Source organism: Hydractinia symbiolongicarpus, chromosome 6 (assembly GCF_029227915.1).
Source record: "Hydractinia symbiolongicarpus strain clone_291-10 chromosome 6, HSymV2.1, whole genome shotgun sequence".
NCBI lineage: Eukaryota > Metazoa > Cnidaria > Hydrozoa > Anthoathecata > Hydractiniidae > Hydractinia > Hydractinia symbiolongicarpus.
The window spans coordinates 24,911,984-25,028,575 of NC_079880.1; the positions used below are offsets into that span (position 1 = coordinate 24,911,984).

The window sequence follows — 116,592 nt, forward strand, 5'->3', positions numbered from 1 at the left end:
TGGAGCGTCTCGGGAAATTTTTAAAGTACCTTGCTGGCAAAGCGGGAGCTGCTTTGCCGGGAATTATTGGTACGATCGTATCATTCTTCTTCCGGGTAGCAGCCAAGGTTGTGGAGTTCGCGGCAAAGCACTTGTATATGGCCATAGCAGGTGCTGTAGGTATCATCGTTGCCTATGTAGGTAACAGAAGGAGTGGGAAGAGATCGTAGATTATCCTGGTAACTTACCAGATGACAATCTTAATGTTTCATCCATATATAGGTGATAATTAGCAATATCCCCACAGTGATAATTGTAGCCTTAGTTTCTTCATGAGCTATTGCTGACGATGGAGCTGGTGGGGTATGCATCCTTGGTACCTTGGAGGGTTGACGTTGATGATGCTTCCTTGGTATGGGCTTGGCAACAGCATGTGGAGCATTAATATTGGGATTGATACCAATCTTGAAATGGTCCTGAGTGATCAGGATCTTGTTGTTAAATCCAGCCACATTTCCGATCCTCAGGTTCATATCGCTTGGGATCATATATGCACCATGAGCTACCGAGAAGTCGACTTTGCTTCGGGCATACCTTAGAACGTTCTGAAACTCCGCAATCTCTCGACCTGTATTTGTAGGCCTAATCACCAGCTGTTCAAAGGTTGTGAGGTATAGCCGTTGTGCATCAATAAAACTACCTTGATTCCCAATGATCGAGGACCTTGCATTTGCTTGACTTTCGAGTATGAGATAAGCATAATATCTAACGCTTTGTGACAACTTTTCTATGCCGATACGTGTAATACCCTGACTTTTCTCTATTATCCACCTCGACCATGAATTTTAATCGAAGTAACTAGGTCCTGCACCGGGGAAGTCTTTGCGAGTAGCTTGCCAGAAGCTAAAATATTGAACGGATTGTTCGTGGAATTAAATCGGGAGGAGCCAGGCAACGGTACCTCCAGCTCCTCGAGTATGTTCCGGATTTGAAAATACACATGGAATCGATACACGGCACGCACAAGGGGTAATGGAGACCTTAGGTGTTGCATTGATATCCCACAACCTGATGTTGCACAAAATACAGCGAAATTTAGCTGCGTTGACCAAAGGTTGAAGGGGTGATGTTTCCATTCATCAACCGGAGGGTTAGCATGGAAAACATAGTCCAGAAACATATCAGGAAATTGTACTTTAAATGACGAGCCCTTTGCGTCTATTACTATATCCTGCACAATGAGATCAGTGCTTTTAAGTTGTTCCAAATACCTGTTATGGTTTGCGGTTTACTTTGCCTGTGGGTTATACGAGTAAATATTCATTGTTTCTTTTAAAAGAAACATGCAACAGTTATATATAACCGATATATCTAAGCCGATAATCTTTGACGAATACCTGAGCGAGGATACCAGGATCGCTCTTAAATCGCCAACATGGCTAAATATCTATAGCAACAACGACTTTACCATTCGAAAAGTAGGGTCAGTACAGGATGAGCTAAGGATTGAAATCATGAACGGTTTGTATAAAATTGAAGACATAGCAGCCATCGTCAATACCCAAGCGCAGGGCAAAGTACAGCTTTTTGTATTGAAAAATATCATATGTAGGATCCGTGTTCATGATGGATATACATTAGTTTTTGGTGAAACGCTCCACAAACTCTTGTGTTTCACATTTGACCCACGCAAGAAGTACTACCAAAAGGGTGACTATGATGCACCGTATAAAACAGACGTGTATCAAAGATTAAGGCTAACATGTCACCAATTAGATGAAGACCCTGCCCTGCTCGATGGGAAAAAATCAAAAACTCTAGCGGTACTACCAACGAAGGAAAACACCTGGGGAAATATGCTTACTTGGAGTTTTGATAACGTCGTATATATACCCTTGAAAGGATCCACTGATCGTCTCGAGTTCATGTTGACGGATGAATACCACTCGCATAAAAACGTTTCATTCGTAGGCCTAACGATGGTTATACTCATAAAATAAATGAATGATGATGTTATGAAATTATACCCAAGCCTACCGCCGAGTGCGCCTGATCAGGAGCCTGATGAAAGTCAGGTCTATCGGTTGAAGAAAATCGAAGAGATCGAAATATACCTACGAAATGAAGTCAAACAACGTGAAAAGCTATCGAAAAAAATTGGAATGCATGGTACCTGGATCCATTATATGGACCACAGATTACTCGCCATAAGCGTGATCACGAGCGGTATTGGTGTTGGAAGCCTGTTGAGTGGTATTGGAGTTCCTCTGGCAGTGGCAATGGGTGGGATCAGCATTGCCGTTGGATTGGGACAGACTGCCTTAAAACAAGGTGGGAAGAAGCTGAATTATAAACGCAAAAAGCATGATAATATAAGATTATTAGCGGAAACGAAGCTGAATAGTATTGTCGATTGGATTTCGAAGGCCGTCGAGAATGGAGTGATAAGTGACTACGAATTTACCCTTGTTATGCAAGAGAAGCAAAAATATATGCTGCTAAAGGAGCATATCCGTCAGCGTACTAAAAAGATTGTGGAAACGATCAATGAACAAGAAAGGCAGCAATTAGTAGCAAAAGGTAGAGAAGAGGGTAAACAGGAGTTGTTGAAAAAACTACAGTCTGTGCAATATGTAAGCGCTACCTAGATGAACCGCCTAATTCATAAACTAAGTTGTTCGTTAACAAATTAGACGATACCCACAACCTCACCGGTAATTGCATCAATCATTAGGTCACCTTCGTAGATTATATTTCGTTTTTGTTTTGTTTCCAAGCCTCTGATGTACTCCTCCAATATTTTCATAGTTGTTATTTCTAGGCATGATTTACAACAAGGCCCAAGGGTTTGTGTCGAAGCGTGCGTAGATTTTATCTTATTAATCGTAGCGATAAGATCAGATTTTTTAACGGTTGAATACCCACAGATCCCTAATTCTCTCGCTTCTCTTTTCAATTGTTCATTGTTTATTTTGTATGCAATGTTGTATACAAAAAATCTATCGAGTTTTTACTATACAACGACGAATATTTCCTCGTCATCTGAGTTAATAAGATGTCGTGTCCTTAAGGGTTGTTGAACAGGCTTATATTTACACTCCTCCAAAAGGACCTGCAGATAATTTTTAGATCCCTGTCGATAAATGCTGGATAGCTTGATGATAGCCGTACATTCACACGGCTGCTTTTCAGGTACTGGTTTGTTATAAAAATCAGTGGTTATTTTGCTATCCCATTCCTTGACCTTGGTACTAATATATCTACCATTCTTAACCGATGAGGTCGTGAACTCACTACCATACAATTTCTCGATCCTGGCTAAGATGATCTGATATTTCTCCAGCCATTCATGATGATAATGCATATCAAATGACATGGTAAGCGAAGATTCATCATCGTATCTGGATGCACCATTGCTATATAGGCCTCTCGGTGTTATGATCAATAGTGATGATATCTTGTTGTTATGTTTATAACCAATGACAAATCGCTCATCCTTGCCTTTGTTGGCTTTAATTGGATCGTTAAGTACGATATTCTCAATTTTAACATCATCTTAGTACTGTTGGTTCGCTGTAGAAATGCTTGGTTTCAATATTATTTCCATAAAATTTGAACATTTATTTATGGAACTTGGACTCCATCTACGGATTGTTACAAGCACAGTAACCTCCGTTATACGTTTTATACATCATATAGTGCTGCCAGCACAGCATTTTTCCACATATAATTAGCCTCCGTCCACATTTGCATCTATCGTATTTATCGAGATAATTCCACATTCATCACAATATTCAATCATCATGCTTTATTTCTTGTAACCATGGCTCTGAAACGATCCGGAATATATTCGATGATCTTAGGATATTCGCGAACTGCTCGGTCACACATTTCCTGCGTCTTGAAATGATCGGGTACCAACATTAATGTCCAGGGATATTCACGAACTACGGCAGTACACATTTCCTGTGTCTTTAAATGATCGGGTACGAACATTAGTGTCCATGAATTAGCACGAACTATTCGATCAGGCATTATGAGATGATCATTAATGGACATCTTATTATTATACACTAAGATCCATCAGCAAAGTTTTTGGTGTGGTCATAGTTTGAGTATGAGAATTCCCCCTATTCAATTCTAATTTTGTTGATGTCAGCATATATACTAAATATGCTATTGCGCATGATGTTATGATTTTGTGTTGGTGACTTGCATTTATATATCATATTATTTTGTGTTGGTGACTGGCAGATGACTTAGGGAATTTCCCTTTGGTCGACGTCGTCTGCACCAGAACGAACATTTCTCTATCTCTGCTTCTGATGACGTCACAAAAAATGTGCTGACACAAGCAAAAATTTAATGCTGCCATTTTGTTTCTTTTATGACGTACTATAAGTGTGCCAAGTTTGATTCAATTTGTACAACCCTATGAAAAGTTATTGAGGGGGAGGGGGCGGATATAGTATATCATAGTATGTTCGAAAAACGCCGGACCGAATAGGGTTAAAATCTCGTGTTTATATCAACGAGCTCTGGGGTCGAGAGTGGATCTTGACAATTAAAACAAATAAAAAACTAACTTTCAATGTGACTGAAAGAATGTGATGTCGATAAACTGACTTAGTAGCACCCCGTCCATAAATTTCTTTAAAACTGTTTCATTTAAATTTAATTTTTCTCAGCTTAAACCAACTAAATTTTTAAACCAACCGAATTTTTACATTCTGTTTAAAGTATGTGACAGCCAAACAAAAGTTATTCAACATATCTTCCGGATTATACATAGCTCGTTTGAATGAAGGCCCAAAATTGCCCGAAAATCCGTTTTTTCTCGATTTTCGAGTAAAATCCGAAAAAATCAGGTAATCAGATTAATTATGTGACAAAAATTTTCAGAAATCCGTCCTCCCCACTAGACCGTTACCTTGCACAGATGTACGTCTTGTTTTTTCTTTAACTATAAAGAAATGCCTATCAAAAACCTTGACGCGCGAGTGCCAAATTCTGCAACCTATTTTCCCCTAGGCTTACGTCTTTTTAGTTAATCTAAGAAAGAGACCCTCAGAACAGGTATGATTTTCTGCGTATTTTAACTAAACGAGAATTTTCCGAAGATGTTATTGGTAACTTCATTTTGATTTTTAAATTTAAACATGTTAATATTAGAACATTTTCATGGCGGCTTAAAAGTTCACACTTTTTCAGAAACAATAGAAGTGCAAATATCTTTTACAGTTTCCGCGGGAAAAATGATAACAAATTCTAAAACTTCGAGTATAAATTTAACAGTCACGATGACAACTAACAAGGGTTTATGGCCCAAGAGACTAAAAAATTAGGAAACAGCAACGCAAAAACATTGAAGAATCGAAATGAAATTGAACGGGCAAATCTTTTGCGAGTTGAGATATTTCTGCCCGCTAAGGGGTAACCATGACAACAAACAAAACAAATCTTTAACTCGATTTTGCAGTACCGTCGTACGTTGTGGTTTAAAGGCTTACTTCCACCTGACTGCATTTTCCGCTATAGCGTAAAACTCAAGAGCTTTCTTTGATAACACGGGCGGACTCGGGCGAATTAATAAGATGTCGTGTCCTTAAGGGTTGTTGAACAGGCTTATATTTACACTCCTCCAAAAGGACCTGCAGATAATTTTTAGATCCCTGTCGATAAATGCTGGATAGCTTGATGATAGCCGTACATTCACACGGCTGCTTTTCAGGTACTGGTTTGTTATAAAAATCAGTGGTTATTTTGCTATCCCATTCCTTGACCTTGGTACTAATATATCTACCATTCTTAACCGATGAGGTCGTGAACTCACTACCATACAATTTCTCGATCCTGGCTAAGATGATCTGATATTTCTCCAGCCATTCATGATGATAATGCATATCAAATGACATGGTAAGCGAAGATTCATCATCGTATCTGGATGCACCATTGCTATATAGGCCTCTCGGTGTTATGATCAATAGTGATGATATCTTGTTGTTATGTTTATAACCAATGACAAATCGCTCATCCTTGCCTTTGTTGGCTTTAATTGGATCGTTAAGTACGATATTCTCAATTTTAACATCATCTTAGTACTGTTGGTTCGCTGTAGAAATGCTTGGTTTCAATATTATTTCCATAAAATTTGAACATTTATTTATGGAACTTGGACTCCATCTACGGATTGTTACAAGCACAGTAACCTCCGTTATACGTTTTATACATCATATAGTGCTGCCAGCACAGCATTTTTCCACATATAATTAGCCTCCGTCCACATTTGCATCTATCGTATTTATCGAGATAATTCCACATTCATCACAATATTCAATCATCATGCTTTATTTCTTGTAACCATGGCTCTGAAACGATCCGGAATATATTCGATGATCTTAGGATATTCGCGAACTGCTCGGTCACACATTTCCTGCGTCTTGAAATGATCGGGTACCAACATTAATGTCCAGGGATATTCACGAACTACGGCAGTACACATTTCCTGTGTCTTTAAATGATCGGGTACGAACATTAGTGTCCATGAATTAGCACGAACTATTCGATCAGGCATTATGAGATGATCATTAATGGACATCTTATTATTATACACTAAGATCCATCAGCAAAGTTTTTGGTGTGGTCATAGTTTGAGTATGAGAATTCCCCCTATTCAATTCTAATTTTGTTGATGTCAGCATATATACTAAATATGCTATTGCGCATGATGTTATGATTTTGTGTTGGTGACTTGCATTTATATATCATATTATTTTGTGTTGGTGACTGGCAGATGACTTAGGGAATTTCCCTTTGGTCGACGTCGTCTGCACCAGAACGAACATTTCTCTATCTCTGCTTCTGATGACGTCACAAAAAATGTGCTGACACAAGCAAAAATTTAATGCTGCCATTTTGTTTCTTTTATGACGTACTATAAGTGTGCCAAGTTTGATTCAATTTGTACAACCCTATGAAAAGTTATTGAGGGGGAGGGGGCGGATATAGTATATCATAGTATGTTCGAAAAACGCCGGACCGAATAGGGTTAAAATCTCGTATTTATATCAACGAGCTCTGGAGTAAAATCCGAAAAAATCAGGTAATCAGATTAATTATGTGACAAAAATTTTCAGAAATCCGTCCTCCCCACTAGACCGTTACCTTGCACAGATGTACGTCTTGTTTTTTCTTTAACTATAAAGAAATGCCTATCAAAAACCTTGACGCGCGAGTGCCAAATTCTGCAACCTATTTTCCCCTAGGCTTACGTCTTTTTAGTTAATCTAAGAAAGAGACCCTCAGAACAGGTATGATTTTCTGCGTATTTTAACTAAACGAGAATTTTCCGAAGATGTTATTGGTAACTTCATTTTGATTTTTAAATTTAAACATGTTAATATTAGAACATTTTCATGGCGGCTTAAAAGTTCACACTTTTTCAGAAACAATAGAAGTGCAAATATCTTTTACAGTTTCCGCGGGAAAAATGATAACAAATTCTAAAACTTCGAGTATAAATTTAACAGTCACGATGACAACTAACAAGGGTTTATGGCCCAAGAGACTAAAAAATTAGGAAACAGCAACGCAAAAACATTGAAGAATCGAAATGAAATTGAACGGGCAAATCTTTTGCGAGTTGAGATATTTCTGCCCGCTAAGGGGTAACCATGACAACAAACAAAACAAATCTTTAACTCGATTTTGCAGTACCGTCGTACGTTGTGGTTTAAAGGCTTACTTCCACCTGACTGCATTTTCCGCTATAGCGTAAAACTCACGAGCTTTCTTTGATAACACGGGCGGACTCATACAAATAGTATAAATTATTAAAGTCTGCATGCGCTAACAAAGAAACTCGTGAGCTTTTTCCACAACAGCGGGAAATGCAGTGGAATGGAAAGCAGCCCTGAAGATAAATATTGTTAAGAAAAACAGTCGTTCTTAAAACAAAGGTTTAATTCGGTGAAAGTTTCTATAACCCAAATTCATAAATACCTTAAACACAAGAGTAGCTATCGCTAGAAAGAATTTTGACGAATACACAGTTTTCCGTGAGGCTTTTACACCGTAAACACTTTATTTAGATTTGAAGAAATTAATTATTTTGAAAACGAGGCTATTCTTGGAAAGCTCGTCTATATAAAGGGTTTTACCGTAACTTTCAGCTCGGAATTGAGACACTTAACGAATAGAAATATTTACGAAATTACGTGATTTGTTCTACCTTTTGCTAAGAAACTTAAGGCTGAAATACACTATCATTTTTCAATGATCATTTTTTAATGATCCATTCCAATGACGTTAAAAATGACAAATTTTGGCGCAAATACACTATCATTAAAAACATGAAACTTGAGCATGTTTCCTTTGCAACATGGACTCTGAAGAAGAAATAGCAGCTGCCGTTGTTGTATGTTATCAAAAAATATAGTCAAACGTAGAAAAAGAAAGTACAGAAGTGTATGGGTGAAGCCGTGGTTAAATAGGCGAACTGAACTTGACATCTACAATACTACAATACCAAGAGTATACGCGATTTTTAAGAAGCCGCGGAATATTTTTGATGAGCTCCTTAATCTCATAGAAGTTGACATTGAGAAAAAAACAACGCATTAACGAGACCCAATCCGTGTTAAAGTCAAACTAGCCGCAACTTTGAAGTTTTTATCATGTGGGATATCCCACAAACTGGGCTGGCTTCTCCAAATCTCAATAAAATTTTCAGTCGCTTCTTGCGTCTTCATCCTCGGGTGAATTATCTTGTTTAAATCTTTGTTTTTTACTATGTTTACGCCCAAACCTATATCGCGTGCAACAAACACGTGTGCGAAAACAATCGTTTCGATTTAAAACAATAGAAAAAAAATGTCGTTGAAAAATTAAAAGTTGAACATGTTCAACTTTTAATTTTTAAGGATCATCGGAAATGAGAGTGTAAAAAATGACATTTTTTTCTGTATACACTGTCATTTTTCAATGATAATTGGAAAATGATCATTGAAAAATGATAGTGTATTTCAGCCTTTAGGGATGAGAATCATTTTTAGTATCGACCTCTTTAATTAAGTTTGGCATAATTAGGAAATTCGGGAAAGGTCTATTGTTAGCCATTATGGATAAATTAGGGGTTGACTAAATTACATCCAGTGAAGAGACCAGAAATGAAACAAAGGGTACTTATTACTACACTAAATAAATATATACACGTCAAATTATATTACAATATATATGCCGAGCAATAAATATCTTTTACACATCAACTGGTGTCCCATATTGAAATTCTCTTCACTAGAAAATAAGTGAAGATAAAAACGCATATAACATTTAAAAAAGGTTTATTTACAATGTTTATTTCTTCCTTTTAACCAAAAGTTGTATACAATGCCATTTTCGACCCCAGAGCTCTTTGAGATAAACTCAGGTTTTAATTTCAAAGAGCTCTGGGGACGAGAATGATACAATGCTTTTCCATGCGTATTAAAGAGCTTTGTTGCTTATGCTACGTTCATTCTTGTTGTTAAACAAAGCCTGTAATTACGAAGCTTAAAACAGAAATTTTTTTATTTTGTTTTGTTGGTTTCATAAACGACATGACTTCTTATCGTTATGCGGAATACTTCCAGTATAACGATTTCAGCATTTTGATTGGCTACCAAAGTTTTTGGGCAATCGAATGTTAAAATGATATCCATTTTCAGAGTAGGTCAGATCACTATGCAGTTAGAAATTTGATTTATCCGCCCTCCTCCCGGGATGACCCGTGCAGGAAAATGTCAGCTCTCCACCGGGGTTACTACAACGCAGACATGTGTGACACATGGGTGGGAAAACACAAGCGTATTACAATAAACACAAGGTTGAAGAACAAACTCTACGCAAGGAAGTCTAGGTCACCTGTAAGGTCCTCTAATACGTTCAACTAATCTGTTATCAAAACCTTTACAGTAGGAGAGCTGGAATGATCATTACTTTTAATCCGTGTTTTTATTTATCTATTTATAAAATATGTTCTAAAATAAAATAAAGCAAGCTTTGCAACACAAAACAAGTTAAAAACATTTGCCTCGATGTTTGAATCTTCAAAAACAACTAACGTGATAAACAAGCAGGTAAAACTCAAACTTCGGTAGAACCACCCGGAATAATAGCGTAACCATCCAGGGTGTCGTTAGAAGAGGAATTTTTCTTCGTTTCCGACTCCTTTCCATTTTGACTTAAACTCAATTTTTCTAACTCAGCCGCTACAGCGTAAGCCTCAGTTGAAATCTCATCTAAAGTACTTTCGCGAATACTGTCTTCTGTTGCTTGCACGTATTGATCAGTGGTGCATTTCGGCTCGTGTTGTGAATCCATAATGCTTTGTAATTTGCTCTGAAAGTTTGTCGTGGCACGCATTAGCGGTATTACTAAGGCAGGAATATTTGGCGAGTTTGCTGTTTTGTATTCTAACTCGTTTACTCGACGCCTTAAATCCGATATGGTTCTTGTAACTAACTGATTGCGATCTTCATAAGCTGTTTGCATTTCCACTAAGGTCTCAAGTATTTGAAAATCATGCGGATGCTGAGTTGTAATCAGTTGACAAACTTCGTTTAGTTTTGCGCTGAATTTATCAGAGTTTTGTAGAATTGGTGAGCTGGACAAGGACGGTCTAGCGGAAGGCGTTGATGGGGTGCTTAATTGCAGAGCAGAATCAAACTCTTCTATCGAACTTGTCTCCGATAATGTATTATTGCTATCTCGTCTCTCTCTTTCAGACGCATGACGTGCTGAGTGTCTACTACGTGGATTATTGCGTGGATTATAAGCATTTATTTCGCTATATATGGCACTACTATCGGACTCGCTCCGGTCTTCTAAAGATCCCTTTGCTGTTTTTTTCTTTAAACCGCTATCCGTTCGGCCCTGCTTTGATGTGGGTGTCGTACCATTTTGATGAATTTTAGCACGCAGCTGTGAGCTTCGTGTAGTGGCTACACGAAGTTTTGTTGCATTGTCTTTAGGTTGAATTTGTTTATCGTTAGATTTGTTTATTAAAGTTTTTTTAGATCTTTCACGTAAGCTTTGAGAGCGCCTCAAAGACGACCCTCCTTCTGGTGTATTATTTTGTACAATTTTATTCTGTAAATAATTAGTGACATCGGATCGATACCCGTTAACTCTGTTTACACTTGGCTCATAGGACGCTCCATTCGAGACCTTCCTGGGCGAGGATTTACTTCGTATTCTAGCTGGGGTGGATATCCTTACTGCAGATCCACGCTGAAAGTTCGATCCGTTAAAACCATCTGAGGAGGAGTACGAACGACTGATAAAACCATTCCCATTGCTTTTACCGGAAACCGAAGATCTCGGACTCGGTTTAGTTCGGTAAGAATCGAAACTTGAATTTAATCGAACGTCCCCATTCACACCGTGACTTTTACCATTTTCGTCTATATCGTATAATTCCATTTCTTGAAAGGACGATAAGGAAGAGGCTGGGGACAAACTTATATCGTCAAAACTATTTTCGGACCCAGTTCTTTCTCTGATAGCTTTCGCGATTGTTTTTTTTACAACAGGTTGTATTTCACCATCCAGAGGACTCATATGACCTTGCTGATATGACATTGGGTTCATCATACGCAACGCGAATGCACGATTGCATGGTGGGTAATTTCCTTTTAAATCCTTTCCCGGCATGCTATAACAGTAAGTGAAAAAATTACTATTTATGTGTATGAAATAATTTTGACAAAAACAGACGTTCTTAGAAATAGGGGAAATAGTTTGCGCCTGGTATACCTCTTATAAAAAAAACAGAATGTGCACAACCTAAAAACATTTGGAAACATTAAGCTTCACATGTTTAGAAACAAACTATACTTTAGGCTCTATATTTAGAAATATATAAAAAAGATTAAAACTTAAAAGCCTTCGCTTCAAATTAAACACCGCGATCATGCCATTTTATTAGCTAAGCAAATTAGGCAAAACAACCGTTAAGCTCAATTACGCAACAAAAATTTCAAAGATTGCAAATGAAAATTTGACAAACAGTATAACCAAGCGTATAAAAAATGTACAAAAAGAATACCGGTTTTGTAGACAGAACGCGTTACTTAATTTCCGGTCTAATTCAGTTTGGATGAAAAAAACAAACTATGTACCGCAACTCGGTTTATTCCATCTAGTTGGCGTCATAATCAAGTTACGATCACCCTTTTAAAAGTTTCACCCTTTAAATATTTGGTGACAGTCCCACTCGAAATACTAACGAAAAACACAGCCAATGCTTACAACTTTGAAGTTCATTACATATATGGTAAAGCTGTGGGGACGTTTTAAAGGAAAGATAATCAGAAAACAAAATTTAAATTAAAATTTAAACAAGAATACATCTTTAGCACAACGAAAGAATACAAATTAAACAATAAAACAGCAGTGACGCCATCTTTCTATCTGTTGTATATTTTTGTTTTCTTTTGTTTAAAATTGAAATAAGCCAAAAAGACAACTTTTATTGAACGTATCTTTCTTACCGACCGTACGTTTTGTTTACACATTTACGAACGTAATCGTAATATCGTTCTTCAGTCGTTTGTTTGTCGGTACCCCATCGTTTTTCGTTTTCCCTTCGCTGGTTGCGAGTAGCAAAACGAACTTTTCTTTCCGCCATAAATATATTTCAGAGAACAAAGACATTTAATTTTTTGTGAAGAAAAAAAACATCAACGCATTATTCGTCTGTCGAAATTGCCACATCAAACTTTGAAATATATTCAGTCCGTGTTTGCGTGAAAGAAACTCGATGAAAATATATATGCAGCTTAAATTGTTCATTCACTGAATGAAATATCTTCATAAAACAATCATTTTACATTTCAGCGCACAAATAACATTCAAATTACATGAAAATGAATGCTAATATATGAGAATAAAAATTACGAATATAGAATAAAAATAACAAATAAGGTGCCAACATCTACCTGATGTGTATTAAATGTCAAATTGTGCAGTTATTCTCAACTTGAGATATGTTTACGAAGTTTTTTGAGCAAGTAATTCAAAAGAAAGAATATAAATCTTCAGTCGCATTCACTTTTGTAACTAGCGCTTCATGCGCTTCAATGTCAAATGAGCGGTTTCTACATGCAGAGATTTCTTTTTACTAAACATTTCCAGAAGCTTACAAAATATTGTATCGAAAATAAAATTTTAGTTCAGCGTAGAAATATTCTATTTATGAAATAGTCAATTTCATCGACGTTTGGACAAATCAGTCTATTTCTACTGTGAAGCTTTTGCGTCATCACCTTATATAGAAACAAGGCGTTCTCTCTTATTCTGTTCAACCTAAATAAACCATTGAGAACCAAAGTGGATGTTATTGAGGTAGCTAAATGGACAGAAAACAAAATCTGCGTTCAATTTAACCATGAATGTAGTTTGCTAAATAATTGACACTTGGTTAACCATAAACAACCAATAGAAACGGATTTTAGAAGCACGTGATTAGAAAATTTAGATTTTAACAACATGCATAATTTAACACATAGTAAACATTTCTATTTAAAAAGAATTGATAAATTTAATACTACGAAGTTTAGGTATATTTGCAGGTTGACATTCTAACCGCCCACTGCTCGGGCGTAGAAAACATTTCTGGTCCTTTTTACGCACGATTTTTATAAGCAATATCTTAAAAGCAACTCGAGCTCAAATTTGTAAATGCAAAAAAAGAGGAACAGCAATATTTCTCTTGTACTAAAAGTCATATTTCAAGGCGTGCTTGAATTTGTCCTTCCTAAGTAAATGGTCACGAAACTACAACAACATTATGCTTCTATGTGATTTGTAGTGTATCACTTTGTAATCCTATCACAATTTGTAATCCTATTGCACCCTGTAATCTTATCGTAGTTTGACATTCGATTTTGTAGCAGTTTTTAAAACCAATCTAGCGCAATTTTTAATCCCACCTTGTCACACTTAGTAATCCCTTTAGGTCAAACTTTTTCAGGTTTGTTGCTATGTGAAATATACATGACTTTTTTTAGAACAAGGAACGTCCTAAAAACTATTGATGTTCTTATAATTCTTATGCTTCTCATTTTTATTTTTCGTTTTTATTTTGCTTTTTTTGAAAATTCGTATACCTTTGGCTAATATTTATTTCTATGCAAGAAAGTATTACGAGAATCTAAGTCAATATAAAATCATTTAGAATTTGGAACTCTCATTTAGATACACATACATAAATTTGGCTAAATTAACAATAAATATTTCGTAATACCAAAATTAACACTCAAGCCAGGCTCAAATATCTGACATTATAAAAACATGATGCTGAAAGCAAAAATTTATAACTGTTATAAAGAAAACAAACACACGGTGCTTCACAACACGTGTTAATGTCACATCATCATGCTGAAGTTTAAATGTCAGAAGCCGGCGTTGAACTTTCGCAAATCACTCGTAAGTTAAATATATGAGAATGAGGAAATACGCGAGCAGTATCTTTGAAGTAATACTAGTGGTGGCCTGTAGATAAATCCACGGGTTCGTCCGTCTTTTATTCACCGTACTTCGTGAGTCTCGCTACTGCGGTTACCATTTTGTGTAACAGACATACAGACGTAGACGGGTATTATAATATAGATCTTAAAAAAAATAAAAAACAAGAAAGGTAAACAATAGTTCCTGAGACTTTTCTCGTTTGAAAACTCAAAGTAACTGAGCCTCAACTAAAACTTTGTTTTATTTATAACAAAACGTGTAGCTATATCTACGAAATATATTCCACCACAAATTTAACTTTTAAACCTCAATGGAAAAGTACGGGGCATTATTAATTTTTAAAACTTTGATTTTCTTCAAACTAAAGGAAGATTAATGTCACTTTACTGTCTTGTGTCATGCGTCCTCCACAAGTCATTAGTGTCAAGAAGACGGGTCACTGTGATGCCGGAACTATTGACAAGTTCCGATAACGTCATAATAATCCCGGTCAACATATCGCCGCTAATTATACAGCCTAACGTAATTACTGCAACAGAAGCTTACCCTCGTTGAATAGCCTATGCTGGCCCTTAGAAGCCTTCGCTTTTTGTCAAACATCTATTAAAAAAACGCATTCTTCCTTAGAATGAAGAATGAGAAAGAAATATAGTGGTATTTTTCAAAAAAATTAATAACATTTCCTTTATACAAAAACCGTATGAAAGATAAAGTTATAGTATAATGGGAATTTAATGGCGTTAATACCTAACGTCAACCACAGGGCTTTTTTGCAACAAGACTCGCCGTCCCTGTATACAAAGAGACAGAGCCATGGAGTCAAGGTTAATTAAGAGCGTTAGAAACATAAACCTAGCTTACTGAAAGAATTAGGAGGAAGAGAAGGAAACACACAAAACATTGATTCTTTCATAGGGCACATCGAAAGATGAAGCATAGAAGAAACTATGTAAGAATATATATGACTTCGGAGATTCCAAACTTTACAACATGTTAAGCATTTTCGTTCCCAGAGCTCTTTGAGATATTAAAACCTGAAAGTAGAACTATTTTCGAGGTTTGTCTCAAAGAGCTCTGGGGACGAGAATGCATGTTAAAAACATTAACGGCTTTGTCAATACTAAAAATTAAGTAACGAGAAGTCTAATTTTGAGTTAAATACTTGCAAATCCACTTATCTAATACAACAACCATTAGACGATGATATTGAGTCATAAAAAATCTGATGACACCGACAAATTGTGGTAACTTTATAACCGTCATTGCCAGCATAAAAATGGCGGAAGTACAACTTAACGAAAGTTGTAGCCAGCAAGTTTTGTGAAGCTTCCTTTAATGTGTCAAAGAGCTTCTATTTTTACTTACATAATATTCTTCCTCTCTTTTTCTTCTTTAACAACTTCATTTTTAACGAAATGATCCCTCATTTAGAATTTTAATACGAGAAAAGTTATATTCTTTTAGTAACTGCCATTTCGAATTTGGTCTAAAATTATCAAGTAATGTTTTGATAATAGTGTTCTCGCTACAATATTTTTGTTTAAACCTCGCTTTAACAAAACATTTCGTAACACATCATAAAGACACACATTTTCAATCCTAAACATAACAAAATTTTCTTCATACATAAATTTTTTTAATTAAATAACGTCGCATTATACTTACTGAATTCGATCAAAGAACTTCACCATATTTTAAATCTGTTCAAAACAAAACCCTTTTATGATCCATTTACTATATGAACTTAACGAAGTATAATAAAGCTGATCTAAAGAACAGAAGTTGTAAACTCCACAGAAACATACAATTTTAATTTATATCTAAACGGGTTAATTGTCTTTTAGTAATAGACCATTAACAGCGAGTGTTACGTCATGAAAACAAAGCAAGAAAATTAATTGTAATATCGCATAATTAAGACACGTTAATGAGTATTTTATTATCCTTTTTGTTCAATTTAAATTCCGCACATGGGTTCAAATGAGACGTATAAAGCCCACATGTTAGATTTTTATGGTGGTGCGATTACAATTTTGATTATTTCACGTATTACACGTGTTTTGATTATTTCGTTTTTTTTTATTAATGTTGCGTACTTGAACACGTACCCTTAATGTTTGGACGAGAGCTCTTCATAATATAATTTTGTAGAAACTCACTGAACCAAGTTTTCAAGGTTAAACAACAACAACAACAGTAACAAAAACAAGATAACAACAACAAAAAACACGTCTGAAAGTTTTTAAAATCAGAACAGCAAAAAAATTTTTTTAAACAGAGATTTCTTCAAAAACCGAGTGATTTTGTGTATTCTGATATTTACGCAGTTAGAAGTTTTAAAACAAAGACTTGATTACCCAATTTATTGGTGATCATGATTAGAAGTTGACGAGACATACACACTAATTAAAATTGATGTCTGTTTGTAATAAATGATTGACATTGTCAACTGCCGAGGATTTCAAAGCAGCAAGTTTTTTATGATGATGGTTACATCCTGAACATCTTTAGAGCAAACTAAAGGCCGATTTCCTTTAAAAGCAATCCCCACTGTAATTCTCATAATTTAGACGTCGACGCTAGCTGCATCTCCATGGCACTAAAACACAGTAGCGTTTTTGCGATTTGATTGGTTGTTGATGAATGACCGCTGGAACGTTGGAAATCAACTTAATTGACTCTTTTCAACTTCTTCTAGCTGGAAAAATACAAGTTTCGAAGTTATAAAAAATTAACGCGCACACCCAGATAAAAATTTGAAGACGGGGACTAAAAGGTTAAGAATAAATTTACCCGTAGATAGCTACTTTAAAGGTGAAAAATTCCGTGATTTTTGAGGAAAATAGTTTAGTCCCGCGAAAAATTTGATTTCGCGAACGTTATGCTTGCTTTACTTGCATTTGTACATTTATTCATTATACTCATGAATTGGCAAAGTTAATTCTCGCAAAAAATCCAAAGTCGGCTAATTCGCTAAATTCGCGAAATTTCTATATCATCGATTTTATTTCTACTTTAGGTTATTAAAGTCAGTTGCTTAGATAATTGCGTTAGTTAGAATAATTAATGTATGAATGGGATCCTACCATGAAGTATGTAGATATCACACACATAAACTTGAACCAAAAACAACCTTCCACGTTTTACCATCGCTTTCTACGTTTAATAACTTCAAATATTATTTACATTAACGCTTTTTAATATTTGTTAAATGTCTTTATTTATTCCTAAGAAACTGTTAAGATGGCGTCATATAAATATGTTTACTTTTTTGTTTATTTTAGAAGAAAAGATTTCCAATGCTTCTTTACATTTGCGAATAATATAAGTGATATAAAACAGAGCTGTCGAAAGGGAAATTGAGATACCCAGCTGGCTCAGTGGATTTTAACCGGATTTTAACTTTTTTAAAATTTCATTCAAATTAGAAGGCTAGATTCAAATTAACGATTATCTTATTGGCTGCCAATTCGCATGCAATTATGAAAAACACATGGTCTTGCATTTTTACGGAGAATTTATTCAGCTGAAAATTTGAGTTTCTTTCTCAAAAATATGAGAATTGACGAATCAGAATGAAATTTTGTTTTATCTTTGCAACTTAACATAGGACTTACTTAGTGTTTTATGACAAATTTCACTGGACGTTTAGAAAATTTGTGATTCTGGCTTATAAAGTTCTTTTTAGGTTTTTCGCGAAAAGATTTAAAATGTGCTGGTGAAAAAAGAAGAACAGGCATGTAAAAAAGCTTCCAAAGTATCAGAAACTTTTACAGATTGACAAAAATAAGATCCAGAGAGGATGGAAAACGTAAAAAAAGAAGAATCATATCACACCGCTGATCAAACGCCGTCTTCTTTATTATCGTTTAGATACTTTAGCTACATCGTCAAACATATAAAGCGCATTTAGCTAGTTAAAGACAATCTCACAGCAGTATTTCCGAACCAAAAAAATACCTGCCAAATGTCCGAGCAAATAGACGGAAGTTAAAGGCAATCTAGCAAAAAAATATAACCTCAGAACTTAAATCACGGAAAGAAAGTGCAAACCAAAAGAGCTATATATCAAAAAAAATGTTAAAAAAGAAATCTTATTTCTTACCATCATAAACTATGAGATATTCTTCTTCTTTCAACTAAATTTTTTTTTATATGATTCATTCATCTTTAACTAGTGAGCATTTATTTTTCAAATAAATAAAAGCATAATTCATATATAACACTTATATTGAAATATAAATAAATAATTGATTAATTTATAGCTATGAACCAAAATAATAGAACTGTTTAAAAGCGCGAACACAGTAAAATATAAAACCAATTGAATGAAAGCGATGTGTAGGTATGTTTCAGCATAAACAAAGTTTTGTGCGTATGCTGTCTATCGACATGCCGTCAAAATATTAAGTGTTAAAGCTTTTGAACTTGTCAGTATTCACTGAAGTCTCCGTAGGATCCTAAGTTATTGATTCACAGATAAAAAAATGTTATTTTTTTCCCAAATCCTTAGGACTTCACAAGCTGTGACGTTGGCTGTAAGAACACGTAAATAATGTGTTTTACGCACCGGTAACGTACCGGTAACGTTGAATTTACTTTTATACGGCTGCATTTTCGGAACTAATATTGTTTTTCGCCCGTCTTCACGTCGTAACAGGTCTGCCTTTAGGATATTATTGTTTCTACTAATATTCCCAGCATTGGGCTTCCCGGGATATCCAGTTTTGTTTCCGAGTCACAAATATAATGACTTGTTTCAAATTGAAATTTACGACAAACCAACCTACATCAATCGAAGTGTCACTTCAATTGTGTATTTTAATGAGCAGTGTGAAATTTACCGTTTTCGTGTCTGCGTGAAACTTAAAGTTTGCGTGAATGCAGTATTAATTTCCGATGGGTGTGCGAACATTTGAGGCCCAAACTATGGGCGCAAAATATTGGGGCAAATCTCTCGCGAGTGAGAGTCTATATAATCTTGAACAAATATGTTTGTGCAATCAAACAAAATTTAGTCTTGATAACATGGTAGACCGCGATAATCATGACCATTACATCTTGTAATAACAGTACCATTGGTTCAACCTTTTGTTGAAGATGATCAATACTTGTGAAACTGTCTTATAAATGCACTATACAGGCTATTTTAGGAGGATTTTGGCATGTGCACAGCAAAAAACCTTACGCCAAGTGTTTACCTATGTTAAGTGTGCTAACAATGTTTAATGTCTTATGCAATTTGGCTTTTTTGGCGTGGGTATGGAGGTGAGGCTTGCATGTCTGTCTTAAAAAATGCTTGTAGTAACACCAGGTACGTATCGTCTAATTATGCGCCAAATTATTTCGCGGCCAGTATTATTGTTACACTACACAGAGCTGGCGCAAATTCCAATCAAAAATAATTTGGTTTCACTCACACCACAAAGAGTGGTAATTGTCAACTGATGATGTTGTAGAAGTCACAATGAATACTTCCCTGCGGCGACTGCATGCCTGAGTTAATATTTACGTAGCTATCACTTGAGATATACAGGTGTAAGTATTTGATGGTCATAGTTTAATAAAGGAAATTTGTATAGGAGCGGGATCAGTCTTTTTGTCCACCTCACTCTCACAAGCTTAAGCTATTTGCCTAGGAAACTTCCACGGGAAGAAAATTTCAATGTAGTTTAACCTCATTTTCCGCGAAAGTTTATTCCAACAAAAACTCGGACTTAGACTTTTGTCTAAGTCCCGAGTTTTTGTTGGAATAAACTTTCGCAAAAAATGTAGTTTCGGGAGGTATGCGAAAGTCTCGAATCTGCAAAAGTTAATTGCCGAAATTTTAACGGTAAATTGATAACACGAAAGTTTCTTCACCGCAAGCAAGAAAGAGACTTTACCTATTACCTATAATTTCTCTCTACTAACGCGTTCACGGACATAGCTAAACAACGTTTGGACGTTGCGCTAAATATACTTAAGCCAAAAGTCTACTTCAATCTTTTACAACGACGATCATAGCGCACAGCTAACAGCGCTTGATATTGCCCAATAATTCCAAAGACGCTATCGACCGTGTTGAAATTCATTTTGAAATTTTAGACTGTAAACGTTTTTTTTATGTATGAATAAAATATGCTTTATGAGAATCTGACTGAGAATTGATCCAGATTTATTCATCAGACTGACTTTCCATGGAAAGAAAAATAAAATGACATATTATCGTCAAGCTCTTTTTTGTTTTTTCAACTGCATATCTAACCTGATAAAACGTCTACATCAAACGTGTAGACTTTTACCAAGTTTCCAGCCACTTCATACACATACAACTACAATACCTATACAGACGTCTACTCATATATCAGAATGGGCTAAGAACAGTTTCAGCCTGCGTTGATTTTTATCATTCTATAGACGACTTTCATCGTGACGCATGTTGTTTATAATCTTCAGACCTCGTACGCAAATCGACAGACAAAATAATGCAGGCTGTAAGTCGTGGACCAATCCAGTCCATTCCAAACTTTAATTTCAGTTAGAGGCATCTTTTGATCTTAAAGTTAGAATATAGCTTGCATGTAGTTTAGATCATACATCAGTGAAAAGATGCTAGTGGCACAGTAAAAAAGTTTTTAACCATAATTTGACTTTCTTTACCTAAGGTTTACATTTTTTGCCCGTCGATTTTTCTGATTTTTTCCGCGCATGCTCAAGAATCCCGTAAAAATACGTAAACATTGAAACTCATCTATAAAAAAAGCTTTCAAATGCTGGGAACTTGTTCCTTTCATATCAGTGTGTAACCTAGTTAACTAAGGTTTCTTGGAGAATATGGACATTCACTGGTGGTGGGAAAATAATGCTGAGTCTCCTGGCTAATAAGTGGGTCAATATCAAAAGAAACCTCACTTCATGCAAATATGGTAGCGGCGAACACGTGCTTTTTTGTTTAACGATAAAGCTGAATTCGCGTCTACACTGTATACACTGTAACAATAGAATAACCGGAATATTAAGGGGACAATCGAGCCCAACAAAAACAGGAAGAAAATTCTCTCTACAAACGTCTCGCTGGCCTGTACGATCAGAAGATTTCGTCTTGTACGATAAAATACATAGAGCAATAAATTTAACACTAGCTACCTTTCAAACTTGTGTTTGGTTCCAGCTGTTAAACAAACTGTTCTCTTTACCGGCTACAATAAAAACAACGCAGCTTTATAATGTTTTTAAACTTTCGAGATGTAAAATTAAAAATAACCGCGAAAAATCACAAATATTATTATTCCGGTACTGTGTTCGTCTTCAATGCAGCTATGAGTTTGTGGCACATGTGAGAGTTATGAATTATTGATAAATCATACTGCAAATTCACAGAAGTGATTTAGGGGGTATTGGTATAGTTCTTTCATTCATTTTTCTTCTTCTTTGTTTCAAAATAATGTAACTTTAGTTCTTATTTTTCATAAATATGTTTTCGTAATTATAACTGCACTTACGAGTTACTTAGAAGAAAAAATATGGAACGTTTACAGGATAAACGCAAACCAGTTATAAAACAGATCAACCCCCTGCAACCTATGAATTTTTATACAGATCATCCAAATATTGTTGGGAAGATTTTAACTGGTATTTTATAGCGAGGTTTGCTGTGTATCGAGTTTACTCTAATTACCGCCCACTTTTAACGCCCTACAATTACCGCCCACTGAATTCTTGAAAACAAAACAAACAAAAAAAACTCCACGATATAGTTAGACACGACATAGTTCACTAAATATGCTTCCGCAGTTAAAACTAATTAACGCCCACTTTAAAGAAAGGTTGGTCGAACTCAAAAGTTATCGTTCTGTGAACATTTAATCTGTGTTTGACATTAAAGAATTTTTTGACATAGAATCAACGTTTTCGAAACAAATGGCTTGTCGATGCAATAAAAATGATGCTAAAAATGGTATGTCCTAAGATAAAAGATCGAACCGAGATATGTTTTAGTTCGAACTTTTATTTGTTTTGTGGATTTGTTTGATGTAAATGTGTCAACCTCGATCCAAGGACCTGTTGTTTTTATTTTGCATATGGGACGGCGAGACGAATATCAATAAGCGCAGCGCTGATGAGAGACAAAAAAACCTGAGGATGAGGTTGGTAAATGTACATGAAACATGTACACTTACACATTGAAATCATCTAATGTCAAAACACAGCATAGCTAGTCCTGTGACTATATGAACACAGGTAGTGCTGTTGACTGCAATTTTTAAAAATATTTAATAATATTATTTAATAATGAAAAATTCGTCTTGGTCCACACCAAGACAAAATTTTCATCATCTTTAGATCAGTCCAATACGACAGTACCATTTTCACCTGCACTTCAGAGAGTAGTTAGGTGCATCGACAAGTGTGGTTTCTAACTGCTTGTGGAGCTCCTTATTTAATATTTGCAACTGTAATATACTGTCCTGGGACTACCGAAAGTGGCATCATAGTTATTTTTATTTAACTTTAGTGTCATATTACGATCACAAGACATTACACACGGACTGAATGTGCTAAACAGTTGCTAATGGGCGTTGTTGTGCAGTTATTTTCGAGTTTGGTCGAGACTATATTGAATTGTGATTTTATCACAAACACTACTGAATTGCTAAAAATTAGATGAATTTAGCGCCCGATAATAGATAGAAATTTATTTCTGCTATGTTGGGTTAACAGACGCCCAGTCTTCTCTCATATCAAAAACACAAAAAACTCTGGGGACGAGGGTGGCTAAATTTGCTAATTTTTTTCCACTTTTTCAGACATAAATGCTCTTGAGGTTGCGCAAAGTCAAAATTTATACGTGCTTTCATCTAATTTCTCGCTTCCACAAATTATTTAAGCCAGCTAAACAAAAATTGTAACCAAACACTGCGGAGCAGTAAATCTTACCTGAAAGAAGTACAGTCAAAAACGGTAGTTTTCAGTTCAAAAACCTGTGGTACTGGTAGTCAATTGTTCTATTATTGCAGGAAACCTTGAATATTTTTAAGAACATGTGCAGTGTTTATTTGGTCAGACTGATCAGACCAACCCTGTTTGTCCCTTTTATTAGGACGGGGACCTACAGGTTTAGAAAGAGAAAAAGGGCGGTTGCAACTTCTTGATTTAAAAACGCCTTTGAAAAACTTCACTGCACTTATGAAGGTGTTCTTTACTTTTTAGTCTTAAGAATATATACCAAACCAATCAGTTTATTACTCAACTTCATTCCGGAAGTAAAGATCAGTCGCACGGTTAAAAAAGAGGAAAAGAGGACTCATTTCAACCTCGTCCCCAAGCCATCTTGTATCTTTTCTAACTCCGGACGGCGATCGTCTCGCCGTCTGGTGTTATAATAGAAAAGAGACAACAGGCGCTGGGAACGAGGTTGGATGCACTTTGAACAAGACAAGATTTGCAAACGTAAACTTTCTTTTACTGTGACATTTTATCATTTCTTAAACATGATAGTTTAGTAGGCGACGTTTCGGAAGATTCTTCATCGGGCTAAGTTGAGGATCTTCCGAAACGTCGCCTATTAAATTATGATTTTCAAGAAATGATAAACTTTCCACATTAACATGAATACTGAACAGACAAACTGAAATAATATCTTCAATAATGCAACTTTACTTGCTTTCTTTTTCTTAGATTAGAATTTCCTTGGGACGAGGACGGATAGTTGGGAACAGATGACGTCAATGCGACTAAAGTTGATCTAATATTCCCCAAATGTGGTTCAACCTTTATTATTTGTGAAAAGTACTAACCTCGACCCCAAGGCAATCTGCCAAGTTTTTTTTTAAAAGAGGACGCCGTCACGTTATCAAAGAGAACAAAAAAGCTCTGGCATTTAGGTTACGAATTATTCTAGAGGCCATACAACTAGTTTCACCGAACACAACGTTTCAAGTTTCTCTCCTTACAACCTTGGATTTCGATAATTAAGGAATAAATTCATATTCACGCTCATGTTTATCGTATGAAGCTTAGCATAGGCTTTAGAAGGAATTTTTCGGGAACGATCTCTGTCTTCACCCTTTTTTCTTTTATACCTGACTTCAGGCCAAGACCATGAATGTTGCCACCACCACCATCACACCCTCCTCATCAAACGAGTCGCAGCCCCTGTTCCCTGGCAGACTCCCGTTCCCATGTGACACATATCTAATTTGTTTATGAGGAGCGATACAAAGTAGCTTATTATTCTTAAACAAACTGTGTGTGTTTTAATTATCTGCGACTTTATAACGTTGCTTTCCATGTTCATATAGCGAAGTGGACATAAAATTCAAAACAAATGTGTTTGTGCCCGAAGAGAGCAATTCATTGGGAATGTCACGATTCAAGGCGTTTTCGCAATGGGTACTTGTGAAAATACCCCTTTTTAGCCTTGCCCAAACTTTAGTTTTTATGCATACAGATCTATTAATCTCTAACTTCTTTCGCTAAATATAAAGCATATCTGTCACATCCAGGCTGTTGATATTGCAATCACCTAGGTGTGTAAAAACTAGCTGCTGGGGAGCCCAGCTAAATCAAAATTACAGAACAGAGCTTTGTAACAACTTCTTTAAACTTTCTCCACCTGTCCATGATGTACCACTTATAACTTCCCAATGCTCTAGCTACACCAGAAGAATATAATATAATAGCTCTTTCATCCATGAAGATGTATGTGGTGGGGGAAAAAGGGGGTCTATACGGTCACCGTCTTTGGTTGGGTAAGAAAAGGTATCCAGTTATAGCCAGATGCGGAACTGCTAAAATAAGTTTTAACTTAATTCTAGGGTAAAAAGTTGGTTATACAACCAAATATTATTTTTGGTTACTTATTTTTTTCCACAACTAAGCCAATCATTAGCCAGTGAAAAGTAATGATTTACCTTATATCCGAATTTGAACAAACCAATATCATGTGAACAATTGTCCACAAGAATAAATGGTTGCCAGGGGTTCATACAGGTTAATTTAGACATCGGTTTACCGATTTCGGTGACATCCAATTCTGGTGCACAAAATAAAATAGAGAGGTGAAAACTGCATTACGTATGGTTGGGGAAAAAATGTGGTGGTAACCGTTCTAGATCTTGTATGATGCATACAAATTTACAAATTGAGTTTATTGCTTCCTAAAAAGGTCAAAAGAGAATTTCAGTGGTTACTGTTGTCCAAAATACTTTTGTGGATTAGCCCCTGACTGTAGTTTGAATAAAGTTTGAAATGCAGCATATATGAGAGAAGCCACTGCACACATGGTTTCTGATTTTTTCAGCCCCCTTTTACACAATCCTTATTTTTACAAGCATATATAGTTCTGTAACGTTTTTGAAAGTGTTTGTTTTAAAATATTTCGCATCAATTCACGTTGTTCTCTGAAGTACATGCCAAACTTCAACAATACAGTAACCTATTTTTACATCACTTGGCTTGTATTGGAAATATATATCTCCAAATCATTTATATTTCCGGTTGCAAACATTGCTGGAACTTGTGTTGTTTTCAAAGTTTTTTTTATTTTTCCCTTTTTTTATTTTCCTTCAAAACACAAACATACCAGCGCTTCAAATAACGTTTTCAAACATGACGATTGCAAGATTATAATTTTAAAAATTCAAAAACATAATGATCATGCACCCCAGGAAGATTAATCAATTTTGTTCATTGTGAAGATATTAACCAACAAAAGCCTATTCAACGCCAACCTGTACATTGTATAGCTAATCCACTAACTCCTGACCAAGAGAAAGAATTACGTAGACTAAGATAGCATAAACAATATGTTTGAAAAGTTAAAATTTACTTTTTTACTGAGAAATAAGAGGGAAATTTAAAATGTGCAAACATGATACGCAATATTAGACATACTATATATATTTTCCTTGTATCCTGCTGTGTGATTTATTTGTGCAATATTATTTAAAAATTTTATACGCAATTTATGGAAGAATTAGATTTTTGAGGGGTGATGGTTAAAAGGATTAAAAATCGATTGATAAAAATAATCACTTAAATAAGAATGTTCTGTCCTGTTTACCAACAGACTGGGGAAAGCATTTCAAATCAGGATGGCCTGAACAGAACAACATCATTGTTTTGTAACTCATGTCAAAATTATGGAATCATTTCCATATTTTTGACATGAGTTTCTGAAAAACTTTATTTTTTATATCGGAGCACCAATTTGTTATCAAAAAGAGAACAAGGAATCTTTTAACCTCAAGTTGCTTAGTATAGCTAAACATATGTCATATGTTGTGTCTGAGACTTTTGCCACAGTCAAACTAGAATGTGACAAAAAAAATTTAACAGCTATTCGTATTATTTATTTTTTTACGTTTTCTTACTCCTTTAAAACCTTTTTTTTATGCACTTTAATGCTTTAAAGTTTAAAGACCTTCTTATCTCTATAGTAATAGCCGGAAAAATAGCGCAACCTGCATTTTTCGGCTAGACGCTGCCTAATTTCGGAATAATTTCGCAATCGGGCCAGAACCAGATAAAGTAACAACATGCTATGGAGGCCATCTCAGTTTGGAAGTGATGGTGTCAAGTTTGCAGATCTATTTGACCTTTTTATCTTTTCTAAGCTTTTTAATTTAGTAGTATTTGTTTTCTTTCTGTTTTCTCATGTTAAGGCAAGGTATATATTTTTACGTTTTTTTTACCCACATACAGATTTTGGCAAAAAACGTAGATTTTTACCCATCTTGGCTAGCTGGCTAGCTATGTAGTAGTATTTCGTGTGAGATAACTGTATATTTTCATTAAATAAATACCTATGGGGAGACTATTAGATAGTATAAATACTAATGTAGGTGATGGCCACCTATATAAGATCAAATGATTGCAATAAGCAGTATGACACCACAAAAAAATTTTTTTTAGTAAAGTCTTTTTTATGCAGTGGAGAGATTAGTGTCATAGCAATCCAGAAGATAAGTTTTGCAGATTTTTTTTAGTTGTTTTAGAGTGAGAGAGGCTAGGTCGTATTGGTGAAAGTGTTGTTGGGTATTGTTCCAATTAATAATAGATTGGTAATGTATAGATTTGAGACCAAATGAGGTAGTCCTAAGGTCTAGCTAAAAGTTTAATGGATTTACTTCTTGTTGAATGATTAGATGAATGCCAGACTAATTTAAAAATATCACAAATATTACCTGGAGAATGCAGATTTATAATATTTAAAGTTAAAATAATGTTGAGAAATTTTATAAGATCTGATAGAGTAAGAATATTAAGATTAAGAAAAATAATAATTAATAATTTTCCACCTATGTTCAGATTTCTTGTAAATATTGTCTTATGCAAGATGCATGTAATATTATTTAGGCATACAGACAAAATATGTTTTGTTTTTATTCTTAACATGTGGCTTTAATATTTAAAAATATAGCAGCCAATGGGATTAAGTATTTAAATTGTATGAAGTAAATTGGGTCTGTTAACCACAAACATGTCCAGAAATTTAATAACTGCATAACAATATTTTACTGATTCTTTCCTGTGATGAAGATTTATGATGTCCCTCTCATAGTAGTGTCACCTATAAGTTCATACTATAACACATAAAAAGGACAGTGACAAAAATGTTGTGGAGTGATTTCCAATGCTATGTATTTGCTATTGGAGAAATTTTTAAAATTGGAAGCATTGACCAAGAACTGTCAAAGTTAAAAAGTGCATTTTTTTACCAAAAATCCATGTTGTGTATTTTTTAATTATTAGTAGGGGGTTTGTAATTGCGGTGAAGAAATAATAGCATTCTGGAAAAGCCTATCTGAGAAGTTGTTAAATCAAATAATAAAGGATAGTAAAGCAACATCGAAACAAAGTTTCAGTTCTGTCATAAGTTCTTCTTGAAAGTATGTATGCTTTAATGTTGATGTGGTCAGGAAAAAATTTAGAAATTGTTAAAATGATTGTTTTTCTACATTTCAAAATGTTTATATACAGCTACATAAGCTATAAGGTGCTTTACACAAAGCATGGTTGAAAGTTACTCTGTGAAGACTGTTAAACAGAAGAATAATTTGTTTTGGAAAAACCTGTGTTTTTAAACACAAACTTATGAAAGTTACTGATATTTTCAACTCATTATAACTGTAAAGTTTTTGTTCTTACTTTTCAATGTTCATCTTCACAGTACATGTTTTTTTGGCTGAAGTGTGAACTTTTTAGTGATAAACTTTGTATGAAGTACATAGAGAATACATTTGCATAAATAATTATATACACATTTTAAAAAAACTAGAATAGATAAAAACCATAATATCTTTGTATAAAAAACATTACAATTTTCATTTTAAAATGATGTTTCGTTGCATGTCAAAGATTATGTTAATACAGGGTTTCATTATGATAAATGTACTTATGAAGTTATGAGGAAGTATATATAATGTGCATTAGAAAATGTTTTGCCTGTATTTATTAACTTTTTAAAGGTATCTGGATTTACCCTTTTGTATCTTGATAACTTTGGTGTTTCTCGACACATTTCTGTGCATAAAATTATATTTGTATTCGCTTTTACAGGGTTGATCACCTTCATTTACAAGTTTTTCTTTACAGTGTTTATGTTTTCCTAGGTTCTCTAGTCACGTGTTTATGTTTTTGTGCGAGACATTTTTGACTTGCTGTTCTTGAGACAGCATTATAGCTTAATTTTTAACGATTCATATAAGCTCAGTGCAATGTTTATATGAGAGCTTGGTGTCTCATGAATTTATGTTATGAAACTTGATCTTGTATGTGTGTATAGCTAATATTTTTCTAGTAAATTTTATACAGACCTAAAATACTTTAGCACAGTGTACTGACTATGTAGTATATTTATTTTTACACAATTCGATAATACGTTTTTTCATGTTAAATACAGAACGTTTTTTAATGTAATGGTGTATAATTATTCCTTTATTTTTTAAACTTGCTAAAAAATTACAGTTCTATATCTTTAGGTTGAAGTAGACATAAAAATATATGCACGAAATATTATTTGTGTTTTTGAAATGACATTACCAGTCTCCTTGTAAGGGACAGTAAACACATATCTGCAAGTATGTCTGTTCCCCAGTTTATCGATGATTGTAAAAGAGATCTTGGAGGTCTTGGTAATATCTTTCCACGCCATATTGCTCAGTACAAACAAATGGTGTGTAGCATGGACGAGGTAATTTTGTGATTTGTTAAGTAATTTGTGGTTGTTGAATATAAACAGAATGTCTGCCCAACCTTGAAAGCAGACACCTTAGAAATGTTTGTATCATTCTCTATATCACTAAAATGTTATTAATTTGATGTTTGGCGTCTTAACAATTTTTGTTAATGGATATGTGCATATAAAGTTGTTTTCAAAATAAATAAAACTTTGAGGTTATAAGAAAGTTTCCCCAGGGTTCATATCATGCCTTTACAGGCTATAGCAATTCAATTCCATGTTGACGCTCTCTTTTTGAATCATCTTTACTTCTTTACCAACTTTCTGCCCACCTATCTTTTAGAACAAGAAATACTATATCTAACAGCATTTCGATTGATTTCCATAAAGGTTTTTACAATCATTTTGTTTTCAGGCACTGGAACTTGACAAGACATCGGCTCACAAATTTAAGAAGTCTGTAAAGGGTCTATACAATGCACAGCTTGGTAGGAATTTAATTTTGCTGTTTATAAGATATTTTGTTAGCAACACAAGTGCAGGCTTTAAAAATTTACATTTGTAAGTAACATTTTGTAAATTGAAATGAAACGTGATTTTACCTAAATAATGTTGCCTTTCAAATACGTTTGACCCTTAACTGTTGCGCGTGTTAAATAAGTTTGGTACAAATAATTGTATTGCAGCTTCATTCAGATTCTTGACCGAGTGATTTGATTACATTAAAAACCTATGCAAAATGTACAAAGTACACATTTTTGTGAACTTTTCTACATGCTAACAACTAGTTCACGATATCCATACCCAATATAGTTCTACTATGAATATGCTTAATTCTTTTTATTGCTTATCATTTTAACTGGAAAAATATGTATCTGCATTTTTTTGTGTTCTAATGTTTTAGTTACTGTTTTTTATTAACAGTCATTTTTTGAAGGTGCCTGCAAATGGTAGTTAAGAAGTAAATGTTTAATTTGTCTAAACTCTTTCTTGTTTAAACTGATACTAATTTTCATCTTTTTTTTTTCAAAAGGTTATATAACCAATGAAGTTAGTTATGCAGAAATTATGGAGAAAATGGGTTCAGTTGCGTTGTCAAGAGAAGCAGAGACAGGAATTGGTGAGAAGCATACAGTCTGTTGTCTGTTTTGTTTGTTTTTAAAGATAATATTGAGCACAGTTATATGGGTATGCTTGCTTCTACATTATATGTGTCTTTTTGTCTGTCTTTCTGTGGTGAGCAAAAATAGTAGTGGCCACTAGCAACGAGCGAAATTCAGTAGATTACACCATTAGTGTTATAAATTGTGCCTACAATGTGAAAAAGAAATTGAACATGTGAACTGGACTTAAAAATAGTACCTGTGTGTGTGGTGTCTAACAAGTTTTTTTGCAATAGGTACAGCTTTCTTGAAGTTATCTGTGATTACAAAGGTATGTATTTTTTATGATTCAATATAAGTAGTAGAAGTGTTAGTAAACTCATTCAGTGGAATTAGATTCTTAATTTTCTAATATATTCACATACAGAAAGTTTAAGCAGGTATTACTGGCATAATTTTAAACCATTCACCTTGAACAATAATTTTGTTAGTCAGACACAAAATTAAAAGACTTAATGCTTCTGGTGTGAGCATAGCCTAAGAGGTTGCAAAAATCTTTTTGTGGTCTTCTTACCTTTAAATAAAAGCAGCAAGTTACATGACATAATGTTAAACAGTAATTGAAAGACATCATCTTTGACTTAACACTTTGGTTTTCTTATTAAAATATGAAATATATATGGATTGTTAATATAGATTTTGCTCTGTTCAGTTTTATGTTTCTTCCATGTTTAATGAATTTTACTTGTTATGTAGTAACTTTGTTCTTTCTAATTAAAATTTAACATTAATTCATTTTTTACAGGAATTTGCAAATCACAGAAAAACCATGGTAAGTTTATGAATAACAAATTGTACGTTAGTGTATGTTATCAAAGATTTTTATAAAGCAACATGTTTCCCAATTAATATACAGAAGTAATGTATTTTTTTTTTTGGAGTCAGGAGTGTTCCTGGACCCAGGTTATGAAGGGGAAGTTAATGTTGATGTTAGGCCTCCCTATGTTGGGAACCCTGTTGTGAATTACGTCATGAAAAAGATGACATTGTTTGCTTGTATGAGCAGTTAACTATTATCATTCTACAAAGTTACTTAAAAACACCGAGTTGAATTGCAATTTTAAAATGCCATCATAGAAGAATAAGTTATAAAAGCAGTTATATCACTTTAAAATTAATGAATGTTAGTGCACCAGTTAATCATAAGAATGTGGAACTTGAATTGCAAATTTTGTTTTTGTTCCTGGCTGAGATATCCAGCAGGGCTTTGGTACTGAAATGCTGGTATGTGCACCCAACCTCAGACCCTTAAATTAATTGTAATTAGAACTGTATTATCTACTGCTTTAAACAGTCAGATGATGGATATGCTTTATTTTATTAATATTTTATTATTAATATTTATAACTATTTTTGTAAACAATGAAGTAGAAGCTGAAAAAATAAATACCTGAAAATTAGCAAGGACAGAAAACGAAATATATTCAGTAAAAAACTACCACTGAGACATAGCTATAAACTGATGCATATTTAGAGGCATGTTAGTTGAATTTGAGTTCATGAACTACAAATGCAGGCTTTTTCAGGAGAGACATGCAGTATCACCAACAGGCACACGCAAATTGATTAAGGTTTAAGGACATGTAAAATAGCAAATAATTTAAAAGGTTGACCACCTGATAGCAGCACGCCTCAAAGCACAATGTAAAACATATGGTGCTTTTTGTTCACTCTGGCTAAAATTTGAAAGATCCTGCAAATGTATCTAATTTTTGTATATATATAAATATACATGGTTGATATGTTTCTCTTTTTTATATGTTAGTGTGAAAATCTGAATAACATGGTTTTGTTTCCATTGAATTCGTTATTGAAAGGCGATATGAACAAGATTGGAGTAAGTTGTACTTTTTGTTTTTACTAGTATTGTACTAATTATCAAGAGAGGAATTGAGAAGAACTTTGGCCTATGTTTATTGTAGAAATTTTGTTATGTAAAAGTTCAGAAGTGGGCTTGAAAGAATTTCAATAGAACTGTCAGAAGAGAAGGTTAACTTAGTTGAGAAAACTCTTGAAGTTAGCCATTTGTTTCGCATATTTTTAATGGTAATTTGATAAATGGATACTTCGAAATGGATGTAAGTTGAAGATTGCTAGGTGTAGTTTATTATTGTGTTTTCTATCTACAAGATTTTTTTATCTGTTACTTCAGGATATGCGGAAACCTGTAGAAGAAGCATGGAAAGAGTATAAGTCAAAAGGGTGAGATTAGTTTCATTGATAAAGGTGTTTTTCCTAATGATTAAAAAAGTATGGAGTATGGAAATGTATGGAGAATGTAAATTGTAGCAGTACAACTATTTTGAAAAGAATATTCATGTGTAATTTTTATTGCTTATGTGATTGTCAGGTAACATTAGAAATTATCAGTGTTTGTTTTTTCTTAGAATCAAGAAGGATGCAAGAAAGAAGACATCTGAAATTGTATTATATCGCATTGATCCACCTGAGGTCAGAGCATTTTGTGAGAGGCATGCGATCGCACACGCAGGCCCCCACTTACGTACAGATTTGTTTAGTCGTGTGATTAATCGAACGTGAAAGTCAAGGTTTTCTTTTCTCTGCGAAAGCTTTTTTTTAGCAAAATTACGAGAAAAGCGAAATGTGACGTCAGATAAATGATTTAAGAAGGTTTTGCAACATATTGTTGACTTATTAAATTTTTTTTGGAAGAGTTTTTGAAGAGTGGATGCACTAATTATTAAAATTGTTAAAAAAATATGGAAATATTTATGTTCTATTTATTAGAGTTTTTATGATTTTATTTACGAACATTCAAGCTTCACACCTTTGCCCGATGATTGTGCGTCTCATATTAGGGTTTTATAAAAATGAAATACAATATTTTAGTGTTTTACAACTGTCTTTAATTTTATCTGGAGTCACGTTAACTTTTAACAAAAATTGGATATGTAATTGGGAATTTCTCATACAAATCTTTTGGGTTATAAGTCCAACTTCTAAAATACCTTGGGATCCCTTTAAGATTGCATGGGCACTAGACACGCAGAATTATTAAGGTGTGTGATTCACTGCACACCTGCCTAAAATCTCATGAAATGGCCTGTAAGGTATTTTTAGGTTTTGTCATAAGTTTTTTTACTTGTTTGAAAACTTAATTTTTGTACTAAATTTTTTTTTAAGTAGTGTATTAATTATACTTTTAGAACGTTGATGAATCAGAACGGGAAAGGCGCATGTTTATGTTCAATGCTTGTGAGGTAACATATACCCGATATGGTATTCATGGACATTAGGGACTTGGTATTAACCAAGGGTGAATTAAAGATCATAATTTATTACTTTCCTTAAAATGGAATTGAAATCTCATAATACTGATCAGCAGCCTCTAGGTAGAACATTCACATCCAATGTGGAAGTTTGGATTGAAATCTCTGTCTAGAATTCAGCTTGAGATTAGCATTATTAGTATCTTAGCCATTTCTTGTTAAGTGATTGCTGTGCTAGCATAGCTTTCATAGCTCAAATGGGAACATTAAATGCACTCCCTTTACAGTACCACTAGGAATTGAAAAGGCTATCCTGGAAAAATAATTGAAAATAATAATAACAATAATTGTGATGATGATGATGATGACGATGATGATAAATAATAATTAATAGCTAACATGGGCATTAATAAATTGTTAAAGGTATTATGTTGTTGCAAAAGTTATAGTTGTTTTGTAGTATCTAATGAAAGCAAATGATGTAAAAGTTAAAAAGGGTGTGGAATTGGTCCAGCATCTAATTGAATATTATCATGCTCAACTAAGGTAAGAAGATTTTCTCAGTCTTTCATCAATCAAATTTTTAATTTAAAAAACTTGCCAAGGTGATATGGTTTTTGCTTGTCTGCTTTATAAGACAGTGGCTTCATGTCAACAATTGCAAGAAAAATAATGACTGTTCTGATAATAACCCACGATTTGTTTCAAGAAATTTTAAATTAACCAAATGTAGTGATTTGACTCAGGGTATTAATATAAACTAACCGTTTATCCTATATATATATATATATAAATCCGCAGATCTAATGTACATATTTCCTGCACTGTTATTTCATACACCCTGAGCATAAATTCTAATTTGGCAGCCTATAGAGAAAATACTTTTTTGTAAGTTCATGATTGGGCAGATGTAACAGAATAGAATTAAGAAGTTTTAGCATAATGCGATTTAAATTTCTTTAAATTTACGAAAAAGAATTTCTGCGATATTTTAAGTCAGTAAGTAAAAGTTTATTGCACAAATCATAATAATTTGTATTCTGCAACATTTATGTTGTAGTCATCATATTAGCAAACTTTTTTGTATCTCATTTAATTTAATATCAGTCTCTAAGACACTGGACTATATGTTAAAGAATTGCGAATTCTTTGTATTGTCAATCTGGCAGGCCCACTTTTCTGGTACTATAGGTAAGCTGAAATCAAGAGTGTGTTCCTTTTTCGCAGATACTTTAACAGAGGGATGCAATTGCTTGAAAGTATGAGAAGTTATTTTGATGGGCTTGCAGGCGAGCTTCAACAAGTAAGTGAATATAGTTGTCCTTATGCTCTATGCTGTATTTTTGTTTTACTATAGCAAAAATATTTTTTCCTTTTTTTTTCCTTTTTAATATTAATATTGATGGGGATTGATCATTTCAATTATCGAGTCATCAGCTTGCGTTAATTATGTCCCTGCCCTTTGTACACACCACCTGTCGCTACTGCCGATTGAGTGGTTTATACACTAATTTTAAATGTTTTTTAGTTGAAAACAGAAAAAGACGAGGAAAAGAAGGAGCTCACAGATATCAAAAATCAGCTTAAAACAATTTTGCAGTTAGATTCTCAAAAAGAGGTAACCTGTTAGGAGCTGGCTCTGACATTATCCTAAATAATTCAATAATTTATAATTATTTGATTAAAATGGTCACTTTGTGTCCTCTTATTTTAAACATATATAAATAAAGATTACCATGTAAGGTATCTTTTTCTGTGTAATAGCATCAATTTTCCAATATGTATTAGGGTGGCAAAGGACAAGGACAAAACTACAAGCTTCATGGGCAACAAGGTGATAAACTTTACGGTGGTGAAAAAAGTGGAACACTATGGAAAAGAAGTGAAGGGTAAATTTTATTACATTATTTTTACTAATTTTTGTGTTTATTAATTTTCGCACAGTGAAAAAGAAACCTATGTCCAGCAATATTAAAGTTAGCGCAATAGCAATACAAAGGTATGGCACAGTAATTTCCACATAACGTTAATCTTTCAGCAAACAACACATGTAGACAAAATATATGTGTATTTTAACTTTTCACAGTCTTTTTCAAGAAAGGTATATTTTTTGCACATATTAAGTTTTACGCAAAACATTTCCATAAAAGTTAGTACATGTTGCGTTATCATTTTTAGTGCCTCAATGTAGGAGACTAGATTCCTATCCAGGCTTGGGGCGAATAGAGTTAAAGTCAATCTGTAGAGGTCATTTCGATTTCACAATCTCATTCTGAGGTGAATATGATATAAAAAAAACATTCCTTTTTTTAAAATTAATATTTAATTTTGGTTTTAATATTCTTTTTTCAGTGTAAGAAAGCAATGGCAAAAGAGATACTGTGTTATTAAACAAGGACAGTTTACATTAGCTCACAACCAACAAAGTGCTCCAACCACCACCTTGAACCTTCTTACATGTCAAGTTAAGCCTTCACAAGAAAAAGAAAAGAAACTAACATTTGGATTAGTAGCTCACAATAGGACGTATTTGTTTCAGGCTGAGGACGAATTAGATTATGATGCTTGGATATCTGTTCTTAGTAATGCAAGAGAGGAGGCATTAAACATAGCTTTCGGTGAGGGCGAAGGAGCCCTTTGTAAGGAACCAGTAAGCAGCATTGATGAACTTACCCAAGGTATTATATCTGAAGTGAGGCGATTACCTGGAAATAACCAGTGTGTTGATTGCAACGCATTCGAACCCACGTGGTTATCTACTAATTTGGGTGTGTTGGTGTGTATCGAATGTTCTGGAATTCATCGTGAGCTAGGAGTACACGTCACTCGTATAAGATCACTGACACTGGATAAACTTGGAACTGCTGAGCTACTGGTAAGTGCATGACAATTTACCAAAGAAAGAATCAGTAAAATATAATTTTAAGTCTTGTGTTTTATTTTTAGCTTGCAAGAGCTGTTGGTAACAGCGGTTTCAATGAAATTATGGAAGCAGAACTAGATCCTTCTCACAAACCTGAATCAACTAGCAAAATGTAAGGTCATTCCTTTGCTACTTTGTGAATGCTTTCCGAAAACTTTAAACAATCTCACTAAGAAGAATTGTTATAACTTCATTTGATACACTGATACCCTGTGTCATCATAATGATAATTTTAATAGTGTAGAAACGTTTTTAGCTGAGAATGGCTATAATAAACTTTGTTGACATTTTATTTTGTACAACGATTTATAGATATGAGTCACTTTGAGTGGCTTTTGAAAATGTGGTTTTTAAATTGGTTCAAGTAAAGAAAAATTTGTTATGCTGTGTAATGTTAATTTAGCTGTAAAAATTTCCTACCTGTTTTTAATGAGGGCCTCACAGAAAAATGCTCATTTGTGTAGGGAAATAAAGAAAGATTTTATTCAAAAGAAATATGTACAAAAGAAGTTTTATCATCCATCTGGTCACTCGCCAGATGTTTTACTAGAGGTATAATGTTTGTTGTTGTTATTGAGTTATTTACATCACTTAGTAGATGCTCAGGAATTCATGTCATGAACGTATTTTCAATGCCACGCAGGAACTGAAGCAAGCTATCAATTATCGTGACATTCTTGCCATACTACAGTTATATGCAGATGGTGTTGATTATAGCAGTCCATTTTCAGACGTAGTAAGTAATTATGTAACGATGAAGGGTTTACCACAAATATAAGACCTAATGTACTTACCACACATGTCATGTGTAGTATGGTTATGTATAATGCTTATAGAACTTACCTCCTTTGGAAATTCAAGTGGAGCTGAAAGATATGAAAGACTTTTTAAAAGTTGTCTTGGAATCTTTATATTGTATTTTTGAAAAATCATTACTGGAGATATAGGTCTTAAAACTTTGTTGATTATCTTCAACTACTTCTAAAACATGTAATTGCTGTTATATAATATTATGTAATTATATTACCTAAAACTAAATATGAAAATTTACGTAAAATGTTTGTTAGGCCAAACTGAATAGCCAAAAAATCTTTTTTAACTATCTATGCCTTGTCAAAAGTGTTAAATGCAACACCTCACTTAGAGCTTGTTCATAATGCCATGCATAATTTGTGTAAGTCCAAAATCTTAAAAAACAGGATTTTTCAAATAAGATACAAATTCCTAGACAACATTTCCAATGTCGTTTGTATATGAATTCACTTATTTTTTTGCAGGAGTTAGGCTTTAAATTTTTAGTTTTAAATGTACGTGGTACATTTTATCCATATTGTGTTATATTTATATAAATATGTTAAAGGTATAAATTTACGTGGTACATCATTTTTTTTATGCACATGATTTTTTCTTTCTGTAGGAACACAACAATTCAGCTTTACATTACTGCATAGTAAAAGAAGATTTGACGAGTTTGCATGTTGTTGATTTTATCACTCAAAATTGGTATGCTGATTTGTTTATTTTATTTTTATTTTTGTTTATTTGAATTTTTCGCAATTAGAGTTTTTACTTTTTAGACCAATTTTGTGCAGATAAAATTTTGCCATTTTCTTCTTCTTAGAATATATCAAGGTAAATTTCGTGAATTTTAAAAGTTTTTTGGAAAGTTGAGATTTAATAGCTTTAAATTTATTAAAACCTTTTTTTGTACTGTCTTTTCCCATTTTTTTCTCCTCGGCATAACAGACTATGACATTTCGGATTTTAAAGAAAAGTGACTGTGCCAAATATTTATAAAATAAAGTATCTACTGAGAATCGCAAAAATGACAGATTGCGCGAGGTTTAACTTTACGATTACAGAATGTTGCAAAATTTCATTAATTTTCTAAAGTTTCTCTTACAGAAGTGTTTACGGTTTAAGTATCTCATTAGTCATTACATTTTTTACGCATGATTGTTTGCTAAATAATATTTGCAAGCAATATTATTATTATTATCTCAATGTTTACAAACAAGTAATTACACTTCAGTATTTACAAAAATATAAAACTACTATCATCGTGTAACCTGTTACAAAGTCTATAATAACCGTATTCTGTCTGTCACACTGATTCTTCAATGGCTAACCAGTATAGTTATATTAATAAGAAAATTATGTAAAATAATTGCTATGTGACTACCATCCTTGGTGAATGTACTATTTATTATTTATTGTAGTAAAAATCCTAATGTTCAAAATGCGTTGGGTAATACAGCTCTCCATCTTACAGCTTTATACAATAATCCTGAGTGCACAAAGCTACTGGTGAGGGGAGGAATCAAACAAGATATCGGTAAACTATTGCTTATAGAAACATTGAAGCATAGAGATTATAAACTAAACTGGTTGACCTGTACTTTCTTTTACAATACTTGAAGACATCTTTTGGTGAAATTAAATTCCCACAACTGCTTTGCCAAGTGAAACCCACTGAATAAAAAAACACCTAAAACGTAACATCACAGGTATATTCAAAAAGCAAATTTTAGCCATAAAACTCTATGTAAATTAATCTTAATAGTCTGTTTAAATTTAACTTTTCCACAGGTGAGACGTATTTGCAAAAGTAAATTACAGCAAATTTGATTGAATTTAATATCAAAAGTAGCATTGAACTTTTCTATTTGAATCTGAATCTTAGCTTATCTTTTGAGGCTTAACAATCTGCGGTGGAGGTTTCCACCCTCGCCCTGAAACGAATTTTAAGTACCTGATAGCAAAATAAAAATTATCTAATACGGCTCAGGTTTTCACGTAATTTACATGAAAAAAGGCTTAAAATTGCCACAGAAGAACACAGCAAAGCGTTTTGTGACATTGCTTTTAGATATATGGTTTTTGTTTCTAATATTACACATATTGATCTCTTTTTTAGTCAACAAAGCAGGTAAAACAGCGTTGGCAATCGCACAAGAATTAGGACACAAGGAAGTTGTTGAACTGGTAAGGCTTTATATATCATTTTCAAAATGAAATCACTTGATGAGTCTTTAATCAGACACTTTTTTGTTATAACACATAATATCATTGTTATCCTGGTAATAAGTTAATATTATGAATAAAACTATTGTAGTCATGTTCTGTCGGAAACTCACCCAACATTCCAATAATAGTAGCACAACCAATTTTTAAAATTTCGCAATAGTAGCACACCAAAGGCTTACAATTTTGCAATAGTGGCACACCCAAGGTTTATAATTTTGCGATAGCACCACACCCAAGGCTCTCAATTTTGCAATAGTGGCACACCCATAGCTGCATATTTGGTTGTCGTTTTAGTTGCAAGATGATGGAAGAACTGGAAAATTCGATCATGTTAAAATTGATTGGGGACTAGAAGAAGTAGGTCATTTAACATCTTACTTTACAGTTGACTCACAAATCAAAAATTGTACGGTAAACGAGATGGTGTCGCGGTTTTACTTTCTGTCTATACATACTCTAAACGTCAAAGGCACAATTTCGTGAGATTCAGGTTAATTCCGCACTGGTGTGAAAATCAAACGTCATGCTATTTTTTTTTTACTCGAACTAATCTGTTGTACAGTTTTACAATTTGTTCGTCTAAATGTCAACGACACAAATCTGTCCAAGATGTGTCAGCGAGAACTTCAAACATCACGGGATTTTTCAATGCACGTTTTACAAGTTGAGAACCATTTTTATATTTTAGTTGTGTTATTTGATGTACTATTATTTAGACAGAAGATATATACGCAACACCTCTTGATTTAGCAGAACTTAAACTAGAACTCATGAATGAAGCTCAAGAAAAGAAGGTATTTAATTTAATACGTGTTTGTCAACGATTGCCATGCGCTTAACCGTGTCAGAACTTGTGTTACATTCTACATTTCGTCCCAACATTCCACACTGTACTCACGTATTTTCTGCTTATTTTAGTCTGCGGTAACAACACCAGGTCTGTCCACACCTGGTGCAATTCAACGTTCTGTTACGTCTCCTAAAAACGCTGTAAAAACACCTGCAGTTCCAACGCCCACTTCAACGACGACCATGAGTAACACTTCAGCCAGACACAGTATTGCTTTCCCTTCAGACACCAAGGTAAGTTCTGTTACAATTATTATTATTATTAATATTATTCTAAATAATTATACAGGACAGCTATTTCAGTGTTGGAAACACTGTTATTAATGTGTGTTCTGTGTTGTGAATGTATACATTAAGTATACACGGGCATTGTCTGCCCAATTTGCCTCACATGGTATGTGTTGATCCGTAGCTGTGGTGAAAACACTTTCTAAGCATGCCTGCGCTGTGGACTGAACCATAAGCCTTGTGAGTACGAAGGAAATCCCAAAACCACAAGGCTACCAGCCACTAGTATTAATCTAAGTTGTGTAAATATTTATGGGTTGTGTTCAGGGCTTTTGTAATAAATTTAGCAAGTATCATCTATTTAAGATTTTAATGTTTACACTTTTTTAGAAGAACCAGGAGATTTGGCTTTAGACTAAAGTGCTCTCATTTTTTATTTAGCCTGAAACTTTTCTTTTGTTGTTGAATTTTAGCACAATTTTTTATTTCGTAAAGTTGCAACATTTTTTTCTGTAAAAAATTCTGTAAAAAATGTTTTTCCATGTTTATTGTCTTTCTGTGGTAATTTTGTTCTTGTTTTTCAGAAATTTTCTAGCCTCGTTGTTCTTATAAAATTGTTCTTTTAAAAATCGGTCTAAAACGATAGACTCGTTTTCTTCGATCTTCCGCATTTTTTTTTTTTATTCTTAATGATCAATATTTTCTATTTCGTCAGTCGTACTAAAGGAACCAGGATACTGTATAGGACATTTGCATGTGACATATTTTACTATTGTACGCTTTTAGAAACTAAAACTAAAGGTCATACGTGGTAATAGACAGAGAATAAAAATATAATTTTAACAGTTTTATTGGTGACGAGTAAAATTAGATGAGCCGAAATATATTAGAATTAGCAATTAAAAATAATTACAAAATTGTCAGGGAAAACTAGATGATATTATAAGTGTAGCAAGTTTTTTCCAATCTTTGCTGATATTGTGTAGTTTTATTGATTCACACACGCCTCCTCTGTTTCGAAAATTTGGTGGGATTTAATGAAGAAATAAAAAAATTAGCCGTGAATTTGGCTGGAACCCTTGGAGAGGCATTCTCTGATAGCATTAACTATGTGAACTGTTATACTCATAGGTTGCGCCACCGTTACCAGAAAAATCTCACAGTCGGCCACCGCCACCTGCAAGAAAAGTTAAGCCAAAAAATACCACTCCGCCATCAGGTAGCAGTGCACCACCTATACCTGCAGAGCAGACGGCTTTATTGAATAGCGCTTCTACTAATCCAGTTCTCAGCACGTTTGCTCCAAAATCTTCCACGAAACAACAAACGGGTTCAGAAAAGAGGTAGAATAATTGCATTCATTTTTATCATTCTCTCATTTTCTCTGAGTATTAGGCGTAAATAGGGCGAAATAGTTTGTTAATTGTCTGAGAAACTTTAGAAAAGTAGTTTTTAACATTTTTTTACATAATGCGATTTTATTTATCTTAGCTCTATTTGTCCTCCTGCTCCGCCCACGCGATCTTCATCCTTTATTCCACGAGGTAGTCCTAATGATCCCGCTGCTTTATTACCACGACCTGACCGCCCACCGCCAACACCGCCCAGTGCTAAGAGGGGCCACTCAAGAAATATATCGGAGGGAAATATTTTGTACCACATGGAGGCCGAAAATAAAGAAAGACATAGAACGGGATCAGTGGCAGACGCTTTGTACAGTCAGCCGAAAGACGAGATTATACCGTTGTTAGTTGTTTATTTGTTTGCTGCTATTCGTTCGTTCGTTCGTTCGTTCGTTCGTTCGTTCGTTCGTTCGTTCGTTCGTTCGTTCGTTCGTTCGTTCGTTCGTTCGTTCGTTCGTTCGTTCGTTCGTTCGTTCGTTCGTTCGTTCGTTCGTTCGTTCGTTCGCTCGCTCGCTCGCTCGCTCGCTCGTTCGTTCGTCTGTTGCTATTCTTTTTTTGTTTTGTTGTAGAGATCCAGATGCTCCACCGCTACCTCCACCTCGACCAAAACCAAAAGTTGATACGTTAGGTAAAGACTACAATGTTGTTACTTTTTTGAGAGTACATACGTATCACGATGTACTCGTTAACTGAAAGGGTGCTATTATCACCAGTCTGAAGAGCATTCTGTATTTTTTGATTTTAAAATGTCACATCGTTGTTTGTCGCTGTAATCGCTTGTTAAAGAAGTAATCATTATTGCTATTCGTAGTTTTTAACCCAAGGTCCTATAGTTATTTTGTTAACGAGGGTCCTGTGAAATAGAGGGTCTACAATTTTTTGAAGTTCTCATTTTTATCACAACCAATTTACGCACTCACCAACACTGCTCAGCTCGACAGCCGCATCTGGCATCAGTCTTATGGTTGGGCTAAAACTGTTGTAGAATTGATAACAATTATACCATAATAAGAACTTTAATTTTTTTTAACTTATTAACGGTTTATATTCTAGCTGTGTCTAATAACGATAGTTTCAAAGAACGTAACCCACCAAAGCGAACGTCGTCTTTACCTAAAAGAGTTGTAAGAAAAGTTGATTTTATGTTTGTTGTTTTGTTAAAATGTCACAAACTGAAAGCGTATTTGTTAACCACTTTTAATAGTTGATTTCTTTGGATCGACGTGGTGTATGTAACAAGCATTTCTCCGCGTTTCGTTATCGCTGCAAGATGTGATTTACAGTTTGTATGTTTTTAGGACGGCAGGGTGACGACTAAATACCGGCGCGCCAAAGCTTTATACGACTGTGACGCGGATCACGACGACGAGCTGTCGTTTGTCGAAGGAGAAATTATTATTATGATCAGAGAAGCAGATCCTGATTGGTGGGTAAGTGTCACATGACTGCAAAGTTTTTAGTTTAACAGACCTCGGTGTATGTTTTTTAGAAGAATACCAAAATTCTAGCCAGGATTGTTATTATTTTTCCATTCTTCTTGGCAATAGACCTATTATCCAACCCTGATATTCTTATTAAAAAAGCGGGTGGTGTCACGGGTCACTAAATTTCAACATAACATTCAGTCGGGTTTAATAAAGTTCTCTAATGAAAAAACTAATTTCCGTCTTAAAAATTGAGCTGGTTGATATGCTACAAGACTTCAAAATATGTTGGTTGTGGTTTACAAGTATTAGTTAGGAAATTAAGATTAGCCTTTTATTTAAAAATATTTGAATTTCTTTTACAGTTGCGAACTTAGTTTTCAGTTTTCTTTGTCAAAAGGTAAAAAGAAGAATGATAAAAGAAACTTTGAATTAACAGCGCTTGTCCTAGGAGATATTTGTGTACTGGAATTTTTGGAACTGTGATATAACATACAAATCTTGTAAAGGTTGATACAGATAATCTTTTCATTCTGGTTACTAAAAAATATCGTTTTATAGTTCAACATGAACTTACCGTCGAGATTAGAGAAATTTGAGGACGTATTCGCGAAAATATTTTTTAGATCGTATTAGTCGCAATCGGGTTAATTAATAGCAGAAGGGTTAATGTAAATATAATGCTCGAGTGACATTATATAAACTTATTTTTAGTATGGTGAAGTCGAAGAAGAACCCGAGCGCAAAGGGGTGTTTCCTATTAGCTTTGTACACGTACTGAACGATTGATAAAACTCCCAGCAATAGAAGAAACACACGCGATGTTCATTCCAACAATGACTTTCAATGCATACCGGTTGCTTGGATACTTCTGGCATGGCGCCATATTGACTGGTTACGTGTTGATCGGCTAACACTTGACAACGTCCACACAACGATGTTTATTCTTGTTTTGTTTTTGTTGTTGTTTTTATCACATAGTGAGCGCACACTGATTAAATGAAGTTGTAAATAGAAAATATATATATAGATGTGTGTAGCAAGTGTGTGAAAATCGTCCAAAATTTTTCGTCGAACTAAAACATTAAACTTTTTGCCTCGATTGATTTTTTTTACGTATTTGCATTTTTGTTATGTCTGTTTATGTGTTTCTTTTGATTATAATATCTCGAACTCGAGTACCTGCCTAGAATGCATGTGACTTCAGCATAAACAGTTTATTTGTACCCGAAACTGAATAATCAAGGCCAACTAAATAGACTTCCTCCTTAGCCTGATGACTCCCTCCTAAGCCTGAATCGCCAATTTTTAAAGGCCTGTTTAAACATAAGTTGTTATAAAAGAGATGTTTCTATATGCACTGATACATCTTAGATTTAAGGCCTGCTTACACTTGAAGAAAGTTAGTCTATGGACTTGGTGGCACAGTCTTTTATAGTGAATGTTTTTGGATCATTAATTTTTTTTAATTTATATCAAAATATGTGGTAGAAATTTCATTTCCTCTTCAGAGATATTTTTTACAGTGTAAACGGAACTTTAATTCGCAGTTGCATTTAAAATTTTATGTTTGTCAAATTCGAAATTTCCATAAAATTCTATTGATCTTCAATTTAAATTTCGTCTAATAAATAAATTATATTTTCCACACTACGTCATAGAAATACAACATAATATGTAATAATTTAACATTTCGTATCATTAAAAGAAATATAATTACCATGAAAATAAGATTTTTGTTTATTTTAATGTCATATCAGATATCAGCATTCACGTTTGGACGTCTGAAATTTTTATGCTTCTTAAGCTTTCCTTGCACTGTTATGTATCAAAAGAATTGTAAGCAAGTTCACAGAAAATTCGAAGAAGTTGGGTAATTGTTTGTTTTTTTTGGACCAAAGGGAGGGTGGGGGACTGAAAAAGGGTTGTCGTTCGTCTGAAAATTTTAAATTTTACATGTGTAGTTGAGCTTTGTGTGAAATTCTGCAAAACACTCAGCAAAAACTTCTCTTTACAAAGGCGAGGTAACCATAGTAACCATAATTTTCTGTCTACACAATGTATTTTGGAGGTTCTCTTAAATTCAATATATAGTAAAGAAGGTTTTCTTTACTATATATTGAATTTATTAAACAAACCACGCCAGTGGACAATAAGCTATAATGAAACAAAAAAATGCTCATATATAAGTGGCTACTTCTCCTCTTATGTAGCCCCTAAAATTTGACGATTATCACCAACCAATTTTCCATATCATTTAAATTTTAGTTCTGTGTGATTGTCATGAGCATCATCATTTAAGTCGTTCATTTCCCAAAAACAGAATACAACTGGTTGGTTGTTGCGCCTGCTTTCATGCAACATTATGCAGAAGAGCGTGGGAAATTAATTTTAATTCCACGCTTTATAATTAGCCATGCATAATTAACGTGTGGGAGGTAAGCATGTACGAGGTTACTATGGTGGAAATTTGTGAAGTTAACATATGAAACTTCACAACCACAACGTTTTGGTGTTCACCACTTCATGGTGCTTCTAGACAGGTGCTAAATTTGTTAAATAAAAGCCTTGTGTTTCTGAAGGCAGGTTCTTGCGTTTGCGGATGTATCATGCATGGGAATTGACCATCTTAATTGTGCTGAAATACGCGGTAGTGCGACTGCACGGAAAAAATAGTAAGCCTTGTTGCTCCAAACTGAGTCACGCGTGTTTCTGTTTTTTATTCAATTACTCTCTCATTTAGTCTCTCATATGGCATGAATGTATTTATAAATAGTATTAAAAAGTTTTTGAAATAATGATCTGTTTGGAAAATATTAGAAACAAAAAAAATGTGCATTTTTTCTTCTTTTTTATCAAGGTGAAGTCTGAAACTGCGCGAATACGTTTAACTTTTTTCGTGCGGAATTAAGCATGCATGAATTATTAGGCGCGCAAATTTCAACATAAGCCTTTTGATTGGTTCATATTACCAGTAAGCGGACAAGACAAAATCAGGAAACATCCAATCCTATTTGAGTCAAGCTTCGTGCTCAGGTCTAGCTGCGTTCTCATCCAAGTGTATTTTTTTAAAAAAGGGCTGATTTTAAGATGTTTTAAAAAGACAACGGATAAACAAAGACGTAATTCAATGATTTTAAGTTGAGGTTTGTTTGTAGATAGGCGTAGTCATTTAGGAAAATCTGTTGTTATATATTTACTTTAAAATGTTTTTAACATTTAACATACTAATTTACAATATCTAAATCTAAAAAATTCTATAATTATATAGCCTATCTAAGCCAACATGTTTTAACACCAAACACAAGTTGAGCGAGAGAGGATTTCACGGCAGTTTATATTTATCCAGAGATGTGTAATTTCATCCCTGCTGTTGCGAGCTGTCTTTTTAAATCATTGATCTCCAGCATGAGCGTTTTACTCGTCTTCATGATATTCCGTAATTTATGTCTTAACTGCTGATTCTCATTCTGTAATTTAGACACATGGCTGTTTACTTCATTCACACGATATATATTATTCTTGTTTAATTTTGTTGAGTTTTTGTTGTAACTTTTATTACATCGACAATACAGGCTTGATTGATTTCCGTGTTGCTCATGTGCCATAGGTATATTCTTGAGATGCACATCTAGTGTTGCCACGGCATCGCAAACATGGCATATCCGTTCTCTCGAAATATTATTACGACTCTCAGATGTGTAACTCTTCTCTTTTCCTGTGTTGGAAACCATTTTTCTTCCGCTCGTTTCACCAGCAATTTAATAGCACTGAGTGATATAAATTGGTGTCCTCGATTTCAATATCCGTTCAATTCTCTATCTTAATCTACACGTTTTTTTGGCACAACAAAAAATTGAGCGAGATTCACAACGTCTTACAAATAACAAGTGAAATGTTTTATACTGTTTACTCATGAAAATTGACATCAAGTTATGAGCATATGTGCTGTTTTTTCTCGTTAAGTAGTCGCCAGCATTGCTCCTTATGTAAGTTTCATTCAACTTAATAAGCAAGTTAATCACATGTCGTTATAATTACGTAAGTTAGCTATTTAATGATTACATAAAACTGGTTTTTCTCTTATCTTGTGTAACTTGAGTCATTCGTGCCTTTTTCGTTACCAGTTTTCTTAAAAATAAAGCAGAGATTAAGGATTATATATTACCAATCAGAATTGAATGTCAAAGCACGAGCTAATCTTAATTCAAAACATATTTTTGTGACTTAATTAAATCAGGTAATTAATAGCGTGGGTGCATAATGATCCTCACTTTTTCAGACGTCTGTCTGGTATATAGACTTTTTCACTTCCTAGGATTTTTATAGATAAGAGTAGTGTGAATAGTATGGCCTTAACAAATTTGAATAAAACGTCAAAGAATGAAATACTAACAATCTTGTTTCCGGGGCATCTTCACTTGTGTTAGCGATGCTAAAAAAAATACAAGATGCAGTGGTGACAAGGATGACGTAAAAATGTTTTACATATTCAGGGCATTGCATTTTAAAAATTTCTGTCGCATGTAATGGTAGCTATCCTCTTCAAGTACCTTCGTGATATGTAGGTTTTATTCTAGTGAACTGCCTTAAATGATGCTTCATTCACACCCTCGTTTCCAGGGTTTTTTGACTTGTTGATATGAAGGATCTCTCATATCAAAAAGACAAAAAACCCTGGGGACGAGGGTGGCTTTATTAATTCATTAAACAAAAACACACCATGTTAGTATAAAAAATATCTTCACCCAGAAATTTTTTTTCTTTGTTCATTTGCTTAACGTGATGTTTGGATTGGTAGATTTAGTTCCATATACGTCTTCAGCTTGTATTTTCGACATAGTTGTTGTTCAGACTATCACAGCCAATTAAAATCTTTGTTTTCCTATCGTTCGTTTGCGTCATCAGCATAGAAAAATATGTATGTCATTTTTGCACTGAATCAAAATCAAGAATCTATATATTAATACGCCTTGTGTGTGTGTGCGCACGGTGAGGCCACGTCACACAAATCACAGGTCACTTTCTTACGACGTGGCGTTACGCTAAAATTTACCAAGTTAAAGAAAACCCAAATCAGGGGGTTGCTATATAAATATTAAATTCTCTTTTCTTATTTTTTTTTTTAAATAAAATCTTTTTCCTTACTCATTAAAACTAATTTTTATTTTAATTTTAAATGGTTTTATTTGTTTTTTTGTTGTAAAAGCCCCGCTGGTCGTTTAAGATAGAATAATTAAATTTTACCCCCGGTTCACCAAGTGCGCGCCGTATCTCTCGGAAACAAAGTTTATTAACTGAAAAATGAAAACCGAAGCGAAGAAAGTTGTCTCTTTTTCAAAGTAATCCTGAAAAAAGTTATTTCAAACAAGGTTTACTCATCACGAGGTTAGATTAAAAAAGCTTATTTGCTTCTTCTATCTTTTTTGTGTTCTGGGACCGAAGTTGCTTTCTTTTAAAAAAACTATCGAATTCGAATGATGATTCGAATCTAAGAAGTAAAGAACAAAACTGTTGTCATTGTAGAGCGACTGTTGATGTCGAGCGAGAATAAAAAAAGTTTATGTTGTTCCTAGAAATATTTGTTATAAAGAAGAAAAACGTACGATAATATAACGTCAAAAAGAGAACTGATTGGAAATGTATCAGACAATTGTAGCTAGCTATACATTTTCATTTTGTTTTCTTTGGGATGAAGCGAAGTTTAATAATCGAAGTAAGAAACTGATTGGTCTTTTATCCAGAGACTAACTGAGAAAGCCAAAGAAAGGCAGGTGTGTTGTTTAGTTTATCTGGTAAAGAGATAAGTTTAGGTGTGTAACGTTTTTTTTTAACCGTTTTAACTTTCAGAGCTCAGCTTTTCCTTTAAATTTTTAGTTCCTTGTTGCGTCTTGAGCTTAAATACGTTTTCTTTTGACACAATTTTTATAAGAATCTAAAATGTAAAGCGACGTTTTTAAGCCGTTTACACGCTTCCAGCTAAACTTTCCCTTTAATATGAAGTTAAATATGTTTTGTCTTTAGCCTGAACATATTTAACATTTTTTGTAAGAATATACTCGAAACAATGGGTCAGAATATCCTAAGAAGATGTCTAAGCTTGGTTGTTTCTTTTAATATAAAAATTTGAACCTTTTTTTTCTCCAAAACAATGGGCAAGTACACCAGGGAAAGCTAAGAACATGAAGGCCGAAACGAAAAAAAAAAAACACTATTCTTATAAAATACAGCGTGTATATAATAGAGAAGAGTTTATATAAAATGTAGAAAGTATTTTTTCGTTGTTGCTGTTTTTAACACTACGAAGTGGTTGATGTCGTTATAATAAACCTTAAGGTAAACAAAGTTAAATCAATGTTTACATCTGTTACGTTACCGTTTAAAATAATATTCGATTCTTTAATTCGAAAACACTGCATTGTTATCATGCACTGCACGTTTGCGCATTGGGAAGGTTGCTATATGCAATAGACTAAATAGCTAATTTGGTATGATGCATTAGAATCTGTACGTTGTGGAAACTTTGCAATAACCTTATTTGTGTGACTTATCGATTTTTTTAATGTCTGGTATACCATTTTCCCTGTTATATTTCGGGTATGGCAAAGCAAGTATATAGTTTTAACAGATTTGTTAGCCACCTTCGATTTTGTTAAACTTTTTGCATTTTTATTTGTTGCTGGACATGCTTATATTTTTAAGCGTTCTGTTTCAGCGGGTACAAATATAACGCAGATTGTGAGCAACTTCAATCCCAGGGTTTTTTTCTCTTTTATTGTTATTTTTTTATTGCTGCACATATTTATTTTTTTGGACGTTTTGTTCTAGTGGTTATAAACTTAAATAATACAAATTGTGACTTTTAAAAATTCATATTACTGTGTTGTATGTTTTTGTTTGGTATCCCTTACATCGGTTTAATGAGAGATTCAGTGGATTCCCCCACGGGTATTCAGCTAGTCTTATATATTAATTCCCTTGCGTGAGTAAAACTGTGAGTCCACGACACGGAATCACGGGTCACTTTCTTATGACGTGGTTGTACGCTAAAATTTAACTAAAAAGATTAGGGATGTACTTCATAGAAATCGCACATAAGCTGTAAATATATAACCCGCTGCTAATAACGATATAAATATATATACCTTTATGCCAAAAAACTCTATGTTAGCATATATATATAGGTATCGCTACATATGAAACGGTATTAGATATTTACAAAGCATACGGACTGTTAAATGAAGTTCCCAGCATAAAACGGAAGTTGTGTTTACGAAAAAGATGGCTGTTCTTTTTGAGTATTCTCTACTCTTTCATTCAAAATAAATCTTTAAAAAAACATTTAAAGAAGAGCATGGTTTTATAAATTAATCATAGCAATGTTCTGTAAGGTTTTTTCATGTTTTATTTTTAGTTTTGATTATATTATTGTTGCCAGACATGTTTTATAGCTAGCATCATAAAAAGCCAACCACCACCAACAACTAGCTAGCTAGCTAGGAATATATATATATATGTAGCCATGTTCTTTATACCTAGCTAAGTCTCCAATTTATATTTAAGTGACTAGCTATTAGCTGCTGTAGCTAGCTAATGCTAGCTTTAAACTAAAGATTCCCAGTATATATATTCCCACAAAACACATCAAACGTTATTAACCCTGAAAATTTTAAACATTTTCCTGGTTTTTTTTGGTTTGCGAAGTTCTTTTCCTCCAAATATTCTGAAAATATAGTTCAGAAATTACTTTTTTTTAAAAATGTAAATTTAATTTGTTTCAAATTGTGGGCAAAAACCTTAATCAGCATGCTAAAAAAACTGACTTTTCTTAATTTAGAATTACTAAACACAACCATTTTCTTACATTTAGTGTAAACTTTTGTGCGTATGGCTTATATTTAATACACCAAAAGAGCTACTTTGTTGATTTCAATTTTATACTCTTTGTAAGCTATTTTTTTCTTCTTTTTGACATTTCTGTTTTACCACTCAATTTTTACATTTTATAAGTTATTTGGAACAGAATGGTATGAAATAGACCAAAATACCCGATCTTAGTTGTTTTTAATTTACAGGCTGTGTCTGTGAAACTTTAAGGGGAACATTTGGTGGAAGACAATGGCATGACATATAGAACTGATTTTTGTTGTGTTAGATGTTATATCTGAACCTTTTTGACATTTTATGTTAATTTTGCGAGGAAGGACCATATATATATACACAGAAGAAGAATTCAATTTTACACCTTGCAAGCTTTGTTTTTCTATATTTTGTATAAATTCTTACTGGGGAGGACTCCGTGCAATATATTGAAATGACTGATCCTTCTCGATTTAAATTTGATGTGTTCTAAATCGTATATAGTTTTGGAAATTTTGTGTAAGATTTAATGGGTAAGGGCTAGATGCAATATGTCAAAAAAACTTTTTTTGTTGAATCAGAAGCACTCCCTACAACCATTCTTTTTTTTACAGTTTGTGAAGCTTTTGTGAGGAAAGAGTGTATGCAATATTATCGAAATAACTGATTTTTGTTGCAAACTGTCTTTCTTAGGCATTTTAGATTAAAATATTGTTTTAGAGGGCATATGCAGTAGATATATGTACCGAAATAATTAAATTTTGCAAACTTTGATTTTGTCGTTACCTCTCATTTTTTACATTTTGATTAAACTTTTGTGGGAGACCGTCGGTATGCGAAGGATCAAAATAAGAGATTTTAGTATTATTTAGAATTTGTATTTTGTGTTGCAAAATTGGTGCAAAAATTGACATAAAATGAACTTATATACAGATTGATTGCTGTTGTTTAACATGACTCATTATGACTTATATATATATTTTATGAAAATTTGTGACAAAATACTATGTGAGATTTGAAATTTTGTTTACTTTATTGATGGTAAAACAGCATGCGAATTGCTAAAAGGACTTTATTAATTATAGGTTTAAACACCGTTATTTTGTTGGCATTTTGTCTAAAGTTTGGTGAGGAAGGACCGTATGCAATATATCAAATAATGTTTTATTGCATTATAATTTATCCTTGCAAATCCCTTTTTAACACCTTAGATAAAAATTTCTACTTAGGCAAAATTTATTGTTTATTTTTCACATTGTGTGTCAACCTTTGGCAGGGTTTGCAATAAACTAACTGATTTTAACATATACAATGAGAGAGATTTGTGTTTGACATTGATCAGCTTTTTTGTATATATGTGGCGTTTTAAGTGATTTAAATTTTATGGGTGAGATGTATGTTGAAATGCTTTTGGAAACTTCTTTCCTAATAATTTTCGCATTTGTCAGATGGTCAGAGCAAGTAATTTTAGTAGATTTAGATTTTAAATGTCACATAAATACTGCAGTTGTTGAAAACCTTTAATTTTTTTGGTCATTTATATAATAATGCAGATGTAAGATGCGCACTGCTGTATTGTTTGTTTTTTGATGGACATATATCTGTTACATAAATTAAATAGAATACAGTGGATTCTTCCACGGGAAACAGCTAGTAATATATTATAACCAGTCGTTATAGTTGAACAACCTGTAACGTAACTCAGGCGTCACGGTTAGCATTTGAAGTAAACGTTGTTTTAAGGGATATTTTGTGTTTGAAAGCCCGTCATATGTAAAAAAAGCGCATGGTATACGAAATTAACAACTTGAAAAAATTCAAACAAATATAGCTACTTTCGAATCAATATTGTGCGTTGTTTCATTTGAAATATACACAAACGATATTTCTACTACACTAAAGAATCTAAACGTACTACCACAATTACAAAAGAGCTTCTTTTGAGTCGAGCAAAGAGTAAAAAAATTATTTCAGGGGCTTACCCTGATCATCCACATGCGCATTAAAAAACAAAATATTTTTTTCTGTCGTAGGAAACAGTAACCTTTTGTAAGATTTTAATTAGTCGGAGCAAAAACTGTATAGAACCAGATAAATCCTAAATATCAGAGACTAACTCTTAAACACGACGATCATTTTTGTTTTTACGAAATTATGAAACACAATATCAGATTGATTCTTGAACTTCCTCATCTATCTTCCTTGATGTCGGAGCAATAAATCGACAAATGGCCCTGGATACAAGGTTGCCTAAACTGACCTTGTTCTATAACACATCACGTGACCAACATGATCAATAAGCGCGCGAAGCAAACAATATGTTATGAAATGTGTAATTATATTCTGTGTGTAAAATGCTGATTAAAATGATTAGTTGTATAAATATTGGTGTATTTACTCGCATTGTAATTGGTGATTATATTGACTAGACGTGTAGCTAATGCTCTCATACTAATATTTTTGGCAAACAAACCGTAATTTTAAACTTCGATGTAGTGTCGACTCACTAGCCCAATATGTATTGTGTGTTCCCTATGACAAAAAAGCCGCTGTTAAATAAACACCCCACTTGGCGGGAAGAAAGTGGGCTAAAACGCCGCCCTCGAGTAATAGTCTGATAAAGTATAAAATTTATTTGAAATGAGTAAAGGAATGTATTTTCTTTTCGCAATGCATGAGTTTAATCATACAGCAACAATCTGATGTGTTGAGCTTCTTTTTCATTGTGTTGAGGAGCCAACACGTATATCAGGTAGAAGAGAAGCAACTATCATCTCCAAATACACGACATTCGCATAAATCTGTGTGCATCGTTAACATATTAGTTACCGCAAATAGTCTATTGGGTTTGTTTCCGGCTCGCAATTGTCGCGGTCTTAAGTCTAGCACTCCTTTGACTCCTGGTTTGGGTGTCAGGTGGATTTTGATGCGGACACACAGGGCGCATATTTCGTGTGTTGATTATTTCAACCGTTTTTGTCATGGTGGACGGACGCAGTTGCAATGCAAGAGTTAGAAGTCCTTAGCTAGCCTACATACAGTCAGCAGGGTGAATGGATAATTAGCCTGTAATAGGATAGTTATCTGATACAGGATAACTATACGTTAGATAGATGTGCATATTTTACATGGCTTGCCTCCAGCCCTTTTTATTATTTCCCAGGAGGGCCCATGGCTTAGGAGTCCTAGAGTATTTAATGTTCATTTTATGCTGCGCAAATGCAATTAGGTACCCCGCTTTACCAGAAAACTCTGGTGGCTTGGGTTAACCTGGGTGCTTTAAATTCCGGAATGCTATATGATTTTAGAAAAGGGCTGACTTCCCTATGGCATATAACTATACGGTATGTGCAGTTATATACATATAATTAGCAACTCATAGAGCTAATTAAATATATGGTGGAGATCTTTTTTATGGAAAATCCAATAAAGTCAAAGATCATCAGTCCATTTGTGTTTCCCCTTCAAGTCTAGGATCTACCATATTACCAATTTCACTGGCACTGAAAGTTGTATATTTTACGAAACAAAGAACCCAAACCTCGCTGGGGTAGCTCACGTATGGGAAAATTTCTGTGTGGTGGGGGTATGACATGCGATATATCTTGTAATTAGACATTAAATGCAACACAAACCTGTATTATTTTGAAACTAGACAGGTTCGAGAATATTTTTAGGTAATAATTTTCATTGCTATATGTGCTCTCCTACATAGATCCTCTTTTTTTGATACACTTTACTTAGTTTTTTTAATATGTTCATACTTCTGGGTCTTTTTTATAGAGAGAGAGAGAGATTTATTTTTTATTAGGAGTTTACAATGAAAATATATAATATGAAAAATATATTGAACATTTACCTAATAAAAGGATAACTAGCACAAAGCACTTTATGTGCTTAAATAACGTGCTAGCTACCTGGGAGAACAACAGGTAGGACGAAGCCACAGGACAACACAGGGACAAGACGAACATTCAGACGAGGATATCACAGAGTCAAAGTCAAAAATAGCATGAAATGTCTGGAAGCTGCTTAAAACAAACCTTTAAGCAGGAAAAAGGAATTTGGACTGGGTGAAATAAAATAAAATTGTAATTAGATTTTATATGTGTTAATAAAGTGACTATGTAAAAAAATTTTTAGCTCAGAGGTATTTTTACTCAAGATTTTAAAGGGTAAGGAATTTTGAAGACGGTTCCATGAGTCTATTGCAAAGAACTTAACAGACTTTTTACCAAACGCAGTTGAATGAACAAGAGGTAGATTCAAAAAGCCTTTGTCAGCAGCACGGGTGTGGTGGGAATGGGCGAAGTCGATTGCGAAAGTATTGATGAGGCTAATAGGAAGAGTTTTATAATAAAGGTTCAGTAGGAAAATTATATTATGTATACAGATCATGTCAGAGAATTTAATTAAGTTAAGGTTCCCGTATAGTGGGGTAGGAGAAGCATTGAAAGTACTAAAAGAGATGATACGGATAGCATGGTTTTGTAAAATTTCTATTCGACGGGTAAGAGAAGATTTTTGGCCCCATACCAAGGAGCAATATTGTATTTGGGAGTAGAAAATAGCAAAATAAATTTGACGAAGAACACATTTTGGAACAAAATGACGAGCTTTGGCAAGTGCTCCATTAGATTTTTTGAGGTTGGAGATGGTGATGTTAATTTGAGATTTCCAGGAGAGGTTTGAGTCAAGAGTTATACCAAGGTATTTGACAGTATCACTAGGAACGATTTTAGTTCCATTGATTAGAAATTTAAAATTAAATAAAATTGGTTTTAACGGAGTTTTAAAAATAACAAGTTCAGTTTTAGATTTATTTAATGAGATTTTATTAGCATTGAGCCATTGACAAAGGAATTTGAGATCCAAGTTGAGATGTTTATTTAGTTGTTTAGCGGACTTACTAATATTTAGCAGGTTGGTATCATCTGCAAAGAGGTGGACCATGGAATGTTTAATTGCAGTATGAAGATCATTAATATAGAGTAGAAATAAAAGTGGACCAAGAACAGAGCCCTGAGGAACACCATGACGAATAGGTTTATGTGAAGATGACGAATTATTGATAAACACAAATTGTTCTCTGTTGGTTAGGAAAGAGCGCAGCAAAGATAAAGGAACCCCACGAATACCATAGTGATAAAGTTTTTTAATTAAAATTTCATGGTCAACAGTGTCGAAAGCTTTTTGTAGGTCAATGAAGACACCACAAACAAGAAGACCATTGTCAATAGCTTCCATAATCTTTTGAGTAATGTTTAGTAAGGCGTGTGAGGTAGAAAATTTTTTCCTGAAGCCAAACTGATCTGGAAAGATAGTATTGTTCATAGAAAAAAAATTATATAAACGATTGAAAATAAGCTTTTCGAAAATTTTGTCAATGTTTGAAAGTAAAGATATGGGCCGATAGTTGCAAAGTTCGACATTTGAGCCTTTTTTGTAAACAGGGATAACTTTTGCAATTTTAAGAGAAGATGGATAAATACCAGTTGAAAAGGAAAGATTGATTAATTTAGCAATTGGAACTGCGAGGAGTTTTTTAGTAGGAAGAAGGACTTGGTACGGAATGCTGAAAGGACCTGTTGATTTTTTTTTATCAAAGAGAGAAATACAATCAAGGACTTCTAAATCATTAGTTGGGCGAAAAAATATTGAATTAGCTGTTGGGTTTTTTAGATACGAAGAAAAGTGTTTAAAGCTTGGTGGAATCGATTTCCTTAAATTATCTGCAATTGAGCTGAAGTAACTGTTGAATGAATTAGATATGGTTAATGGGTCTGTAGTGAGATTATTGTTAATGTTTAAACAAGAAGGAGTAGGAGATTTGGCAGACCGGAGTGAAATGATGGAACGAACACCATCCCAGATAGCTTTTGAATTATTTTTATTTTTGATGAAAAATTGTTTGTAGAAGTTACTTTTACTTATTCTACATAGAGTGACAAGTTTGTTTCTGTATTTTTTAAAGGATGTGTGCAGTAGAGATTTTATGAATGGATCTTTTTCTTTAATGAATTGTTTATGTAAAGCGTCACGTTTGCGTATAGAGGTGAGTATGCCAGTAGTGATCCATTCTTTATGAGAGTTTGTGTTATTTCTAGTAAAAGATTTTTTGAGAGGAACACATTCATTTATACAGTTATTGACAAAGGTATGAAAAATATCAAAAGATTTAGATGGGTCAAGTTCATTTAAGCAAAGAAGTTCATTCCAGTCAATGGCAGATATTTTTTGAGAAAATAATTCTTGGTTAAATTTATTCCAGTCTGGAATAGGAGATCTTTTTGTGGGAGGAGGCGGCAAGACGTGTTGTTTGTTTATTATAAGAAACTGTGGGAAATGGTCAGATATTGACGATATGATGTTACCAGACTTGCAGTTTAGTTCAAAAGGGTCATGAAAAATATTGTCAATTAAAGTACTAGTATTTTCTGTAATTCTTGTTGGAAGAAGTATAGAAGGAGCTAAAGAAAACGAAAATATAGAGTCTAAAAAATCAGAAATATATATATATCTATATATATATAGAGAGAGTATATATAGTATATAGAGTAATACTTTATATATATATATATATATATATATATATATATATATATATATATATATATATATATATATATATATATATATATATATATATATATATATATATATATATATATATATATATATATATATATATATATATATATATATATATATATATATATATATATATATATATATATATATATATATATATATATATATATATATATATATATATATATATATATATAAGAGCAGTGACGGAGAAGATGTGGAAAATGAACCAGTAGCCACAGCATGTATGCCATATATACCAGGGACAACTAACATACTTTGTCAGGTATTGAAAGATCAGGCCTTTTCAGGAAAGTTTTAATATGTGTGTTCCAAAAAGCACGCCACAAGTATTTTAGGTGTGTTTTTGGGTGTGCTGCACTGGTTAACTTCTTATAAAATTTGTCATTTCGCAGGTGCTATCAATAACACACCTAAGCCATTTTGCATGTGTGTTGAAGGTGTGCGCTATTGCACGCCTCTCCTGAAAAGGCCTGAGAGATCATAAAATAAAGCCAGTGTTTCAATCTAAAAACACGCTACGTATTATACTGTCGCATCCGAAAGACAAAATATGTCTAGATAGTCAATGTAATATTGTCTACGAAATCCTGTGTAAGGATTGTGATGCTGTTTATGTCGGTGAAACAAAACGAATGTTTAAACAATGTGTGCAAGAGCACAAAAGAGCCGTACGCAACGCAAATACAGACAAAATTGAGATTGCGGACCATAGCTGGAAGAATGGTCATGTTATAGACTGGGACAATAAAAAGATCATAGAACGAAAGTCTGGTTGGACAGCAAGAAAAGTAAAAGAAACCATAAAAAGTACAGACAGAAATACCCATATCAATAGTATTTCCTATCAACTTCCAGAAACATGGTTACCCGCACTTCAAAAAACGAACATTTAGGAAAAAGTGCAAAAAATGGTTCGGGACAAAAGTACCAAAAAGCGAACTTTTAGAAAAAGGAAAGATTTTAATCAATCTATTGCTTCCATCTGGGTCCGTGAAAAAGTTAATTACTTTAATTGCTGTGATTTGATTGGTTAATTTTGATCCTCTAATTATCTCTTCAAATAATAAATAGCCAAAGATGATTACGATCATTGCCCGTTGATGACAGCTGTAACTGTTGAAACGTAGCCTAGAATAAACTCGCTTGTTCATGACATGATAATATTTATATTATTCAATGACGATGACTGAACAGATAAGTGGCAATATTATTAAAATAATTTAAAAATGTTTATATATGACTAATTAAATAAAAAAAGTATATATATTATTATATGATAATATTATATATAATGAAAATTTTATGTACCAAACTTCAATCTTATATATATTTTTAGATAAGAATAGTGATGTCAGCATTTTCCCAAAATGTTCTTATATTTGTCACTTTAAGTTCCCAGATTTTCAAATATGTGTAGTTCTGTATTAACTTGTGAGAAAAAAAAGATTTTTAGTACAAAGGACATGATAATGTAGTTATTAATAGTGGGAAGTATCAGTTATTAGCAGTAACCACCAGTATTTTTAAGTAACCACCAGAGAACCATTCAGGATGTTATCCAGAAATGTAAAATAAGGGCCGCTAAATCCTAAATCTGAATTTCAACAAGGTGGTCTTATAGGTATATCATTGAAATCTTATTTCTTCACAACTTGCATAAAATGGGCTATAAGTTCCATATTTTGTGAGTATAATTAGCTCCTCTAATAAATTGGGATATTTGAGATAAATTTCAATTAGTAAATAGCCGTTTAACGGCTACTGAGAACGCTGAATTATACCGTGCCATTGTTATTTCAAGTATATCACAAGTGTAAACAAGGAATATGGAGTTGGATTGATAATATATACCTGGTTCCCTGGTGGATATTTAAAGATACTTCTGGTTCTCGGTTGATTTCACCTGGCTCCTACTTTTAGTTAAAGCCTTGATAATCAGCTTTGCATCATCCACAAGTTGTATATATTAGTAATATCTTTAAACAAATTAAACTGTCTATTTGTGACAAAATTTTATCTCTGTGGTGGAGTGCATAATATTTTTGTTTAAGAATAATAATAAAAAATGAACCAAATTGAGATTGAAATGCAATTAAACAAATTCTTTGGAATATCTGGATTGGATCAACAATAAGTTAAGCCTACAGTTATATATGTACTTAATAATGGTTTGTATGGGTGTATATGCGTGTATATACTTATGATGAATGGTATTATAAGAGTGTTGTGTTTAGATTAATTTTTTGAAGATCCAATACATAACTTCATGGTACCAAATTAATAATTTCTCTTTTAAGACGGTAATATACTCCATTTAGTGTCTGGTCTAGGTAGTTCTAATCTTATATTGTCTTTTTAAGAAAAATATCCCCAAATGTCAACAGTCAAGGTCGTAGTTGTTGGAGCAGGTGCGACTGGTGCACTGATCTCATCTTTACTACAAAGAACTCTTGGCAAGAATCTGTCTGTGGAAGTATGGGATAAAGGTAGAGGGGTTGGTGGCAGAATGGCAACTAGTCGTGTTGATCAAAGTTCCAGTTTGTCTGTTGATATGGGTGCACAGTATATCAGCGTTGCAGAGGAATACATGAGAGAGCATAAGAAGTAGGTATGCACACAATAATTAAGAAATAAAAAAAGAAAAGGCAGAGAAAATTTTTTTTCGTTTAGATATGGTGTCAAAAGACATGCTTTAGTTTTAAACGAGTTAGAATTGATGTGCAACAATGTTTTGATTTTGTGTTGCGAATAATGGATCTGTACACATTTGTAAGTAAATAACAACAGACCACAGTAATCTACTATATATAATGAAAAAATGTAGTCGAAAGAGAAACATAAAAAAAATTAAATTCGATGCCCTCTAGATCTTTAGTTTCTAAAAATCTACGAACTTTATCAATAGTTATTTTACCCTATACATCCACCTATTTTTTACCTATCGAAATAATTAAAAAATCTGCAAACATTTGTTGATATAGATGTATTTTCTTGTATGTATGAATACATTGTCTTCCAGGCTCTCATCAAGTTAACAGGTGTGCAAGGCCATGAGATTTTTTATCTTTGTCTTCTGGTGTAATGGTTAAAAAAAATTATATAAAAAACGACATCAATTTAGCAGAATAGACTTTAGTTTGCGAGTTAAAATGTTTTCAGAATATTTGACGGAAATATACTAATATTACTTCTTAGTATATACGATGAGTTGCAACAACAAGAGATTTTAGCACCACTAAAATGCAACGTGGAAGGTTTAGTGAAGAAAGAGGGTACACAAGATTTTGTGATGAGTCATGGTAGCAATTCTTTGCCCAAGTATTTTTTGACGCAAGCTGGTAAGTCTTAGTAATGTTATTTACAGCCAAAGTTTTGTGGCGAATTTACATGTCACAAATTTTCATAACAAAAAAAATTAGCAGAAGCCAGTGTAGACCAATATGTTTTAAAACTAATAAAAGCATAAAATATATTCCATGTCTGACGCTAAAAACTGTGAGTTAAACCAAAAATAAGGTTACAGTCTGTTTAATGAAATAAAACTTGTTTAATCGGAGCTGTTAGAGTTTAGCCGTAAGACATCTGTGTGTTCCCTTAACAGGAATTGGTCCTATACATGAAGTTTCAACCAGGAGAATTCGCCCAAAGTTGATAATAAAATTGTTTTTATCTCATTAAAATTTTTAAATTTTTGTTATTCAGGTTGTTCTGTTAAGAAATCAACTACACTAGAAACGGTTGATATCAACCAATCAAAAATTCAACTGGTATCAGACAACGTACAGGCAGAGGCTGATATAGTTGTCCTGACCATGCCTGTTCCACAGATACTTAAATTAAAAGGAAATATATCATCGTATGTTCGTCCATACCAGAAGAAACTTAAAGCTGTAGAGTATTCATCGCGATATTCTTTAGGATTGTTTTATCCAGGTGCGTCCGTCCATGCAGATGTCGACTGGTGCTTTAAGTACGTCAACGACAATCCGTGTTTACGATATGTTGCCATAGATACAGTGAAAAGACAAACAGGTATAAGAAACCATTTTTGTTTTTACTCTTTGCATGCAACTTTATTTTAAACAGGAAACAGAAATGAAAATTCAAAAAAAAATTTGAAATCAGTTAATTTTTTGTGGTCTAAAACGGATACACTAAAAGAGCAATTATGATTTGATCTAACCAATCTAATCTCAGATTCATTATTATTTCGTTTCGGTTCGTTTGCCATGGAATCTGATTCACAGATACATCTTTCATTCAATTAACGTTAACTAATTCTTCGTATTTTCGCTGTTAAATATTTGCAATTCCTCGATAAAAGTTTCTTTCTCTATTAGTAACATTACATAATATGTTGTTGATGTAAGAAAAAGGGGAATAAAATGGTAACCTGAACCTGTTGCATCGTCCACGTTTAGAATTGATGTTATATTTTGTTGCATTTTTAAAGAAAATTTTCATTGTTGTTATTTCAGTACACTTTTTTATATAAACAATTAGCCTGAAAATTCTAAAAATTTTACACAGTGGCTATATATATTTTTTTTTTTTTGGGGGGGGGGGCTTTTTTTCCTAAGTAGCTAAACAATGTTTGGGCCGAAGGGGTAATTGTTTATATGTAGAAAGGTGTGGTTCATTTTCGTCTCAAAATGGCAGTTATTGTAAAAAAGTTGTTTCCTGTTAAGTAAAACTTTTACACGCAGATTTCACTGTAGCTCTTATTATTTTAAAATTAAACTGCTTATTTCAATTTATTATAATTATAATTATCCAAATTGAGATGAAAGATACATAAAATGTAGTTCGTGTGTCCACAGAATATCTGATATTAAACAATGAAAGATTTAAAATCCCTTTCTTTATGAAATTCTTTCTTCATATAAAATTAAGTGATGGATATCAGCAGAGAAATAACCTACATGTAATATCGAACACATACAAGCCTTTACATGCCTACCCTATCCTACCCTAACCTATTTTTTTCTAATTACTTCTATATATTAATAAATTTGTATGTGTTTTGTATTTTGTGTTTATGTCAGATCCAGCAGAAGGATTATCTGTGGTTGCACATACATCTGTTCCATTTGGCGTGAAACACCTAGAAAAATCTTTTGAGGACGTGCAACCTATCATATTTGAAAATTTAAAAACAATTTTACCCAACCTACCCGAAGCCAAGCATTCTAAAATAGTACGATGGAGATACTCACAAGTAACAACACCCTACGATGGAGAGCCTGGTTGTTTGGTTTTGAACAGAAATCCTTTACTTGTTTGCGCAGGTGATGGGTTTAAACATTCAAATTTGGACGGATGTATACAATCCGCTCTTTCTGTGGTGGATGCCATAAAACGACATTTGTCTCGATAATACGAACTATCGATTAAGATAAACCATTAAATAAGTAAAAGTAAGTGAGGCTAGTATGTGCTGTTACCATAGTGTTTTTCTCGCCCTATGTAATGTGAGCCATTGAACTCTGTTGTAAGATCTCTTTTGTCTGTTCAATATGGCTGCCTGCAGGTTTAATCTGGATCCCCCGCAGAGTAAATGATTTGCTGACGAACGATCTAGTGGGGTTTTTTTACAGACTTTGACAAAACTGACTTTGGAATACAAATATACAAAATTCTGCGACATGTTGCGTTTCCGATATGAATAAAATATTTGTTATTTATCATGTAATGTTTTTGTGTTTTTGACGAAATCTTTTTTGATAAAGTTAATACTACTACGAATGTGTTTTTAAATTATTAAGCCATGCTCCGAAGTTCATGCTCACAATCGTACCCAGTCAGATGACTCTCAAAAATTAGTAACCCGTTGCTTTCTTACCATTTTAATCATTAATGATGTTTTCCCGCTCGTCGAATAAATTATCATAATTATATTTAGTGCATTAGGTTGAGCTCTCAAAAAAGTATGTTATGGAGGCTTAAGTTCCGTAAAATATTCACCTCAAAATAACTGACTGATGTTTGGTACAAAAGAACACCTCATTTTTTCGACCCTTTATACCAAAAATGACGGATTTAAAGGCCCACTTAGAATAATCGTGTTTCTTGAAAGGAATTCTTGTGATAAATCTCAATATTTTAATAATCGATATGAAATAAAAAATCTTAGAACGTGGTATTTTTTTCAAATTACATTCACACGTGAAGAACTCGGCTTATTTCCGGAATTTTGTGTCTAGTGGACTAAAATGATTTTTGTCCATTTCTTCGTAATGTTAATCCTCGGTTAAACGTCCATCCTGTGTTGGGAAAATAATTTTGTAGGAACCCCTCCGCCATAAGAAACAGGTGCTTATTCTAATTTTCTGCGACTAATGTTCGTATTCAGGAAGAAATGGGTAAGATAACCAAAAAGAATATAAATAAGAAAGCTTGGTCCAGTTTTTATTCTCTTCTGTTTTTATATATCTATAATTAGCGCTTCGCTGAAATAGGCTTTTCCTTAGACGATGAAACACTAAAGAACCCGGCTGCTTAATTGATAAATCGCCGTAGTCATAGTAGAAATAGATATTAGAGTAATCACAATTTAAAGTAAATGGTCTTTTTTCTCTGATGTAAATGGTTCGGGAAAATTTCGAGTTATTTAGTGTATTAGAATATTTGCAATATAAAGTCTGTGATGTACAATGTAGACAGCATCTATTTTCGTTGGTTCGCCTGCACTTTATCAACTTCTTTATGTAGCAAGTAAGGTATAGCAGAAAATGCTGAGATCAGCAAAATGATACCCAGCAAATCCATTTCGTTTGTGATAAGGTGTTTGTATCCAGAAAGTTTCAATGTCACACAAAGCGCGTAAAAACTACCCAGGGTAATGCGAATCACTGCAATGTTTGTAATTTTATTCGCAGCCACTCGTGGAAACCAGGTGGTACTGTGACTGGCATATCTGCTTTTAAAAAAACAAGCCATGGTTACCACACACGGAAGAATATAACCAAGAAGAACAATACACCATAAAAATATATTTTCTGTTGTGGTCTCGCTTTCCCAATTCATGCAGCAAAATATATTCATTGCTTTGGGAGTAAACCGTGCTGCTGAAGTAAACATGGTTGCTAATGCGCAAAAGAGTCCTGGTACCCAACACAAAATTGCTGATATATGATGTAAAGGTGTTTGCCTAAGGACGGTTTCTTGAAGGGAAGCTAACATCAACAGATTCAACGTAGATATATCAATGCAGATAGTCATCCCAGCATCTAAGATACACCTTATACCGTCACCAATTCCGTTAAAACATAAATGAGATACTGCAACGTTTAAGGAGCCAAAACATGCTTGAATGACTGTTCCGAAAACCACATTTTGAATAATGCATTTCTGCAGATTATCGAATCCAGCTGATGTTTTATTGAGAGTGCATTGCAGTCGCCACGCACTGAAAAGCGCGCTTGTAAATAAAGCCAAAAATATAGAAACGATAAACATGATTTTTTCCAAGTATATGTGTTCGGCTACAAGATCTCCTAATTTCTAACGAAGCTTTCTTTCAGCAACAACATTTGCTTCTGACAAACGCAAACATTCTACCAAATTTATTGACAATCCCTTTCCCTTGATTAGAGGATAATACGCTTAATTTCTACCTCTGCTTTAAGTGCTCTTTTTTCTCGTAATTTGAATCTCTCTCCTCCACAGGTGAAATTTAGACGCAGTAAGTTTAACCAAAATCAAATAAATCCTTGTCTTACGTATTTCTCGTTCTCAATCGTTAAGCCGTTAAAGTGTAAACACAAAATTCAATTTCTTGCAGTTCATGTTGTCATAGTAAACACAATACAAGATACTGAAAAAAGCCTGGGACCGAAAGAGTAAAAAAACTAGAGATAAAATGGATGGACATGAATTGTGAATTGTGCTAATTGTCAATTATCAGTTATATTCAATTATAGTGTAATCAGCGCATGGAAGGTTATAATTATAAAAAAAATTATAGTCATTGGTAAGAATACATCAATATTGTTAGATTCCGTAAATACTTGATGAAGCCCATGGGGGCGTTTTCTCTTATCGAATGATTTTGAGGGCGAGGCTTGCAGGCTGGATTTCTTCTCACAGTCGCAAATCGAAAGGGAACGGAACAAAAATAACATTCAAATTTGACCGGCTGTGCGCTAATTCTTTTGTTTTTATACTTTTTCCGTTTCTTTTCACAAGGAAAGTTGAAATGATTTTAACTTTCAGTTTGGATGGGAACATATCGGAAAAAGAAATTCATTAACCAATCAAATTCCAGAAATCGCTAATGTTCGTTTTTATCCGTTTGATTTCGTTTTTGAGTGAAATTCACCTTAAAGGATGGTTCAATTGAATTAAGAATTGTTGTTGTGCAATGACAAACTTTACATTTCTAGTGTAAAAGACCATTTGTCACTTTGTTGTACAATATGTGTTTCCACTGAAGTGGTAACGACAACTGTGGTGCGGCAACGGTTGTTCAACAATTCAATAGTTGCTCAAATTCTTATGTTAGTAGAAACCGACCTTTAAATGTTAACTTCAATAGCTGAAGCATTAAAAAATTCTGACAATACATTTTTTCGTTACACGCCGAAACTTATATCTTGCTACATTCTACTTATGATCTTGTTAATTAAAGAGCTATCATTATCAGTCTTTGTAAGAAATAAGTTTAAACTGAAAATTTTACTCGTGGATGGGTAAGGACTCAAAACATTCTGTGCTTACTACTCTTAAAAGTTGATGTACTACTAATAAAAGCTATTGGTCTGTTGGTTAGCCAATAATACTGATAACTAGTCGACAGCCCGTGAAAAAACACAAGTCAGAGTAAAGTCGATAAAACTATATCGCATTTGTTTTTTCAGCTTAAAGATTTTGTGCGTGGTTTAGCATCACTCGATTTTGTCTGAGAGGCGGGACAATATTTACCCGTCGCAAAAAAGTGGATGAAAATATATCACATTTGATATTCGTGTTTCCGTAACATCATTTTCTAACTCAGCGGGGGTCCGCGCAGAGACAGACAGACGACGGCTATTATTATAGAGACAGTTTCCAGGTAGTATACTGGTATACTGAGTAAAGTAAAGATCATTGAGTAATTTTGTAGCAAAATAAAAGAGTTGTTGCCAATGAAAATGTTAATGTTCTTGCAAAGCAAATAAGATCCCTACTTCGCGTAAATGGAGGCAAAATAGCAATGCAAAGTGACGTAAAAATATATAGATATATTTACTTTTATACTCATATTTATATTTCGGATATTTCACCTTACATATTTCAGTTATAGATCTCCAAGTATGCAGGTAGTCCTTGTTAGAAGCAGATGTACAGTTTTTGTGTATACCCAGCCCAGTGATTGCCTGTTCATCCTTGATTTGTTTCGTTCTCCTTTCCCTTCGAATCACTGTCCATTTTCTTTAAACAAGCTTCTAAGAATTCACTTGAGCCCATCCTGCTTGAAGTTTTGCTTAAATCAAGCGTCGGTACCAAAATTTTACCGTTCGTTCTCGGCAGCACATTCGATCGTTTCGCCAAACTTCGCACGATGGTATTGATTTGCAATCGATGTATCGTTTCTTTGGATTGCAAGCTGTTTTTGCATTGGTTTAGTTCTTCAGATAAAGATCTTATTAAATTTTGTTGTTCTCTCAGCTCTAACTTTATTTGTTTGTTTTCTTCTTTCTTGTTTGTGGTATTATTTTCTGCGTTTATCTCATTGCTTTCTCTACCATCATTTTTCTCGGAGAACGAGGCTTCACCAATATGGACGCCATTATCAAATTTCTTCCCTTCAACCGACATATTTTTATCAATTTTAGAGCTAATTTGCTGTCTCGTAAAAATTTCTTTCATGAGATGACGTAAATGTTCGATATCTCCGATAAACTGATTCTTAAATATATCGATAAAATGTCGGGTATCTTTGTTTAACGTTTTTTGGTGAAACGATAAAGCATCTACTTTATCTCTTAGTGACAGCAGATCCTCCTCAGTTGTAAAATCTAACGCTTTTGTTGGCATGGCGTCCATGCCTAACTTTAAAGTTTCTAACTCTTTCTTAACTTTAGTTAGTTCGACTTTTGAATCTTCAATCATCGATTCTTTATCGTTTATTTGGTACACATGATCTTTCTCTCGATCGCGACTTTCAAGCGAATCGTTTAAAATACCTTCGATATGAGATTGGGAGTTTGTTAAACTTTTTTCTAACTCTGAAATCATGAGGTGCAGTTTTTCTATACCGTCTTCCTTCTCCTCGAGAAGTTTTTCCAACTCTTCCTCCTTACTTTTAGATCTTGTCTCTATTTCTCTAATTTCTTCCATTAACGAAGCAATTCTATCTTTTTTATTTTGTAAATCCTTTTTTATTTTATTTAAGTTTTCGATATTCATTCGATTCTCATCGCGTTGTTCAATGTATTGTTGATGAAGGTTTTCCAGTTGGAAGCCTTGGCTTTCGATAATTTCCCAATCTTTCTCGATTTGTGCTTCAGTGGTCTGCAGCTTTTGCTTCAATTTCTCAATTTTTGCTGACACAACTCCATCTTCTAGATCAAAATGGCGTCACATATAAAACTTAATTTAGTCTTTTTTTTACAAAACTAATTTTAATTTTTAGCTATATATGTTTTTAAGAATGGGAACAGAGCATAAACTCTTGGTCAATTCGCGTTTCCAAAGCTCTTTGTGTGATAATAAAGTGGTCTGGGGGGGAGAATGACATGAAAAAAATGCTGACAAAAAAACTAGTACTGAGTCCTTTATTTTCTGTTTATTTACGACTCCTAACAAATGACAATAAATTTTAACCAACATTACAATTTCAAAAACAAATAATTTTTTGGATTACCCTGTTATATTGGTTGGAACTTGCAAAAGTCTCAAAATTCAATCCACAATAAAGCCAACACAAGGACATTGAAAAAGGGAGTTTCAAGTTGATCTTCTTGAGAAAAAAAAAAAAAAAAAGAAGAAGAATTATTTACCTGTTGAACGATCTGTATCACATCCACTGTCTGCTCGAAGAAAGTTTAGGGTACTTTCTTTACCACCAGTATACCTAACTCTCTCGTTGTCATTAGCAACTTCTTTATTTACTTTATCGTCTTGTTGTTCGTTTATTATTTCTGACAACCTCGATTCCAATGATTTTAACTGATTCTTTAGCTCCATATTCTGCTCTTTTAATTTTTCATTATCTGAGCGAATTTCGTTAACGGTTTTTCCTGGCCTGTCCAACGCAATTGAGGCGTCCAAAATATCTGGTGTAGACAAGCCTCTGTCAGTAGGGTCTGCATACACCACGTCGTCAATTGATTCAGAGCAAGAGATTAATTTTAGATCGACACAAGTTTGAATTTTCCGTTTAAGTTTGTTGATACACCTCATTGCGTCTTCTAATCGTTTGCTCAAGTCTGGCTTTTGATTGGCTTTCATTTCTAACGTGTTCACATAGGCACGAAGTTCGTCAATTTCTTTACAGCACTGCTCAGTAAATGTAAACAATTCGCTAATCACGTTTTCTTCACCCTTAACCATTTCAGTCTCAGACGGTTGGGTTGTAAGAGATTCTTCTAAGAAACTTGGCGTTTCTAATTCTATTATTCCTTCTTCCCTATTAACTTCTTTTTCTTTTTCTTTTTCATCAGTTTTCTTAATTTCCTCAATCTCTTTCCTCAATTTGTCAATAAATTTTTCCTTCGTACCAATATCCTCCAGAAAGTTATCTATATCAACATTTTGATTGCGAATAACTTTATTCTTTTCGCGAATTTTTTCGCGCGATAATTTTAGTTTTGTTTTCAATTTAAAGACGTAATCTTCAGTATAACTTTCAGTTCCATCGTGAATGCTTTCGACATCGGAAACATCACTTAATCCTACGCAAAGTAGAAGAAAAAACTCATTCAAATTTTTTAATAAACTTTTTCTCGGACCTTAAGGCTATTTCTTTGCTTTTGTAAAAGCTTACCTCCTGCAAAAAGCATCTCAAGTTTATATAAAAGAGCTTGGAAAGTTGTGCAACATCTTTTTATTTTTTTAAAAAATCTTTATTGGTTTTCGAGATTTGGGACTTGAATGTTCAGCAAAATATGCGAAATTATAACGCCATTTGATGCTAAGAAACAATCACTGGTACAGGCATAAATAACTAAATACTAACATTCTATGTAATTATGCTCCAAGCTTATATGCAACACAGGCCATTTAATAAAATATTAAATGCAGAATCTATGAAATGTCTAAATCTAAAATGCAGAACCTATATATCATCACGCATAATTAGCATAATCAGCAAAGCTTTAAGTCCAAAGTCTTAGAAACGGTTGAGTATTGAAAAAATAAAATATCCTGGATAACTATTCATGTTTCTTTCTAGGTATTCAACTTGTGTTGAACAAAAGAGGTTAGCTTGGAGCGTAAACACATAAAAAGGGTCAGAGTCCTAATTTTATTGTCAATAAATGGTTTAATAGAGGTTTCAATGAACTGTCCTTGTTAGTTTTTAACACGGTGTTTAGATTTTTTTAAACGAATTTTCAAGAATAAATACAGTAAAGAATAATCAAATGACATGTCTAGCTTTTCTTATGGTAACATTGCAACCTACCAAGCAAATTATTCTTTGGGTAATTCAAGAAAGTATTTGGTTTTGTTGATGGAAATGATAAGCTTCTTCGGAAACAATGTTGGCATTCTACTGATGAGGAGCTGTCTTTGGAGATGCAGACTTCAGGTAACGTCATGTCGGCTTCTTCCAGCGACATTTCTATAGCTTGCTTTGAATCATCTAAAATTAAATAAAATTGTCAACAACAATAACAACAACAACGAAAGAACAATAATACAACAACAACGAAACCAACAATAACAACAATAATAACAACAACAACGACAATAAAAACAACAACAACAATAACGACAACGACAACGACAAAAGCAACGACAACGACACCGACAGCGGCAACGAAAATGACAACGCAATAAAAAATGATTACTTTCAGTTCCTGCATTTTATGCCCTGAATTGACAAAAATTGAGAAATAAATATGAGCTTTTTATTGTTTGATTTTAACTCAAAAGACAAACTTTTAAAGGGAACCGATATAAAAATTAAAAGAAAAATTACAAATGTAAACATACAAAAATAAAAACTTTTGTTTCTTTGGAATTTTACTATGTGTACATGCGTATTAAGGTGACAAAAAGCAAAAAGTTGACAGAAATGTGTGATAAACTTTAACATTCATTTTCAAGCTGTTGTTTGATGTGATGTCAAATACAAGTTCTTATTAGCTTGCAAATTGAAAAAGTGGCCTCTAACGGGAAGGGAGAAATCAGGATCTTATAATATAGAAAAAAAATCCTTGATTCTCTTAACAAACGGAGAATGTTTTGGTGTCATATTCAATCACAAAATTTTTTTGCAATTTAGTTTTTTTTAATTAATCTGACTTCTGTACCAATCAAATGTTTTTATTGTTATACTTAAGTGTTTTCTCAAACAATCTGCAAATGGTTAAAGAAAATAAAAAATTTAGAAAAATAATAATAATATCAGCTAAAAATCGATGACGTCATGACATTTTTCATGACGTCAATTTTCAAACTCTCAAGATTGTATGTGGATATAAATTTTTTGGTATAAAAGACACAGGGGAGAGGGGGCATGGGGAAACTTTAAAAGGACAGGCCTCAGAGCAGTTAATTTTTCAAAAAAAAAAGAAAAGTTGACTCACAAGGCAATAAATTAAATAATCTTGAGTCACTTAAAAATACTTAAAATACGAAATAACAAAAATACCTGAAGAGGCTTTGATTTCAAAGGAAATATCTTCCGGTTTATCTTCTTCTTTATCAATAGCTATCACGTCAATTTCCTTTTTTTCTTGTCTGCTCAAATGTTCCTTCAGCAGATAAATCGTTTCTTCTTTTCTCTTGTTATCGTGTTCCAACACCTCACATTTCTTTTGTGCGGCAGATAAAGCTTTATTTTCGTTCAACAAAAATTCTTCTAACTTTTTCAAACTTTGTTGTCGTTCTTTTACATCCTTTTGAAGTTCTTCATTTTCATTATTTAACTGTTCACATTGAACCTCTTTTTCTTTTAAAATTCTCATCAATTCTCTTACTTCTTCTTCCTTCTGTATTATTTGTTCTTTTTGTTCCTTAACTTTATTTTCACATTCTTTATATTGAGAGATCATTACATTCAGTTCATCCAACGTTTCTTTATGTTCATCTTTTAACAACTCATATTTTGGTTGGATATCTTCTACCTCATCTGCTTGTGATTGGTTCAGTTCCAATTGATGCATAAGATGTTCTTGCTCCCCTATGACTCTCTTCAAATTTTCAATCTCTACTTCACTTTTTTTTGTTTTTTCTTCATGTTCTTTTTGTTCATGTTCCATTCCCTTGCTTAATAGTTGAAGTTCTGTAATATTTTCTTCAGCTTTGCTTACATCTTGTAACAGCTCGGTTTCCTTTAGTCTGAGTTGATTAATCTCTTGTTTCAAACGTTCGATCTCTTTGTTTTGTTCTTCAGCGATTGCTGCACATTCTGTGGAATTCTTCTGTAGAGCGATTAGAGCTTTCTGCGAAACTTCTTTTTCGCTGTTACATTTGTGGTATTTTTCTTTTAAATCGTCAATTTCGTCGTACAGCGTCTTATTTCTTTGTTTACATTCACTCAACTGTTGCTGACAAACATCAAGCGCCTTTTCAATATGTTCTTTGGCGCGAAACCGTGACACTTCACCAATTTTCCTAGCTGGTTCGTCATCTGCTTTGTACAAATGAGGTGGTTCAGCCTCCATGTTGTCCATATCTTCTTCCTCGATCTCACTCTCAATATCAGTATCATCAAGGTCTCCGGTAGAGTATTTTTTAAAAAAGTCTTCCATCTCAGACGCTAACTCACCTTCCTGAATGCAACTTGTAAAATCATCGGAATCGCTTTCTTTCTCAAATAAATCTTCAGAATGTGCAACAGGATTCGATTCCAACAAAAACTTCACTGCAAATAATTCATCAACCGTTTCATTTTTATCTAAATCTTCATTATTTTGTGAATGGTGTGTAAGTTGTAGCAGTTGTCTTTCCAAATGATCAATCGTTGATTTGTATTCTGAGTTCTTTTGAGCTAGCTTGTCCAACTCTTTTTTTAATTCATCCGTGGATTCACCCTCTTCATGTAGAGGAGAGTCAATCTTTAACACAATATTATTACCAGTGTGATCACTACTATGATTTTGACATTTATTATTTTGCCAATCAGGATTACGTTGGATCCTCAAGTCAGCCAGTAAGTCTTTGATAAAATTTTCACCTTTTAAGTCTTGCAGGATAGAGATCAACTCATTGTTACCAGATATTAACGCGCCGTTGTTATCAAGAAGTTCCTTTCTGTCACTTTTCAAATTATCAATGAGCTTTTCATTTTCATTCGTATTCTCTTTTAACATTCTATTTTCGTATTTTAATGCTTTATTTTCTTCTTCCAGTTCTGCTTTTTCATATTCTCCAAGTATATCGTTTTTAAAGAACAAGTTGATACCTAAGCTTGGATCATCTGTATCAGCACTGTCACAAGTTGCAACTTCAGCATTTTGCTTATTATCTTCAACTTGCTTCTTTAAAGCATCGTTTCGATCCAGCAAACGATTGTTGATATCTTCCAGACTAATATTCTCTTTTTCCACGTCTTCTAGTTTCTTTTCCAAGCTGTACAGTTTTGTTTTAAGTTCAGAATTTCTTTTTGTCAGATCTTCGATGACGAACTGAAGCTCTTCTATGACAATTTCATTGTCACTCTCATCTAATGAGTAACTTCGGGTTTGTTGTGTATCTTTAATTTCGAATTCTGTCTGTGAGGCTTTTGTTAGTACTATACATGACAATTTTCTTAGTGCGTTTGTTTCCAGTGGGATATTTAATTCCTGACTTACCTTTTTCAAAAATTCAGATTTTCTGTCATTGTCATACAAATTTGCTCTCATGCTTTCAACTTTTAATATTTCATTCTCATTCTCCAGTGAGCTGATTTGCTCCTTTAGCAACTCTACTTGTATCTTGGCACTATTTGCAGCTAAACTTTCTCTACGAAGATTTGAGTTTCTTTTCACCAACACATCGTTAGATTCTTTGATTTCTTCGTTCTCGTGAGCCAATAGTATGGCTTCCTCCTTTATGACCTCACATTCTCTATATAGGTTATCGCTATTCTCGAATCCTTTACTCTGCTCCTCAATGATGGCAAACTTGACAGCAAACTCCTTAGCTGAGGTACTCACCTTTCTTTGTTTACCTGTTTTCTTTGGTTGCCATTCAGAGATTATCTTTTCCAGTTCAAGAATTTTCGATTGTAGATTGTCGCTGTTCGATTTTAAAGCTTCTGTTTCTATTAATTGCAGCTTCAATTTTTGTTCAATCCTTCCTTTATCTGTTTTGGTTTCTTGAATTTCTTGACGCAGCTGGTGATTTTCTTTTTCTGTGCGTTTATACTTTTTAGCTAAACCATGCTCTTTGACTTCGCTTTCCAAAGATATAGATGTTCTTTCTCTGTTTTCTGTTATGTCCACCATCTCTCCAGTCTTTTTCAACTCATCTCCCTGTATTTGCACTTGGTCCTTAACCTGTTTTTCTAAATACCTCTTTTCAATCTGTAGATATTTAATTTGTGCTTTTAAACTTTCACATTCCTGTGAGATACTCTGCTTGTCTCTTGTCGCCATTGCAAGGTCTGCTTGTAATACGAGAATGTCATTAGCCTTACCATAGCTATCACCAGAACTAATAATTGTTGACGGGTTAGATATCAATTCTATGTTATTCTCAATCAGTTTCTGCTTATAAAATTCGACATCTCTTTCTAAATACTCGAGATCTTTTCTTAACTCACTTACAAGTTTAGTGTTCTTCAAATGCTTCGCTCTAACATCAATTAATTCTTGTTTCAAGCAATCAATTTGCTCGCTCTTATCAAATGAATCTTCCCTCTGCTGATCAATACAGGATTTTACATTCTTCAATTCTTGTTCCACTTCTCTGTACTTGCGTTCAAGAAACACGCAGTTGGCTTCAGATAGTTTATATGCTTGTTCAAGATCAATGATTTCAGTTATATCTTCTTTTTTCTTTCGAGTTACTTCATTTTCTTCCTTTTCTTCTTCATCAATAATTTCGTCACTATATTTCTTTTCTTTGGTAAACTCCTTTCTCCATTCTTTTAAGTGTGACAACTCATTTTGCAATTGTCTGATTTTTCTCTTCAGTTCTTCAGTTTCTCTTTTGGAAATTCTTAACAATCTCTCCAAATCATCTTTACTATCTATTCTCGAACCTGCACTATCGTCTGATAAGATCTCCTGCAAAGATATATCTAAAGATTTCAACGAAAAATCATCGTTCCGTATTCTCTTTGGTGAAACTTTCTCTTTTGTTAAATCAGCAGCAGCGACGTTGTTGATGATTTTCTTTGCAACATCAAATGTCGTTGGATTGCAGGAATGTTGATATGCTTTGCTGGCCCTTCTTGTTGTTGCTGTGAAAATAAAAATAATAAATGAAAAATTAACATCATCACTGAGTAAAAAGGTGAAATGAAAAGTTTGTGAACTTTAATAGTGGGAAACAGTATTTTAAAAGCGTTAATTTGAAAGTAACAAAGAACATCTCTGGTGCGTTTAAGCGGATTGTAGGAACTGCCAATTAGCTTTCCATATGTTACCAAGATGATGGGTCTAATTAGACTTGAACTGCCGATTGCCCTATCAATTGAATTTTCTCTTCCTAGTACATACAGTAGACTTTTCCGTAGGAAGATGTAAAAGAAACAAACAAAAAAATAAAATAAAATAAACATAAACAAGCAAATAAACAAACAAACAATTAACCTGTCTTGGACATTGCTTGAAAATGAACTATATACAAAACACCATTTTCTAGTTTTTGTATTCCCAAATCAGTCAAAAGGCTGCAAAGAGTTTGCAACTGTTCGTTACCATTATTTTTTGTTGTCCGTATGATATCTCCTGGTACACCAGCATCGCCAGTTGCCTTAAAAACTTCTATTTCTCTTGTCATCTGCTCAACATTATCTTTCATTACACGCTGTTTTTCTTTCATCTGATCACACTGTTTATAGCTCTCATGCAACATCTTAGATAATTCTTCAACAATATTCTCCTCTTCTCTCCATATGGAAACGCTGTAAACATCTCCCAGATTGCCACTTCGAAATTTCATTGCTTCCTTTTCTTTCTCCGACACACAAATACCACTGAAGCTCATAACTTGATAATCATCACCGGATTGGATATTGATTCGATAAGTCTGGTCTGGTTGCAAATTATCAAGGCCTACTCTTTTGGCAAGTCCAGCCAATGTTTTATTTATATTTCGCAAACTCTGGTTAGATCTTTCTAACTCAGTTGAACGGTCTTTTTCATCTATTAAAGCTTTTTCCAGTAGCAGCTCCTCCGATTCATTGTTGTTGTTGCTGTTCTCTAGCTTCAAAATGTCAATATTCTTTGCTCTAATGTGAAGCAACTTTGGATGGTAAGCCTCTTTTAGGTGAAAAATGCTTTCTTTTAATTCATCATTTTCTTCTTCGTATTTCTTCATTTTTTGAACTTGTTCTTCATAAAGTTTCTCATTTTCGTTTTCACTTTTCTGATGTGCCTTTAGCTTTTCCTCAAGGTTTTCAATCTCATCGTTTAAATTGTTATTCTCTTCAAGTAATTCTTTATTTTCATCGTAGATTTCTTGTACTTTGATATTAAAAGTTGCTAAATGTTCATTTCTTTTACTTAACTCTTCAACCTTTGCTTCGAGTGTAGAAATCTTCTCAAAACTATCCTCTTTTTGTTTGTTCTTCTTATCATCTAAGGAATCTTTGACGTGAACAATTTTACCTTTGGTGATTTGCATTTCTTCTTCATCTGAATCACTAAACTTTCCTCCATCCTGAAATCGGACGATCCTTGCTTTTCTCGGATTATCATCTCTAGCAATGTATTCGTCAATTTCGACAACATCTAACTGCGACTGCAAATACATATTCTCTTCAGAGAGTTTCTGATTTAAATGAAATAAATCATCCACATCGACAGTTAAGGCATCCTTCTGGATTGCCAATGCTTCATTTTCAATACTCATCCTTCGATGTTCTTTTTTTAGCGTTTCAACTTTTTGATTCAGGTCCATGTTTATACGATTACTCAAAACAGTGGAATCCATTTCGATATCTGGATTGGGTTTTGAAATGCCATACTTCGACAAAATGGCGATTTCCTGTTCTTCAAATGTAGAATAACAGGATGCTATCTCCTCTAAAGCTTCGTTGAAATGTTCATTCTTTTCCAAGTGATCTTGATGCTTTAGTAGATTTGTCTCTAAATCTTTATCTATGCGCTTTAATAGATGAACCAACGATTCTTGTTTTTCGAATAATTCCTCTTGTAATTGAGTACACTCTTGTTCAGTTCTTCTTTTGCACTTTTCCATTTCGGATACAGTTTCATCAACAACATTGATTTGTTTCTGAAGAAATTCAGATTGCATATTTGCATCTTGCAATTGTTGAATTAATACTGAGATTTTGTCAGAAGCTTCATCTAAAGTTTGGCGAAATATTTGATTATTCTCTTGACTTTTTCGTATTTCTTTTTCGATATCATTTAACTTTTTATCAGATGTGATACTGAACTTTTCCATTTTCTTGTTTCTTTTTCTCAACTCATGTTGATTCTTCTTCCAACCTGAATAAACATCGTCCGTAAGACAGAATTCATCATCACCATTACAATGCTCACGAAAGGGGATATTCAAGTAATTGTCAATGTCCTTGATGATTGATTCTTTCATGTTCGGTTCTTTCATTCCTTGCTTGACTAACTGAGATTTTATTTCCTGAAGAAGTTTCCTGGCTACCATACAAGTAATTTGGTTTTGAAGTGTCTCTGACACCTTCCAATGTTCTGTGTCTTGACCTGAAAAAGAATTGTAGGGTATGCTGGCAAGGGTAAATAAACAAAACGTAACTTGCCTAAAGGTCACGTTCGGATTTTTAAACAATTCTAACAATGTTACTTTATAAGTTCGAAATATATTTTGATTAACTCGTTAACATCAGCAGGTCTAAAATAGATCATACCTTTTTCTACGTTATTAGCTACGGTGTGTAACAGTGCAGTCCGAAGGATATCTCTTTCGAGTTTAATATCTTCCACGTGGTCAATGTTTCCATTTTTAGTATATTCATCAAGTCTGTTAAAGTATTCTTTCCAATGGGCTACCATGCTTTCTTCATCATCATTACTTTCTTCCATCATTTTTTGCAGCAGTTTCAAGTTGTTGCTTTGAACCCGATGTTCATTCACATATGGCGACGTCATCATTTTGAATAACTACATCTAAATTAAGAAAAAAATTAAAAAAATGGCAAACTTATAAACAAAACATATCTTAAATTTAAGCAAGTTATTTAAGCGAGAGGGTGTTGAATAATTTAGAAGGACAACCATTGTCTATCGTAATGGTTTTAAAGAAGCTTTCCTTTTCCAACGTATACGTAAACTCCATATCTGACATTACGTATATCACAAATGCATGTTGACCATTCCAGGTCTGGCATATAAATACAAAATATTGATAACTCACGTTATTACAGGATAACTCAAACATTCGTCTAATTTTAACTTTCTTATAAACACTGACAGCTATGGGTGACTGTCAAAAATTCACAAAATTCGTCAAACTCAATTATAGCTCCTCCACCTCGTACCCTATGATTCGAATTTAGGAGATCAATTTCCAAAAAACTAAGATTTTCTTATGTTTAAGTAAGAAAATACTATAACATTTAAAAATGCTCCCAAAACCCTAATAATCACCTTAACACTTTAAAGGTCTGCAGTATCTGAGGTGTTTAAAAGTTTACCCTGCTTTCGCACAGTGTATTCCAATTTCATCAAGTTGCTGTGTTTCTATACACTTGATTTTTATTTACTTTTTTATTTACTAGCTTATACAAAACTGAAGGCTTGCATCATTTTTTTTTCATTTTGGCAGGGAAGCAATTCCGTTAATTAAGATAAAACGGAAACAACAAAATTGTTGAATAGAAATATTCTTACCTTTGTGTCATTCTCTTCTTATTATTGTATTTTTTCTTAGTTTGTTAAAATTAATTAGATACGAAAAAATCACAGTATACAAATATTTGTTCTGCAAATTACACAACAAATATGTTTTTTGTTCTGTGGTTTGCACATTACATTCAGCTTCATTAAAGAATGTAAACATATTTTTTATTTTGTTTATTTATAATGTCCATGCAATAATAACACAGTGAAGCGGGTACAGCTAACTATTTATCTTTCGACTTTGTTTTTATCAAATTCGTTTTTCACCAACCCCTTGCTTAAGATATGATAGTTTCCGTAAGGGACACTGAATACGAGGTTGGAATAATAACAAGAGCGGGAATTTCGAAAATCCCCCAATAAAAACATAATGATGACGTTATTAGTAATTTGCGATTTCGTTCCCAGTGCATAATCTGCGTAACTATTAGCAGTTCTTAAAATTTGATTTGAAAAATTTGCTGAAAAATCCTATTTGTCGATGAAAACTTTTTGAAAAATAAGGCATAGATAGACACACGAGATAATTGTTTTCATTTGTTTGTTGATCGGCAGGAGATTACAAATGGCTGTTTAATTTTTACACCGCGATGTCCAGACATTAATCATAGTTCTGTTACAAAAACATATTTTCTGAATTCCTCTCTAGAGTCCAGATTGGCTGATTCAAATATACAAGACAAGTAGCGTATAACCTTGGAGGAAATGTAGAACGGAGAATTCGCATTCTCGGTGTATTTTTAACTCAACGAGAAACTTCGTTTTGGTATTTTATCTGCTTTTATATTTTATGATAAATTATTAAAAAAATTCAACACGGCGACCAATTGTCACGTCTTTTGAAGCAACGTGAACCTTTTTAACACTTTTTTCAACCTTACACTTGGTGTTGCAATTTTTGGACCGAACCTGAATCTACGCTTACACACTGTTATAAACCGAGATGTTTATGGGCTAAGACTGAAATGTGGATCAAAACTTAAACAACTTGCCCAACTGAAATTTAGAAGTGAAGTAAATGGCCTAAATCTGAATAATGCAACAACGTGCATATAAATAGATCTTTAAAAGAATATTTTTTTTCTGATAAATAATAACATTGAAGTATAAAAATAGCAAGTTTAAAGCTGAAATCATGTGAAGTTTGAATATCACTAAAATATTATCGTGCACCTCCTACCTGACGTGATGTCAACCACATCTTTGGTAATCTTTGATGTTCTTACCTTTCCATTCGCGAGCTCTTCTTAGAACTTTGTGTATCAATAACTCTTATTGAATGCAGCTGAACCATGGAGAAGTTTTTCACTTTAATTAAACTGAGTCACGTGATGCAAACAATGCGGAAGGTGATAATTAAATTAAGTCACGTGATGCAAACAATGCAGAAGGTGGTTGAAGAAATATTTGAGCATGGTTTTGCAAGTAGAAACAAAAAGAAATTATGAACATAAAAACAATAACTTCGGTTCTATGACTTGTTAAGTTTTTATATCTAAACGAGTTTTTTATTTGTCTCTTCGCAAGAGCTGAAAAGTTTTTCGGGCTGAAAACCTGTGTTTGAATTGTCAGCTATAAACAACGAGAAAACCATTTCGTCTGTAACAGTCGTTTTTATTGATCGAAAATACTTTCATTCTAAGAGCATTCCATTGCACAGAAAAAAATGCAAGAAGAAATGCTGAAAACTTAATCAAGTTAAACTGAATGCTTCATCAAGGAAACATTTATTTTTTTTCATGAAGATGATTTTTCTATCTATACAACCTGTTTCCATTTTCTGCTATTGAAGTTAATATTACTAACTGGTGAAATAAAAAATCACAGTTCGTAAAACTATCCTTGCTACATTATTTGAAAGTCTGGATGGGCATGCAGTGCTCAATCGCAAACGGGTATAAATCACTCAAAACATAAAAAAAATATTTTTCTACAAGCCTCGTGTTTTTCGCCGTGATAAAATGAATTTCAACTCAAAACAAAATGGAATGGATCGGAACGGAATATGTTGATTTTTGGAATATGATTGGTTGATGAACCTTTCCGTTCTGATCCAAACTGAAAGTTAAAATCATTTCAAATTTCCTTGAGAAAAATTATAAAAACACTTGAATAGGTTGCAAGTAAACAATAAAGTTTTACTTGTTCTGTTTCGTTCGGTTTTTTTGTTTTGCTGTCAAGTGGGAATTTAGTTAAAGGTTCTCTTTCCTATAGAGTCAGCTAATCTAAATATAGAATGAAAGTAAACATGTTTTTGAAGGTATCAATTTGAAAGAGGATTTTTTTTTTGCAAAAGTGACGGTACGCAAGAAGTGAATTAAAAAGAAGATTGATCCTTGGGATACAAGGTGTTTCAGAAATAAAGACTTTAAGGAATATTCTACACGGATTAAATACTTTATGAACTCAAATTTTGCTTAACAATTTTTGTAAGAAGCATTGGCATCACGACGCTCACTGTAACAAAAAAATGTATTTCAAAAATGGTAAATCTTTATAACCGCGAAGTTTAACTTTAAAACTTTTCAGGCACCTTTAATATCGATGAAGTATATTTCTCTGTACAACTAAAATTGAGAAATATTCACCTATGCATTCACATCATCCGGGTAAGCTATCTGCGAACATCACTAACGCGTAGTGGGTTCGTCTGCGCCTCCAAGTTCTTGGGACCGCGTATTAAATCCTGTTTACTGCTAACCAGTATGTTAGTGACGCGCAAAGTAGTTCTACTTCAATTTGACAAATGTCATCACATGTGAACTATTAATAAGGTAAAATCGGAAATACATATCGCTCCTATTAACAGATGTACTTTTTTTTTCTTTTTCACAGTGGCAGATAAATGATTTGTTCACAGCGCACTCAGGAAACTTTCTACAAAGTCATCAACGTATTATGAAAGCGTATCTTGAAACAATCCCACTTATTCCAGATCATCAAACCAAATTTAAGACTTTATGGCAAATGTTGTATGAAAATATCACTAACTGACTGCCTCTTGATAATATTTTAGCTTCTCCATGGACACACACTCTATAAGAAACTTGGCTCTCTCTGGTAAAATTTGACTTGTAGTTTTTTTTTATTTTATTTAGTTGTGAATGGTATGACTGTAAGACAGGTGATTTAGAATAGAGACAAGCTTCATATAATACGATAAAAAAAGGGTATGCAACAGTAAGCAGATAATGCATAGGGATTCGTTTAATATTAAGATTTATCACGATTCAATTTCAAAAGATATTGTTCTAATCAAGGTGGATCAACCTCGATCTTAGGAACTGTTGTCTTTTTGCATGTCGGACGGCCAGACGTCAGACCTATTAATAAGCGCAGCGCCGATGCACGACAAAAAAACCATGGGGACGAGATTGGAGAGTGGATAAAACTGGTATTCAACATGCAAAAGCTGTTTATTATACATGTAATTGTTATTTGTCTGTTGCCTGTTGTATTAAATCTAAGCTTGCAGTTGACTTAAACCAAAATGGCTTGAATATGTATGAAGCATTTTATTTTTGTGTGTATGGCCAGGACGCGTCTCGTGGTTTTAAGTAACTAAAAAGCGCAGAAGGCATGAAAGCATTCATAGTTCTCCAACCATAAACATTGCCACAAAATTTACATTTCAAGCCAATAAAATATCACATGAAGTTAATAATGAATCAGTTCGAAACCCCATAACATTAAAACAACTTGTATAATATATTCATAAAGTCATAAATGATTTGCAAACGCGAAGCAAAATATATCCGTTTTACAGACGAATCTTATAATACGAATGGGCTGTTGTAGAGGAATACTTTTGTGCGACGATCTTGCCAGCGATTTGGAGGGCGATAAAATGTTGAAAAGAACTTACTGGTAATGGTAGCTTTTTTTGTTTTTTTTAAAGCATATAAAATAAACCTGAAACTTAAAAAACAATTGTTAACAGGTAAAAAATGGTAAATATATTAATAGTATACTAGTATTTAATTTGGTGAATGACCAAAATAGAACATTTGGCGGGGATTTAATTTAGCGAATGATAAATTTTATCAAAAATGTTTATTTTGGCGGGGATTTATTTTGACAAATGACACAAAGAAATGAATTTATTTATAAAACTTGTTGTGAATACAAAAAAAGGTTTTTATATTCACAACATTTTTTTTTTAAATATTGGCAGGGATTTAATTTGGCGAACGGTAAATTATGTTAAATTTGACGCGTATTTAATTTGGCGAATATTCAGTTATAAAAATATTGGCGGGTATTAAATTCGGCGAATTTCGCCGAATTTAATCCTCGCCGAAGTTTATCCACTTAAGGTGTTTAGTAAAAATACAGGCAAGTTTTTAGCGATTTTTTTACTCATGTGGTAATAATATTATTGTTGTTAAATCAATTCAAGTTTTTTTTTTATTTCAGCTTTTTTTATGGAAATTGTAAAATTTACAGTTTTACAATTTTACATTGGGCGAATTCCTGCACGAGCTTCACGATAAATATTAATTAAGTTCTAAAAACATTGAACATTGTCATATAATATAAAACGTATTAACAATATCTAATAATAGATACCGTAATGATCCGATTAAGCGCCAAGCATTTTTTAGGCGCCCCTTCGAATAACCGCCCAGGTAAATTCCTCAAATTTCTATAAGCGTCCAGCACTTATCAAGCGCCCCATCCAATAAGCGCCCACCTAATAAAAGGGGGGCGCTTATTCGAAAACCACCTTGAGAAACTAGGTGCTTATTTAAAAATTTTTCTTTCTTTTATTGAGAATAAAAAAACACATATTTTATGTTTTGAACATCTTTTCTATATTCCATAGGGTGCTCAGTTTCCTGGTAACATTTCTGACGATACGGAAGATGATATCGATGTTGTATAAAAAAAAAACTAAAAAACACTAGAAAAACTAAACTTCATTTTGGAACATCTTTTGTTCAGTTTTATTATTCAAAAAAAAAAAAATTTGAAAATTCCCGTTGTGTTTAATTTGTACAAAATTAGGAAAAATGTATAAGCCCCCAAAAAATTTGAAAAGCGCCCAGGGCGCTTGCTCGGACCATTGCGCAACCTTGTCCCAGGGTTTGTTGTCTATGCCAAAGCCGCTATCGCTTACTCGACAACCGCCTCGACTTAAAAAAGGCAAAACCTGGGTACGAGATTAAACTTTTTTAGATATTTTTTACTGATTGCTTTGTTAAAGAATTAGATATATTAATACATTAATTTTCGTGACAGAAACAAAAGCTCTTTGGTTGTTGACACGTTGTTGTTCGATGTCGAGCTGCATTCTACCACGGTTTGTGTCAAATAGTTTTACCCAGGCTTACAGGCGAACCACCTTTCTTAGTTTCTTATATTTAAGCACTGATAAAACATATTTTTTTCAGTATTCCCACAAAGGAAATTTAATATCTTCTCTCTCTAACAATACAAGACATCACGATACATCTATACACGCGTCTATTATTGTTCATTATTCACATGAAACTTTATAAAACATATAGACAGCAATTGGAATGGTAATAACTTCATATAAAAGCAACATAGCCCGTCTGTGGTTCACAGCGTAGCGAGATTGGAAGGATTGAAAGTCATTGGTGTGCGGAAAGGGCTGGTTAGGTACTGGGACTTCTAGAAAATTACACAGTGGTTCCCAACCCTCCTTTACTTTATACACAAGTAATTTCTCCTTAGGTACGTTTTGCTTGACGTCTTCCACCCAATTGTTGTAATATTCCACCCCGTTACCGGCATTTAACGATTCAATCATTGCGCGAAAGCGATCATTCCGAAACAAGAAAGCAACAAACTTCTTAACGTTAAAGAGATAAGATTTAAAAAGTCCGAGAATTTCAAAGATGTCATCTGGAAATTGGAAACTTCTGACTACATAAGGTTGAATGGTTTTATTCATTGATCGTTTCCAAATTCCGGGTCCCGTACATTTAGCAACACTTTAGCGTCAGGAAACACTTCCATCAGTCTTTGATAAAATAAATTGCCAGGTACGTCCACGGTGGCAACATAGCCGTTTGAAAGAAAGAAGTCTTTGAACTCCTCATCTGTCATATCATTGTTTACTATGCGTCTCCATTCTTTTTGGTGGTACGGAACTGCCATCTGCATGTGATGGCATTTACCATGTAAAATAATTTCTAAAGCTGTTTTTGTTGAATGCGTTCCACTTCGAGATAGGCCTGCCCCGATTACAATAAATTTATTTTTTGTGCTCATCTCTTCTGCTCTCTGAAACCTCATCAATGTTTTGTTTTTTAATAAAACCAGTTTCTACGTTTCCTTAATACGATAAGCACTCTCCTCCACTGCAATATGGTTATTGCAGTGAATTTAAAGTGTCATTTTTAACCCTCTACTAAATTAAGCGGCGAAGTGTTTTTAATTGCTCCCTGTCAATATTATCTCTTGACAATACTAACTTTTTCCAGTAGGATGTTTTCAAAACAACATTCCATACTAGGTAAATATCGCACACTGCCGTAAAAAGTATCGGTAAAATTTTTGGAGTTTACTTATGTCTTCGTTTGCACATTTAAACAACTTTTACGCGAGTAAAATAAGCGAGAGCTAAAAAACAGAAAATGTTCTACAGAAAGTAACACCACTTTGTGCAATTCTCACGAAATAAAATATCATGATTGGTTCACTAATTTTCTACCATACCGAACGCAAAGAAGAAGTATTCTCCCTGGCAGGAATTTCACGTGGTAGAATATTGAGTTGAGGGAAAACACGGATCTTTCACGGTCAAACTCTCACCGAAGAAGCTTTGATTAAGCAAGAACTACAGGCATCTAACTAAAGCTAGAAGAAGAAGAACAAGAAGCCCGATGGCTTGAAGATTTCCACCATCAGCAGAGATAATAAGTATGGGAGTAAAATTGTCATATAGTGTGAGATTATCCTCAGAAAACAAAAACGCAATGCATGTTATCTGCAACCATAGTTTAACAAGTTTAAAAACAAAACAACAACAAAGTAAGTTCAAAATTAATGTCTTTTGTTCTGATGACGAAACAAAGTATATAAGAACATAAGTATTAAAATTTAAGAACATGTTAAGATTATTGTAAGGCTTTGTGAAGCTTGACTACAATTTTTTTTAATAAAAATATAAAAAAAATATAAAAATTCCAAGTGCTACATCTGTAGAAATTATCATCAAATTACGGTAACACCGTAAATAACAGAATAATCACCCCCTGCTGAATAAGCACTACAACTTAACTAACTGCCCTGCCAATTAAGCGCCCCGTGCAATGGGCGAAATTAAATAAGGTTCCTCTCCACGTGCTTATTCGTCATTTACGGTAAATTAAGAACATCTCAAGAATATTTATAGGCTGCATTTCAAATGTTAATAACATTAAAGGGGCTTTCTTCCATATTCATGTTCTTATAAAAAAAGAATATCTATATATAAATAAAAAAATAAAATATTTTACATATAGTATTCTCTAAAAAAATAAAAGCTTTAACTGGATGTCTTTGAAACTAATCTAGAAAATTTTGGACATATTATGATATATACAAATTCTTTTATGTAACATTGAACTTCTGAATGTTTCAGAATTTAGGCGTTATTCTTACTCTCTCGCTCAATTTGAAAATGCTGACAGTGGATGTTTTGATAAAGGCTGATCTGAAAAAGAAAAAACATTCAAAAAATGAGGGAAAATAATACAATTGGATACTTTTCCATACACAACATATTTATCCCTCATTTTTATCCCTCCATCTAATTTTAAAACCATTAGGAAAGATAACGTATATACATGACAGATACATACATGATTTTATTCACAGTGTTCACAACATATTTCACATGTAAGAAAGACTAATACAAAAATTATTATTAATTGTGAAAATATTTGAATTTTTCAGTTATACTTCTTCAAAAATTTGTACAACATCGGTAAAACACAATTTCAATGAAATATCACCAGGGAAAAGTAATTTTACAAAATTTAAGTATAATTTCATCCAATCAAAAAAATATTGTGTACCTAAAATGCGTCTGGTTGGTTGGGGAATGAAATGGATAATTAAAACCCTTGTAAAACTAAAGACAAAAGGGGTAGCTAGCTACCTACATCCAGTTGGCTAACTATTAACACAACTAAAAAATTTGCTTTTCTGGTAGATAGCTAGCTTTACCTATTCTAGCTATAGCTTAGCTAGCTTCTTGGTGACGAGACAAAGACATGTGCAGATCAGCTAAAAAAAGTGGCTTAGCTAATCAAAATACAAAATTCTTACCTTATATCAAGTATACTATAATATAAACTACTCTGGAGTTCCCACCAGCAAGCCAACCCTAAAAGAAATTCCCCACAGGCACAGCCAAAGGACAAGATTTGTACAACAAGAATTCAAAATGCTTTTGGTCATAACCCAAAGCTTTGGCCAAGGAATGGAGAATACTAGAAAATCGTGAAGATCAGATTATTTACAATCTGCCCTCTTATTAGTTGTAAACGAAACGAAGCTTTCTTATTGGCTTCCCATGTAATAACAATGACAGGGTCCGCGCAAATATTTTAGCCTAATATCACAACCCCGTGCATACAGCCTAGCTGCGCTGTCTCTCTCTGTATCCCTCAAGGCGATTTTAAAGATTCCGCCTCGCGTAGCGATCGGCGGAAATCAATGAATCTGTGCGTGTATTGGGACGGGATGCTAAAGCACTAAGAAGTTAATAAGTCATATACAGTAGTAAAATTTGTGTTTTCATATACTATGCTTTAAAAGTCTACTATATATATACATCGTTTGAGCGAGAGTAAACTGTGGAGCTGCAGCACCCAATTTAGCACTAAATGTTAATGCTCGTCAAGTATCAAGTTAAGTCCATCGAGGGTAAAAAGCAAAACATTGGCACCAATTATGATAACAGTTTTCTTACACTTTTCAACAACAATTAGACGATCTGGGACTTTATTGCGCATGTTGGTCTTACCAACTTAAAGAATTGCTTAACTAAAGCCATGTTTAACCAACATCAATAAAATCTTTCGGTAACAGTTGTAAGGTTGGTGAAATGATATTTAAAGTCAGTTAAGTTACAGAAAACAAACAGTTTTAGGGCAGCCTTGGAAAACATCAAATTTGTGCAAACCTGCATTGAGAATTGCACATTGGGTTACCATTGAAAACGTGTCATGTTCGTGTCCTGAACTCCTCACAAAAATGAGTCAGTCCTTGAGCTGGATTTTCTTCAACGATAAAAACCGGAAATAAGCTATTAATAGGCTGCTACACCTATGCGCACTGAAATACTATATACAAAAGAAACTTACAGTTACATATTCTCGTCCCCAGAGCTCTTCGAGATTAAAACTTCGTGGTTTATGTTAAAGAGTTCTTGGGTTGAGAATGACACATTCCGTGTAGGTGCGATAAAAGGTATCCATTTTGGGCGTCAAAAAGGCTCATTTTTGATGTTTCACTACTTTGAACAAAAAAGTGGCCGAAACTTAGGCAGTTTGATTTGAGTTCGTTAACCTCTCTGCTTCACTATAAAAGCATTCCATTTACCTCGGGGACAGATACAGGATTTTTTCATTTTAGGTAGATTTGCGAAGCAAAGCCAACGCGTAATTTTTGCGTACATAAAGTTGCGCGTTTTAAATCAGTTGGGGGACTTAGGGGGGCTTAATATTGAGAGTAAAAATTCTCGGAAACTAGATTCAGCAAAAAAGACGTACATGTAATACAAAAAAGTATATATTACTAATAAAAACTTTTATATCTATATTCAAAACATTCAATAACATGAAAAATGAGGCGTATAAGAAAAATAAGCAAAAACAACAAAACAAAAATGCATTGGAAATAGACTTTATTTGTATTATTAGATCATAGTAAATACAATAAAATAAAAAATGGCAAGATTATATCAGGATTTTGTACAGGTAAAAGCAGGTACTTAGAATTTGGATATTTAGGCAAGATAGCTAATTAAAAACAAACTTACAACACAACAACCTACAAAAATGAAAGAATGAACACTGATTTACCACTGCATTCAGTGAAAAAATATTTAGCCCTATCAGCCTCACAGCAAGAAAACGCTGCTTTCATTTTTCAGTAACCGTTTCTGGCTCAAACTTTTACAATGTGGAATCAAACTTGAAAATACCTTGTAGCTGTTATGCGATAATTAATATAGTTACTTGAAATTTTTAACAGAATAAAATCATTTACGAACAGATATTTGTGTCTATCTGGATAGGGTTGTAATAGTATATATGCTTAACTCATTTTTGCCATGTTGGTAAAACCACATCCATGCCTATCAGCATAATAGCTTCTTTAGTGAAGTATGAACAACCTTTGCCATTTCAGCCATTAAATAAAACCATGCATTTCAACCTCGTCCCCAGGGCGTCTAGTATCTTTTCTAACCCTGGGACTGTGATACGCACATGAGCCTGGAGAAGGCCTCGTCACGTGACCCTCCAGTACACAGTTTTTCTGTGTGTAATATTTAATGAGATTTGTCTCAATTAACCAAAGTTTTATATATAACCTTGCAGAGCTAAGTGAGCTCGGCGTTTTACGTCACAGAAACGTGCGGCAAGTTTGTTTTGATTTTCTCATACGCACCACACAAACTGCTCGAATATTGCCCTTCTCTGTTTTTTAAATGTATAAATATACAATCATGTTATTTAGGCTGCTGTTTACTTGGAGAAGTTCAAGCACTTTAGTTATGTGTATTTTACTGAATTAGTTGACCAGAAAGCACTGGGTTGCAAAACTTAAAGTTAGGGGAAACTTGGAAATTGGTAAATGATTTCCCAACTGACCATGCACTTCGTTGGTTCTCTAAGGTGCAAATACGGCTACATAACTTTCAAATGGTCATGTTATTCTAGGTGCCTGACGGAAAGTAGCTAGGCAGAAATTTAACTTTATTTTAACATTTACATTTTCTATTCATTTTGGTTGAACTTTAGAATTCTCATTTACTGTAAGTTCTGTGTCTGCATTACTGCTTTTATGATGACCAAGATTTTGCTGTACGAATCCCAAAGTTGCTTTTTATTATTTTTTACACAAAGTTTATTTAAAAGAATAGTTAACTGAAACTAAATTCGTATATGGTGGACTAACTCCTTGCAGTTATATATGTGATAAGGCTTCAAAAGAGTATTACTTTGGAAGTCTTTTACATTTTACATTTTATGGCCTTAACATTTCCAAAAAGCCACCCATTACTTATAAATTCTGCTTTTTCTTTTCCTATTGACATGTTTATAAAACGCCTTACAGCCTTTTTATTTTTTACTCAACAAGCTCACATTTTATTTCGCACACAGATATACAAAAACAATTTTTTTTTGTTTAAAACAAATAATCCAAAAGTTTATCAAAAGCATTATGCTGGTTTGAAAATTGAAATCGACAAGTCCACATGTGATCTGTTTAGCCGATTCAATGTATCACTGCCTCAATAGTTTAAAAAAAATTGGTATACGACTTTACCAAAGTATTGCTATCGTAAAAGAATAAAATGTTTGGGGAATAATTATATATTTGAGGAAATTATTTAAAGTCGCACTACGTTAATGAAAACACATCTGCGACGATATTTCCAATGTATTTCACATCTTTATCAAGTCAGTCTACTTGGTAAATGCAAAACCTGCGATACACAATATGTAGGTAGTGCAAGTACCAAGTTTCGCCTTCGTTTTAATAATTACAAGAGTTGCTTTCGGAAGCATAGTTCAGGTTCTTCTGTAACACAACAATCTTTCCATTCACATTTGATTCAGATGGTCATAATGGTTGCCAAGATTGGTCATTTACACTTATTCACCGAGCTGACACTGTGGATTCATTGAGGCGCAAGGAGTCCTTTTGGCAACATAAGCTTGAAAGTTTTTTTGGCGCCCTATGGCCTTAACGAACGAAATGTGAATGATTATTACTAACGTTCAGTCCAGTTTATCGTTTATGTTTTGTATTGTTTTTAAATAATTTTTTTTCTTCTAGATCATCTTTAGCTAGTAATTTTATCTAAGGTCATTCTTTACATAAAGCTGCAAATTAAACCTGGCCACTTTGAAATAAGTTGAGTTCCTTTCTTTTGTTTTATCTTGATAGTTTGCTAGTATAGTGTGCTAGCTAGCTAACTTTCTAGTTTTATTAAACTTTCCCAGCTATTGAAATATTTCCATGTAAGCAGTATTACTTTATGATGTCTTATTTCAACATGATACTGACACAGCTCATCCGCCATTTTAATGCGAGCAGCTTCCTTCTGTTCGTCACAGAGTCGCTGCCTCGCCAAAATGTTTTATATGACGCACTAATTATGTGACATATCCGCGCCAATCAGGTTTTATATCGCACCAGCCTCCTCCAGGGCCATGTCTGTATCGCCATCCCAGGGTCAGAAAAGATGCCCTGGGGACGAGGTTGCATGCATTTCTCTTATTCAAATTGCATATAATTAGCACCATTTCCAGGAATTATTTCGCTAGAATTAAACCAAAACATCATCAAGTCTTGTCAAAGTCTTCCTCCCAAAACTAGTGTTCTCTTCATTGGCCTTATGGCATGTTGAAAAATCGTTTGTAGTGTGCCTATTGCAAAAAGATGCTGGCGCTAGGAGAAGTGAGGTCCTTTTTAGTCTGTTTCTTCGCATGGTAGAATTTTTCAGTTCCTTGGTTTAACCCGTAGCAAACGTACTCCACAATTTCGCAATAAAATCTCACGCGATCAGGGTCCATATTGAGTTTAAAAATAAAGTATAGTTTGCGCATGCGAAGACTAAAAGTCCGGTCGTGAACTACCTTGTATAGCTGTTCTGCCCGGATAATGAACATTGGCCTGATTAAGTACGGCAGCTTGCCCCGGTTAAGAACAGGGCAGAAAATACATAATCAGGGCAACATAATCGGGACAGGCCAACTTATTACTCAAAAAATATTATTTGGCACTTATAAAAGGAACATAATCAGGGCAGTTTATATACGACAGTGTAATATTATTTCTCACTTATTATAGAACGAACATAATCGGGGCAGGCCGACTTATGTATGACAGTCAAGTATTATTCGACAATTATAGGACTTAAATAAAACAAATATAATTGGGGCTGACTGCTTTTATATCATTCGTGGCAAATACTAAATTTTGGGATTCGCAAGTTTAATAACTTTTCACCAAAATTAATTCCCGCAAGAGATAGGAAAAGGCGGATGTTAGGACAGACCCCGTTAGCAGTTTCCTATCCCACGTTAAATTACGGATCATCCCCGTTAAATCAACGATAGAAGAGTCCATAAAATCCATGTGCACTTTACCACTTTACGTCAAATAAGCGGGCATGCTCTATAATATCTGTCCAAAACCCCCCTCCCCTCCCCATGGGCCCCTACCCACCCTCATCTGTCGTGCCTTATAATTTATAGTGTTATGTGTGTCTATAATGTCCTCTTGCCAGTGTGGTAATACCATCTTCCATAATTATGCGCTTATCATCATCAGCATTGAGAGCGAGTTTATTTGTTTTTATGGTATGAACATCATGCTTAATCGATCGAAAGGTCATCTGTTCTCTGTAAACATTTTCACCCTCCAACAGGCATCTCCTATAGTCATCGAAACCTATTGTCTTCCTCACCACACATTTCTTGACCCCCTTGCACCTCTTATCCTCCCTACCACATAGCTGTTTGTAAGCATAATTCTTAGCCCTAAGAGCGATAAATTCGGTCATTACCTTACCACCCAACTCATCCTTCATCAGACCAATGATCTTTTTATTCAAACCTAATGGTAGAGGTCTACCATCTTCCTTATCGTACCCCGAAGTGTCAAATCTCAAAGCCACATCGTCGGCGATATCTTTGTAAAAGTCGTCGGTTTTGATATGATATACGAATGAATCAGTATCCATGTAACACAGTTTCACGTCATCACCATATTTCGGCTTCATGTAATCATAGTGAAACTCATACATAACTATCTTGGACAAGTCGAGAATTGCCAGCCCCAGGTAGATTGGCTTGTTTAGTTTGATCTTGATCTTGGACATCTCTATGCCCATCAGTGTTTCCGAGAACCACGTGCTACCCTTGAAGTTGGGCTTCATCACCATTTTCTCATAATTCTTTTGGTTGGTGGCCAAACGTATATCCTTCTGCCTTCGCTGATTCTCCATTGTCTTCCCAAAGACCGAATTATTCATCAGCTTGAAAAAGTCCTTTTCGAAGTCATTAGTTGATTTGGTACGCAAATCAGTGTTGAAATCTATGTACGACTTCAACCACGCACTCTGATCAAATCTCAAGACCCTATGAACCTTCTCAAGAACAAGACCATGCTTCAACGCTTGATCAAGCGCACGGATATGAGTGATATATTTCTTCTTGTCTGAAAGACACGGTGTCAGCTTCTCGACGCCATTAATGATCTTCCTCTCGGGCATGAAAGGAAGGTCGTTATGAGAATCATGAAGCTCCCGTGGATAGCTAACATCAACCTCAAGGATGTACCCCTTTTCACCGTTTTCCACAGCTAATTGGGAAATCAGTTCGGGTGTAAAATCAGAAACCACGTCATCAACCCACTCAAACCCTCCGGTCGGCATCTTCTGAATCATGGCCCAGCCGTACAAATTATTTGCATCTAGGTACTGGAGATAGCTATTCATCTCCTTACTCTCAGATGTGTTGGCTTTGGTGGTATATTGTTTTTCCTCTTTCGGTACAGACGGTCCCCAACATACCTTTTCATAAAAACCCATGATCTTATCCTTCACGGCTCTGTAAGCTTTACTAGTTTTCACCTTGATGACCCTAGGTACATGTTTCATCAACCAGTACCTCAATTCAATCAGTTTTCTTTTTACAAAAGGCACGGTTTTAGCCATTTCCTGCTGCTCAAATAAATCCATGCAATTCCCATCCGATGTGTTGTACTCGTCCCCCATATACTTATTGTTGGCCTTGGCGTAGCGGTGGACAGCCTGACACAATCCACCCCTAATACCACTCTCAATGAACATGACCATCTCCATATCCGACAATAAATCTAGACTAACCTTGGTCTTTTTCAAACACGCCCTCCAGGCTAATCCCGGAGCAGTGTAAAAGTGAGCCGGGTCTAGATCGTAGTTTCTCAAGCATGTTTCTCTGAATGTCTCAAACACATCACTCAGAAGCAGAACATCCGTCTTGAGATAGATATCATGATAAACGCCCATATTTTCAACTTTCATGTCCTTCCACACTTTACGGGCATGTGCATAATCGTCATCACTGATGTGACTCATGTTCAGCTTGCTGTAGAAATCATCCTTTGACGGGAGCTCAGTTTCATTAAACCTATCGAATGAGTTAACATACTCATATGGGTATACACCCTTCCTTCTCATTATGTTGAATTCGTCACCATTGAAGAATTTTCGAAGGTTTTTGCATTGATCATCTGATAGGTTGTCAGCCAGGGAGCTTAGGCCGCTTGACATAAATCTAAATGAGTCTATGAATCTCAGTTGTATCTTTTTGTCTTTGGTCTCACCATTTTTGTCAATGTATTCACCAACCTTAACATCCGTAGAGAAAGAGATATATTTCTCCTTATTCTCCGCGATTACACCCATACCATCTTCTCCGTACTTCCTAGCAAGCTCCTTAATAAATAAATGCGCATCGTAGCCACTCAGATTGTGGAAGACAACCGGAATATAATTAGGAACCTTGTAACGCAGATTACATTTCTGATGGGCAGCCCCACGAAACTTACCGGTGAAATGGCAGTGATCCCTAACCTTGATGTCATCCTTGTCATCAAATTCTTCCATGCAAATGTGGCACACCCTGGCTCTATTGAAACCGTCACGCTCTTCATCCGTCAGTGGATCCATTGCTTTCTGAGGAAACATGTTATATAACCTTTTCGCCTCGGAAACTACATGATCTACAAAGCGCGGAACACAGTCCTCACCGCGGTAAAGATTCAGAGGGTCCGGCACTTCACCATGAGCATATTTACTATAACAACAGAATCCGGTGGGAACATGTTTACCAACTTTCTCGGTGGATGATCCGCATTTTCTCTCATCCTCGGGCAACTCTTTTGTAAAAGCTTCGAAATCGGCATACATGATGAATGGGGCTTTGAGTTGAAACTTACCATCAGTGAAGGTTAAGGTGCTACCCTCCTTAGGGAGTTGAATCTTAGCAGCATCGTTATTCTTGCAATACTCAAAGTGCTCATCCCTTTTCTGTTCGCTTTGAAAACCATAGAGACAATTCAAGCAATAATACTCCTTATTTTTATGCTTTGAGTTAGCCTTGCTAAGTACACCGCTCAAGTTCTTAACAGCGATATAATGTCTCTTATCCCCCTCACACAGTAAAAACAAAACAACCGTCTCCTTACGATCAAGATGCTTCGACTTGCGACACATGTAGATACCTTCTCTCTCATCCTTTGTCAAAACATGCACAGCGACATCGGGGTTCCTCCTCTCGAAGAGATCTATCTTGTTTAGCGCCATTGGGAAAGTTAGACCATCCCAATTATACTTATCATGCTTCTTAAGGATTGAGATCCGTTCAGGGTGATTATCGATCTTATCATGATTGAGAGCAGCGATAACGGCCCATTTGAAGCATTCTTCATCCTCGTTATGTGGGTTAATCACGGATCGCTTACCACTGAAGTTCTCGGGCAGCGGCAAGTAAGAACTACCTCTGGTTAATTTCAGGTTATGAAAGTCCACATGCATATGCAAGATTTTATCAATTGTGAATCCGCTGGCGGGAAGCGCAGGGTTTTCAATCTGCTCGATTATCTTATTACACATCCGATCGAAAACATCAGAAATGTCATCGTGGGCGTGCAGTATCTCCATATAGCTATTGAAAGCTTTATCAACATGTACACACGGGGCTTCGGTCGAGCTGGTGTCCTCCCTTACCCACTTCACCCACAAGGTCGCCTGAGTCTTCAGCGACTTCTTCTGCCTGAGCACGTCACTCATCAACCTATTTACGACGTGCTCGACCTTTTCGAGAAAGACCCTGACATTCTTCCCACCATCCGAGTTTATTTTGAAACGTTTGTATGAACCTACAAAAGCTTCTTCAACGGGGGTATAGGGGTTTTCCTACTCTTCCTCCTCTTTCTCCTCCTCCACCTCTTCCTCCACCTCTTCCTCCACCTCTTCCTCTCCACTGCCCTTTTTATACAAACCCATGATCTTATCATTCATGGTTTTGAAAGCTTTGCTCGCTTTCTCCTTAATAGCCTTAGGTACATGATTTATTAACCAGTCCCTCCATTCGATCAACTTGCTTTTCAAATCCATGTCTTGTTGGCTAGTGCCTGGTCTCGGCGCTGGTACGGGTCTAGTGGGTCTCGGCACGGGTATGGGTCTAATTGGTCTCGGCACGGGTACGGGTCTAGTGGGTCTCGGCGCTGGTACAGGTCTAATTGGTCTCGGCACGGGTACGGGTCTGGTGGGTCTCGGCACGGGTACGGGTGCTGACACAGTAGTGGGTGTCAATAATTCGATCAGATCGGCCTTTCTGAGCCGCGAGTATCCACGTAGGCCGCGTTCTCTAGCGAGAGCTCTTAATTCAACAACTGTATTTCTCGAAGTCATGCTTGGTTGTGATATACGATTTTGTAATCTTTAAGATGTTTGGCTATGATATACGATTTTGTAATCTTTAATCCATTTTTTCCAAAAATCGTAAACCGTGTTGGAGGGTCGTGAGTGTCCTAGTTTGTGGGGCAACCACCATGCTAAATTGTAGTAAAACACGCTTTGTGATACATACATCGATACACCATGGGTACCCACCCATTGGCACCTCGAGGGTCGTGAATCACATTTGTTACCCGTCTGAGTAACAAAAAATGCCCTAACAATCCGACCCCTCAAATATATTGTCTAATGACAAGATCTATTGATGCGCGACATATAGGGCATTTATCCCCCCTCTTCTCCAATTTATTTGCGCACGATAAACAGCAGCAAAAATGCCCTGTTCTACCATGAACAATGGTGGCGGTCTTTCGTTTAGAAAGACAAATGATACATCTATCATCTTCATCAATGTCATCGTCTGCGTCGTCCTCATCATCATCAACAACCTCAACCCGTGCTGGTACTGGTCTAATCGGTGCTGGTACCGGTCTTGGCACTGATACATTTGGTCTCATCACGGGTCCCGAAAATTCGGTCACTTCGGGATCCGGCATCCCTATGACGAGCGGTAAAGTCATATCGGGATATCTTGCGGGTACTGTTGTTAACAATAATTCGATAAGCTCAGCCCTTCTGAGCCGAGAGTATCCACGTAGGCCAAGGTACCTCGCTCTGGCTCTTAAATCAGGGACCGTGAAAAGATCAAAGTCATCAATATATTCTCTACTGTGTATCAAATCGAGAACGATTCCTGAAGACATGCTTGGCTATGATATACGATTTTGAAAAACTTTAAGATGTTTGCAAAATCGTAAACCGGGGTGGAGGATCGTGAGGGGCTTCGTTCGCAAGACAACCTCCCGGGGGTTGCGCTGCTCCATGGTGGTAAAACGCGGTTTATGATACTGACATCGCTCCACCATGGATCGTTTCCCGGAGTGTAAATGTGGGTGGGTACTCCCCCAGGGAAAAAAATCAGGACCTCCGAGGTCGCGAGGATCGTGAGGGGCTTCGTTCGCAAGACAACCTCCGAGGTCGCGAGGATCGTGAGGGGCTTCGTTCGCAAGACAACCACCGGGGTGGAGGATCGTGAGGGGCTTCGTTCGCGAGGATCGTGAGGGTCGTGACCGCTCCACCATGGGTACCCACCCACCAACATTTGTTACCCGTATGAGTAACAAAAAAATACCCAATCACTTGGATCTTTTGTCGTTATAACGTTTTTGAGCTTTTAGATATGCCTCCCTGTTTTTCGACCTCCACCTTGAACAGTATCCATACCATTCCTTCTTGGTATCCAGATCGATGGTGTAGGATGGGTCGAGATCATTCTTCTCAATCACCTCAACCAGTTTAGCCTTTCTCATACCCACGATATACTTAATTCCGCGGGATTTGGCAACCTCTCGCAACTCTCTCAGTTTCATCAATTTATATTCCGGTGTAGTATCCATGTCCGACATATTAATATAATATATGAAAAACTTTAAGCACTTTTATCGTACCACATCATAACAAAAAGGAGATAAATAAAGGTTTGCATAAATAAAACATGTCAAAACTTCAAGAGACTTACTATCAACCTCAAAATTTATGGAAAGGACAAAAGGCTGTTCAGAATTTAAGAGTATTCGGCTTCGGGCCAAAGGAGATTAAGAAGTGGCTATCAAAGCAAGCATTTTGGCAAGTACATTTACCCGCCCCAAAACATGTTGAAAGACCACATTATGAAGTTACCACCCCTAATGATTTACATCAATTCGATTTATTGTACATGCCCGGTGACATACTGTATGGTAATAAATATAAGTACATTTTGTCGGGAATCGATGCTGCTTTCAGATACAAGGTAGCCCGACCTTTGAGGACTAAGAAAGCCAAAGAGGTTGCCGCTATGATTGAGGACATCTACAAGGCAGGACCATTAACTTATCCAAAAACTTTCCAATGTGATAACGGTTCAGAATTCAAGGCAGATGTATCAAAGCTGTTGGAGAAGCATAAGGTTGAAATTAAAAGAGCGACTACAAAATATAAGCATACGCACACAGCTTTTGTTGAGGCGTTGAACAAGATACTTGCCGAAAATTTATTCAAAATACAAGATGCCCAAGAACTGAATGATTCGGAAAAGGTATCATCTACATGGGTTAAGCATCTGTATAAACTGATTGATAGGCTAAACGATACAAAGACGCAGATGATTGATATGAAGCCAAAAGATGCTATTATAATGAAAGAGGTGCCTTTGGTTAATCAAGAGAGCTATCCACCTGAAGTAGAATTACCTAAAGATGGCCTGTATAGATATCTACTACAACCTGGTGAAGAGCATGATGATGGGCGGAGACGGGCAACCGATAGAATATGGTCGAAAAACACATATAGATTGCGTGAGGTAATAGCGCAACCTGGTAACCGTGTAATGTACTATGTTCAAGACGGACCCGGACGGGCTTTTGTAAAAGAGGAATTGATGTTAATACCTGAAGATACAGAATTACCTCCTGATTATGTGCAAGGTTGGTGAAAAAGGGTACGATATCTTTACCTGTTTCCGGTAAAGATGATGCCGGGGATCGCGTGGGTCGGTCGGCAGATAGGGCCGCTATGGCTCAGTCTTGGGGGGACGATCGCGCCGCATAATGTCACAAACCGCCTTACATATTAATTTTTATCGTACCACACGAAATATGCGAGCGGTGTACATGCGCACATCACTAACCTTGATTTACGGTCCTTCTGAGGCTTTGAACCTGGTCCATTAGACTTTTTTCAAACTGGTTGCGAGTTTCGCTCTCCATCTTTCTGTCGGTTTTCGTCATCTTGTCCAGAGCTTCGTAGTATATACCGCTCAGGGTTTGAAATTCGATGTGACTAATGTCATCATTATTCAGAGCCCGCGAGACGGAGTTTTCAAACACGGCGATGGCGGACGTCGCAACATCATATAATTTCATGACCTTGTCAAGTTTGCTCCGATATCTTTTAATCAGAGCCATGACGGAGCCCGTGAAAATGGTTCCGGACAGTGCTACGGCTCCCAATCCCACGGAAGCGGGGATTCCGATGAGCGTGGCACCGGTTACCACCGAACCTATGCCCGAAGCGACGGTTAGGGCCGTGGCGCTGGCATTTAAAAGCACCAGTCTGTGTAGCGTCTTGTTATATTTATCATATTTTGTATTGAACTTATCGCGTAATTTTCTAAGCTCCCCAAGTTGAGAGTTCACAGTATTAGTATTAAACTTGTCCTGCTCGCTCGAATACTCGGGAGCCGTGGGTAGCTTCGGATAAATCTCTGCCATTTGGTTACTACAAAGAAAAAAACTTTACTCTAAATAACCTATATCCAGTTTATCCAGATCCTTGAGAGTTTCATGATAAGTATCACACAAACTCTCAAAATCTGCTCTACAGATGTCCCGAGTGTTCCAGGGTAGCGTTTGATCGAACACATCGATGGCATTTTGTACAACGCGATACGCGGCTCTTAATTTGTCAAGTTTCTCCCGATATGTTCCGACATATTGGCTGGTAACCGCATAGGAAGCCGAGCCCAACAGACACATGCCAGAATTCTGCATGTAATTCCCACGGGGACCGCCTAAATTTCTAATAATGGTCGCCGCGGTCGCTATCGAGCCGGCAATGGCCGCGGTTCCGGATAATCCCTCCAGAATCGACCATATGATCAGAGACCTCCAGCGTTCCTTCTCGAGGTCTTGGAACTTGCCCCGCAATTTCACCAGCTCGTCAAGTTGGGAATTGGATATATCCGTTTTAAACAATTCTTCTCTGGTACTAGAACTCTCTGCCATTTCTATTATATTAGGAAAAAACTATCCTTTAAATAAAATAATGGCGGACATTGATATTGATCCGTTTGGTGACCACGACCAACCCGACGAGGGTACCGATGACTCCACACCTCTGGTACCGAGGGAGCGCACGCGTGTGCAGATACACACACCTGATGAGGAGACATCATTCGGCGGAGGAACCTCTCTGCGCTCCAGAGTTACTAGTGAGCGGGTTAAATCGCTCTATGAGAAGCTATTAACTATATATCCAAACGAGAACCCGAGCGTGATACATACCGATCTGTTTGAGACTCGCGATGGCGAATTATACTACAAGGATGATAACAGACCGCTGACACATGGCGGATCTCTAAGGTCTACCGGTACCATTGCAGATATACTGGGCAAGAAAAGGCTGCGCAATTTGGGGTTCGATATACCGAAAGGTAGTATAACCCCCCGACAGGCCGCTAGGCTAAACAAAATAGAAGAGAGACTACCGTCACCGGATAAAATAGAGAATGCGACGGATATAGAATTAGAAACCATGTCCGGGGAGGTGGTGAACAGTGCCGAGGATCTGGTCTCGCTGGTCGATGATAGTACACTGAGAGCCGAATATCCGGCCGGTGATATTCGCGGATTGGATAGTTCGGTGCAGCGGATCCGCGGGAGTCTCCAACTCTCGACCGCCAAAAAGGTAGATGTTGAGAACAAGATACATAAGGAACAAATGAAGTTGAAGGAGTTGGAAGATCCGTCATACACGGATGAACAGAGGGAGCAGGTGGCCGAGAGGTTGGAAAAGCTAAACGATGAGTTGGAGGCCCACCAGTCTGCCATCAATATCCTCAAGGGCGAACTTAACACCCAGATAAAAAGCATAAAGGAGACAATCGCCAAGGTACTTAGCAAAGATACTACATTGGGTGAAAAGATACGAACGCTATTCCGTGAACAGGGTATCACCATTGTCAGTGTACTAACAGCGTTCGGGATGGTTATCGGGCTTTTGGTTGAAACTTTGACACCCGGCGGTGGAGGGTCGACATCCACAACAAAAAAGCATTCCGAGGACGGCGGCGGTGGTGGTGCTAGGGAATGGATAAAGAACAAGCTGAGCGCTCTGGGATCTCTCCTGGGTAGATTGGCCGGTGCCGCAGCTGCGTCACTACCTGGTATAATTGGATCCATCGTATCGTGGATCCTAAATAGAGCAAAGGAGGTCGTCGGTTGGTTGAGTCAAAACCTGTGGGCTTTGATAGTCGGAATCGGAGGTCTGATATACACCTACATGGTGACAAAGCGTTAGCTATTCCGAATATATGTTACATGACACATGTAACATAATACCCGCGGCATGGTACTATTTTTCGAAATACCACACGGCGCCCCCGACACCAATCATGCTTAGCGCGATAAATGCCAATTCCCGTTCATGCTGGCCGTTGCTGGGTGTATAAAAGTCGCTCAATACGGGTTTGCGCGGAATATCCGTGAGAGGTAATCCTCCAAATACTTTTTTATATTCCCGCATCGCGTCATCCAGCTCCGTGAATTTACCCTCGGCCTTCTTCTCAAGTCTGAGCTTCTTATTGATAAAGTCAACCCTCTCTTGTCTTTTACGTTGCCATATAACCTGAGCCTTTTGCAGCTGCTCTATGGCCAGATCATGCCGCTTCCGTTCCTTATCTATCCTATCCTTTGATAAACTTGAAAAGAGGTAGCTTGATCCGGTGAAGGCCAAAGCGTTCGCGAAGGCACCTCCCAACATCATTGCAATTGAAGCCATGTTTATATAATCCGGTATAATATAGTGGCGTTATTTTAATACGATAGCCTCGGAGTCTATGACATCAGAGTCGTCTATGACCTCGGTATCGATGTATTCCACCTTGGGTAAAATCCTCTCAACTTTCTTGCGCTGGCATAAAACCCAGACCAACCATTCCAGTATTCGCAACATTATATATTTATATATTTATAGTTTCAGGTATAATTTTTTGCTTAACTAGATATTCTCTTGTCATTTCACTTGCGGCGACTATGGCTACAAGCTTTCCGGTATCTTCCAGGTCAAACTTCTGAATTGAGGGTGGTGTCATTTTTAATACCTTTTTCCCGAGCATTGAATAGCCTACAGCGAAAACGCATACGACCGATGCTTTATAAATATCGTTGACTATACTTTTCTTATCCATGTCTTATATTTACTTCAAGATTATAGTATCGCGATATTATCCCTTTATTCCATTTCAAGCTTACTTATTCTCATAGTTTTTTTATTACCTGAGTTACTTGGTGGGGTACCCTTCACCTTAATATTTTTGTCCTTATTTTTATAGACGAAATAAGCACCAATTAAGACAAGTACTATCATCCCACCACCACCCATTATTGTGTAGTTCACTCTGCCGTGTTTGGGGCCATCTGTCACGGAATCCTCGATGACAATATCCTTAGGATCCTCCAACTGTGTCTGAGGTGCTGAGTGTGTCTGAGGTGCTGAGTGTGTCTGAGGTGCCGGCCGGGTTTGTGTCTGAGGTGCCGACTGTACCTCCGTCTGTGCCATGAGCAATCTTTTATAATCCTCCCTCTTTTTACGGTTGTATTCGGCCAGCCTCTTACCGGCCTCAACCTTTTTAGGGTTCTTCGTTGTCACCTGAATAGGGGTCTGTTCCTCTGATATCTTTATTATCTATATCTATATTATTATTTGCGTTTAAATTTCTTCCAGCGATATAATGCCTACCTGTAATTAGACCCACACTGATTGGTGATAGTAGTGATCCGAACTTATAATACAAATCGCACGTGAACCTTTGAAGGGCAGAGTTTAGGAATGGGTCATTCTCCAGGTCATCACTCAGAGCTTTTTGATTTTTTATGCCCAGAGCCGCACAGGCACCCAGAGAGTACATGTGGATTATTGACTCTCCAAGAGACTTTACCATTTGACCAGATAGTCTAGCCTCGTATATGGCGAAAAGTTTATCCACCTCACCATTCCCGAGCTTCCGGATCCCCTCCTCCGTATACATCTTCCCCAGATACAGCTTGCTATTTCCGGTCAGCACGCACTCGAGCAATTTCTGTCTCTTCCCATCATCCTGTTCATCCCGTTCATCGATAAAAATTAGGTTGTCGATTGCCGTTTCAGCCATTTTCAATAGCGATAGGTATTTTTTAATACAAAAAAGGCAAAAACTAACCAATACCAGCAATAGCACTACAGCTATCACCAGTAATATAAAATTTATATATTCTATCATGGTATTGTAGGATAGTACTGTAGTTTTCCTATAGATTTGTTACAAGACTCTTGTAACAAAAAATGCCCATTCTAGCAAATCACGTGGGTTCTTGGAGATTCCATCCTCATGACTAAATGTGTATATTTGCCATCTTTCAGCCTTTCCTTAACCTTCTGGATCTCCGACGATTCAATGACATCGTTCTCTTTGTGGATGGTTGCGAGATCATCCCTGTCCTTCGGATACCACACATATAACATTTTTGCCTGCCTTCGTAAGTTCTTCGGTATCGCGGTGTATGATTGTGTGAGTAGCCACATGGAGTGGTTTCGATGTCGACCGCTGATGGCCAGCTCCAGAAGCGGTTGCCTCTTTTTGTCCAGTTTCTCATCCGCGATGATGTCGTCGATCAGGAATAATGTTTTGTATCCGGCACAGAAATCCGTCATCTTTTGGATCCATTCATACAACATGCCCATGGGCTCAATTAGAATCACATATCTATCCCTCCAGAACCAGTTACTCCCCATATATGTCTTGTTCCATCTTAATGTTGGACATATAATCACAATGAAATCGAAGTGGTTGTAGTACACGCTCTCTAGCAGTTTTACAACGCGTTGGGATTTTCCGCAGCCCGTGGGACCGACGAATAGTGCCGTGTGAGGATCTTTCATGTAGTCCATCTTAATATAGTACATCCATAATTTCACCGTTTTGAATATTTAATTGAGCATCCATGATTAGATATATGTAGGCGTTTAAGGATCCCGCGGTTTCGGCCGTCTTTTCAACTTGCAGTGTGATGCCCTCGCTCGCATTTTCAATCCGTCGGCCGGTCCCGTGCAGTGAGTTTTCATCTATGGTTCTGAAATCCAGCCATAGAGCATATTTCGTGGTTAGGTAGTCCGCGACCTTCACATCATGTAGTTGCAGATGTTTCTGTATTTCACCTGCGTTGCCATCCCTTTGCTTACCCTCTGCAAAATACTTGCATATTTCACCATAATGCTCAAACGGTTGCATCCCCTGGGCGAAAAGTTGGTTAGGCTTACCCTCAACTATGGCGGATACCTTTTTGATCTTAGGATTGTAGAACCTACCTGTATCTCGTTTGTAAGCTTTCTCTTCCTCAAACAGAACCAATATACCCTTCAGGGACTTGCACGGTGTATTGAATCTTTTTTATGGACTTGGTTAGCCATAAATCTCTGTAGCACCCGAAAAGATCAAAGTCATCAATGCTCAGAATCTCGGTACCCTCGAACTTGATAGCTAGCTTTTTAACAATTGCCCTCCCTATGTTAGAGACCAATGTTCTCTTCGTGTCGACTTTTGACTCGAGTTCAACGTCGAAACTTATTTTCGAAGTACCAGGAACAATGACATCATCGTTACCTAAATTAGGGAACCTAATCAGGAGTAACTGGTTCTGATCAATCTCACTTGGGTTGTGAGTGACAATTACTTTTTGATGCGTTCCTTTTACGCCATGTGCGATCCTAAGTGAACGCTCTGGGTTTAACTTTTTCCCGTATTCCATGCTATTCCATATTACTTTTATTTTATTTTACTTTAATTCGGTTAATGCTACGGTATCATCTGTACGCCGTATCTCTTATGTGAATGGTAACTGTTGTCTTCATACCACCCCATAACACCTTACCATCCTGACCTGTGACTCTCATGGTAAGTGATTGAAGTAAACCTTTCTTTAGTTTCTTATATTGCGGATTTTTCGGTTCAATATATGTAAAATCACCACCATACTCGGATATATGATATGTCATCAGGTTGTTGCTATATTCACCATCTTTAAGATTTAACGAGTTATCCAATTCATTAAGATTAAAATGTAGTTCCGTTACACCCTCCATATTGAATATTTTACTCAACTTAGAGTTTCTAGCTAGTTGTGTTGATTTTACATCACCTCTCACGATTGAATTCAACTCCCTACCCGTGTACTGCTGACCCTGTTGTAACCTAACCGTGGTAACTCCATCGGCCAAGGGTATATCTATTGGAGCTGTAGCTACATATGTGACATTATCTGAAAACGTCTCCACGATCGCAACCTCCTTTGTACCGTGTGAGTTGTCTATCGGTTGATACAAATAGATTTTCTTCTCGCTATTTACGTCCTTTATTGTGATATACATTATTATATTAGAGATTGTGAATATATTTAAATCAAAGAATGGATGACATTTTCAGATACAACCCGAATGCGGCATATAAGCCAAATGGGGGGCGGGATCTTCAAATATTGGGCGCCAGGGATCTGTACAAACAGGCCATTATTGTGTCCGAAAGCGGATCCTTCCCCGCTTCCTTTCCTAATATTTTTACCAATTATGAACTTAGTCATAACGCGCAACGTATGAGAATTTGGAATGAGCAACCTTTTAGATTATGGCAAACCCAGCTAAATTTCGCCACTTGGTGCGCTTCAAGTGCCTGTGGGGTAAGTTCGGAACACCTGAAGGATGGTAGATCTATGGTCAGGTCAATATATCGTTTTCATGTGTATTATCACATTAGGCGAATCATTAAGCGCCTACAGACACCTCTACCCTTTGAGGATAGCTTCAATCGATACGACAATCCCTATTCAAATGAGGAGTTTTTAAAAATCTGCGGCGATTATGGAGTTGATCCCAACCCCATGAAATACAGGGGTCAGAACTTTTTCAGCTCATATCAAAAAAGACGTAAAGAATATCCGACTCCGGGGTTAAGTTATTTCACAAACGACTCCATGACGCGGTGGATTGTGGAAAAATCCGATGGATTTACAAAAACGGGCCTTGTGAAGATCTCGAGCAGTGTCAGGGCCTATGCATATCTTGTTCTTAGTTCTCAAGCCTCAGCGCGATCCTCCATCCTCGGTAATGATTCAAGTGCTCTGACCGCCCAAAAAGTTTTTATGAATAACCTTGAGGACATTGTTAACCGTAGGGTCGATATTCAGGAGGACATTAAACGTTATCAGGATACGTTAAACTACGCTTCAAGTAAGGTTGATTATTCGGTTGGACAAGGTATTTATATGTTACCTAGTGACATGAATCTCAGAATTAAGACAGGGGTGGTAGGTTACAACAACAAGATTTTGATATCGGGTGAAGATTTTACCATTGGTATCAATCGAAAGGTCAATGTTACCGAATCGCATAAGATAACTAAAAAGAAGCCTGTAACACCCGATCATCCTGATAAACACATTACCGTACACCACGTGGATACTACAGATAAACACATTACTGCACCTTACCACAAAGATACTCCTCCTCCTACACACGAAGATGAGAAGATCGCTCTTGTGATTGTTATGACAACAAGTTATTTCATATGGTATTTGTTTAGATAAAGAATGACGTCAATTAAATGTCAATCAAGCCAGAATAACAATAGAGAAACAATGCATTCCTTACATACCAAATATCCTTAGCAACGGCTACTTTCGTTTTGACTTTTTTCTTATGTAAACAACTTTCTGGTATGTAAAATATGTAAAATATGTAAAATCCTATTGTTATAAGCGTTTGATTGACAGATGGTAGATAACGAAAACTGCTTGCGTGTTGTTATTTATAAAGTGGTATAAAGAGATGTAATCGTGAATATAAACACAATGGCTTTTCCAACAGTTGAAGAATTTGAACAAAACATAGAACAAGTTACTCCGATCATAAAGTGGAGAGAGCTGCCTAAAAACGATATTTACCTTGTTAAATATGTGAAAGAGATGGAAATATCAAGACCTGGTGCTCTTTCTGAAAAAACTATGTATGCGGAGGTTCAAGATAGAATGGGAAATAAATATAAGACATGGTTGCCCGCAAGACTTTGTGATGAATTAAAGGATTATAGTTTCAAGGGTGATGCCTTTGTCAGATCAAATGGTCTCAAACAATCTCAAAATAATCATCAAAATCAATTCTTCAGTTATGACATTATGTGGCGCTAAACCTTGCAATGTTGCAATCATCTTTACTTGTTTCTGGTAAAGATAGACACACATAACACTATAAATTATAAGGCACGACAGATGAGGGTGGGTAGGGGCCCATGGGGAGGGGAGGGGGGTTTTGGACAGATATTATAGAGCATGCCCGCTTATTTGACGTAAAGTGGTAAAGTGCACATGGATTTTATGGACTCTTCTATCGTTGATTTAACGGGGATGATCCGTAATTTAACGTGGGATAGGAAACTGCTAACGGGGTCTGTCCTAACATCCGCCTTTTCCTATCTCTCCGCAAAAAGAATAATTTAGGTTCCGTGAAATTTAGTTGCTTCAAAGTATATTATGTTGAAATGTATTTACTACAAGGGTAGTTTATACTAAGAATTACGTCGACACTTTTTTGTTTCGCCATGTCTAGTTTTTAGGGGTGTTCTATCTTCCAGAGAATGTTTAATTTACAAAAGCTTGAAGAAAATGCCAATCACAGCCTGTCTCCCAGCTATTTATATCATCGTTCATAATCCGGTCACCACGACATAACAGTGCAAAAATAACATAATCGGACCGTGCGTACATAATCCGGCTGTCCCGGTTGTAAACAGGTCGTTTTCGCAATCTGGGCAGAACATACGTAGCTACCTATAAATAATTGTGGTGTGATTGCTAAAAATAACTTTACTTGCTATTACTACACTACGATGAACTCTTGAACTTTTATGGGTTTGTGCAGTGTGTGTAAATTTAGTGTGTTTTTACTGCTCATACAAGAAGGTTTGAAGATGAACAAATTTAGAGTGTATCTCAATTATATACAACTTTGTGTTTATGCTTTTACAGGATTTATTGGAGCATTGTATCAATGGGCACCGAAAGATTCGTTTGAGAATATACAAATTATAAAATGGATTTATGCACCATTGACGATGAATTTACTACTTATGATAAATCCTATTCTTGGTATTTGCGGTGAACGTAAAGAAAGAATAAAAAAGGGTTTCTATATAGCAAAGTTTTGGTTAGACTTATGGCAGATGCTGTGGTGGATAATTGGAATCGGTTTCTATCTTTTTTTATTCCTGCCTGATTACAAAAACAGTTTTGAAAAGGTGGGAAAGAGATTTACGGGAGATGATGATATCGGTTGGATAGTGAGACCATGGAAAAACAGCGAGAAGAGTCTAAAATTAGAATATCATTTATTCATTGTGTTTGTTACTCTCACCGTTATCGAGTTTTTTCTGTTAGTGATGTCACTGATTACGTTTTGTGCTCAGTTCCAATGTAGGTGTTGTTGCGGTTCTTGTACTGGATTTTGCGAAAACGAAATTGTAATTGATGAATATACAACTGTGTACATAGCAAATAATGAGGATTAACAACATGCAGAAGAAGATACATCCAACTACAAGGACTCTATATGTTTTTGGAGTTCCTATTTTACCCTTTGAAATTATTTATCTCCATAGTTCTTTATATAACTATTATATTTCACTTTCACTTTGTGCCATTTGAAGTTATGCAATAATACAGTATGCAATAACCCTGGCCATAAGAACACCTGGTAAACATAATTACTAGTCCAGAAGCCCCGCCACTGTAAAAATCTACTTATATATTCAGAGGAGAAATAGAGAAAGTTGTATTTAAATTTTGATAATGTAAGCAGTGTCCCGTTCCTATACATAAAAATTATTCTTAGAATTTTGTTAATCCATAGCATTTATATATTGTAAAGAGCTTAACTCTGATCAAAATAATGTATAATAATAATTTAAAAATTGCCGACATCAACACTTGTTTCCAAGTAATTAAGCCTCAAAGTCTTCAGTGCATTGTAATGGCTATTAACGTTTAATTAGTGTTATTGACATCACAACCTTTTACATTTAAGACATATATAACTTTATTTGGAAAATCCAAGTAAAATAAACACATCAACTTTGCCTGTTACAGTCAGACACACAAAACACAGTCTCTATTATTATATAGATCATAATTATATACTGCCCTGATTAATTGATTTCAAAAAGTGTTTTGGCAAACTCAGCCTCAGGACTCATAAAGGCAAGGCTGCCTGTTTACCTATGACTGAGCACAATTATTTTTTGACATACATCCCACTTATTGGCCAGGAATTAGTGATAAAGGAAATCGTTATATATATGGTGAAAAAACAAACAAGTATATAACTCAAAAATTAAAGTATATACATAATTTTCAGTTTTACAACTTTTAGATCTTAAAATTTTCAAAAAAGTCACAACTTGTCCTGCACTTTGAAATAAATCAAGATAATGTATAATGCTAATCATTTCAATTAAGCGTGATTACGTGCCTTCAAAGTCTTTAAAATATCGTTGTGTGTAAATATAGACTAAAAAGAACCCCAAAGGGCACCTAAGGTATAAAATAATGCTGGGCTTATATTATAGGGCTTTAAAACTTGTTCTCAAGATATTCACATTTAAAGAATTTAGATTTAATTATGCTGCATAAATTATGTGTCATATTTTAATATTTTCTGTCATCAGTAATTTTAGACCTTTTAAGGTATGTGTATTCAAACTTTATCAATGCATAGATATTATAAAAGTGAATTGATTAACATAAATTTTTTTGCCAGGATGACACTTGTTTGCTCGTCCCACGCCTCCTAGATTTTTGCTGACGACCCCATAACTTGGGACCTGCATGTCAGTTTGCAATCAAATTTTGTGTCCAAACATATGGGGCCTACACAAGCTTACCCAGAAAATTTTATTGCAAACCAAGTTACTGCTCTTTCTGAATCTTGTGATGCTTATGAACTCCATATTCTTATAAAAAATATAGGTTTATAATATACGAAGTAAGACATTTTCTCTGCATAATTAATTTTTAATCAAGTGTCAAGGTCAGCTGAAAATAAATAATTTCTACTTGATTTACTATACAGGATATATTTCATTGAACTGAAAGGTGCACTGCCGAGTCAAAAAAAAATATTTTGAACCGTGACTGTACTTAGAGACTGTATTGACTGTGTATATAATTGGTTGAATTTTTGTTTTTAGACTTGATAAAATAAAAAATAAAATATGTTACATATTTATGGTGTCTGGCATTATGTTGGTTGGTTATGAAATAAGTGATTCAGATGATGTTCAAGATCAGGTTACTAAGCAACCACACTCAGATAAACAGTCAGATCAAAAGGGATGCTCTACATCGAAAGAAAAGAACAGTCATTATCAGGTAGCTCTTTAGTTTATTATCATTATCATCATTCTTGGCTTAACGTCCATTTTCCATGCTAGCATAAGTTGAACAGGGTATATTAATAACCACCTTCTAATCTGATGTAGACTTTGTTACACCTAAACTCAAATTCATCATTCATCAAGCCTGCAAAATATAACTAATCACTTGTGATCGAAAAAAATTGTCAATGTTGTTGAAAAATGTAAAAATTACAGACTACATGATCTGATAGATTTCCAAAGAAAATATTTGTATAGGTAAAAATAAATATCACATTTTGTGCAGTGTCAAATTTTGTCAGAACAAGAACTTTGCAAAAACAAGAGCACGGTAAGGGTTTCTCCTTATCGCCATTACATTTAAAGTATTTTAAAGTTTAAAGTAAACACATTTGTTTTCGTTAGTTCATCAATTTCAAATTATTTATTTAGAAAAAATTCGAACACTTGAAAGAAAGAAGATCACAACTAAAGAGGGAACATTATTCAGAACAACACAAAGCTATCAACTCTTTTACAACTGAACCAAAAAGTAAGACATACTTTTTTGTTAATAAATTTAGTAGAAAGCAATTTTCGCTAATCTCAAAAATGATTATTTGCCTTTTTTTCGGAATTAATTCTTGCGAGTGGCAGGTAGTAGTAAAACAATTTCAAGGCGAAATTTCCTGACTTATATATGCTACACAAGCCAAGATAATATCTTATGTATGTATTATCATGGTTGCACCCAATTTTAGAGGTAAAGAACCCACACGATGGTTGTAGCAAGGGAAAGAAAAGGTATGAACAATTAAAGCGTTAGCTATATATATACCGCTTTGTTTTTATGTTTTTAGATAGTCGAATTTAGGTCCCAGTCACTAAATTTGTTGAAAAGGTTTTCAAAGGATATTTTAAAACATTTTAGTACTACTGAAATACAAAATTTAGCAGCGCGTCTCTTTCTCTATCGGTAAATCTATTTAACAATAGAACGCTCTCCTCCTCATGTCTGCTTAACCAATTTGCATAAGTAGTATTTTAATAGTAGGAAAACACTTAATCAATACGATGGAGTGAACATGTTTATGTCGTCTGCATTCAAGGTGGTTTCAGATCATGACCCATTTTGTTTAAAAAAGGTTTGTTTTGTCTCATTTAACTTGATAGTTTCTTATTTGCGATGTGCTTATTTCTGCTTAATTTTTGGACTGGTAAAGGGACCTGAAACGGTAAAGAATTCAATTCTATAGTCAAAGCTGACATCGATGTTACCAAACAAGTATTTGTTTGTTTTTTTGTATTTTCCTGAAAGCTGTGGCAAAAACATATTTTTTGTTAAATTGAAGGTTTGGAAATGGTATCAGCGCGTGAAGATAACAAAATCTTTTTTTTTTTTACATTTAGAGCAAACTGGAGAAAGAGCTAGACGAAGCTATCGAGACAGGAGATTACGAGTTATCCGAAAAACTTAGCGATGAAATTGTGAAACGAAATTTCGCCACCCAAGTTAAAGGGGCTATCGAAGCACGTAAATATTCAGAGCATAAAAAACGAGTTCACGAAAAGAAGAAGAAAAGAAAGAAATTAAAGTGGACATTTGATCATAAACAAAGATGGGAAACTAAGGGAAATATGTAAAAAAAGCATGTTTTTTCAGAATGCACGTGAATATATCTCTGTCTTCAGTTCTCTTAACTTCAACTTTGTAAGATGAAAATTTGTTATTCTTTTTGACAATTTTTTTTTCTAATGTTCAAATGAGAAGCGAAGATGTGGAAGTATTTGGAAGTATTTGGTTTTGGTTTTTATGCAAAAAATTCATGACATGTAGAAAAAAAAATCTATTTCCGATGACCTATTTTATAGTCGATGAAAATATTTGGAACATCCCTTTTTTCTGGAAAAAGCCTTTTTAGAGGTGTTATATCCTTCACATCTTTGAAAAAATATGTGCAAAATGAGTTGAGCATATTTTTTGTAAACATTATGCATAATATGGAACTCCCGTATAAAAATATGCATAATAATATTTTTTAGATAGTTTACTTTCACTATCGAATTAAAAAAATCAAAGTTAAGGAATTACAGCATATGAGCTGTCGCTTGTGAACCTGCCTTCTGTCTATTAATGATTCTGAGCGCGTGAAAAAGTTCACACTTCTTTCACCTTTCGGCATACTCAGTTCACACATTTTTATACGAAAATCTTTAAAAACAAATATTTCGTTAGCGAATTTTCGCATACATGCCTTTACGTTTGTGGTCTCTTTTTCCGAAAGCTTCCTATTGGCTTATTGAAATTTTCGGTAATGAAAAGCTGAATAAGTTATGCACAAAAGGTTCCCGGATTTTTTTGTATAAATTACTGATTATCGAATTATGACGACAGAAAGAAAAAAATATGCATTTTTTTGAATGATTACATATAATCTATATAATAATACGCCAGTTCCGTGTGTCTGTAACAGACAAAGTGGATGTGTTGTTTTTTCGAAAGAAACAGCCGCGGTAACATGTCACTTTTGCTAAACATTTATTTTTGTTCTGTCTTTTGTAAAGTCACGGTTAATTTATTTTATTGTTCTCCTAAAAAACTTTGTGTAATTATGTAAACTTTATTACACAAAAGTCACGTAATTAATTTTTATTATTCCCTTAAGCACGTGTCTATTGTTATATGAAAAACATATGGGTTTTATTTATTTCTGCTTAAATGAAATTAACAACAAAACGTTTTGACAAAAGAACAATGAATTTTATGGTTAATTTCGCTCACTATTTCACTGTTTTTTTATTCGGTATCTATAGTGGATTTTTCAACGGGACTAAATACTAGTTACAAATAATTTCATAATAACGTTATTAGAAAAAAAAAAACGGGACCCTTTTTGAATTTAATTTATGCTGAATATAATTTTGCGAAAACGAGAAGTCTGCGACCACGCGTTCGGAAAAAGAAGCCATTTTAAACGTACAGTGAAAAAAATTTGGTGTGTATTTATTTCATTATATTTTCTTTATGGAAAATTACCATCTCACGAAAATAGCACCATCAAAAAAGTCTTTCATCAAGCATTCAGAAACAAAAAAAAAACATAAAGGGTTTTTCTGAGACTACTCATCAAGTAACTTTTTTCCTTTACCGTAACCTTAAGCTGTATGCCTTTTAAAAGAGCTTTTAAGATCTGGTCTTAAACTTACTCGCAGAGTTGAAAATAGCGATGTCCAGATTATATTTTTAGATACTTGATAAACATGTTTTCGTGCTTTACAACGTAAGTTTAACACAATCTTTTTACCTCGAAATCCGTTCCATAACGAAAAATGACTATCAAGCCAGTTAAAAAAGCTTTAGTTGGTTGGAAAGATGAATATAAGTTCTGTGTTTGTAAAGTTATAAATGATGTGAAATTCTCTGAAGCAAGTTTCGACCTTTTAAACAATCAAGTGCAAGGAGATGTATGTTTTTTTTCTGTTTGGCTTTAGAACACTTTTCTAGTGAATGTGGACTTCAAAAGTTGGGCCTTAGTGTCTTTTGCTGCTGAGGTTAAAAAAGCGGGATTGGTTGACGATGACATTAAAGGTTCGTTTCCATTCGAATGTATTTTTCGCTATTTTTCGCTTTCACCTACAGCGTCCTTGCGACTGTTGATTTGTTGAGGACCACGAGATAAGTCAACCGATAAATTACATAAATTGTCATATTTTCAATTAGTGCTATTTATATGCACTGGTTATGACTGACAGCGTTATCCAAAGGAGACCGTCATTAAAGCTAAATCACATTAAAAACAAAAACCCATATTGACGATATATGGCAGCCACAAAATAACGCATAACGCATACGATTTTCCTTGTTAACATTAACATTTGAACAAACTTTGGTTAGACAGACTGGAATCGAGCTGAAGCAAACAGCGTTAGCGTACTTGTAGGTGTCGGCGTGAGATAATCGAAGGTTGTTATTAGCCACCTTAAACGTGAACATCATTGAAGTTTTAAATGCAGATTTCTCAGGTTGAGAGGTTAAGTTGTGAGTAGACCGTAATTTCTTATTGCAATTGAGTATCACCTGCATCTAAAGTAGTTATTTTTATAACTATTATTACAAATTCTACAAAGGATGAAACATTGAGTGTTAGCACACTGTTATTAACATGCGTCTTGTAAAGTTGTAAAGCTTCCTTTGGTAGAATTATGTTTCACGTGGGCATTAGAAAAATCCATTGTACTAAAATACGAGCAAGTTCAAATGATCTGCATTTCTTCTTTAGTTTCATGTACCGATCGCGGAGGTTTTTAAATACAACTTTTAACTTCTTAGATGCTTAAAATGCGGAGATAGTGTAGTGGCAGCGCATTCGGCTTGTAGTCATAAGGTTTCGGGTTCGAGTGCCCACTGCACCTTAAATGTAGTTTTGCAAGCCCATTTTGTGCCATCTGTTGCACGCTAATCAGCTTACGTATCTCTAGCGGTAATGTAAAATAGTTGCAGTCGGAGAGGAGGAAGAGCCCGGCGTTAGGATTAAAACATTGAGTAAAACATTGTCTTTCATAAAAGAAGGTTAAAAAAAGAATTTTAAACTAAGGATTAGGCATCTTTATTGTTTATTTTTTTTAGTTTATTATTCCTAGTATTGTAGGTCTTTTAGCAGGATTCAGGAGAGACAAATGCGTGGTATTGTAATGTTAATAAAAGCTAAAATATGATTATAAACGTTCTCGTAATCGGCAGAAATTTTATCACGCGGATTTATTCTATCTATAGTGCATTCCAATGCCCTCAATTTTTAATAAGATCATGCCTAAATAAACCTAGAAGAAACGTATGTGATGTGTCTCATGTACTTTGACTGATGGGTGTGTTAACTTCAGCCTTTAGTTACACAGAAAAGATGGAGTAAAGGTGTTTACCATTCTTCCACATTTCTTAAAATAGAAAAACAATAATAGAAACAGAAACTAGTGTTGATTCTGTAATTAAAAAAATACTCAAAATAATCAACTATTACCCATGATAAAATTTATATTTTCTGCACCTTATAAAGTATAAAAATACTCTTACATAAAACTCTTTTAGCAAGATGTTTCAACTAATCAATTTACTTTTTCA

General features: G+C 34.8%; 5 protein-coding genes, 1 long non-coding RNA gene and 1 pseudogene across 13 annotated transcripts; 3 read left to right on the plus strand and 4 right to left on the minus strand.

Moving 5' to 3' along the window:
• Positions 1-9,147: 9,147 nt before the first annotated feature.
• On the minus strand, positions 9,148-18,684 carry LOC130647790 (uncharacterized). 5 transcript variants are annotated; one of them, XM_057453764.1, is made up of 2 exons: positions 18,593-18,684; positions 9,148-11,671 (listed from the first exon to the last, which is right to left on the minus strand). In XM_057453764.1, the coding sequence occupies exon 2, from the start codon at positions 11,668-11,670 to the stop codon at positions 10,102-10,104; it is 1,569 nt and encodes a 522-aa protein (XP_057309747.1). In that variant the 5' UTR covers position 11,671; positions 18,593-18,684; the 3' UTR covers positions 9,148-10,101. The 5 variants fall into 5 exon arrangements, with proteins under 5 accessions (XP_057309747.1, XP_057309749.1, XP_057309746.1 ...); XM_057453766.1 differs by lacking the exon at positions 18,593-18,684 and adding an exon at positions 17,574-17,897; XM_057453763.1 differs by lacking the exon at positions 18,593-18,684 and adding an exon at positions 16,153-16,469.
• Positions 18,685-28,973: 10,289 nt separating this feature from the next.
• Positions 28,974-45,631, plus strand: LOC130647791 (arf-GAP with SH3 domain, ANK repeat and PH domain-containing protein 1-like). Of its 2 annotated transcripts, none has more exons than XM_057453768.1 (29): positions 28,974-29,665; positions 30,069-30,141; positions 30,687-30,773; positions 31,053-31,087; positions 31,562-31,588; positions 32,582-32,653; positions 32,969-33,018; positions 33,204-33,240; positions 33,984-34,037; positions 34,507-34,592; positions 35,274-35,349; positions 35,575-35,664; positions 35,835-35,935; positions 36,399-36,921; positions 36,993-37,081; positions 37,434-37,521; positions 37,613-37,705; positions 38,387-38,472; positions 39,189-39,304; positions 39,887-39,954; positions 40,291-40,353; positions 40,713-40,790; positions 40,915-41,079; positions 42,205-42,416; positions 42,565-42,819; positions 43,046-43,104; positions 43,530-43,600; positions 43,775-43,906; positions 44,615-45,631. In XM_057453768.1, exons 1-29 carry the CDS (start codon positions 29,555-29,557, stop codon positions 44,687-44,689), a joined length of 3,072 nt encoding a protein of 1,023 aa, XP_057309751.1. In that variant the 5' UTR covers positions 28,974-29,554; the 3' UTR covers positions 44,690-45,631. The 2 variants fall into 2 exon arrangements, with proteins under 2 accessions (XP_057309751.1, XP_057309750.1); XM_057453767.1 differs by having other exon boundaries at positions 28,975-29,665; positions 33,204-33,267.
• Positions 45,632-60,699: 15,068 nt separating this feature from the next.
• Positions 60,700-64,116, plus strand: LOC130647792 (renalase-like). The gene is made up of 4 exons (XM_057453769.1): positions 60,700-60,979; positions 61,571-61,713; positions 62,078-62,407; positions 63,421-64,116. The coding sequence occupies exons 1-4, from the start codon at positions 60,750-60,752 to the stop codon at positions 63,750-63,752; spliced, it is 1,035 nt and encodes a 344-aa protein (XP_057309752.1). The 5' UTR covers positions 60,700-60,749; the 3' UTR covers positions 63,753-64,116.
• A 3,465-nt stretch (positions 64,117-67,581) lies between these two features.
• LOC130647793 (centromere-associated protein E-like) lies at positions 67,582-80,786 on the minus strand. 2 transcript variants are annotated; one of them, XM_057453772.1, is made up of 7 exons: positions 80,702-80,786; positions 78,531-78,789; positions 76,270-78,366; positions 72,177-75,917; positions 70,983-71,162; positions 69,358-70,251; positions 67,582-68,919 (listed from the first exon to the last, which is right to left on the minus strand). In XM_057453772.1, exons 2-7 carry the CDS (start codon positions 78,772-78,774, stop codon positions 67,736-67,738), a joined length of 8,340 nt encoding a protein of 2,779 aa, XP_057309755.1. In that variant the 5' UTR covers positions 78,775-78,789; positions 80,702-80,786; the 3' UTR covers positions 67,582-67,735. The 2 variants fall into 2 exon arrangements, with proteins under 2 accessions (XP_057309755.1, XP_057309754.1); XM_057453771.1 differs by lacking the exon at positions 80,702-80,786 and adding an exon at positions 79,513-79,648.
• Positions 80,787-84,685: 3,899 nt separating this feature from the next.
• On the minus strand, positions 84,686-85,843 carry LOC130647885 (uncharacterized; annotated as a pseudogene).
• A 681-nt stretch (positions 85,844-86,524) lies between these two features.
• On the minus strand, positions 86,525-88,169 carry LOC130647794 (uncharacterized). Its single transcript, XR_008982881.1, has 2 exons — positions 87,805-88,169; positions 86,525-87,187 (listed from the first exon to the last, which is right to left on the minus strand). It is a non-coding gene; the product is annotated as an uncharacterized LOC130647794 (long non-coding RNA).
• Positions 88,170-111,273: 23,104 nt separating this feature from the next.
• LOC130647795 (protein FAM204A-like) lies at positions 111,274-113,156 on the plus strand. 2 transcript variants are annotated; one of them, XM_057453774.1, is made up of 5 exons: positions 111,274-111,489; positions 111,927-112,026; positions 112,235-112,277; positions 112,528-112,618; positions 112,884-113,156. In XM_057453774.1, exons 1-5 carry the CDS (start codon positions 111,346-111,348, stop codon positions 113,115-113,117), a joined length of 612 nt encoding a protein of 203 aa, XP_057309757.1. In that variant the 5' UTR covers positions 111,274-111,345; the 3' UTR covers positions 113,118-113,156. The 2 variants fall into 2 exon arrangements, with proteins under 2 accessions (XP_057309757.1, XP_057309756.1); XM_057453773.1 differs by having other exon boundaries at positions 111,278-111,489; positions 112,525-112,618.
• Positions 113,157-116,592: the final 3,436 nt, after the last annotated feature.

Excerpts from the sequence above, each read along its gene's own strand:
- LOC130647790 (XM_057453761.1), bottom strand. The coding sequence starts at position 12,646 with ATGGCGGAAAGAAAAGTTCGTTTTGCTACTCGCAACCAGCGAAGGGAA. Across the intron at positions 11,672-12,509 it reads GTAAACAAAACGTACGGTCG|CATGCCGGGAAAGGATTTAA; the intron begins GTAAGAAAGATA and ends TTACTGTTATAG.
- LOC130647791 (XM_057453767.1), top strand. The coding sequence starts at position 29,555 with ATGTCTGTTCCCCAGTTTATCGATGATTGTAAAAGAGATCTTGGAGGT. Across the intron at positions 29,666-30,068 it reads TGGTGTGTAGCATGGACGAG|GCACTGGAACTTGACAAGAC; the intron begins GTAATTTTGTGA and ends TTTTGTTTTCAG. Across the intron at positions 40,791-40,914 it reads ATGAAGCTCAAGAAAAGAAG|TCTGCGGTAACAACACCAGG; the intron begins GTATTTAATTTA and ends TGCTTATTTTAG.
- LOC130647792 (XM_057453769.1), top strand. The coding sequence starts at position 60,750 with ATGTCAACAGTCAAGGTCGTAGTTGTTGGAGCAGGTGCGACTGGTGCA. Across the intron at positions 60,980-61,570 it reads TACATGAGAGAGCATAAGAA|TATATACGATGAGTTGCAAC; the intron begins GTAGGTATGCAC and ends ATTACTTCTTAG. Across the intron at positions 61,714-62,077 it reads GTATTTTTTGACGCAAGCTG|GTTGTTCTGTTAAGAAATCA; the intron begins GTAAGTCTTAGT and ends TTTGTTATTCAG.
- LOC130647793 (XM_057453772.1), bottom strand. The coding sequence starts at position 78,774 with ATGATGACGTCGCCATATGTGAATGAACATCGGGTTCAAAGCAACAAC. Across the intron at positions 71,163-72,176 it reads TGAAATCAAAGCCTCTTCAG|ATGATTCAAAGCAAGCTATA; the intron begins GTATTTTTGTTA and ends ATTTAATTTTAG. Across the intron at positions 68,920-69,357 it reads TGATACAGATCGTTCAACAG|AAGATGGAGTTGTGTCAGCA; the intron begins GTAAATAATTCT and ends ATTTTGATCTAG.
- LOC130647795 (XM_057453773.1), top strand. The coding sequence starts at position 111,346 with ATGGTGTCTGGCATTATGTTGGTTGGTTATGAAATAAGTGATTCAGAT. Across the intron at positions 112,027-112,234 it reads TTTTACAACTGAACCAAAAA|AGGTAAAGAACCCACACGAT; the intron begins GTAAGACATACT and ends ACCCAATTTTAG. Across the intron at positions 112,278-112,524 it reads TGTAGCAAGGGAAAGAAAAG|TAGGAAAACACTTAATCAAT; the intron begins GTATGAACAATT and ends GTATTTTAATAG.